This window comes from Abramis brama (assembly GCF_963993115.1).
Source record: "Abramis brama genome assembly, chromosome: 5".
NCBI lineage: Eukaryota > Metazoa > Chordata > Actinopteri > Cypriniformes > Leuciscidae > Abramis > Abramis brama.
This window is the reverse complement of record NC_139967.1, coordinates 26,323,996-26,468,174: the sequence shown is the minus strand read 5'-3', so window position 1 is coordinate 26,468,174 and position 144,179 is coordinate 26,323,996. Positions and strand designations below refer to the sequence as shown.

General features: G+C 38.2%; 4 protein-coding genes across 7 annotated transcripts in view; all 4 read left to right on the top strand.

Moving 5' to 3' along the window:
* The window catches only part of zfr (zinc finger RNA binding protein), a 23,015-nt gene extending 13,156 nt beyond the window's left edge, over window positions 1–9,859 (top strand). Inside the window, exons 15-20 of one of the 2 annotated variants that reach the window (XM_084113333.1) lie at window positions 142–283; window positions 2,887–2,984; window positions 3,851–3,946; window positions 7,667–7,778; window positions 7,997–8,094; window positions 8,276–9,859. In XM_084113333.1, coding sequence (XP_083969459.1) covers window positions 142–283; window positions 2,887–2,984; window positions 3,851–3,946; window positions 7,667–7,778; window positions 7,997–8,094; window positions 8,276–8,458 — 729 coding nt within the window. In that variant the 3' untranslated portion in view covers window positions 8,459–9,859. The remainder of the gene's footprint in view (window positions 1–141; window positions 284–2,886; window positions 2,985–3,850; window positions 3,947–7,666; window positions 7,779–7,996; window positions 8,095–8,275) is intronic. The other variant, XR_014606133.1, reaches the window with a different exon arrangement.
* Window positions 9,860–10,310: 451 nt separating this feature from the next.
* mtmr12 (myotubularin related protein 12) lies at window positions 10,311–28,954 on the top strand. 2 transcript variants are annotated; one of them, XM_084113855.1, is made up of 17 exons: window positions 10,311–10,547; window positions 14,349–14,406; window positions 15,798–15,937; window positions 17,492–17,564; window positions 17,680–17,816; window positions 17,893–17,980; window positions 19,466–19,589; window positions 20,030–20,099; window positions 20,242–20,339; window positions 21,353–21,477; window positions 21,608–21,686; window positions 21,778–21,848; window positions 22,111–22,280; window positions 24,298–24,474; window positions 24,758–24,916; window positions 25,162–25,212; window positions 26,617–28,954. In XM_084113855.1, the coding sequence occupies exons 1-17, from the start codon at window positions 10,323–10,325 to the stop codon at window positions 27,187–27,189; spliced, it is 2,418 nt and encodes an 805-aa protein (XP_083969981.1). In that variant the 5' UTR covers window positions 10,311–10,322; the 3' UTR covers window positions 27,190–28,954. The 2 variants fall into 2 exon arrangements, with proteins under 2 accessions (XP_083969981.1, XP_083969982.1); XM_084113856.1 differs by lacking the exon at window positions 25,162–25,212.
* Window positions 28,955–32,145: 3,191 nt separating this feature from the next.
* golph3a (golgi phosphoprotein 3a) lies at window positions 32,146–47,254 on the top strand. Its single transcript, XM_084114796.1, has 4 exons — window positions 32,146–32,552; window positions 41,455–41,586; window positions 42,337–42,451; window positions 44,953–47,254. The coding sequence occupies exons 1-4, from the start codon at window positions 32,337–32,339 to the stop codon at window positions 45,375–45,377; spliced, it is 888 nt and encodes a 295-aa protein (XP_083970922.1). The 5' UTR covers window positions 32,146–32,336; the 3' UTR covers window positions 45,378–47,254.
* A 7,216-nt stretch (window positions 47,255–54,470) lies between these two features.
* On the top strand, window positions 54,471–140,589 carry pdzd2 (PDZ domain containing 2). 2 transcript variants are annotated; one of them, XM_084115453.1, is made up of 25 exons: window positions 54,471–54,703; window positions 75,000–75,897; window positions 103,784–104,276; window positions 108,651–108,796; window positions 113,775–113,907; window positions 114,202–114,372; window positions 120,824–120,920; window positions 122,154–122,302; window positions 123,158–123,277; window positions 123,540–123,654; window positions 123,808–123,881; window positions 124,070–124,286; window positions 125,243–125,360; window positions 126,859–126,991; window positions 128,576–128,648; window positions 129,247–129,350; window positions 129,810–129,984; window positions 130,080–130,942; window positions 132,487–132,631; window positions 134,699–137,483; window positions 137,823–137,940; window positions 138,258–138,359; window positions 138,572–138,845; window positions 138,997–139,131; window positions 139,261–140,589. In XM_084115453.1, exons 2-25 carry the CDS (start codon window positions 75,392–75,394, stop codon window positions 139,425–139,427), a joined length of 7,413 nt encoding a protein of 2,470 aa, XP_083971579.1. In that variant the 5' UTR covers window positions 54,471–54,703; window positions 75,000–75,391; the 3' UTR covers window positions 139,428–140,589. The 2 variants fall into 2 exon arrangements, with proteins under 2 accessions (XP_083971579.1, XP_083971580.1); XM_084115454.1 differs by lacking the exons at window positions 54,471–54,703; window positions 75,000–75,897 and adding an exon at window positions 90,012–90,451.
* Window positions 140,590–144,179: the final 3,590 nt, after the last annotated feature.

The window sequence follows — 144,179 nt, the reverse complement described above, 5'->3', positions numbered from 1 at the left end:
AACACAAATTAAGATTATGAACTAACTAACCCTTTAAGGATGTAGAGTAACTGCACCACCTGTTACTGTGGGTCAAGGTTTGCCCAATCTTAAATGGATGGTTGTGACTTTTTCAACACTGCTAACCCATGTGTTTCTCAGATCGTAACACCGGAGAAATACGAGGTAAAAGGCTCCGTTCAAGAGGCTGCCATTATCCTTACCTCCTGCACTGAGTCCAAGATGCAAGTGACCATCACCCTCACCTCACCCGTCATCCGAGAGGAGAACCCCCGGGATGGAGGTTGGAAAAGACGTTGCTCACATTAACCGACTACCTATCAAATTAATATTTTTATGCTGATTTTGACAACCTAAAGAGCCCATCTGTTGGCACTGTGGAGATGGAAGTAGATGTTAATACTGGCACAATTATGTTTGCACCTTTTGGACTTGGAACATTTAATAAAAAATAAAAAAGCTATTGAAAGTAGTAAATATTAAACCTGGTATGTGCTTGAGCTTGGCCGTACACAAGTGACCTACAGTTTTCCTTTAAAAGTTAACCCATTGAGGTAAAGTGCCTCTTTCTCTTTATTTATACTTTATTTCATTTGAAGCCTGTAATGTTCATACTGTAACAGGATTGAAGCCAGTTCAAGTGGCTTCAAGTTGCTTTAGAGCCGAGTTCAACACTGCCAGGTTTTACCCAACCATCTCCTATGCCGGCAGTGGTGCTCCGGGTCCTCTCTTTGTAACACCTTTTCCAGTGCTCTTGAAGCTCTACCCAAAACAAGCATGATAAGTGTTTGCATTGTGTAAGTCTAGTTAGTCCCGGGTAAGATTCATTTTTGTTTCCTGTGTTCAAGGGGATTGTGTCCTATGCAAAATCATTTTCTTTCTCAGGGGGTCATAGAGTTTGTTCAGGGGTAATATTCTGTGCAAACAAAACTTAATTCCTGATTTAGTTCCTGAATAGAAATGGAATGTGTACCATGTCCCCACAGGAAACAAATCTTATTTTCGTCTGGTGGTGAAAATGTTCACCGTTCTAAGGTCCCCTGTTCCAAAATGAAAGTGCTCCCCTGAGAGAAGCAATCCAAATATAGAGCTTGATAAATGGCAAAATTTGGCTTTCAAACAGGTGTTACTTTAATTCCTCCTTTAGATGAGAAAAAAAAAAGGTACGATTAAACAAAACGCCACATTTCCCCAAGTAGTAGATTAACCACCAATGACCCGTTTGTCTTTTTATATCCTTACAACGAAGAGTATTAGTTGGCAAGAAGTCGCTGAAAGTCTTAAATGCAGGCTTTGTGGCCATGCCACCATTCCTGTTTGGCTCCTTAGGGGAGTATCAGTCAGCTTTTGGGAAGAAGGCTTTGATAGAGGAATCTTTGGTTGGACCTGGGGTTTTACAGCCTTCGGTATAAATTGAGAAATGGGGGTTCTCCAAACCCAATCATGACAGGTATGCATGCAGTGATGTCCTAATCCTCTTGCTGGGAGCTTCATATTTTCTTGCCAGCACGCATTGCTGCCTTCATGTATACAAAGCTTTTCAAGTCCAGCCCAAAGCCTCCTTGCATTTTCAGCAAATTGTCTCCCATCTGAGGCTACGTCTACCAGCTCCGGAAGGATTTTTGACCAAGGTCCCCCTCCTGAATACCTTCAAACACTTTGCCACACCTACCATTGCCATGTTACTGTAGTGGGTTTCTACAAATACTCATCAGCTGTTAACATTACACATCTCCCTTGATACCCCTGTTTTACATCATCATGATTTACACATCGGGTACCATTTGTAGCCCATTATCTTTCCAATGTTTCTGGATCAGTACAGTGACTTTGTTTTTCAATGGAATCCTCAAAGTATTTTTCATAACATTATACCTCAAACTTTACTTGTGTAGACATTGGACATTGGAATCCAAATTGTTGTTGCCCATAGCAAAATAGAACTTTAGCCTCAACTGTTAAGTCAGCTGGTTAAAGATGGCAAGAGATGAGGGAATTGTACACTTCCCGAATACATTCAAATTGGACTTGTGGTTTAAAATTCCACATATGCAACACATCTGATACTAGAAAACTACAGCAACCAATTTTGGGATTTTATTAGCATTAAAAAACAACAAATTAGTGTATCCTAAAGGTTTTTTCTACTATAAGGAATAAACAGGATGGTACGTAGTTGGCAAAATGGCACAATTTGAAGAGTTTTCCAAATTAATTTTTGTAAACCTATGTGATATGATGTAAAATTACATAAGATGGATGTTTTAATGTGTGAATCTGCTATTAGTAGCAATTACGGATTGTATCAGTATGACGACGTCTAGGCTAGTTCACTATATTTTAGCATTTGAAACTCATGCATTGTCATATTCCCATCAATTTCAAATGGTGGATTGCAGAGCATTGATTTGACGAGCCGTAACTGATATGATCTTTATCAAGAGATTTATATTGCTAGTAATTATAGGTGTAATGCTCACTATGCAAAGTACCAAAAAAAAAAATCATGAGTGCATTTCCTATTCTAATTAAAATCCTACATCGCTATGCCACATTCTCTAGTGTTTTCCCACCCGCTTCTATCCCTGAAAAAGGCCTTTTAATTCAGGACTCATCTGTCCCTATCCTGTTTCTTTCAACACCACATCACAGACTAAATAGAAGTGCACCCAATGGCAAGTGTAGCTGATCCATAATGTTGTTGAAAAGATCTGAAAGATTCTGCATATGGGGTGAAATGTGAAATACAGATACAGGTTTTTACATTTTGAAAGATATATGATCAGGAACAGACTGGTATGTGTGGCAATGTGTTCTTTGGCAGTCTCTCTGACCTGGTCAAACACCCATTCCTCACCACCATTTGACAATTCGATCCATTTTTAGATGTAACCTCGAGTATGGTGAAAGACCCAGCGGACGTCTTGGACAGGCAAAAATGCCTTGACGCTCTGGCTGCCCTACGCCACGCTAAGTGGTTCCAGGTTCGGAACATCATTTTACTTTCTTCTTGTAGCCTTATGAGATGTATTCCTTTTTATTTGTTCATTTAAGTTGTTTAGTCTTTTGTTTTTAAATTTTAAACCTCAAAGTTGATTTTTTTGGGAGGAAAAAGTGATACAAGGATGCAGTATAAAATTTGGTGATTGATACTATATCTTTTCCATTTTGTTTTTGTATATATGAGCTGATTTGATCCTAACAAATTAAGCATCCTTGCATACATGTCATATATTCATAAGTCTTATATTAAATACTTAGCATGTAAAATGATTCCATAAGGCTGCAGAATACCTTTGCATAAAGTGTCATCGATAAGAGCTTTCATGTTGAGCATTTGTTTTTTTTGTTTTTTTTTTGTGATTTTTATTTATTTTTTCTTCTTTTCTTTATTTTTGTTAATGATTTTTTTTCTTGGGAATAGGGATTGAGAGGAAAGGAATATCTGATTAGTTTACTGTGTTGTTGCCATCTCCGCAAATACACAGGCAAAGTAAAGCAGATTTCCTTGACTGCTTCAGTTCCTATGCAACTACTCTTGCAAACTGATCTTTTGTAAAATGAAAGTATATGTTTGTGAAGTATTTGACAATTGAGGTCAAGGTTTACAAGATTACCAAGGAGTCATTCCAAGTGAATCTTGCAAACTTTGAACTCTTGTACTAATGGTGAGGTAAAATACTGCTGGGAATGGCAGCTTTAAAAAAAGTCAATTGGTCCAGCTGTTTTTAAACCAGTTAAAAGCTTCCATTGTGAACAGTAGTGTTGCACCTCTCTCTGAACTCTGCCATGTTGTATGTCTTTACTCCTGTGCATTAACTAATCTTGACTTCACTTCACTGCACTGAAGGCTAGGGCTAATGGGCTCCAGTCATGTGTCATTGTCATTCGAATACTGCGTGACCTGTGTCAGCGAGTACCCACCTGGTCTGCCTTTCCTAGCTGGGTGAGTAAAGACAGAAATACCTGGCCATTGACCATTTGCACATTTTTCTCCATTCATACATACAGTGGGGAGAAGAAGTATTTGATACACTGCCGATTTGCAGGTTTTCCCACTTACAAAGCATGTAGAATCTGTAATTTTTATCATAGGTACTCTTCAACTGTGAGTGACGGAATCTAAAACAAAAATCCAGAAAATCACATTGTATGATTTAAGTAATTAATTTGCATTTTATTGCATGACATAAGTATTTGATACATCAGAAAAGCAGAACTTAATATTTGGTACAGAAACCTTTGTTTGCAATTACGTTTCCTGTAGTTCTTGACCAGGTTTGCACACACTGCAGCAGGGATTTTGGCCCACTCCTCCATACAGACCTTCTCCAGATCCTTCAGGTTTCGGGGCTGTCGCTGGGCAATACGGACTTTCAGCTCCCTCCAAAGATTTTCTATTGGGTTCAGGTCTGGAGACTGGCTAGGCCACTCCAGGACCTTGAGATGCTTCTTACGGAGCCACTCCTTAGTTGCCCTGGCTGTGTGTTTCGGGTCGTTGTCATGCTGGAAGACCCAGCCACGACCCATCTTCAATGCTCTTACTGAGGGAAGGAGGTTGTTGGCCAAGATCTCGCGATACATGGCCCTATCCATCCTCCCCTCAATACGGTGCAGTCGTCCTGTCCCCTTTGCAGAAAAGCATCCCCAAAGAATGATGTTTCCGCCTCCATGCTTCACGGTTGGGATGGTGTTCTTGGGGTTGTACTCATCCTTCTTCCTACAAACATGGCGAGTGGAGTTTAGACCAAAAAGCTCTATTTTTGTCTCATCAGACCACATGACCTTCTCCCATTCCTCCTCTGGATCATCCAGATGGTCATTGGCAAACTTCAGACAGGCCTGGACATGCGCTGGCTTGAGCAGGGGGACCTTGCGTGCGCTGCAGGATTTTAATCCATGACGGCGTAGTGTGTTAACTAATGGTTTTCTTTGAGACTGTGGTCCCAGCTCTCTTCAGGTCATTGACCAGGTCCTGCCATGTAGTTCTGGGCTGATCCCTCACCTTCCTCATGATCATTGATGCCCCACGAGGTGAGATCTTGCATGGTGCCCCAGACCGAGGGAGATTGACCGTCATCTTGAACTTCTTCCATTTTCTAATAATTGCGCCAACAGTTGTTGCCTTCTCACCAGAGTATGTGAGCGGTGCGGAGTGGGAGCGGAGCGAGGAGCAGAGTTGCGTGATTTTGCCAGGAGCGAGGAGCGGATTTTTTTAATGTCGGAGCGTTGTGATTTTCTCTCGCTCCAAAAACGCTCCACTATCGCTCAGCACCAAACCACTGTGAGGCAACGGAGGGGGACTCAAAATGTTTCTAAGCATATTTTGCATTTGTATTGTTTTACTAGTACTTTCACAAACATTTATATAAAGTATATATCATGTAATTAATTTTACACATGCTTTTAATTATATTTTTACCGACCCCCCCCCCCCCCCCCTCCCTTGCGATTTCTACCTGTGCAACTCCATTATATGATGGACGATTTTATAAGGCCCTGCCTGTTTACACGAGAACGCTCGCGGGTGAAAACGTAAAAATATTTTATCAGATGTGCCGTTCGTTTAGACGGTGACGGCGTTTTGGGGGCTTAAAAACACAAAAAAAGTGAAACCACCCTCCAGAGTGGAAATCTTAAAAACGCTCCACCGTCGTGTTTCCGTCTAAACGGTAAAAGCAAAAGTCTGCTAGACAGTGAAGGCACTGATCAGTGCTTCACATTGCCACCTTGCCGCTGAGTGCATACTACATTGAATTTCACACACTTTTGCGTCACCATATGCACGCAGATTTCCCTCCCATAACGGTCGTCTAAACCAGGGTTCACCAATCTCGGTCCTGGAGGGCCGCTGTCCTGCAGAGTTTAGCTCCAACCAGCTCCAACACACCCGTTTGAAAGTTTCTAGTATGCCTAGTGAGACCTTGATTAGCTGGTTCAGGTGTGTTTAATTGGGGTTGGAGCTAAACTCTGCAGGACAGCGGCCCTCCAGGACCGAGATTGGTGAACCCTGGTCTAAACGCAGAATAAAAGTTATTACTTTTGCGTTTTCTCTTCAGATCGTTTCCGAAATATTACCGTGAAGAAGGGGAAAAAATATAAATGTATTGTAAAAGGTAGTGATGACAAAGGAGAACGCAAGTGCGGGGAGGTGATTACAAAGTCAAAAGATTCCTTGTGATTCCTATTTTGCTTTGTTTTAAAGTGAGCTAAAGGATGGCCTAATTTATTGGTTTGGGGCTGTTCAAAATTCCAATAAAGTATGTGGATGTTCTTCTCTTAGTACTGCGTATTCGTTTTACAGTACATGCATCTTCTGATCAGAGGTTGGTGTTATTTAAAAAGAATAAAAATTTACCACGGAGCGAGACGTATTAAGGGCGGAGTGGGGAGGGAGCGAGGAGCGGAAAATTGTACACCCAGAGCGGAGCTTGAGCGGAGTAATTATGAAATGCTTTGAGCGTGGAGCGCAAATTCTCTCCGCTCCGCTCACATACTCTGCTTCTCACCAAGCTGCTTGCCTATTGTCCTGTAGCCCATCCCAGCATTGTGCAGGTCTACAATTTTATCCCTGATGTCCTTACATAGGCTAGCTCTCTGGTCTTGGCCATTGTGGAGAGGTTGGAGTCTGTTTGATTGAGTGTGTGGACAGGTCTTTTATACAGGTAATGAGTTCAAACAGGTGCAGTTAATACAGGTAATGAGTGGAGAACAGGAGGGCTTCTTAAAGAAAAACTAACAGGTCTGTGAGAGCCGGAATTCTTACTGGTTGGTAGGTGATCAAATACTTATGTCATGCAATAAAATGTAAATTAATTATTTAAAAATCATACAATGTGATTTTCTGGATTTTTGTTTTAGATTCCGTCTCTCACAGTTGAAGTGTACCTATGATAAAAATTACAGACTTCTACATGCTTCTATGAAATCTGCAGGTGGTAATCTTTAACCCTCATGCAAAAAATCCTGATTGTGTGGATTCATATGAATTTTAATGACAAAATGTGACCACACTTTAACATGACCGCAGGTGTTTTTAAAATGTAGTTTTTCCAGTGATGGACACAGCATATCACAATGCTAAGTTGCTGTTGACTCCTGTTTCGCTGGCATTAACACAATGCATAGATCTGTTCCTGTCTACATTACTCACGATTTCATACGTTACTGAAAAGCAAGCTTGGAAAGTTATCCCATGTAGTATGAGGCCTTTCCTACAACCACCATGATAAGTTCTGAATATTTTAAGGGATTATTTCTCCCCAATTTTATTCCCTCCTTTATACTGTCCTTGGTGTAGCTTTGTTACTTGTAATTTAGCATCCCTAAGACTGTTGCTATAGAGCCACAGTACTGCAGAGTTTTGCTTCATCCCTAATCAAACATACCTGAACAAGCTAATCGAGGTCTGAAGGGTTACTAGAATACTACAGGCAGGTGAACTTTTATCAGGGTTGGAGCAAAACTCTGCGGGACTGGCTCTCCAGGACTGACGTTCACCGCCCCTGCTATAGAGGTTGTAAAAGCACAATGCTACTTTTCAGTCCTACTTAATTGTATCATTCTCCTGTCTTCCTCTTATGAGTAAACTGCTGCTTAATGTGCCACTTTAAGAGCAAGTGTTTGATGTTGTGGATTCTATTAAGTGACTGTTGACTTTTCCAAGGCTATGGAGTTGCTGGTGGAGAAGGCCATCAGCAGTGCCTCTGGACCAATGAGCCCTGGAGATGCTCTGCGACGAGTCTTTGAATGTATTTCCTCAGGCATTCTGCTGTCTGGTAAGAGGGCCCTCTGATAATATCTGTAGCTTTTATGTTGATAGAAAATTTAAGTCGTTTTATGTAATCAGTTTTTTTTTACATTGCATAAAATGAAAATGTGGGATGCATTAATTTACTGACAGCTTAGTCATATTGTTGCATAAAAATTCAACTTGAGAATCTAGGTGCTTAATTTAACATGCTCTCTGGCTTGTATGCCTTTCCTTGAAATGCAGGTGCTCCAGGATTGATAGACCCCTGTGAGAAGAATCCAACAGATACACTGGCTAGCATGGAAGAGCAGCAGAGAGAGGACATAACGTCAAGCGCTCAGGTGGAGTACACAGTAACTGCTTTGAAGAATATTTTCGTCATGCATTGACTCGATTTAAAAATATTTTAAAATGTTTTTTGACAATTATTGTATAATTATGTATACAGTTATGGTCTCGTATTAATCGAGAGGTACATAATTTTTTTTCAGTTTGTGTATTGACCAGCCGCTTTCTCCACAGTTTGCCTTAAGGCTTCTGGCGTTCCGTCAGATTCACAAGGTTCTGGGTATGGACCCCCTGCCCCAGATGAACTCGCGCTTCAACGTACGAAATAATCGCAAGAGGCGTCGCGATAACAGTGATGGCACTGATGGATTTGAAGCAGAAGGAAAGAAGGACAAGAAGGACTACGAGGGTTTCTGAAGTGCACTACAGTACAACTAGCCCTGTTCACCCTGCACCCGTTTCAAATTCTGTTTATTCCTGGTATACAAAATGCTATTTCTGTTGATCTCTGTGCATGCCGATTATATATTTTTAAGAACTAGTAAAGACCCGATTATGGCCACTTGGGGAAATGCCAGGCTTTATTTCCTTGACACAGACTCTAGCCCATCTCGGTTGTTTAGTCTGGTGTCTTGGTTTAAAGATTGGAGATGCGCACAATCTAGAGAAGTTGAGCCTAAGTTCATGCTCCTTTTAGCACATTGGATGTGATCTTTCCCCATATTTGGATCTCTTATGAGTTTCAGGCTAGGCATTTCTAGAAGTTTAAGCTGCGCACTTAAGTCCATGTGGAACAGATTCTTTAAAGTCCATCTTATCCTTCCAGTTACACATGTAAAGTAACTTTGACAATGGCTTCCTTGGCATTGCAATACATTTTTTAGGTGTTTTCGTAATTTATTTTGTTTAGAGACATTCCTCTTAAAAACGCAAGATCAAAGATAAGATGGTTGATTTATGCAACGGGTTCGTCCTGTTGTGATGAATGTGATAACTTTGACTGGACGTGGATTTATACAAGCATGTATTTTCCATTGCTAGTGCATTCTGAAGGCTGGGGTTGGCTTTTAACCATTTGTAAATTTGTCATTGGTTAACTAATGTCCTTGAAACCTCTCTAGGACCTCATTCCTTCTATATGCTTGCAAGTGATGTAAAGCTGCACTTGTCCCAAAGTTAGGCTGTAAGTTTGCTGATAGCTGTGCCTCTGTGGTGTAGCTCTCACATTTCTCAAGACACCAACCGTTGAAATCAGACCTGGGCCAAATACCAGAAGTATCTACCAATTGTAAAAATGTAAGGAATCTTGAGTTACAGACCCATTTCAGATTAGTTATTCACACAAGGAAGTATTCAAACGGTGATCATTTGGAGTGTTTTAAGGTCGAAGACTTTTTTGTTTTTCCTATCGATCTTGTAATTGACCCAGGTCTGCCTGTGTTTTGTGTTCATATTATTGTAAACCCTAAATGTATCTGTAAATGTGATCATATAACTGTATGATCTCTAATATATGATCATTTAAAAAGCCTGTATCTAATCTTGCAGTAGATCTTCAAAACAAATGCCTGTATGGTTTTAAAGCACAGGAATGTTGTTTTTTTATGTTTTGTTTTTATGGATTTTGTTTTACTGGTTTATAGATGTGTAGTTGCTTGCTGTTAATTTTGATTTCTGGTTCGAGTTTGTTGACGGGAGGAACACAAGTGAAATATCTGTGTTGTAACTGCAGATTGATGTAGACTTAACCTTTGATGCTTGTCATTCACTGTCAAGGTCCTACTACAATGCTTATAATAAAAACATTTCTGAAATGATCATACGTTCTATGAAATATAACTGAAATACATGTAGTGTCATATTCAACCAGAAGTTTTAGTTTGGTTTATCTTTATTGGTTTTGTTTGTTATGATATTTCAGAATGTTACTCACAGATTAAAGGATTCAAATCTAGATAATTTTTGTGTATTACTTCTAGATTGCCACATATGTGCTTGGTTATCTTTCCTGTTAATTATGCTAACGAGGAACTAGTTTAGTCTGTGCACTGATGAATTGAGTGAAAATGAGAAAAAAACACTAGATGTGCAAACACAAAACAAAAAAATAGATGTTGAAGCATTAACCTCCAACTTCAGGGCGTAGGCCATTTTGAATACGACTGCTTATTTGGTCAGCAACGAGGAAGCGCATAAGATTGACAGCCTCTTCATCCAATGAGCAAAAAGCGGCTTGTTCTTGACCAGAGTATAAAATGGACCGTTTGTCCATAAAGAGCCAATGCCGTCGAATGGGCGCGGTTTGCTGTCAGAGCAGGTTTGTTTTCCAACCAAAGGAAATCCGCGCTTGCTTGTGCAAAGAGAGAGGGAGGAAAGTTGTGTTCGCACTCTCCCGGATTTCCACCTGACTGCTCGGGAAGCGGGATACTGTGGCACAATGTTGAGTTTGGGGAGCGGAGGAGCGAAGTCTTCTAAACCGTCGTTTGTGTCTTATGTTACACCCGAGGTAAGCGAAAGCTTTCAAGTAGTAATACACTTAGGCTACGTTGTTTTCAAAAGAAGCCGGAGACACTGGTTTTGACTAAAACGAGTTGAAACAGCGGACAGTCGTGCACTGGGCGGGGTTAGTGTGCGATGCTGAAGTTGACAATGTTGACTTGTTCTAGTAGTTTAGACTAACAGGGAAATCTCATTTTTGGGATGGGAAAATGCATTGAACGAACAACACCACATTTCATTCAGTTACATTTCTAAGTTGACTGCCTTCGCACTGACGACTAAAATTGAGTTCTATGGACTTTATAAAAAGTTTACCAAAAAAAGTCCTCAACTTTACAATCCAGTCTGTCTACTTCGAGATAGTAATCCATGTTATTGAACGTTTTTATGTTTATTGACACGACTCACGAGTGTCTTCACTTGCCTCTGACATGTGATTGCGTTTGAAGTTCTTTCTTGATTATGTTTTCAGAAAGTTGCAGTGCGTTGATGTGTGTGAGAGAGAGAGAGAGAGAGAAAGGGAAAGCAGGACGTCCTTTTATAACCGATGTCATGGGTTGTGTCTTGAGGGACAATAGAGTTGTTGTTCATTAATGAAAGCATGATAGTAAGAATTGTTGTACTGCATATTTTAACAATAGAAAGGTAAAACCCTTATTTTATCAATGTTTTAGAGTCCACTGTATTAGAGACATTAGTAAATGAAAACATTACAATACTATAAAATAATTCAGTATTAAAGCTGTAGTAGACTAGGATGCACCTTGAATGCAAAGGAAGTCACTTTGGATAAAAAGCATCTGCCATATGTAAATGTTGCCGCTTTAGGCAGAATGACAGTTTCAGACACTGTTAAATTTCATTGTATTTTTTTTGCATAGTATAATAAAACCTTTAGCTGTAGTTTGCCTTTTTTCCAAATAATTTAGTCAGATAAATACCTTGACCCAGTTTAGAGTTTTGTTCTTCCCTGATATTTAAAATATTTAAAAACATAAAAAAATATATATTTTCCTCATATTTTGATTGATTAATCGAACTTGTAGGGTCATTAAAAACAAATATCCCCTCCAGACTTCACTGTTGGCCACTACTGTATGTTTGGTGTGGTTAGTGGCACAATAGTGCTATTTTCTGCTCACTGTGGACTGATGAGCCCAAGTCATCACTGGTGCACTGCTGCATTTGTCCAGGTGCCAAAAAATGCCATTAATACTTTGATTTCTGCAGTTAGAGCATTGAATTGTATAATGGGAGAAGTTATTCAATTTCTTACTAGGTCAGTTACAAAATGAATACCTTGACTATCAAGCTTGTATCGTTTTATCAACTTCCTGTCATCATATAACTCCAATACATTATATCTTTTTCGTAAAGTGTGTGGTCTCTCCTCCTCTCTGCTGCCATCTTGTTACTCCTAAAAAGGTTAGGATACCTCTCCAGCACTCTTAAATAATTTAGGAGCTGCTCTTAACACAGGAACATTTATTAATCACATTTATTCTTAAGTTTAGGAATAAGACTGAAATTGCACCATTCTTGGAATTTTGATACACTTAAATTTTTTCTCTGAGCAGCTTTATGGCCCCTGGTCTTGCGTGAAGAGTTCAACTAATTCTCTTTCTGAAGATCAGAAATTGGGGCTTGGTCAGATCTCACAGCGTTCTCCCCCGTTTTGATGGCTGGATACTGGCTGGATATTAATGAAGACCCACTGTATTCCATTTTTGTCGTGCAACATTTGCATAAATGGCAAGACCATGTGCATTTACCGTCTGAGGTTTCAAAAGCAAATTTTTGGAGAATATTTTCACCCTGAGGAAGTCATTAGGAAAAGGAGTGTGTCCCAGATGCTTGGGACTGTTTGTGAAGTTTTACCCATTGTTTGATGGCTTCCTTTCCTTTATTTATCCTTTTTATTTCGACTGAACTTGTACAATTTATTTTTCACACACTGGCATTAGTTTTTTGATTTTGCAGTTATCTGCAGCCACTTTTATATCTTCTAACCAATAACAAAGGATTTTACCTCATTTAAATTTTAAAGTTGCAAAGCATGGCTTGCAGATATCACAGGGCTGCTGCTAAAATTAATGGTGCCAGAGATAAAATTATTATGGCTTGACAGTCTTAGTGTACTGATGTTGCTGTACAGTGCTGATGCTGTTCAATTTTGACTCAGTTCTCATTATATTATATTACTCATATATTACATTAAAGGCACAGTATGGCATTTTTCGCCACTAGGGGTCGCTAACCTATTTACAATAACAAAGGCGTAGATTGATGACGCAACATTTGCTAAGAATTATGGATCTTGTCGTCAACGTCAAGCCGACCGATCTAATAATGTTTATGGATGACTGAATACATCGATGCTTTTATCATGACTGTGATATGAAGCAGTTCGGGATTGCTAAGAGACAGCTATCAGCTCCAAACCGCTCCAAACGCGACGCGAGTCCCGCGGATATAAAAGGAATATGGACATTTCATTCTACCGAACTACACGAAGAATTACTACTCACAGGTCAGTTTATTAGACAAATTAAACTTGTGAGGTAATGCAGCGCTGTTTCACTTGGTCTAACATTACACTATCACACTAAACTGCATTTGAATGTGTTGAAATGTATGTGTCTGTATGAGACTAGCAGTAAACTAGATCAACATTAGAATAACATACAGATCATATTCTGACATTTTATCATTGTTTATCATTAATTGTAAATGTGCTCACCTGTTTAATAAAGTACATGTAGGAGCGGTCGAAGTCTCGGACGTGGAGCTCTCGTTTATATACTGTCTATGGGAGCTCTAGGCATCTCGAAAGCACCGCGCTGATATTGATTCTCGATTTAGTTCTCCTTTTTTTATCCAAAGTCTGCTTGTCATGGTCCATAATGTTTGAACGAAACAACAACAGCGTGCAAATAGACATTGCGAACTACAAAGTTGTCCGCGTCAGTCGCTTTGGTTACTATCAGACGGCTCTGGTTCATAGCTCTGGTTGCCATGGCAGCACGAGCGGAAACCAGGGACAACGCGGATATGACGGCATTGGCAGCGACACAACGGAAATAAAGAAACGGGACGTTTCTCGAATTAAATTACAAATTTCTCCTGGTTTAAAAGTTGTTGGAAACAGTCGGGACAATGTAAGTACACAACTAAAAAATATATATAACGTAGATATAGTGATTTTTGCTATTTTTAAAGCTAAAAAGTTACATATTGTGCCTTTAAAGTCATTGTTAAAGGTAAAATGTACTCTCCCTCATGTCATTCCAAACCTGTATGATTGTTTTCTTCTGTGGAACATAAAAGAAGATATTTTTTAGAAATGTCACTGTGTTTATTTATTTATTTATTTAGTCCATGCAGTGGAAGTCAGTGGTCACCAAAACTGTTTGGTTACCAACATTCTCCAAAATATCTTCTTTTGTGTTTTAAATATAATAAAAGAGGCCATACAGGTTTGAAACAATGTGAGGGCATGCAAATGATGAGATAATGTATTTTTTTTTGGTAAACTATCCCTTTAATGTAATGTATGACAGTGTAGGTTTCTCATTCTTATATTCTTATAATACTATTATATTCTTATACTGTTTTAGTTTTTGCTACAGAGCAGATGTCCTGTAGATTTATTCACTTAGAGTCTGGCACTGTTTGAAATGTGACCTGGTGTGTTTGGCATTATATTGCAATATGGTAACTGTGAAAATGTAATTTAGTAAGATATTTTATTAGATAATCAGTCAAGTTTACAGTTATATTATAATTGTATTGCTCCTGTTTTCTCTAGGAAATAAAATTGGAGAAAGACCTGCCAAAGAAGGAGAAGCATCCTGATTTGCAACCAGGTAAAACATTAAATCCCTCACACAATGTTCTGCTATCTCAGGTTTTTCTTTGTATTATTGTCAGTTAATCTAAAATACATTTTTGTGTCAGTGGTACGCTGGGTGTAATTTTCAATTCAGATTTATAATTCAGATTTATAATTGCTTTTTAATCCAGACTGTAACTTCCAGAGATCTCATTTAGTGTAAATTTTGCAGATACAGCATTTCTTCAAAGCTCTGCACACCACAAAACAAGACTGTAATTGGCATTGTGTTTATGTCTGACATTGTATTATTGTGTCTAAAGCCTTGTTCATTCACACTGTCTGTCCAAATCCGATTATTTGTGTATACGACTAAAAACAGATCTAAATGATTGACTGGCCACACTGTGTATCGTAACTGTTCAGATCTGATTTGTGTGTCCCATGGCTCTCTTTCATTTTCTGGAATATCTGCGTTGGTTTCCATCGCAATGATGTTGCTTTGGAAGGACTATTCCAAAAAACAACATGGAGGGGTTTGCAATGTTGTGTTTTAGAATATGACAATGTGTAGATGCAGCGCTGGACTACTGGTCCTGTGTTCATAAATGGAGTGGCTGTGGAGAGAGTCCCCTGTTTTAAATTCTTGGGGCTGAACATTACAGAGGATTTTTTTTGGACTACACACACCTCCACTGTCATTGGAAAAGCACAACAACGTCTTTATTATCTGAGGAGATTGCCTCAGAAACTTCTTGTGAACTTTTATCAATGTGCAGTGGAGAGTGTACTAACATATTACATCACATCTTGGTACGGTAGTTGTACAAGAGAGGAACAGAGGGCTCTGCAACGATTTGACCAAAATGGAACAAAATATCATCGGCACATATTACCATTTGTTGAGGACATTTATTTGTCCAGTTGTCAGAGCAGAACTTCAAACATTTTCAGAGATCCCACTCACCCTGCATAGGCACACTACCTCCCTCCGGGTACGAGATACAGGACAATTTATTCTCGTACCACAAGACTGAAAATGAGCTTTTTTTGCTAGAGCTGTTCAACTATTGAACACTTCCTAAATGGTTTCCATCTATAAATTATATTTGTAATTGCACTACACACTTTAAACAGTCTGTTGTTGTTGTTGTTTGTGCGTTTTTTACCGTACTAATTGTTTTATCTAATGTATCTTTTAAAAAACTATTTCATTGTTTTGCACAGCAGTACAATGACAATAAAGTCTTAAATAACCTCTTTAACTTAACTAATGAAGTAGCGACAGAAATTTTTTTTCCGTTTCTTCCGCACAGTGAAAGAAGTGAAGACACCACATCACTGGATATGCATAAAAATTGGATTTGGACTGACAGTCTGAACAGGGGTTATGTGACATGACTTTGCTGATCTTTTGCATCTTAGGTGAAGTGGTGTTCTGTAGCGCCAACCCCATTCTCAAATACACTCAAGATGACCTCTCCCAGCGTGGCGTCTTTGGCACATTGTTCTGCACCAATTTTCGTGTTACGTTCTTAAGTGATGAGCTGACACAGGAAGAGAAGGTAAGGACACATGGCAGGGCTGTAAAAACAAGACCTGACTTCACAAGAAAGTTTTACTGTTTTACGAATGGCAATTTCATTTTAAAATTTGATTTGTACAAAAAAAAAGTAAGATTTTTAGAAAAAAGCATGAAGGTCCACCCCTGAACCTAACCCTCAGTGGGGTATAAACAAATCATATGAAAATATACGAATGAGATCATGTAAATTCACCACAACGTAAAATAGTTACGAATTGACGTGAGAGTTTTCCTGTTCATAGTATAAAAAAAGTAATCAACAAATATATTCAGAAAAAAGAGGTCTAATGTAATGCTGATTCACATCTACTGAGTGAATAGCAGAATGCTATCACCTAAGAAACAATGTGTCATTTCTAATTTAGGCTTGCCGAACAAAGAACCACAGTGCTTAAAAAATATCATGTACTTCCTGTATGTAGACTGCAGCATTCTTGTACATAGTGTGGTTTGAAGAAAAGATAACATGATCTAGATAATGGTAATCTTAATGATAAGGATGCTATTTATTAGAGGTGTTTATCAATGAAAAATTTTTATGAAAAATCTATGCAGATGAGGTTAAGTGAGGAGTTGCAGACAGGTCAGAAGGTATGACTAAATGTGTTAATAAAAGTTGTTATTGTTTATTATATTATATTATTGTTGTTATTTATAATTGTGCTAAATTAACTAATTAAATTGACTGCCATACTATACTATTCCAAAACAATTTCACGTGCATCCGAAAGATTGGACCTAAATGGTAGATTATAGAGAGATTGGGTAAATGACATTGTACAGGAAGATTCTGTTACTTCAAAAGCTTTATAGCCAAAATAAATTAAGCACTGCGGATCGGCTTATATTGTTGGCTCCTGTATGATAGGCCATTTATAAGTCAAGTTTAGATAAAAGCAGCAGCTAAACGAGTTAACAGAAAAAGTGTGAATCACACTTTGTTGAAACACTGGGTGTCTTAAGAGCATGCTCGGTGACCTTGCATGAGGAACTGTGCTGTGAGTGCTCTCACTTTAGCTGCCATTTTAGGAACTTGAGTGTTTGACTCACTGGCAGTGAAATTCTGGTGGGAAACCAGTGACTTACAGCAGGCTCAAATGGTCAGGTATTCATGTAGTGCCAGGTATTTTTGTTTTCAGTTCGTTTTTTGACCAACATCGGTATATGAGGACGTAACTAATCTAATCAGTAATCGTACAAAGCTGCAAAACAATGCTGCTGAAAGCTATTGGCCAGATGTTAGTGTTGGTTGGTATCAAGAGGTTTCATTGGCTACTTTCAGATTTCTATTTGGAGGTGGCTAAGCAGGAAGTGATTTCCCAAATAAAATATTGTGTGAAAGTTTGATGCAGCACACTGAACAAGGCAATAGCATCTGCCTTTCCTGTTAGTTACTGTGTGCTGTATAAAAATGCACCTTTCACAGCTGACTGAACATTTGTTAATCACTGTCTTTCGCAAGCATTATTTACAAGTATTGTCTGCATTGTGAATGTTCAATAAGAGGCTGTTGTGTCACTCACCTTTGTTCCAGCCGAAGACCTTTAAGAACAAACTCTATGGAGAAAATGACATTCCATTAATGTGTGTGGATCACATCTACGGTGGTAATAATCGTTTTTACTTTTTATCATTAATGATTATAGAGCTGTTAATGTTTTAAAAGGGAAAGTTTTTTATTTGAATGTTTGAGTTCTGAAAAACGTTTCATTTCTTTTAAAGTTTATGATGAAAAAAGGAAACTGATAACAGGAAGCCTTGTGAAGAACAAATACCCATCCAAAATCATAATTCACTGTAAAGATCTACGCGTCTTTCAGTTCTGCTTAACATACACCAAGGAGGAAGATACCAAAAAGGTAATTTGACTGAAATGTATGTACGTTTTAAAAAGAGTTACACATTTCCTTGTGCAATTTTTTTCTTTTTTGTCAGATCTTTCAGGGTATTGCTCACCATTGTTTGGAGGAGAAATCTCTAAAGTGCATCTTTGCTTTTTCCTATGCTGGGACACCAAGCCCAGGTACAGATTTTAGCTCATATTAGAGGCTTTCATTTTGTTACTATTGTTACTTTCCATAGTTTCACTTGTTGGTTAAATACAGCTGTTGTCTGAGTATCAATTATCTGATAATCCAATAAGCACATGTAACCATTAATGCAAGATTAGGGAAAACATCACCATGAGAGGTTCATGAAGCCACACTAATGCAGAACATGAACTTTGCACACATCTGAAATGCAGACATGCATCCAGCACTGGACTTCTAACACCAGCTGCTAAATTCTGATCATAGTCTATGCAACTGGAATTCAACAGATGGTTGCAAGAACAACAGTCAGTGTCTCTTTATAGACATTATATATTCCAGATCATCTTTCTGGATTTTAGTGGCTCAACAAAGATTTATATGTATCAGGAAAAATATATATTTTTCATTAAATTACAAGAATGACCTGGTATTTAATTTGCAGTAATTTGAGAAGAAAAACAAGGCATTATTAATTTGTAACTGATGCTTTTTAAAATATCCCAAGTCTTAATTGTCAGATAGATAGCAAAGTTCATGACAAACTTTGTGAAAAACATATGTATGTGATCAGGGCTTGACATTAACTTTTGTGCCCGCCAGCCTTTTTCCAAAGTTACTAGCCACTCAGCATTTTCACTGGCCACAATTTTGACATCGATACCATGAGAAAAAACTGCCATATAGATATTTTTAACGCTGTCTCATAATTTGGCAACATGTTATGCAAAGCACATGCAAAGTGCTGTCACTTTAAGACCTGACGCATGGATCCATTATACTGTTACACATGCGTTTTCTTTCTCAACAACTGACTGCATTTTCGTGAATACTTGCCAAGACCGGCATTTTGACATTATTTTGTGTGTATTTTGACTGTTGAAGCGCAGTTGGCAGCAAAAAATAACTCCATATAGTCCTGAGAGGTGGCTCCGGAGTGAGTGAGGGGAGGCGGGTTTGTGTGTCAACTCGCTGTCGGAGAGATGTGAGAGCTAGAAAGCACAGCTGGTATTGTGTATCTATTCTGCGGAAAATGAGTATTGGATGCGTTTCAGATATTTCAGTATCTATTTATCGAAAAATGTATATTTTTGACAACACTACATTGCACTTAGTTTATTATTTCAGATGGCTTTTTAAAATACTTCAATTAAAAATGTATTATATATGAAATTCAACCCGCCAAAGTGGCTTGTAGGAGTGACTTGTGTTACACGCCACTACTGAAATACACCCGCATTTGACGGGTGTTAATGTCAAGCCCTGTATGTGATCAACAACTCTAAGATTTGGTGACAACACTGCACTGGTCGGTTGAGAGAGTGAGATTTCCAACAACTGATTCGAAACTCTCTCACACTTGCCCCCTAGACTATCAGACTAGTTTTAGAATGAAGGATCATTTTATTTAGTTTTTAAATAGCTTAACTCTCATTAGTCAACTTTGGAACAACACAAGATGCTTTTTGTATTTGCAGAAATGCAAAGGAAACGGGAGACAATTATGTTTGAGTCACCAGAGGACTGGACACAGGAAATGAAACGGACCAAAGCGAAATGCAGATTAGTGACAGAAAATGAGAACTTTGAGCTCTCTCAAAGGTACTTAATGTTGTTGTTGATGGCTATAAAGTGTCTGATAAAGTCTTACTACTGTTTTTATTACATGGTGCATTTTCCGTAACAAGATCTCTAATGTCTAATCTATCATAGTCTTTATGTGCTACTGACCTAGATTTTTGTTTGATCAATCCTACAGTGTTTATATTTGGGTAGTTCAAAACTACTGTAAATAGTTTTAGGTGATGTAACTTATTTAGTCCGTTTTTAGAAGTTAAATAGTCCTGCAATGAATAAATGTGAATTTTCAAAAGAAATCCAATGTATTCTCTCAATTAATATAGGATAAAATGCATGCATCTATATTAATTATAAAAGAATTAACAAAATAGTTTTCAGTGATCTATAGCATGTCACACATTGAAAATGTTAAAGTGTAATAAATGTATCTAACAAAAACACTGCTCTGACATTGTCTTTAGGTTACCGAAGTACTTTGTCATCCCATCAGCACTAGAGGATTTATTCAGCTATCAAGGGAAGGGATTGCCAGTGAGTTTTATCTTAAGAGAATATAAACATTTAAATAATTTTAGGAATGTTATTATAATTGTAATGTTGGCATTTGTATACAAGTTGTCAGTTGTATTGTTAAATGCAATTGAGGTCAGTTGCCGGTTATTTTCCTCTTTAGATCTGGTGTTGGTCTCATCACAGCGGTTGTGCTCTCTTCAAAGCATCTTTCCCACCTATAACACAGGAAGAAGTGGATTTCCAAAAGCACTTGGACGTGTAATGGATTAAAGTTTTTGACTCATATTTATCCTCTGGAATCAACCAAACTGCTGTGATATGGTTATTTGTGCCCTGAGTTTCTGTGTCAAAGTCAAATTCAAAGTATCTTTATTTGTCTCCCCGAGGAGAAATTTGTTTTGGATATAAAGAGATTGCTACAAAAAGATTACAACAGAGACAGAACACAGGTACAGGGTTAAAACAGTTAAAAGACAAAAAGTACATAGAACATTAAGGCTACTCAAAGAGCTGTGCAAATTGCAAATCACCATTTTCTAAAATCCGCTTGTGCAAAAGTAATATCATATCATGTCCATACATAACATTCAAGCACAGATATACAGTACATTAATAAATTCATGGTCACACGTTCATCGCTGATCATTTATGAGCTTAATTGAGAGAGGAACAAATGAGCACTTATACCTGTTGTATTTGCACAGAGGAAACCTGTACCTCATTCCTGAGTTCAAAAGCTCAAACTCTGAAAACAACACATGAGAGTTATCAGATATAATGATCTTAGCCTGCCTGATTGTTGTCTGGTCAAAAAGCTCTTGCGGGTTGAGGGGTGCTGGTGTACCCATAATTTTACCTGCCGTCTTGACCAGATTAAAAATCTGAGTTTTTGATTTAACTGTCAAATTTCCAAACCAGCTGGTGATACCATACTGAAGAATGGACTCTATTGTTGCTCTATAAAAGATTAACATAATATTTTTACAGAGCTTTGATAAAGTGTGTAGGTGTGTTTACCTGTGTATTTAGGTGCTGACACTCTTTATCAAAGAACAACATCAACTACATGTTATCTAGTAGTGCTCTAGACACCATCAGCATGAACCAATATTACCTTTTTGTGTTTTGGAGATGTAACATTGTGTCCACAGCAAAAAAAAAATAGTCATGTAACATGGTGTTCACAGCAAATAAAAAAAATAAAAATTATTTTCACTGTTACTGGTACCTTCACATTGACAAATTCTGTTTTTTTCCCCCTTCTTTTGTAGAATGATAAATGCAGTCGCACATAATTACCTCTACTCCGTAAAAACAGAGGACCTCTCAGAATCGCTTCCTACGATCCTAGACATCCAGCAGTCATATAACAAGTTCAAACAATTCTTTCTTATTGGTGAGTCACAGAATACACTGAAGTCTCTTTTATAAGGAAATGTGAACAAATCCACAAATATTAAATGAAAGGATGGGTATTTTGTTTGCAGTCACTTTATAATGATTCAATTTAATTTTTTGTCTCTTAGATAATTCAACCGATTTTTGGTTGTCAGATGTGAAATGGTTCTCATCCCTTGAAAGCTCAGGATGGCTAGACATTATTAGGTCAGCTTACATTGATAAAATATTAGATTGTGTGATTTACTAGTATTAGTCTATGAAACTATTAACAAACTGTATTTAATGTCCTCAACAGACAATGTCTCCACAAAGCAGTAGAGGTGGTTGAATGTATTGATAAAGACAACACAAATGTCCTTGTAACAGGTAAGTCAACCATGTTTAAACTACATTGACTTGTATTGTGATTTCAATACATTGTTTTGATTGTTTGAACAATCTGACATGTTGGCCAATAGTGTGAGTTTGGGATTGGACCACCTGTTTTTTTGGAGGTGGTTAAAGTGTCTGAGAGAACTATAGTACCTCACCTTTAAAAAATAAAGTACTTTTAAACCTCGATGGATCGATCTTTGTGACTTTGAGATTGTATCCCCTGATGTTTTTTGTTGTTATTGATTGATTGCAGAGGAAGAGGGAACAGATCTGTGCTGTGTGATCTCCAGTCTGGCTCAGATAATGCTGGACCCTTATTACAGAACACTGATGGGTTTCCAGAGTCTGGTGCAGAAGGAGTGGGTGGCTGGTTGCCATGCCTTCCTGGATCGATGTAATCACCTCCATCAGAAAGACAAGGAGGTAATTATTGCATGCTCATTCTTGCCTGTTGTTTCTTCAGAGGCTTAGTGGAAATGTTACTGTTCTATATTTTCCTATTTGTATTATTCTTAACCTCTGAAGGCTTTTTTCCTGCAAACGTGTCTTTTATGAGGTTGTAAAATCATGTCATGTCTAATGACTCGTGTATGAAGATTACTGAACAAATCCTCAAATATTAGCATTTCACATTTGCCCGTTCAACCGATCTCCTGCACTAGTATCATGTTTTTTGTTCCATCCTGCAGACTTTTTCTTGTCATATAAAAAAAACTAAAAACTAAAATCAGTGTCCTTTTATTTACCTGTTTGCTAAGTAACCATGTGATATACATAATATACAGTCAACCGGTCACTATTCATAGTTTTGAGGAGACCTGGAGAGCAAAACATAAACTGCAGCACAGGCCTGTCAATTTGTTTCAAGCCACGAATATTTAGATCACCTCTCAAAAAAACAAAACAAGATGGTTAAGCGTTCCCTATCAAGAGCGGTAACTCTACATTGTGTAGCTACGCTGTGGGAACTTCTCCCTTCTCCACTTTTGTCTCCATAAATCTTATGGGCTAAGGCCAGCTTGGAACAGCTGGCCAATTGTCGCACGGGCAGTATAAAATGCATGGGCACGACAATTTCGTCAGAATCTCTTTCTTCACGCTGTCATCGTTGAAGTTGCACCTGAGGACTAGTTACCTTTTCTTCCTCGCATCCGATGGCTAACCTTTGCAGGATTTGTGTGGGCCCCATCAACCCACCCCACACCTACGAGTACTGCGCCGCCTGCCTGGGCCTGGCCCACACCGAGGCGGCCTTCTTGTACTCCACGTGTGTGTACTGCGCCGACCTGCCGGTGCGCACTCGAGAGGGTTTTTGAAGAAGCTTAGCAGGCTCGCTGGCGGAGGCCCACTGCCGCCAGCGAGCCTGCTAAGCTTCTTCAAGGAGGAGGACTCCGTTCTTCCACGACGTCCACGAGCACATGGTAAAGTAGTGCGCGCACGCATCTAAAGGGACGAGGCGGAAGCCCAGGGCTCTGTGCGCACGCCCCCCGTCTAGGAGACCGTCGCCGTGCATCTGTGCCCGTCGGTTCGGCTCACGGCTCATCTGGCTGGAAAAGAAAGACTCCAATCACTCCCTCCGGCCTCTTTGGTGACGCCGTGGAGTCAGTTACTGAACATTTCTCTGGCGTTAGCCCATAAGATTTCAACAAAAGTGGAGAAGGGAGGAGTTCCCGCAGCGTAGCTACGCAATGTCTCATTCCCGCCTCTCAGGGAACCGAGGTTACGATAGTAACTGGAGACGTTTTCTTTATAAAGGTTTTCTATGGGAAAACTGTGCATTGTTTATATTCTGGTTTGACCTGCTTGCCTGACATAGCCATAATCATCATAATATCACTGTCTTACTACATTAGTACTTAGTACAAACCTGGTAAAAATAACTAGTGGGCAATCAGGAGGAAAGCCCTGTTTTGCCCTCCAGATGGGTGTTCCTATCCACCTTATTTTTTACTTAAGAGCGGGCACAGCCATGTGTTGATTGTATCTGGCTTCTGGTGTCATCCACTTCCAGTTATTTTAACTGGACAAAAACAGCCTATTATACTGCTTTATATTGCACACTTTTATATATCATTTAAATTTTATTATCATAATCATAAACGCATCAGTTTATAGCGCAAATAGTTTTACAGTTTACAGCACTTTGTAATTCTTGTAGTTATTTGCCTATGGTCTCTAATGAATTGGAAGTCTAGCACATTCAAGAAAATTGTACACTTCCATGTTGCAAAATAAGGTGGATAAGGATAAGGATGAAAAATAATAATAATAACATGAAAAATATGAATTGCAAAATAAATCCCTTCAGAATGAGACCATCTTGGTCTCCCTACTAGGATTTATTTAGCGATCATCAATCGTTCATTTAATGATGAATGATTGATGATCTGTTCTCATCCTCGTTGTCTTTTTAATTAGATTCTTGTTTCTCAATGCACAGTGTCATTCTCCAGTCTTCCTCCTGTTCCTGGAGTGTGTGTGGCAGCTTGTTCACCAGCACAGCCCGGCTTTCCAGTTCTCAGAGACTTACCTGACTGTGCTGTCCGACAGTGTTCATGTGCCAGTCTTCAGCACCTTTCTGTTCAACTCTGCCCACCACAGAGAAAGTGTTATGAAGGTAGAACTTATGTATTTTATGTTTTTAAAATATTTTATTTTGATGTTGTGATTGCAGCTTAGAGTCAGTTTGCTACACTATTTGCATTTTGAGTACAACATTCACCATTCTGCCTGATGAACAGTATTAGAGGCCTCTATAGAAGTACAGTGGCTCAAAAGAAAACAGTCAGCCCTCTGTAACGCTGTCGTTAGTCTACGTGTACTTATGTTAGTGACCGTTGCCTCCCTGATGCAGTCGGCACGCCTCCTGCTGACTGCCTGTGCTTGATTTGTCTTGGCAGGCCGAGTCACCACTTGCACAAAGCGGCACATTGAGCTGCCCTACAGTGTGGGACTGGTCTGTGCAGTTTGACAGCAAGGCCCAGAATTTCTTCTTTAACCCACTGTATTCAGAGAAGGTGAAACATGAGAAGACTGTACGCAAACCTCACAAGCCCAAGGTGAGAGGATGAAATGCTATACTATCTCTTACCCGTTTTAGGGCCTGTTTACACCTGGTCACTTCCTGTGTTTTTGCTGATTGAAATCTGATTCTTTAAAACGGTTCCATTTACACTTAGCCACATAAATTTGTCTCCGCAAAACCAATATAAATCCGATCTACAATTCCCGGGCTATATGCAAATTTAACGGAAATCACGTCAACGAAAGTAATAGATATGAGCTGCATTTTATTTATCATCAGCTAATTTCAAGATCAAAGACCACAATAGGAGAGAGAGCGCCGTCAGGAATGGTAAGATAATTTAGTCTCACTACTTTTAATGAAGATGATTGTGTGTTGAACGTCTGCGACTTGCTTTCAGTTTCATTTGCAGCAGTTTGCACGTCGGCTTGCTGAAGAGATACTGAAGCGATGCGTGTTGCAGTAGCGCTGTCATATCTGGCTAGAACATGTCATATAGCCTGTAACACGTGCTCACGCGTTTATTTTTTACCGTTTTGAGAGGAGTAAAATTTAGAAGTTTCAGTTTCATCTGGAATGCATCTCTAATCATCTGCTGAAGTGGTTTGAGCGATTGGATTTAAATCGGTCTCGAAAGCGTTTCGGAGGACATTTACACCTGGTATTTTCACGATCAGATCGCCATCTGACCAGGGGTAAACAGGCCCTTACATAATTTAATAATGTAGGGAAAGATGCCCCGCCCCCAATTAAGAACAGTGTTAATTTACTGCTAAATTGTAATATTTAGAAATAAGTTCAACATGTACAGGATGATGATGCATCATCCAATATATTATTAAGAGAAATAACAGTTAATAACACTAAAAAAAATGCATCTGATATCATGTAAAACATAATGATTGATGTTTTAAAATTACTTTAAATATTTAAATATTCTATATTTGTTAATACATTTTTAGAATTACTTGAATTATTGCATAATGATAGAGAAATCAAATAACAGAATCTCACTTAGTGACATCTGAATTGCACTGTTTAATCTGAGTTATGTACAAACAAAATCTAAAATACTGAACATTTTTTAAAAATTATATTTTTAATTCTTAAAAAGTGATAGATAATAATAGCAAGAAACTATGAATTTAGATCAAGTGATGCCACTGAGTTAGCCTACACTTTATGATGAATAATACATTTACATATAAGCATGAGTTATTAATGAATTATAATTATTATTAGTCACCATTAAATCAAAATGGACAATTTGTATTGTTTATGGATTGTTGCCGTGTTTATTATAAATTATTTATCCATGAAATTAATATTTTTATATAAAAAAAAAAAAATCATGTGAACACACAAAACAATTTTTATTTAGTCCCGCCCTAGGTTTTTTTTATTATTATTATTATTTCCATTTCACTCAGAAGAAAACTTACTTTAATAAAAACACCCACTTTTTTACCTTTTGCTTCACAAAAAAAAAAAAACAACAACTATTTGTTTCCATACAAATCTATATCAGATGGAATAAATCTCACAAATGCTGATTGAGGAAAATGAAAGGTGAGGTGGGCATCTTACCCAATTTTGCCCTAATTTTGTGTCTTTGGCTTATTTTGTTTTTCTGACTTTGCTCTTCATATTGAATAATATCTAAGTTGAGTTGGTTCTGTGCATAAATTGTTTGCAGACTAATATTTAAATAGTTTTTTATTTTAAAATGCACAGCACCAAAGACAGTTATCCTTACCCAGCACAGCCTTCAAAACCCCACCCAAGAAAGGTTTCTTTAAGGAGGAGACCGACAGCCTTAAAAAGATGCTACGAGTGAAGCGTATCAGTCGCTGGATGGGCTCTCCTGACTCCCCTGTGGCCGCCACCCGTGAGTTCTACGAGTCCTGGCAACAGCGTCCTCTGGACTATCACGGCCTCCTGCTCCCCAGTCTGGATGGACCGGCTGTCCGCGTCTGGATGCAGCGCTACGTGCGCTGGATACCTGAGGTGCACATCCAGGGCGGAGGCTCCGTGGCCGTCATGACCAAGTTTATGGAACTTCTAAGTCAGGTGCAGGATCTGAAGCGTGTGCTGGAGCAGAGAGACGCATCGCAAGCTGCTAAATTTGATCACCATCCACACCTTCAGCACCGGCTGCTCTCGTTCGGCTCCTCAGGACGATTGTCATCTTCGTTCCCCTTCGCTTACAGCCGCAACCAATCTTTCAAGCCCATCATTCCTACAGGTCACATGCAAAGCCTTATGGTAACTGACAACCTAGCTAGTCAGGAGGATGAGGCCAGTTAGGTTGTGAGTTTGATTTAACAGGGAATCTGTTTTCACCCATATGTTAAATATTTGTCCATATATTATTAAATTATAATTATAATATAAATCAGGATTATATTGGCCTCGTCAGATCCAGATTAAAATCCTGATGATGGTGCTTAAGTGCCTTTGGTCCTTTTGGAAAGGAAAATAGGCTTTTGTCAAACCAATTGTGCCCTATTATATTGAAAACATAATATGAGCCTTCAAACAGGATTTAAGCTCTTTTATTTTAGTGTTTTTGTTGTTGTTGTTTTTGATGTTCTTAATGGAACACCACCTAGCATTTTCCTCTTGCTCGTCACAAAACAAGATATAGTTATAGGATATAGGAACAGGATATAGTCCTGAACTTCCAGCCTTTCCAGTGCACAGTGTTACATAAAATCTTTACCAAGTAACATACAGTATTCCATTCCAATGATCTATGGATGAACGAATAATAGCAAATATAAGAGTTATAAATACATTTGACTTCTCTGACCTCTAACATATTATAACTTGTGATACATCCATGCACTCAGAGCTCAGTCTGTACATGCCGCCACAGGGGTTAAAAGTGGGCAGTGTTCACTCTAGCATGTTTTCAGCTATCTATGGCAGTGAGATGCGTCTAAGGCAATGAAAATAGTGTGAAGCCATCTACAAGTATATTATTGTTACTGTTGCATTTAAAATCTATTGAAGATTAGACTATGCTTACTATGGACCAATGTGATTTCTTCTTTTTTTCCAGATACCATGTCAACCTTTGGGGTATATAAATGTTTAATGTGTACATGGCTTTTGTTTTGTAAGAAAACAGGAAGTAGAGAACAATATATGAGATCAGCCGTCTCAGAGTTTCAGTGCTTTATTGTATGATGTACACTGTGTGACTCTTATCCGTCCGATGACCGGCTGACTCATTTTATTGAACCTTATGCTGTAATTGGTAGTATGGGACATTTTTAAAGGACAAAAAGCTGAATATTAATATCATCACAATTAAATTGTAACTCTGTTTTTTCTTATGATGACAAATGCATCATGCAAATGGACATTACCACAGGCTGTGAAAGAAAGTTTCCAATCCATCAGCACTTACACAGCAAGATTCAACTGACAAATTTAAGAGTAAATCCTCATAGTAGACTGTAAGCCTTTGCAAATATAACTATTAAGGCATAAGCTATTTTCATACTGTATCTGCATTTGTGCACATTCTTCTTATTTTCTTTTCACTGGTGCCTGTAGAACTACTGCCACAAATCAACAGGCACTAAATTGTGTTGTCCGATGTCTGTTGCCCTTCCCCTCCACCCCATAATAATTGTAATGTAATGAAACTGATGTAAGCATTGCACTGAGTTGTGATTTGTTAGCAAAGGTGTGGAGAAAGCAGATTCCTACAACCCTTTCACCCTTGTTTTGCACTACTGCTCCTTTGCCAGTCATTCACTGTTACTTGAACAGTCAGTCAGCTGTTAATCTGATGCTGTTCACTTCAGTTCAGCACTGCTCTTGTGTATGACAAGTGATGCGAGCTGGATAAGAAACTTATTACTGTATAATTGTTTTGTATTTTTCTGTAACCAACTTTACAGTTCACATTATCAGAGTTTGGCTTATTTTGGACTATTTACTTCAAATTATAATTTCCATGTAAAAGTAGCATTAAATACTTTTATGTATGCACATGGGAGTATGTAACTTGCTCCTTTTGTCCACAGAATATGATTGAAATAAAAGATTAGATCAATGATTTGTGATCATGATCAGTTCTTGTAAAAAGTAACTTTTAATGCAAATGGTTCTGACAGATGTTCTTTTTTTGGATTTTCATATGATTGTTTTTCTGTGGTCTCTTGATTCTCTTGAAAGTGCACATTTATAAATATAGAAAAACAAAATAGGCTGGAAAGAAATGTACAGTACAACTTGGAAAGTCACCTAAAATTTTATTTATATAATTAAATACAAAATATTTCAATTATTATTAATGGTACCAGTTTAAGTCTGTCTCAAAACCTAGTGTGCTACCAGTGTTATTTATTATATTAATATTTATTCGTATTCGTATTATAATATTTTTATATTTTCCATTTTTGCTTCATTTAACAGTTTTTTTTTTTTTAAATATGCCTATATAGTTTTTTATTTTATTTTAGTTATTTTTACTACAAGTTAAAATGAATAAAAATGAGAAATGTTGCCTTGGCACCTAGCTGAATTTTTTCACGTTTATTTTATTGCACTCTATGGGTCTAATTGTGAAATTACAGCTAGAAAAAATAAATGATTTTTTTTACACATATTTAAGACTAAAATCATTTTCCAAAAATAGTTTTCTACATCAGACCTTTTACCTTTTTTTAAGGTGCTGTCATTTATAACTGGCTTTGTCCGATAGGGTAATGCATCATTGTGTCAAAAAAAGATAGACAACAAAGAAAAAAGAGAAAAAGAAAAACAATAAAGTGCTTAAGTATGTGTGTATAAATATGATTCATGATTGCCAGCAGGAACAAGAGTCAACTATGTAATTTTGGAGGTTCTGCTTAAAGGTGGAGATTGGGATCAGAGATGTATGTTTCAGGGTATTTTGTAGTATGTTCCAGTCATGTACTGCTGCAAAGCGGAAGGCATTACGTCCAAAAGTAGTAGAAGTAGGGGGGGTACTAAATTGAATCAAATGACTTGATCTTGTGTAATAGGTGTTATGAACGGCATGAAGAAGAGATGACAAATAGAGAGGTGTCTTGCCCAGGATTGTCTTGTATATGAAGAGAAACCAATGATGGAGCCGCCGGGTATGAAGGGAGGGCCAGCCCACCAGTTTATACAGGTCACAGTGATGAGTGTGAAAGGGTGCATTAGTGGCAAAACGGATGGCTGAATGATAGATTGTGTCAAGTTTTTTTAGGGCTGTGTTTGGTGCCATTCTGTAGATAATATCGCCATAGTCCAAAATTGGCAGTACTGTCATCTTAACGAGGGTGCATTTGGTAGCATGAGTAAAGGAAGCTTTATTGCGGAAAAGAAAGTCTAGTCTAGCTTTGACTTTTTTTTTGAAGGTTATTGATGTGTGTAATGAATGACAGGGATGAATCCAACCAGATACCTAGATATTTATATTTTTTGACATACTCCAGAGCCATACCGTTCATGCAGGTGATTGTAAGTGGAGTCTGGGTAACCGGTTTTCGGCTAAAAAGGATACATTTTGTCTTACTGGTGTTAATACGGAGGTGGAGATTGTCAAAAAACTGGTGAAGCTGAGTTTAAGACTGGAAGCCGCAGAATTGGGAGAGGAACCAACTGAGTACAAAATGGTATCATCTGCATAAAGATGAATCCGGGAGGTGCCAGCAGCTCTGGCTATATCATTGATGTAGATAGAAAAAAGGGTTGGGCCCAGGATGGAGCCTTGAAGCACACCTTTAGAGATAATAAGTGGGTCTGACTTGATGTTTTCAACCTTCAATTGCTGGACATGGTTGGTGAGATAATTGGCAAACCAATCACAGCTAGAGGAGGACAGACCAATACTGGAAAGCTTATGTAAAAGGATCCTATGGTCGACAGAGTCAAAGGCCTTAACAAGGTCTATAAAGGTGGCAATACCTTTATATGTTTTTTTTACACATATATTTAAGACTAAAATCATTTTCCAAAAATAGTTTTCTACATCAGATCTTTTACCTTTTTTTAGGGTGCCGTCATTTATAACTGGCTTTGTCCTGTAAATTATTTTTGGCAAATTGTCTGAAACTTCACACACATTCAAATGAATCTTTGCTATCTGAAAAGAAAAGTTCTTAGTGTTTCAAAAAACATTAAAAAGCTTTATTAACATTCCATTTCATCTTGTGCTTCAATATTCATTTGAAACTTGCTTGTATAAATGTCAAAAACTTGACTCAAATTCAGATGCAACTTCACTACCTGGAAAGTATGAAACCATGTCTTATAGTATTTTAAAAAGCATTAAAGTTTCTTTAACATTGTTTCTTTCTTGGGATTCCAAATCAATGATTGTAACACAAGTGAAAATCAACAAGACTTCTTTTTCAGTGTAGCCCACACTTTCCACACAACTCGATTTTGACCTGTTTAGTCATTTTGGAGAAACTTTACAAACTGGCATAGGATAATGTACCAAATGCCTGAGTTCCACAACAATCTATGACTTATATTCTTCATCTCTGACTGCTTCTATCCTCCTTGATCCTCAACGTCTTCCTGTCTTACTATGACTTCAATTTCTAATACACTGCCGTCACTACCATCAGTAATTTCTGGGAAAGGTACAGCTTTTCTTCTCATTCTATAAAACTTACTAATAACAACCTAAAACAGGCCGAGAGGCTATTTATTTTTTTATTTTATTTTTTGGTCGTTTGAGTTTTGGTTCTTACAAAATGTGCATTAAAAATGAACAAAACTTTAGAAAACACATTTGGATTTGCAATGATATATATCTATCTATCTATCTATCTATACATATATATACATACATATATATATATATATATATATATATATATATATATATATATAAATAATGGAATTTATATTCATTTTCTAGTTTAAAATTAACTTATAATGGTGCCTTGACAGCATATGACCTTGCTAATATCTCTAGCACATAGACCTAGATTTTAATTGTATTGACTGAAGAGGATGTTATACAGAATATTACTAAAATTTATTTTTTATTTTTTGTTTACTATTATTGTATTTTAAAAAGCTATTTTCGTCGCGTCATTTATATCATGTATGCCCCATAGAGGGTTAAGTAACGAAAATGTTTTTTAATGGCTTTAGTTAACTATAATAACTCTGGTGGTGGTGCTATACCTTCTGAAAATGCTGTCTCGGTGTGCACCTCCTCAGATACAACGTGAGTGTTGAGATGCCACATCTACTGTTGTAGCTACTCGTCAGGTCGCCATATTAAACCTGACGGAATCAGCGACGGTCCGCGGCTGGGATCGCGAGGGGCCCCTCTCCAAAACAAATCCCTAAACACACCTTTATTCCCCTTATTCACCCCGGGAATCATTTATGCATCGGACTGAATAATCCAGTCTGTTCTCAGACAGGAGTCTGGGAAGGAGGTTTTGTTTTAGTGTGTTTGAGAGATGAGTAATTTGACCCAGCGGAGCTCCGGCCTGGTGCAAAGGCGCACCGAGGCTTCGCGCAGCGCTGCAGCCGCAGACAGAGAGCGCGGATCCGGCGACGAGGACTACGAGCCCCGCCGAGGAGATGAGCAGGACGACGACGACAGCGGCGATGCCAAGGAAACCAGACTGACCCTGATGGAGGAAGTACTACTGCTGGGCTTGAAAGACCGCGAGGTGGTTGTTGTTTTGCTTTATTATTTTTTTAGTAGTTGTCTGTTCTTATCTCTCATCATCACTCACCACGATCGCGTGCTTCATAGTTTATATGTGAGCTCTTTAAAGAAAGATGCAGCTGGGAACAATCTGGGTTTTTTAAAACTCCTTTTCTTTTCTAAATTTATGACGTTTTGAGTCAAAAGCAAACAACAATATTGCTGTGATGCAATGTAGCTTTTAGCTTGCCTTGCCACTGCAGTTACAAGTTATCTCTCTGACCCATCAGACTGTCGAAACAAATCGACATTGCGTAAAGAACATAGTTTAAAATACCGAGTCATGCCTTTAACTGTCTAATACTTAAATTATACACCGTATTCTTCCTATAGAAAATGGTAACCATTGTGACATTAAGATGCTATGACATTATTTTGTCATATCCACATGAAGCTCAGTATGATGGTTTCAGATACAGTGCTACTTTAAGAAACTAAAATGTGAAGCAGTTGTTTATTATTAAGATTTATAATTGCAGGACGCATTAATATAGTTGAAATGCCTTCATCGCCCACTGAGATTAGTGTCACTCACTAGTCACCCACGTTCTAGCCTACATATTCTAACAAAGCATGTAAATCCAAACTCACAACAAGAAGTGTTTTGGACAAATCCAAGGTTTATTTTACTTTTTTATTTATATAGTTTGCCTTTTGATGCGGATCTGAAACTTGAAACCTCTACTACTACTTAAGTAGGCATAAATCAAATCAACAATAAGGAAAACATCCAAAGTGGGTTGATAACCGTTGATAACCATCCATCAAATCATTTGTTTGGACTGCCAAATGTCAAGACATTTTTATTCTAAATTGGATAATATAGTTATGGATAAAAAGTTGTTTTAAAGTAATAACTTAACATCTCTCGCAGAGTTAAACATCCAAATCCTTTTGTTTTACTTGCTAATAGGCAAGTAAACAGTCTGTACTGTTTAGTATTTAGTAAGTTGTAAGCTAGTACAACTTCTGATCATAACCATTCATTGGGAGGGAGGCCACCAACATGGAGGATCTGTTTGAAAAGCGAATGACACACTCCATAAAATTATGTAGAACTTTCTAATCCATTATCACACAACTCTGTAAGAATTCTTTATTTTCAGTTGACTCTTATGATTGTTTTTAAAATGAAGACCAGATCTAGTTTTAGAATTTTTAATCTCTTTCTCGCCATGAATATAGCTGGGGTAGCTGGCATCATGGCGTTAAACTATAAACAAACAAACAAATGTAGAACTTTCTAAATGTGGGTTTTATTGGTTGTATTATTGCTAGATGCCACAAAGGTAGAAAACTTAATTTTAAGAGGGAAGTTCATAAGTATTTTGATTTGGGGGATTAACAAATATGACTGTTCTTAATAAAGGGAAAGAGGCAAAGCACCTAAAATTAGCCAGTTTGGTGTATTGACCGACCCTTAATTAAAGGAGAACTCCGGTCAATTTTAACATTGAGCTCATTTTTTTGTAAATTTGGAGTGCTGTCAGTCCAGAGAACAATGACAAAAATCGGTGTTGCCTACACCGTGTTATCCTCTTTTTAAAATATGCACCCTGTTGACTTCAATGGGGCAAGTTTTAAACCTGCTTTTAGCCTCTTAACATCCTTGATGTGTCATTACAAGTGCCCAGCCATGTTAGATGATTCCTTCAGAGTGAACACGGGTGAATCTGACTGCAGTACATGTGAAAGATATGAATAAAAATGAAGTTAATTCGGCCAGCGCACATACCTGTATTTACATCCTGTTTTCGGTCGAAGTCCATAGTAGTCGATTGTCGAGTTCACGCTTGTGATCATAGGTAACTAAGCAACAGTGGAGAACTCGACAATCGACTACTGTGGACTTCGCCCGAAAACAGGATGTAAATACAGGTATGTGCGCTGGCCGAATTAACTTCATTTTTATTCATATCTTTCACATGTACTGCAGTCAGATTCACCCGTGTTCACTCTGAAGGAATCACTCACATGGCTGTGCACTTGTAATGACACATCAAGGATGTTAAGAGGCTAAAAGCAGGTTTAAAACTTGTCCCATTGAAGTCAACAGGGTGCAAATTTTAAAAAGAGGATAACACGGTGTAGGCAACACCGATTTCTGTCGTTGTTCTCTGTACTGACAGCACTCCAAATTTACAAAAAAATTAGCTCAATGTTAAAATTGATCGGAGTTCTCCTTTAAGGTTTATAGTAGGTAGTGAATTGTACCTAGCTCATTGTCTGGCCTTTGTAGTTAGGTTTTGGTTGAGCAAGCATTTGACAGGGCAGTGTTACTGAAGACACCTCTCTTTACAGCTCATTCATATCGAATTACTGCCTACTTTAATTTATGCTCTCAACAGAAATGGCTTTTGGGTACTATTCAAAATTAATTGTAGCTTATAGAAAAATGGCCAGTGTTTTACTCAGGCAATGTCTTGGATCCTGCTTTGTCCACAAACCTCACACAGCAGGTTTCTGGTTGTGTTTTACATGTCAAATATAAGGTTTTGGAGTTTAATGGTTTGATTGATCAATGGTTACTCGAGACACTGTCAATACATTTGTAGAACACACTGCAAACAAATTTAAAAAAAATTATCTTGGCCTCTCAAACCTGGAATCATTGTGTCATTTTTCCACAACAGAGATTTCTTCTTCTTATATTATTTTTATTAACAGTTTTTGAAGTTATATTAACAAACACAAAAGCATAAAACAGTCAGGACAACAAAAGACACATTAACACACAACAGAGAGAAAAAAAACAAAACACAACAGATTTCTAACGAATTGACTTTTAGATGGATATAGTGTCTTTCCCTGTTGCCATGTTTAGATGTTTATGATCAGTTCAGCATCTTGCATTGATCCTGGAAGTGTCATGCTACTGTACATTTTGTTCAGTATATTAGTTTTGCAGAAGTCTTCCTTGTGTTTTTAACAACAGTACACTGTTTTGCCCAAGAACAACACAGAAGGTTTTTAAATCCGGAGGGAGCATTCCTGTCGCTTGTTCACAAAGCTTTCCTTTGGGTTTTAGATTACTGCCATTTTCAGATATTGAATATCATGTCGAGGCCTCACTAAGATTTGCTTGTATGGAAAGTTGCAGAAAGGATAAATGGATTAACATAGCATGTTCCAACTTCCAGGTCTACAGTTTGCTCATGCTTATGGTTGGCAGTTGGCAACAAATGTAGAAGTTGAAACATTGTCGAAAAAATATTCTGTAAAATTGTAATATATTCTGGCTATTGGTTATGTTGCTTGATTCTAGGAGAACCTCACAGAACCTGTCTGAAACATGTCTGGGTCATATTTCATCCCAAAGTCAAAAGAAAGAAAATAAATTAAATTCAATTTGAACCTTTGAGATTTTTTTAGTATCATGCACATTACTATTATTATATTACACTAATGCATTTTAGTAATGTGAATATGGGAGGGAAATGTGTTTGACATGAAAAAGAAAACCTTAAAGGTAGCCAATGTTTTTCATAAACACTTTGTTACCAAAGAAACCGCTTATGTTCCATAAGCACCACCTACTGTCAGAGAGTGAATTTACATTTTCATTCAGCCCGTATGCTGTTTTTGTTTTGTGCAGGTGTCTAATGGCGCTTTTCCACTGCATGGTACGGCTCGGTACGGTTCGACTCGGCGCGGAACGGTTCGGCTCGCTTCGCTTTTCCACTGCGTGGTACGACTCGACTCGGCACGGCACGGTTCGGTTCGCTTTAGCTCGGTTGCTTTTCCACTGCAGTTAGTACCGCTTCAAAGTGGGTGGGACTGATCGTTATAGTTGCCGTCTCTACTGCCATGATATCATCATATTAAATGCGAATTTTTCATTCCGTGTTTCCCCATCCACTCCTCGGCAACCAACGAGAGGAACGTCTGCACCTCGTCCACTGACCACGATTCAGCCATTTCTTTTTTTGAAGTTTATACTCTTTTTTTTTTTCTTTTTTTTTTCTTTTTTTTAAAGCAAATACTTTTAAAACAGGCGCTACAGTGCTGGCTGTTGTCTACTGGCTATTTAAATCTAGCGGGTTTAGTGTCTCGTGTCGTAAATACAATGACGCTGGTAGTGATGATTCTGTCTGACCAATCAGTGATCTGCAGTGTTTTCACGTCACATTTTAGTATCGGTACGCTTGGAACCTCAACAGAGGTGGTACCATTTAAAGCGAGCCGTACCGTACCGTACCATGCAGTGGAAATGCGCCAAAAGTGAGCCGTACTGAACCGAGCCGTACCGTACCATGCAGTGGAAAAGCGCCAAAGCGTGCCGTACCGAACCATGCAGTGGAAAAGCGCCATAATGTAACAAAATTTCACAAATCTAAAGTCAGACCATGCTGTTTTTGCTTGAAATTATGCAATCTAATTCAAATCAAAAACAACTGCTCATGCTACGTGTGTAGCGTCTTTGTTTCGATCGTGATTAAAATGGTTGCCTCTAATTTCAAATGGCTACTGATATTTAAGGCCAGTTTGCCTGTTATAAAGCAAATAAACAACATATAAATTTGCTCAAACAAAGAAAAAAAAAATCATCAACCAGTATTGGAATCAGCCAATTTGCTTGTAAAAAAAATCGGAATCTAAATCGACCATGAAAAATCATGATCGGTGTATCACTAATTAAGAGATGGCAACCCGTGACCTTCTACTCAGAGCTGTTTACGTCCTTGGAATTATGTGTTTCTATGCCAACACTACCAACACTATTGTAATGTTATGTTCTTTGACACATGAGGTAATTTAACGCCGTTTCTTGTGACGCTTTGCAGACTCTGCTCTGGCTTTGCGCTTTCATGTGTTTTAAAAGAGGCATGGCTTTGGAGAGAGCTCTCTGAAGGGAGGGTGGGATACTCTTAAAACTAGCTTGCTATTGCTATACTCTCTGAAATTGCTTATCCCAACTTTAATGGTTTTAATTATTTTATTTCCGTATTTTTTTTTAATTTCTCTTTGTTACTCCTTACTTGTATTTACTACAGTAACAAGCAACTAAAACTAAACCAAACCTTAAACCTGTAGTATGTCCATATTGTTTATTTTACACAGTATATCTATTTGTGTAAAAGACACATTAAAATTGAGTTTTAAGTAAATGAAGGGGCTATTTTGCATGTGGTTAATCTCCTCCAACAGTTGTGACTGTGCCATGTTTAAATACAGCTGCCTTTGCCTACTGAGCCTTTATCATGACTGTCTGCTTGTGTCTCCGCTCAGCTCTTACTCTGGCTTTATGTTGTTGTCAGAGCACAAAGTACATCTAGTGTACTCACAGGACTGAGGACTTGCGCACAGTGTCAACAAGAAAACTATGACCAACCTTTCCTGAGTTTGAGTGCTGTGTTGTTTAAAGAAGCAATGTTGTCTAACCTGCCACAGCAAAAGCAAACCACAACAATCCAATCAATCCTGTCCTATATGTTTTTTTGCTAGCTCTAGTTTCACTCCTCAGATATACATCACAATTGGGAAGAAAAAACAGTGTATGTGCAATTCTTTACTGTCACGTAATTTATTTAATGCATCCTTGCTGAATGAAAGTATTCATTTCTTTCAGATAAAAAAAAAACACTTTTGAACAGTAGAGTAGGTCTTTAAAGTATAAAGTAGTTTTTAATATGAGCTATTTTTTAATAAATCAAGCACAGTTTCAGCTGAACTTGTTCCTCATGCACTTTTGTTGTATGAAAAAGCAGCTTTGACATTTGATGATTCTTTTTAAGTTCCACTAGAAATAAAAAAAAACATGAGATTCAAGCCATGTTCGTGTGCCATCACTACACACCCACATGGCTTGAATCTCATGGGTTGCACTGAAATGAACATTCTGGGCCGAAACTGAAACTTTTTTAATAATTATTAATGTCTCATTTTAAATTAGTTTTTTTTATTTATTATACTTTTAAATTAAATAATCAATAATGTTTCTGAATCTGAATTTAAAAAAAAATCAATAAAAAAACCCACTTTTATTTAAAGTAACAAAAAATGGACAGAAAATAGGCCCATATTAAAATAATATTAAATATCAATATACAGTAGTCAACATTTGAAGTGGATCAAAACCTTTCATCAAAGTTATGCATGAACTTTGAACAATACCTGTTCTTGTCTTAGGACAACTTTGATTAACTTTTTTGATCCACTTCAAATGTTGACTACTGTATTATTCTTTATTCTGTTCTATGCAACAGAATCAGATTGAACAGATTTATTTTTTGACCAATTATCAAAATAAAGTATAGTCTTATCAGTATTATAATCAGAGCATTTGAGCAGAGCAGGGAGTGGATCTGTGAACCATGTTACACCACAGGAGGGCTATTGCAAACAGAAACAAGTCCAGAGAAATTTCATGTCGGCACGTTATTTGAGCGGACTTTGCTTTTGCGGTGATCGTGATTGCATAAGTGGAGCGCTTGGAAAGCACAGACGCAGACTGCTTGTATTTATACCACTGAAAGTGTATGCTGGGCTCCCCTCGGCAGACGTGTTCCACACATGCGCAGTAGATCGGCGTGTACGCAATTTCCCTCCACGAATTATTCGTGTACACCCTCAGATGACGATTTTTACGTCACGGGGACCCTAGCGGATCCTAACGCACGCAGAAAGTATAACACTAGCTTAAAGGCCCATTGAAGTGCCGTGGAACTTGCAGCTTTGTATGAGGCGTTGACGTCATTTTCACTGAAACAGGAAGCTAAGGGGGGGGCATATTGAATAGCTCCTCCCCCTTTTCAAATAGCCAATAGCATTTAGTTTACCTCACCTCCCCCTTTTCAAATAGCCAATAGCATTTAGTTTACCTCACAGACTGCAAGTTGTACTTGACAGCATCATGGAAGCGAATCCGTAAATGCAAATTTTGTCATTGTTTTGGAACACACCAGCTTATTCATAACCTCAAGGCTAACATATTCATACTAAAAGCTAACAAACTTAAATTTTGATTTCAGGGGGCCTTTAAGAGCGTGCACACTGAGCGCAACATTGAGCAGAGTGCGCAGCGCACACACGGATCGTAGAGAGCAGAGCACATCCGCACACACAGAGCGGGACACTGAGCAGTTGCTTCGAAGCTGTGCATCTTTGGAAGCGGAGCCACTTGCTAAGTTACAAAACATGCTGCACAAGAGTGCAACCTGATCGCTGAGCACGGAGAGGAGGGGCAGGGCGCCATATTTTCGGCTTATATTTTCGGCTTATATTTTCTACCTTTTTTTCCTCTTTCAGCCAAAAAACGAAAATGCCATTTTTGACTGATAATTTTCGGCGGCCGAAATTTCGGTGCATCCTTAATTTTCAGTTTAAAGCAAATTATCTGTGGAAACTGACATTTCAACAAAAGTTCGATGTGATTTCTGTTTTTAGAACTTTTCAAACTTACAACATATAATGATTTATTACGTTATTATTCCTGTTGATGTATTCAAAATGATTGACTTGATTATTTACTCATTGTGCATCACTCTGGGGTTTTGCATATGCTGAGCAAACTTGCCTGTGTTGCCAGTGCCTTAAAAGAGGCCTGTTGTTTCCCGGTTGTGGCCTCTGGGATGGGGAGGCTGGACCTTCACAAAGCAGGCCTTGTTAGTGCTGGAAGGATCCATCGCTCACTTCATCCACTGCTGAACATGACACTGCAGCAAATGGAGCTGCAAAAATGAAAACTAACATCATAACTATCCCTCAGTGTTGTGGAAAATTTAGTTCAAGTACTGACATTTGAATGTCATTGTCCACACCCCACAGGAAGTTGAACTGGCATGACAACAGGAGAAATTTACTGAATTGCAATTCAAAGAAATGCAAGTTACACAAATGTATTACTCCAACAAGTTGTGTGATCATTACTATTTAGAATTTTTTTTTCTGGTATGTAGTATACATTTTAATTTCAGCTGATTAGACAAAGTGAAAATAACAGGCATTGTTTTTACCTCTTCCGTTTTACCACACAGCACCACAAAATGTTCACTATGTTTTCAGATAACTCTAAAGCTGTTTACACGCTGTTTTTAACTAAAAAAGTAAAACTTTTTATGCGTTTTGGCCATTCATTTACACGTCAACGACGTTTTGGGAGCCTGAAATACAAACTTTTGCAAAAAAAAAAACACTTACGTTTTTGAAAATGATACCGTTATTTTCTCAGTGTAAACTACAAAAACGTGAATTTATGTAAACGGTGACGTCATGCGTATTACGTGTTCAGTCTATAGGCATGTAGGTTTTCATTACAAAGTAACATCGCCAACTACTGGACTTGGCAGCATAACAGAGTGTTTTTAGTCGTATTCGCTGATCTGTGTGAACAAGGATCGTTTTGACAACGTTGTCACCCTAAAAATAAATGGTGACAAAAATTGGGGATAAATTGGAGTATTTTGGGAGATTTGAAAATGACATTTTAATTTTTAAGTATAATTACATACAAATTTCTGTAGGCGACTTTTCAAACTTTGATTATTAATATACAACTTTATCAATCTTCCCCATATTTTGTCTGATAACAAGTTTATGGGAATACATGTTTTTACTGCAATTAATTCTTTGTTAAATTCATATTTGAATTACAATTCTTTTTTCACAAATTACAATAAAGCTATTTTTAGGCTTTGTGTCTTATTTGTGCAGGCATAAATTAGATCCTTGTGTGATGATGGGTCTTCACACAAAACAACTGGAGTCCATATTAGCAGTGTTTATCATTTTGAGTCATCTGTAAACTGTTTAGAAAAGTTTTCTTTGTTCACAAACCATTTGGATGGAAGTTGTACAGCTGCACTGAAGCTCTGAACCTTGATGGGGCATTTGTACTGACTCTCTTGGTTTTGTTTATGTGCAAGGGCTACACCTCCTTCTGGAATGACTGCATTTCATCAGGCCTGCGGGGCTGCATGCTCATTGAGCTGGCCTTACGAGGGAGACTGCAGCTGGAGGCCTGTGGCATGAGGAGGAAAAGCCTGCTCACCCGGAAGGTAAGACACACTGTTCAGCATGCTGGAATGATCATACGATAGGGAGAGGCTTCCTGTTTTGGATGCTTCCTTCAGCTGTGTTCACTTGCTACACACATTTAAAGGGTTAGTTCACCCCAAAACAAAAACGCTGTCATCTTTTACTCAGCCTCCAAAGGAAGGCTTTTGTTGTTCCAAACTTGTGTGACTTTTTACAAGAAGGTATTTTGAAGAATGTCGGGATCCCATTGACTTTCATTGTATGGACTAAAGAAAATACAGAGCCATGTTTTTAAAAATATCCTCCCAGATCGTCATTTAAACATTTCAGATGTATTAGGCTATACTGATGGTACAGGTTCACTTGCACAGGTTTCTACAAACACAGCTGGACTGAACAAATTCAGATGATATATTCTTTATGTGCTTGTAGAATTCAGCACTCTGGTGTCGTTACATTTACAGTTGTGTTGGACACTTTCTACCACAAGAGGGAGCACTTTGATATTAATTGTGTGTCAGGAGGTCACTTTTTGCGGTTGGTGTTGGCTGTTGGAAGTGAGAACTTTTATTATTAAACTGGGCTCAGATGTATCCCTGGAAAATGCATTAGATTTAATACATGAATTAAAACTCTTTGGTCTTCAGTTGAAGTAGTTCATCTCCTTCACATGATTTTACCCTCATGATTTCTCTGCCTTGATGTCAGTGGTGCTTTTGTGCAGTATAATATTTTAATGTGTTCAGTGACATTTCTCTTCTTTTTCTTAGATTATATGTAAGTCTGATGCTCCAACTGGGGACGTGCTGTTGGACGAGGCTCTAAAACACATAAAAGACACTCAACCGCCCGAAACCGTGCAGAGCTGGATAGAGTTGCTCAGTGGTGAGTATCATTTTAGATCTGAATTTTTTCCCCTAATTACTTCAGCAATACCATACCTTGGCTTTAGAGAACAGCATAAATATTACTGTGTAAACGCTTGCACTCTAAAAACTTAAACTCTTATTTAATTATTATTTAATGGTTATTTTTTTATTATATTATACTGCTGTCCAAAAGTTTGGGGTCGTAATGTTTTTTAATGTTTTTGAAAGAAGTCTCTAAAGCTCACCATGGCTGCATTTGTTTGATCAAAAATACAGTAAAAACTGTAATATTGTGAACTACCATTACAATTTAAAATTACTATTTAAATATATTTTAAAAATGCAATTTATTCTTGTGATGGCAAAGCTGAATTTTCAGCAACCATTATTAGAGTCATCAATGTCACATGATCCTTCAGAAATCATTCTAATATACTGATCTGGTGCTCGAGAAACATTTCTTATTATTATCAATGTTGATGAATAGAAAGTTCAAAAGAAAAGCATTTATTTAAAATAGAAACCTTTTGTAACATTATAAAAGTCTTTACTGTCACCTTGGATTAATTTAATGCATGCTTTCTGAATAAAAGTATTACACATCTTTTGAACAATAGTGTAATTACATTACATGAAATTGGGTAACACTTTATTTTACAGTGTCCTTGTTACATAGTACTTACCATAGTAATAACAGTAAATTATGCATAATTACATGCAACTAACCCTCAACCAAATCCTAATCCTACCCTAAACCCATAGTAAGTACATGTAGTTGCTAAATATTACTCAGTACTTAAATATATAATTACACTGTAAGAATGACACTTTAAAATAAAGTGTAACCAAATTGTATTAAATTGAACAATTTTAACCATTGCTACCTGATAAATATACTTTGCCTGGTGCGCATAAAACATCTGGATCCAGACTCACTTTGGTCCAATGATTGAGAGAGATTTCTGGGACCTACTGTGGCTATGAGCTCAGTTGGAAATGGAGAGCCGAAGGGTCAAAGGGTGAGATCAAAGCGCCTGAGAGAAGGAGCTGCCATCCTCGTTTAGATAGTGTATAAAAATGTGCTCAGAATTAGATCAGAGCCATAAATTACTGCAGGCTGATGACTAGCAAATGCTTGAGCACAGCCAGCTTTGATCCTGTGCTGTCTGTGCTTCTCTGCTTCAGCACAGGAGCTGACCAACTGAGCTGGTGGTACTCGCTCAAGGGACTCTAGACTTCTGCATTCAAAATTCCTGTCTGAAACTTGTGAAAGACTCAAAACGTCGGAAATCTAGACAAAAACATATTAAAACTATTAATAATGTAATGAGCCTGTAGCAGCTGTCAATAAAGGGAATTATGCTCTTCAAAAAAAGTGTTTACCCGAAAACTAGAATAGGGATGCACAATATAGCAGTGATGAAAAAATAAAATTTAGTGGTAGTAGTTTTTTATATAGGTATTGGTCGATATTAGATATTTAAAGGGATAGTTCACCCAAAAACTTAAAATTCTGTCATCATTTACTAACCCTCAGTTCCAAACCTGTATGAGTTTCTTTCCTCTGTTGAACACAAAAGAAGATATTTTTAGGTAACCAGACAGTTGACGGTAGCCATTGACTTCTATGACTATACCATCAACTGTCTGGTTACCAACATTCTTCAAAATATCTTCTTTTGTGTCCCTTTAATTGTGCATACTCATGTATCCCTTTCTTACATTTAGATTACCTTTGCTGTCATCTAATGCTCAATTAAAGTTAACTTAATCAATAAAAGCACTAATAAAGTTAATGACAAAATGAATATCCTTTTTTTTTCATACAGCACATTTAATATTGTTACGCCTACATACACTTGCATTTAAATACCTTTTTTTTCTTAGTGTTTATTTAATTTAATTTGGCATAATGTAGAATTATTATATTAACCGTTTATTGGTTATTGGCCCTAATAAAATAAATAACAGCTTACTGATATTGACTAGAATTAGAATTATGGTGCAACCCTTCATTTATAATAATAATTATAAGTAAATTATAGACTTATGTCTAACAGCTGTGCCATTAAATGGAATAGGAAATAGCATTTTTAAGAACAGTGAAGTCCATTCAAGTAACGCACTCATATCTTTCTTCTGAACTCACCTTGTGCTGCTGTTGTCAAAGGAGTGATGAAATCATCTTTATTTACATTTCTGTTTTAATACATTCCTAAAAACTCCTAATTCCGAAAATAAATGTAATAAATTTTGGCAGCAACTGCACAAGATGCAAACAGGCCTGATTTGTTCCATCTCTGTCCTTCACAGTGAAATGTACCTCTTACGCCAGACTTTTTAACGGCTGCCACAGTGCCTTTTCTGTCAGTTTTTATTATTTTCGTGATACTTTTTGGTATTGTAAGTTGTAGCCATAGCAATTAAAAAAAAAAAAATTGTCAAATAAATGTTGTCCTTGTCAAATAAAATGAATGTTAGTTGATGTCTGGTGCTGAAAGTGCTTGTCTTTTGCAGGCGAGACATGGAACCCGCTGAAGCTTCACTATCAGCTGCGTAACGTTCGAGAGCGCCTGGCCAAGAATCTCGTAGAGAAGGGCGTCCTGACAACAGAGAAACAAAACTTCCTATTGTTCGACATGACTACACACCCCCTTACCAATAATAATATTAAGCAGCGCCTTATTAAGAAGGTGCAGGAGGCCGTGCTGGACAAGTGGGTGAACGACCCTCATCGAATGGACAAACGCATTCTGGCCCTTATATTCCTAGCCCATTCCTCTGATGTACTAGAGAACGCGTTTGCCCCGCTTCTGGATGACCAGTACGATCTGGCCATGAAGAGAGTACGGCAGCTGCTGGACCTGGAGCCTGAGGGCGAGAGCATGAAGAACAACACCAATGAGCTGCTGTGGGCCGTGGTGGCCGCCTTCACCAAATGAAGCAATGGAAAATAAAACAGTTGGACTGGTTAGATCAGGTTTGAGAAGTGGTTGACCTGGTGCATCAAAATGGAGTCCTGGTTTTCTTTCCTTGTAGATATCTCCCTTCCTCCCTACTCTCTCTGCAAGATCTGTCATTGGGTTTCTCTCTTTTGTTTGACCGGTGTATTTTGTCCTCCTTTAATCGTTTGTTCATTTGAATGCAATTGGGTACTTTCTCACCATAGACTGTTGGAACATTTACATTTTGCATTGCTGCACAAAACGGCCTGTTTTTCATTGTTTCCTTGCCTGGACATCCGTGATGGGTACCTAACAGATCTTACAGTGTTTTGTCATCAGTTTCATACATTTAATTGGAATTGATTCATTGTGACATAGGCTGTGTACGCCAAAGCAGTATCTGCGTATGGTAAGACACAACAGATACTTAAGAAAATAAAGTACACTACCGTGTATCATATTTTTAATTTCAATTTGTTGTAAAAATTTGTTTTCATACTAATAATGGGGCCTGAAAAGAAACCAAAAAGGACTAAATCCTGATGTGATAACATTTTAGTGGTTTGTGGCAAGTGTGCTAGCACTAGCAGCTTCACATTCACACTACTGAAACAAACAAAACACACTACTGAAACAAAACAAAAAAACAGTGTTTTTAGAGAGGAGTGACGAAGTTCAGGCTGTTAGAGGACCTGTCAAGTATATTTACTGGGTGGATTATCAGCAATCTTTTATGAGAGCTCTACCATTGCGATTCCTTCCGTTTGGTCCATAAACACCCCACGAATGCTTCAAACTCTACCTCTTCACACATTTATTGTTGTGACTCCTCATTAGCTTTCTCTTGTGTTACTTATGAATTTCAAATACTTTTATGTGCCTGAGATTGGTTATAGGATGCGCATAGCTCTCAAGGTGCAGGATGTACTGTAGCTCTTTGTGACGTGGCATTAATGGAGCTAGATTCAGAAAGCGTTTGTTACTCGGTTGCTCAGTAGTCTTCATACCTTTTGTATATGCCTACCAGAAACTAATTTGAGGACCACAAGAGTTTAATAAAGGAATCTGTGTCCTCCCTGCAAATAAAAAACATCTGTATGGCATACAGCTTAATTTTCTTTTAATATTTTTCTATTGATTTATGTAAGGGCAAGTCCTCAAGGTTTTAAGAGATGTTTTATGGAAATGGTTTTGAATGTCAAAAGATTCAATTCATGTACTCACACTTCTAAACAAACATAGGATTAAAAAAAATATATATATATATATATAGACTTTATAATGTGACTTTTATATGTAAGAGCAGATTCCACCATTTTCTCGAGTCAGTATATTTTTGATAGTATTTTATTATCATTTGCTGATTGACGTTGCATTCTGTCACAATCTAGTTAAATCTGTATATAGTTTCTTATGTAATCATGCTGCTTACCACATGAGCAAACTCTGTATCAAACCTGTTAATTTTGCCTGGCATGTAAAAGCTTACACAAGCATGTCTTAATTTTGTTTTTACGCTATGAAAATCTTTTGAGAAAGCCTTCATTCAATCACCATATTCTAATGTTGTTGTTTTTTTGTCATTATGCTGATTTTTATTCAGTTTTATAGCAATAATTTAAATCAACATGCTTTTGTTTTGTTCTTTGTTTTCTTCACAATGATGCTAAATGTTTGCTTCACAATAGTTAACTGTATGTAGCGATGGTCAGCCAATTGTTTGGAAGAGTCGACCTATGGGATTTTCACCTGTCTAAAAAGTGTCTCGGAGTAAAAGACAATTAAGATCGTGTGTAGCTTTAGGACTCAATATAAAGGGACCCCAATGTATATACTTTCTTATTACAATGAAATAAACTATGGTCTTGAAAGTGCCTCAAACATCATCTGTTATTTATTTTGTGAAAAATTGCGTGCTGCTTTTGATGCATCAGATTAGTTACATGCCATGTCGTTTTTGTTTTATTTCTCACATATAGGAGACACAAAGCCATGATTATACCATGATACAATTTTTTTTTCAGGATTCAGTGATGAATAGAAAGTTATTGCACCCTCACTGAATAAAAATATAAATTTCTTTAAAATCTGACCCCAAACTTTTGAATGGTAGTGGGGACATGATTGCAGCTTATCTTCATCCATGTCAGACTACAGTTGGCCTCTGCATTGTGCATATTCTCTGAAGGATTTTTAGCATTTACTCTTAAAGTTAAGCATTTGAAACTTGTTAGTTATACCGTTGAGTAACACTCTTTATATAACTACTTTATACAACAACTAATGAGCATTTCAGCTATTTAAGTTGAGGTATGTTGGCTTGCTGACAGTTTTATTTCATTTCATTCCATAGCATTAAAAAAAAAACATTGCTATGATACTAGAAAAATAAAACCCCAAAGCTGAAACGCTTATTGAGAATGAGTTTGTGTTTACTCTGTTGAAAGTAAACATTTATTCCACTGTATTTTGTGAGTAGGGTTTGTCTTACGTCAGGGTTCTTGTATTGACACACACTTCTCATTTGGTCATTTTTCAATTAGTCTTTGAGTGGAATTTTTCCCATAGCAGTGGATGTTTGTTTACAAACAATATATAGTGTTGTTGAGTCTGGTCTATTCTTGTGCCTGGCCTGGTGTGATGTCTGGTTTCTGCAGACGTTTGGCCAGCTGTGGTGGAAGGTTGTGCCGTGTCTGCCTACGCAATAGCCTCACTGCATTAACATCTCAGCTGAGCTCATCTCTTAACGCTGAAAGAAAATGCTCAGCCAAAGGGTCAGAAGCGAGCATAACACCTTCATCCTTCAATATGGTTGAAACATGTTTCTCTGGCATTGTCAATGATGACTCATAGTTATGTAAAATTCTGTCTTTTCTTTAAAGGGAAAGCGCTTGACATGCATAAACTCACTTGGAAATGTTGAGACTTGGAAGTGTGTGATTATGTTGACTTATCCAGTGATTAAAAACCAGTCTCTGCTATATATATATATATATATATATATATATATATATATATAAAACACACACACATACACACACAGCTCACCCTGTTAGCTGACAGGATTCTGTTATACTTTGTAACTTTCTCAGAAAATTGATTCATAACATGATAATGTGGTCAATCTGATTGACAGACTTGCAAGAATTGCTTAAACCAATGCAGAATTAAGTAAGCGCAAATGTGATACTGGCTCCTGTTTGCATCTCAGAGAATCTCTAAGAATCTAGGCAATGTTGTAAAATACATGTTGTAAGGATTAGATTCGTTGTAAGGATTAGATTCACTGTAATCTCTTATCTGCTGTAACCTACCAACACAAGAAATATTTATAAATCATTATCTGTTTTGGCAAAGCTCTTATGAAGACCTTATACTTTTCTGTTCAACTGCTTGATTGCACAATTAATCTCACTGACTCATCACTGATTTCATAAACAGATCAGAATATACTTTATAGTCTCCCAGAAATTTATTTTAAAACTGCATGTTTTAAACCAAGACACTGAACACTAATTTATTTAATCATGCAATAAATAAATAAATACATACATAAGTTTCAAAACCATTGAAACATGATAGTGATTTTTGTATAAAAATAAATAAATAAAATACAAAATATTAAGTGACAATTTAAAGTGCCCCTATTATGCTATTTTAAAGTTTCCTAATGTTATTTTGGAGTCTCCTACAACAGGTTTACATGCCTCAAAGGTAAAAAAAAAAAAAAAAAAAAAAAAAACCTGTTTCATTTTCTCATTATATATTTGCACATCACCACATTTTCAATGATTCTCAAACGACTCGTCAGATGAATCAGTCTCTCTAAATCCCTCCTTTTCGCTACTCTGCTCTGATTGGCCAGACAGCTCAGTCTGATTGGTTTACCACGTACAGCGCGCGCGTCGAAAACAAAAACGCCCATAGCCAAAACAAAGTCAGCTCTGCTTGTCCTGGGGCTTCCTACACTGTAAACTAAACACAGAAACGAAAAATGACGTCGATTTTACCATATCAATCCGAGCTCGAGTCCGATGGTGAAACACTGGAAGAAGTAGTTATTCAACCCGAACCTCCATCGCAAGGACGACTCGAGCAGTGTTTCTCAGTGATACGCTACTCAGTTTGAGGTACATTATGAGATGTTGCAACTGTAATTCCTCACCATCAGCATTAACAAGTGCATATCCATCAACAAACCGATTATTTTACTTGTACTAATTTATTTACAGAGTATTTTTTAATATATTGCGGTGAACACGTAGCCTGGAAATCCAGACCTAAATCTAAAAGATTAATGGTCTGGCATGGACTAATGAAACTCGGCCAGCTCGAGGGGCGGCACCAAGCATGCATTTGAAAATCTCACTGCATGCAACTGGATAACACTACGACCAATCACAACAATAAACCCCATACGCTTAGCTACCAGCGGAGCTAACTGGTAGATTATACTCTTACCGTATCCGGTCGGCAAAACAGCAAAAACGTCCTTCTTGCAAAGGAACGATTCGAGCGGCATCTTCTGTTCCTGTTTTAGATAAAAAGCCAAGTCTAACTCGTTCATTGTAGCGGCCAAAGCCGTTTCAAACAACTGGTATTCATCCATAGCCATCTTGCAATGTTTACTAATGACTTCGACGTCACAGCGCTGTTGTCATCTCGCCTTTGGCCCGCCTATATCAGATAACCCGATGTGATTGGTGCAGCTCAGATCGAGGGGCATATTTAATGAGCATCATTACTCGACACCAGAGTAACTCACTGAGGAAATTCAACTTGTGCTCTCGCGAGAATTCTGGATTACCAGGGTAGTGAACACGTGGAAACTGTATCAATAACAGTGCATACATAAGCCAAGCATGACTGATGTAACATAAACGTTGGTAAAAACAAATCTTGCTCCATGCTTAAACTTTACTCAAAGTAGTGAGAACGACAGACAATCTGCATTAATAGACAAGGTTTTAGGGAATAGTGGTCCACAACTGATTAGCAGAAGTATTTCAGTAAGACAGTGATAATGTGAGTTAGCCAGTTAGCAGGAGACCTACACAACATAAAACTCAAAACTAAGTTTTTGAACACCATCTTTCAAGAGCAAGCGGTTTGTGAATCCTGCATTGAACTCCGAGATTTGAGAAGCAGTCGTATTTAAAATAAAGGGAACACAGCAAAAGTTTAGGATTAGACTGTTGTGGTGTCATGGTAAAGATGAACTTTAACCACTGATTCTTCACATGCTCGTCCTTGGGCAGTGAAAAAAAAACTGGCTTTACCTTCACATTGTAGAGCACAGCGCCATCTTCTCGACATGATGCTCTCCAGTATCCACAGGAATCAGCTGCAGTGTTTGAGGTTCAAGTTTTCCCTGGTGTCTGTGTACGCAATAAGTGGGCGGGCAATATGCTAACATGTCATCTTGATGTCACAACGAAACAGCTTATGACTTGTTTGAAAAACGATTCATTTCATTGACTCAGAGTCAATTCTTACTTTTGAAAGACAATAACTTTATATACGGTGCACTTTCAGATTTAAAACTTTGCAGGATGTTTTCATTCGCTTAGAGCTGTTACACACTACATGAAAAGTCATTTTCAAAAATCCATAATAGGGGCACTTTAACATGGCATGTTGTTACAAAGACACTGAACATTATTTACAATCATTAATGCAATAAATAAACAAACAAAAAAACTTGGTGATGATGGTTTTGTATAAACATTTCATAGTTAAAAAATATCAAGGGAGAGAATGGGCAAAGATATCCATTTGTCTTAGCACTTCAAAGTTTGGGCATCTTTGTTAAAGGCACAGTATGGCATTTTTCTCCACTAGGGGTCGCTAACCTATTTACAATAACAAAGGCGTAGATTGATGACGCAACATTTGCTTAGAATTATGGATCTTGGCGTCAACGTCAAGCCGACCGATCTAATAATGTTTATGGATGACTGAATACATCGATGCTTTTATCATGACTGTGATATGAAGCAGTTCGGGATTGCTAAGAGACAGCTATCAGCTCCAAACCGCTCCAAACGCGACGCGAGTCCCGCGGATATAAAAGGAATATGGACATTTCATTCTACCGAACAACACGCAGAATTACTACTCACAGGTCAGTTTATTAGACAAATTAAACTTGTGAGGTAACGCAGCGCTGTTTCACTTGGTCTAACATTACACTATCACACTAAACTGCATTTGAATGTGTTGAAATGTATGTGTTAGTCTGTCTGTATGAGAGTAGTAAACTAGATCAACATTAGAATAACATACAGATCATATTCTGACATTTTATCATTGTTTATCATTAATTGTAAATGTGCTCACCTGTTTAATAAAGTACATGTAGGAGCGGTCGAAGTCTCGGACGTGGAGCTCTCGTTTATATACTGTCTATGGGAGCTCTAGGCATCTCGAAAGCACCGCGCTGATATTGATTCTCGTTTTAGTTCTCCTTTTTTTATCCAAAGTCTGCTTGTCATGGTCCATAATGTTTGAACGAAACAACAACAGCGTGCAAATAGACATTGCGAACTACAAAGTTGTCCGCGTCAGTCGCTTTGGTTACTATCAGACGGCTCTGGTTCATAGCTCTGGTTGCCATGGCAGCACGAGCGGAAACCAGGGACAACGCGGATATGACGGCATTGGCGGCGACACAACGGAAATAAAGAAACGGGACGTTTCTCGAATTAAATTACAAATTTCTCCTGGTTTAAAAGTTGTTGGAAACAGTCGGGATAATGTAAGTACACAACTAAAAATATATATAACATAGATATAGTGATTTTTGCTATTTTTAAAGCTAAAAAGTTACATATTGTGCCTTTAAAGTGTGTGTAGAACAGCAAACCTTTAATCATGTGTAGAAGTTACTAGAAAGCATGCAACAAAATCCCAAAGGGAAAAAAGTTTGGGAAGAAAACTGGTCTGATCAATAGATTAAACACGAGTCTAAGCAAAGCACATGTTTACCACAAACACCCTGGTAAAACCATACATCTCTATCAGACTTGATGGTGGCAGCAACATATTCTGGATTTGATTAAAAATTCATGTTCCAGCAGGACGATAAAGCACTCAGAAAAAAAAGTATGATTGAATGGTTTAAATACACTTATAATTCTGGAATGGTTCCGACTGAGCTGAGACATTAATCCAATTGAATATTTTTAGGTATGACCTGAACATTGCTGCAAGCCAACACTTTCTAATTTGGCAGAGATGGAGTGAATTTATGTTGAAGAATTGAGATGTGGAAAGCTCATGCAGACATACTAAGACGACTCATGTAGTTGCTACTAGAGGAATATGTGCACATCATGAATATATAGGGGGTGATTGCTTTGTGTTGAATTTATTGTTTATTCAACATGCTAAAATTTGGAAGTATAACAAAATGCAGAAATAAAATCAAGGGGTGAGTACTCTGTAAATGCATTGCCTGTTCAGTTTTCGATTAATGTCTATTCCATTTCAATAATTTTCCTTTATGATGAAATTTATTCCTCACGTGCTGAAACGTCTGTCCTTAACTTGGCAGGACCAGTGGTCAATCTGTGGGTGTCCAGCAGTCTGAAAGTGCAACATTGTCTTCATGGTTAATTTCACTTCCCTTGAAATAATAAATGACCTAAAGGCACATAAGCGCCTCCCAAATCAAAACCACCTGGGCCCAAGAATGCCTGTGAGTCCATTGTTTCTATAGACTCCTGCAGTTGAAGAGTGCAATACTTCATCTGCCGAACAGCCTTTTGAATAGTAGTAAAATAGTGAACTATTAATAGTAAAAATAAAAGTTACAAAAAAAAGTAAAATAGAAGCCAAGGTTTGAGCACATTTGAGCTCCATCAGTTGTATTAAGTGCCATATTGGGTACTCAAAATCACAAATGTATGACTTACCTACTTTCTTGCAGGAGCAAAAAAAAAAAAAAAAAAAAAAAATGCAGGTGAATAAATAGGCAAGTGTTCATTTTGGGGTGATATGAAACAATTGTAGTCAAGCAGAATTAAAGCTAACAAATCAACAGCCCTGTGTTAATCATAATATTTCTAATCACCATTTGAATCATAAACAAAAATGTTCACATGCAATTGTGTTTGAAAGCAAACGAAAATATTGGCAAGTTTTTGTTCTGAGACATTTTGTTCGCGTTCCTGTTTGAAACAAACAGTGAAATTCCTTTAAGCCTAAGAAATCACTCCATACATTGAACAGGTCCTCACAAAAGTGCCGCTTTTAAAAGGTATTTTGTGTATTTAAGTTTATAGGCATGTGATACTGAATGAGATAGTTAAAAGCAGGGCAAGTCTGATCTGAAAAGGAGTTAAGAGTCCTAAGCCTTTCAATAAAGACTTGTATGATCTGATTTGCCATGCCCAGACAAAACTCAGCTGGGGATTCCCAGAGGTTATGGTTCTTTAACTATAGCGCCAAAAATGCACTTACTTATAAATAAATACGTTTTTACTTGAACATAATCAGTTAGAAAAAACGAATCTGATTCCAATTGTTGCTGTTAATGATAAAACAGAATAAAACAGATTTACATTATAGTCGAATATCGACTGTTAGAACAAAATGATTAAGTCTTTACCCTTTAACAGCACACAATTCAGACATTTAGGCCTGCACAGACAGGGCTTAGATTAAGCCTTAGCTCAATTAGGACATTTAAGTAGATTTTTCTTAGAAAAAAAGCATTACTGGTGTGCATCTTGAGACAAAACATTGGCACTAACATATTTTAAGATAGCCTATGTCAGTGAAAGTTGCTTTCAGTTAAAACAGCTCAAACATGCATTTTTTTCGGGGGTTAATGTAAAAAAGAGGCACATCTGTATGGGCTCTCAGTTTGACAGTTTCAATTCCACTTGAAATCTTTTAAAGCTTAAAACTGCTATAAAAAGATAAATCTACCACAAGGCATTTTTACAACTGCTCTGTGTTTACAGACAGATCCAGCAGCAGCAGCAGCGATGCCGCTCCGCCCACTCCCTGCGTCACTCCTCACGGCGAATCGCGTGCATGTGTTAAAACTGAGTCTTTACTGTCGCTGCTGCATCCTTTGTGAAAGAGTTGTCAAAGTTTAGCAAAAGGGAGGCGATTTTATTTATTTTTTGTACAATAACACACAGACGAAAACAGCTCAGCTGTTAAATGTACATGCGATACTTTTCTCAGATCACTATAGGCGTTTCATGAGGACTCGACTTCTGAATGCAGCTAATTTCATTGATTTGGATTAACATTCCCTCTGGTCACGGAAATACAGTATGCTAACACTTTTTAATGCAGTTTCACGGATGGTAAGTTTTATTTTATATAGTTTATAAGCTTCTCTGAACTCCCCGAGTCTCCCTTCACTGAACTTCTGTCGAATTTTTGTCTTGTGGCTGGTTGTGCTAAGACATCAATGGAGAAAAAAAATGTTGACTAACGGTTATCTATCCATCCTGATTTATTCACACTGGGTTATTACTACCAAATAAGAGCAAATTACTGTATCTATTATTATGATGAAAGAATCACTTTTTTTTAGCCTCAACCAAGTAATTTACATTTGTGAATATGCCAACTTTTAAAAAGAGCCTTATAACAGTCAGTTTTCAGCACTGGAATAGTTAGTCTGAGCACTTAGCTAATTAGTGCACTCTGTATTTTTATTTATTTATTTTAGCTAAATAAAAAGTTTTGCGCTTGATAAATAATGTTAAAATTATGTATAATTACATGAAATGGCATATCAGTCTGTCTTCTAGGAAAAAAAGGTTATATTCTGCGTGGGTCGCCCCCATATGTGCCACCATGTTGACATCACATGACCAGTAATTTTCATCATGCAGTTGAACTTAAGGATACGAATTGTTTAATTATTCTGTGATTAAACAAAAAAACATTGCAGAGTCCACACCACAACTATAATGATAATAGCACAGAGAAACAATATTGTTGGAATCACTTTCACAACGATGAAAGTACAGCAAGTAATCATTTGGCTTTGAACAACACTGTTAAAATAAACAATGCAATACATAATATAAACATAATCAACTTATGTACATTACGTATTATAACAAATGCCTGCAGAGGGTGCCAGCAACCTGTTGTTGTTGCAGCATGACCAAATCCTTGTTTAATATTGGGCAAACAACATTTAATTCAGATGTTAACTTAATCTTTAATGCTTGGCCACTTCTTTACAATAGAAATGCCACAGCCACTGTAATCTCTTTAACAAGAATATGTGGACATTCAAAACATGTCATCTCAGAGCTAGGGTTTCAACTTTTATTTTGAAATCGTGATAAACAACAATTGACATAATTTAGAAACATTGATGTATTCTCCTGTGTTGGTGTTAGTTTATAAATGATTTACGATACAAATCTGGTGAAATGCCGCACGTTGCATTCCCAGACTAACATTATATGCAACCCAAACTCAGCACATGCAGAGATGGAGTTTGTTAACTGGAGACGTACTCCACGCATTTAAATGATAACAGCACAACACTTGAAACACAAAGCATGTCTGACTTTATATGCATTTCCAAATGCACATGCAGAGACTGAGTGTTGAGCAGCATTTACTGTGAACAGAGCCGCTCTGAGCCGCTGGAAGTGACTGAGCCGCTGGAAGTAACCTGCACGCATGTAAATTATTAAAGTGTCATGCTTTACTCTGAAACCGGCTGTGCATATATTTATTTAAGTGAATATAAAATTCAACCCGCCAAAGTAGCTAGTGGGAATAACTGTGATACATGCAACTGCTGAATTCCACCCGCGGGTGTTAAATGCATAGTTCACCCCAAAATGTTCTGTCAGTAATTACTTACCCTCATGACTTGCGCTCATCTTTGGAACACAAATGAAGATCTTTTTGATTAAATCTGAGAGCTTTCTGACCCCACATAGACTCCAACGCCAGTGGTGGCTCATCAGGGGAGGCAAGGGAGGCACAGCCTACCCAAGATTTTGAGGTGAAAGTGGGAGAAGTTTCTTTGTAATTTCCCCGTTGTAACACCAATCGAATGAAATCGGAAGCACCGCTTTTCTTTCACGACGTACGTGTCAAATCTGCCGATGTAATTACAAATGCTAAGGGATAGAGAAGGGGAGGGGGAGGCAAATCCATAGCCAGGCTCTTAGGCCTCAGTTGGAAAAAAAATAGCCAATCACCATCAAGTGTTTCACTTTCAGCACTTAGGAGTGTTGAGGAAAATTACATAGCAGGGGAGGCTATTCTTCCTTAGTGTAGTATTTTCCCTTATTTCTGTGTGTGTGTGAGAAGGAAGGAGACCGGGGTCGGCTGGCTGAGGCTCGTGGGTAATTTATTAAATAAACTCAGATTACAATCGTGCCACACGCGCGTCAAACATAAATCTCATTCCACAGTTCAAAGTCCGCGACAGCGTTTGTCTTCCTCATTCAGAGTCCTCTTTCCACGTTCCCACGAGTCCTCAGCCCTCTCTCTCCGATCGCTGGTTCCAGTGTGTTTTTTATATGGTCTCCCCACGCCAATTACTGCAACGAGACACAGGTGTAAGTCATTTTGCACTTGACCCACTTACCGCCGCTCGTCTCTCCACTCTCTCTCTCGTCGCAGACCTCGCTGAACCACGCCTCCCTCGCCACATACCCCCACCGCCCGACTCAGGCCGGGGAGCCATCCAAACACTCCTTCTCTATGGTGCTGTACTTAGTCTCTCTCTTTGAGAGCTTACGACTAATGTACAGCACCGGGCGGTCCTCCCCCTCCCCCTCCTGGGACAGGACAGCGCCCAGCCCCCTGTCCGACGCGTCAGTCTGCAACAAAAAGGGGAGAGAGAAATTAGGAGAGTGCAGGAGCGGTCCGCCACACAGAGCAGCCTTAACCTGGGTAAAAGCCTGTTGGCACTGCTCCGTCTACTGGACCGTATCTGGTACCTCCTTTTTAGTGAGGTCAGTCAGCGGGCTGGTGAGGTCCGAATAGCCAGGAATAAACCTTCTGTAATATCCCGCCAGCCCCAGGAACTGCCTCACCTCCTTTTTGGTCTTAGGTCTGGGACAGGTTGCAATTGCTGCTGTCTTGTCAATTTGGGGACGCACCTGCCCATGACCCAAGTGGAAGCCCAGATACCTTAACTCCACCCGCCCAGCTGCACACTTCTTCGGGTTGGCCGTTAGCCCCGCCTGTCTCCCGAGGACGGCCCTCCTGAGCCCCGAGGACGGCCCTCAAATGCTCCATATGCCGCTGCCAGTCATTACTATAGATGATGATATCATCCAAGTATGCAGCGGCATACGGAGCATGGGGCCGCAGAACTCGGTCCATGAGACGCTGAAACGTGGCCGGGGCCCCGAACAGCCCGAAAGGAAGTGTCACAAATTGGTGTTACCCAAACGGCGTGGTGAAGGCTGTTTTTTCTTTGGACATGGGAGATAAGGGGATCTGCCAATATCCTTTCGTTAAGTCCAGTGTTGAATAAAAACGAGCCGTACCTAACCGATCAAGCAGCTCGTCAATCCGCGGCATTGGATAAGCGTCGAATTTCGACACTGCATTCACCCTGCGATAGTCCACACAAAACCGTACCGAGCCGTCCGTTTTAGGAACTAAAACTATCGGGCTCGCCCAGTCACTGTGGGACTCCTCAATTACTCCCATCTCCAGCATTGCCTCTAATTCCGTCTGAACCACTTTTTTTTTGTGTTCAGGCAATCTGTACGGCCGGCCGCGAACCACCACGCCGGTCTCAATATGGTGCTGAATCAGATAGTACGACCAGGCAGGGGCGAAAACACATCTGCAAACTCTCTTTGTAATCTTGTGATGTCAGTGAGCTGCGAGGGCGAGAGGTGATTCCCCCCCCCCCCCCCCGGGCCAGGGCGAGAGATTTCTCTTTGATGATCGCTTCTGGCCCGAGATCCTCCTCTCCACTCACTGCCTTCGCAAGCAACACTGACTCCTCCTCACTCCATTTTTTTAGGAGGTTGAGATGGTAGATTTACCGTGAATCGCCTCTGTCTGTTCGTATTACCTCATAATTGAGATCTCCTATTCGCTGTGTGACCTCAAAGGGTCCTTGCCACTTTGCTAACAATTTGGAGCTGGAGGTTGGTAGTAAAATGAGTAAAAAATCACTTTATCTCCCGGTCCAAACTCTCGAAGCTTAGTTCCCCTGTTATACAGCCGGCTTTGTCTGTCCTGAGCCTGAAGCAAATTCTCCAAAGAGAGCCGCCCCAGTGTATGGAGTTTTGCTCTCAGGTCCATGACATACTGAATTTCATTTTTGCTATCTGAGCGTCCGTCCTCCCAAGTTTATTTTAGGACGTCTAAAACCCCACGGGGCTGACGTCCATAAAGAAGCTCGAAGGGGGAAAACCCCGTGGAGGCTTGCGGGACCTCTCTCACGGCGAATAAGAGGGGTTCTAGCCATCTGTCCCAATTTCTCGCGTCGTCTTGTACGAATTTAAGAATCATTGTCTTCAACGTGCGATTAAACCGTTCGACCAGCCCGTCCGTTTGTGGGTGATAGACACTGGTACGCACCGATTTAATGCCCAATAATTAGTATAAATCGCTTAACGTGCGTGACATAAACGCGGTGCCCTGATCCGTGAGAATCTCTTTCGGGATTCCCACGCGGGAGATTAAATGAAACAGGGCGTCTGCCACACTCTTAGCTGATATAGTGCGTAGCGCCACTGCTTCAGGATATCGCGTTGCGTAGTCTACTATAACTAACGCAAAGCGATGTCCCCGTGCTGACCGTTCTAATGGCCCGATGAGGTCCATACCAATTCTTTTGAAGGGGACCTGCACAAGAGGTAGAGGGCGCAATGGCGCTTTTGGGGCGGCCGGTGGGTTTACCAACTGACATCCACGACACGACGCGCACCATCTGCGCACGTTCTCGTGAATGCCCGGCCAAAAGAATCGGGTCATTAGACGATTTAATGTAGCTGTCATCCCTAGATGCCTCGCCATCGGATTACAATGCGTTGTCTGGAAAAGCATTTCCCGACCGGCTACTTGGTATTAACAATTGGGTTGTATCTTCCTTTGTCTGAGTGTCTTGGGTCACTCGATACAACCTGTCTTTAATAATGGCAAAATAAGGATAGGAGAGCATGCGGTCAGGTTGGAGGATCTGCCCATCGATGGAACGGACCTGTTCAAACGCATGTTTGAGCGTCTCGTCTTGGGACTGTTCGAGGGGAAAGTCATCGCGACTAGAGAGGTTTAGCCTCGCCAAGCCGTTCGGTTCCTCTGAAACAGTTTCGCTGGGTCCAGGAACAGCCTCTCCAACCTGAGCGCTCGCCCCCCTTCCCCGCCTTTTCTTTTTCCCAGAGGCATCCGTTGTCAAACATCCCAATAATTGTTCAAAAGCAGGCCAATTCGTTCCCAAAATTAACGGATGCCGGAGGTGCAGGCTAACTGCCACCTCCACACAATGGTTTTGTCCCCTGAATTTAATAGTGATGGCTTTCAAGGGGTATTCCATTATATCCCCGTGCACACACCTCACCTTAACCATGCGGCCCGTATTCAATTCCCCGGATTGTATCAGGCTTTGATGGATGGAGGTCTGGTTACAACCTGAATCCACCAAGGCCTGATAGGTACCCCCCTTAATACTCACAGGTATCTGGTATAACCCGGCTTGATCGGGGGCGGCCTGCGGGACGTCCGGGATCCGGACCAATGTCCCAACCTCCATGACCGGGCAGCGGTCCACGAAATGGCCCGGATCCCCGCAACGCCAACAGGCCGGCCCAGGCTTCCCCGCCGCCCAAGTGGCAGGAAGAGGGTCAAGGAATTGGCGTGGGGAGAGCGCAGGAACTGCGTCGAGCCCTTCAGTGTGTACCGGTCCCCCTCCCTTGACGGATCCTCGCGACCCGGCTGGAACCTCGGCTCCAGTCTTCCAGCGGGGAGGTGCCCTCGGTGGTCCATTAAACCGGGTCCTGGGAAAAGGAACGGGCTTAAGGGAATGGGAAGAGAGAGAGACAGGGGGAGAAAGAGAGAGAGATGTGGATGGAAGGGGTTCGCCGACCCCGGAGCACGCCGCCAGTTGATCCTCCGCCAGTTGGCTGGCCAGATCCAGCGACGCCGGCCGGTGGCACTGGACCCACTGGGCAGTCCTCTTCGGTAGTCGAGACACGAACTGTTCCAGTACCACCTTGTTGATGATGGCCTCGGCGTCGCTTCCTCCGGCCAACAGCCATTTGCGGCACGAGTCCCGGAGCTGCTGCGCCAAGACAAAGGGTCGGCCTGCTTCCGCCAGTTCCAGTGAATGGAAGCGTTGACGATGTTGCTCTGGGTTGAGGCCGACCCTCTGGAGAATGGCTCGTTTCAGATCGGCGTATACCAGGAGGTTCTGGACGGGCAGTTGTTGAGCAGCCTTCTGGGCTTCCCCCGACAGCAGCGGAATTAGCCGTACCGGCCAGCTGGTCGATGGCCACTCACATGCCTCGGCCGTTCTTTCAAACAAGTCCAAGAAGGCCTCGGGATCATCAGAGACACCCATCTTCGTAAGAGACATGTGAGCGGCTGGGATAGAGCTGGGGGAAGCCGACTCCGTCCGAACCTCCCGGTCCAGCAAGCTCCGGAACAGCTCGCGGTCCTCCTGCTGGGCTTGCATCATGGCTTGAAACCGACGTTCCTGATCCGCCCGCAAGTCCAGCAGGGCTTGATGGTTTTCCTGATGTAGACCCGCGAGCGATGTGATGATGTCCGCAAATGGCGTTCCCGATGTTCCTGTTCTCCTTCCTTCCCGGGTTTCGGCACCAGTGTAGTATTTTCCCTTATTTCTGTGTGTGTGTGAGAAGGAAGGAGACCGGGGTCGGCTGGCTGAGGCTTGTGGGTAATTTATTAAATAAACTCAGATTACAATCGCGCCACACGCGCGTCAAACATAAATCTCATTCCACAGTTCAAAGTCCGCGACAGCATTTGTCTCTTTCCACACTCCTCTTTCCACACTCCCACGAGTCCTCAGCCCTCTCTCTCCGATCGCTGGTTCCAGTGTGTCTTTTATACGGTCTCCCCACGCCAATTACTGCAACGAGACACAGGTGTAAGTCATTTTGTACTTGACCCACTTACCGCCGCTCGTCTCTCCAATCTCTCTCTCGTCGCAGACCTCGCTGAACCACGCCTCCCCCGCCACACTTAGTATTTCAACTAATCATCAAAGAGACGAGAAATTACGTGATATTTGAACTGCTGCGCTGATAAATAATATACCACCAAGTACATTAATTATGGAGAGTAGCGATATTGAATATTTGATTGCCAACCAATTTTAAATTAACATTATCTACAAATTAAAAACGAAGGAAGACTCTATGCCTAAGCTGGATATATAGGCTACAGCAGTCCGCTTCACTAAACGGCCCAACACGCTCTTTTAACACGGGCATTTAAGAAGGGATAGATGTTTGCTTCAATAGGCTAGGTGAGTGAAATTATATTTGTATTATATATTGCTGTATAAGTCTAATTTTCTGTCTAAAAGTGATCAAAAAGCCATTTAAAGCAGGTAGGCAAATAATAATAATAATCATCATCGTCATCATCATCCTCGGCAGGGGATCCCCAGACATTACACTTTAGTCTGCCTCCATTTTAAAACCCACGAACCATCACTGTCAAATGCAACTACCCCTTTGGCTCTTCAAAAAGTTCATAAAGAGATCGTAAAACTAATCCATATGAATTGACTGGTTTAGTCCAAATGTTCTGAAGAGACATGATCGCTGATGAACAGATTGAATTTAGGCTTTTATTCACATATAAACTTTCATCAACTCACACATCAGTTGTGGTAAACGGAAGCTCAAGCATATTCGCTCGATGTGCAAGAACCAATGAGGTTCATTCTTGTGTTACGCAGCTTTTCAAGATGTTTCTTCTTGAGTGTCAAGCAGGTTCGGTTGAGCTTATGTACGCTGATCAATGTTGAATAAAAAACTAAAGTAAATCGGTTCATCATATAAAGCGATCGAATCTCTTCAGAAAATTTTGACTAAACCGCTCAATTAATATGGATTAGTTTTACTAATTTTAGATTAGCTTTTTGAAGCTTCAAAATGGGAGTTACATAGCTGTCAATGGAGGGACAGAAAGCTCTCAGATTTCATCAAAATGATCCTAATTTGTTTTCGGAAGATGAACGAAAGCCTTACAGCTTTGGAACAACATGAGGGTGAGGAATTAATTTTTCATTTTTGGGTGAACTAACCCTTTAACGTCAAGCTTAGTTGACAGCCAATCTGAATCCATTCTGCTTTAGAAAGCATGAGCATTTAAAGTGGCAGAAGGCATAACTACAGCATGTGCTTACAATAAACAGAACAATAATGTGTATTGGTGTGGACGCTAATATATTTATCATTATAGTTATCGTTCTTGGTGTGAATGGGCCTTTAGTCTCCTCCTTTTCTTTGTGTCTGTTTCTGCTTTGGTGGGAGAATTACACACTGTTTTCAGTTATGGCAGTCAGCATTTAGACCTCCCATTACCATTGCACCGTTGTTCCTATCCCGAAAAGAATAAATATCCAATGATCTAATGTACACAATGACCAGTCTCTCATTGTGTATATATTAGATGCAATATGCACTTTCAGAAGTACCATATAAGGTAAGAAACAAGAAGTAAGCTGATTATGATGACTAATCTTCTGAAACAGATTGAACCATTGCACTCATTGGCCAGATTGATTACTTTGCTGTAACCTGTTAGCTGATTGTCAACACATGTTCATATTTTCATGTCATAATATTCCCAAATTCCCAGTCATGTTCTGATCCATTGTACGAGTCATATGGAAAGCGATAAAATTCCAAGCCAAAAGTCTCAACTATCATTTCCAATCTGCAATATGACATTTGAAGCCATTTATTCATCATCCATCTTAAAGGTCATCGATCATATTTCACTGACATGTGATCCTTTTTTATTTGTATAGTTTTAAATTCATATGACAGTAATTATTTTGTGCACTGTGTACACACTAAATATAGTTGTGTATATACACTAAATACACTTATATTTCACACTGCATCAGAATTCTGTTGACCTGGGTTTCGTTTCCCAAAGCCAACTTTGGTCGCAAGTTCCATCATGCTTTTGTGAAACGCACTCCTGCTTGGTTTCTCCATTTGATTGCTTCATGATAGCTATACAGATCATAAAAATATCAGGCCTTAATGCTTCTCTTGCATGAACCCACCAGCAACAACCTTTAGTGTTACAGCACTGAAGTGGAGAGTGTGTCCTGGAAAAAATGAACAGCAGTGTGTAGTCTAAAATAAGAGACCGTAATGGTGCATCTAGAGAGAATGGTGTGACTTAGAGCAGGGGAGTGTCAGTGGGTTGTGGTACAGTTGTTGTTTTTGGGTTAAGCTGGACAGTATCTGGCACCCCGCCCGACAGCAATGCATGGCTCATCCAGAGAGGAGACCACAGGACTGAACCAACCCTCTAGATCAAATTCTCATCTGGGGGATTACATCTCTACATCTCATGCTGCACCGTTAGGCAAAGAGTAAGGAAGGATGGCCAGTTTCATAGAAAAAAAATGGGTTTTGTATGGTTGATATTAGGTGCTTTACATATATTTTGCTAGAGTGGTTATCTGTTTAATGAAGCTAACGAGTTGTTAAGGATGGTCGAAGTTCAGAGATGAATGGAGTCACATTTGAATGGATCCTTGCTGGTTTGAAATTTAAATATTTATCTCTCTCTTGTGGTGCATGGGTCTGGGTGATTGGGTGCAATAAACTGACAAAAAAATGTCAAATATGTGTATATGAAAATACAGTGGACCATTAACGTTTCCAGGGATGTGTTTTGCAAGTTGAACAATTACAGCAGTACTGGCATTGCTAACATCTTTTTCCTTTCAGCATGTTTGTGAATTTCTAGTTATTTCTGAACATCTAATAAACGTGGCAAAGTTTTTCCTTGCATTTGGTAAACAGAAGTAGCCTATTCACTAGGGCTGCACGTCGTGCACGATTTGGGGAAAATGTCATATTGCGATAATTGAGGTCAATATTGCGATTGCGATATGCGATATAATAAACAAATGGTTTCATGAGTCAGCTTGCTTGGTTCTCAAGGAAAATAAATGCACACACAGATTAGTGATAATCAGCCTAAAGAAAAAAGTTCTTTAGTCAAGAGCAGTGAGTATTTTTCTCTGTTCCCTTTGTTCTTTGATTAACTTTAGGACAGATTTTTTTATTATTGCATTTTAACAAGAACAAAACATAATTTACATACAAGAGTACATATAACCATACATGTCAGGGGTAAAGAAAAATAAAATATATAGAAAAATAAAAAAATAAAAAAGAATAACTTTACAGATATAATTAGTGGCTACTGTGTACTGTCCCTTTAAGACCAGCCGCTGTCAGAGACGCGGATCTCACACGCGCCTCATTCTTTCACGAGTCATCACAACTCTTCATGTTCATCATAAGACTACTCTTATGTCATGAAGACACTCGACAAAAAGACATTTTGGCATAATTGTGTGTTATTGTTCGTTCAAGCTCGAAAGAGAACTATATTCTGTCATGCTGTTTTGTGCGCACGCACGATATTAGCGCGAGTCTTTCTGTCTGTCACAGTCAGGACATTCACAGGCAGCGCGTTCATTTTGGCATACATGTGTGTTGTTCGTTCTACCGCGAAAGAGAACTTGATACTGGCGCGCGTCTATCTCTGTGTGTGTGTGTGTCAGGAGGACATTCACAGGCAGCTCGTTCTTTTATGTCTTATCGCGCATGAATGGTTTAAAAGCATTTGCATTAATAAGTGCGTTAACAGCGCTAATTTGTTTATTTAATATAAAATCGCAGCAGTTTGCGTCATATAATCGCGTAGGCTTGACATCGCGATTGCGATACGATTAATCGTGCAGCACTACTATTCACCATTTGAGATAACTGACTGTGTTTACAAGCACAGTAACATTCTGTTATTATTGGGTATTTCCCAATTATGTTAATCATGTAAACGCATTCATCTGATTACCATATCCAGATTAAATCAAAATTTGGTTTCAAGAATCTAATGAAATGCCTAACTTATGCATGTATTAATCAGAATATATTTTAAAGACCCCCTGTTGTGAAAATCAAATTCTTAATGTTGTTTATTTGTCTATTCGAGGTGTTTTAATATGCTTTAAGACCAAGTGCAAATTCATTAGTCAACACCATTGCTGAGTATATTTTCTTCTTAAAAATGCAGTACAACTAACAGTCTCATAAACGTGGTTTGAAACCGCTCGTTTTCTACTGTCACAAACATGTAACCAATCCCTGTTCAAAGCGTTTCTAAGGATGCTGGATGCTGTAGTCTGACTGAGATGGCGAACGGGAACATGGTTACATTATGTAACATTGCACATTATTAGCTGTTTGATAACATAGTCAAGCCAAAGGCTAATCAAATAATTACTGTTATGTGTCCGAAATTTTAGAGAGTGATAAATAAAATGCATTACCATTTTGATACATCAATTTGTAGACGACCCTATTCGCTCTTAGTCTTCTTCTGGTTTAAACATATATGGCTGAATTAAATAAATATTTCCACTTGCTATTGTGCAGTGTTTAATACAGTTGAACGAGTGGATCGGGTATTCTGAGCTGGTGTGATTGAGTGGCGGTGGGGAGTAATTTGCATATCCATGGTTCCGCGTTTACTAAATGAAGCAAGAGTTCAAACAATTCAGACTTATTTTTTCTCACACTTGTGAGTTTACAATTCTGACTTTATAACACGCAATTGCCACTATATCACACAATTCCGAGAAAAAAAGTCAGAATTTTGAGATAAAAAGTCACAATTACCTTTTTTATTTTGTATTCCATGTTGGAAACAAGCTTCCATACATTCAAGTATTTTAAGGCATAAAGAAATTATTATTATAACATACTAAAATAATCTTATTTTATTCACAACTTCTAAAAAACATGTTTTACAGTGTAGTCACTTTTGTTTTAGTTCACGGACCATTGTTCAAAATTTATTATAAATTTTAATAACCAGGAAAAATGGCAAAACACATTTTTGATTTAATAATATAGCATACTACTGTACATGTTCATGTTTGTGTACTCAAATCTAAAGGGTTTATCCTGTTGACTTTTGCTGACATCAGAAGAGTTTTGCATCATTATTGTCACATCTTGTGTAAGTGCACCCACTAATAGGCTACTTTTCCAAGGTACTTTACTTGACTCTACTTTACTTTAGGGCTTCCCTAACCTCTCTGGAAAGCATGGTGATGACCCTTACTTTGTCTTGTATAGACTTCATTCAGCCCTTGACTTGTGAAAAGACATTTACAACAGAGCTCACTTGGGAGAAACACAGCTTATAGTATAAATACATGTATAGCTTTCAAATGCTGTGTATGTTGTGTTTAACTCATTATACATGAGTCGATTATATATAAGTATTTGAAAATAAAAACTGATGGAAGCCTAAGAAACAATATTAAACTAACTCACTGGAAAAAAACAACAACAACGTAAAACCAGATGTATTACCAATGAACGGCCCAAAAATAATCAGATTTAAAGCTTCCATTGAAAATCCATCCATTCATTACTGCCCTATTTCAGTCCATATTGGCATCATTATAAATCATGTTGAAAACAACCATTCATTTGTGGATGGCCATCACTATATTGGTCTTTATGGCAAGTATGGGTACTTGAAGAATTGTACCCTGTGTAGGGTTTCATTTACATATGAGAGCCCCCTGTAAGTGCAATTCATTGTCCTCAATGAGACCGGAGAGTGCATGAATGAATCTGAATGAGGGGGTCTCACTCCTACAGTGTGTCACCTCTGACATCTGCGTATATTACACTGACACTCTTCCCAGCCCCCATGGCCTTCTCACACATTCAGCTGGAAAATTTCCCCCTTGGGTTTCAGTTCTTTCACTTCTTTTGCACTGTAAGTGTTTCACAACATTTGAATTGGCAGGTTTGATTGTGCTATTGCTTTAAGTCTTTGAATGCTAAAAAACTGTTTAACTTTGTTTGAATTTCGCTTAGAGAATCATTCCCCAGAGGTGACACTGAACCTTGACAACTGTGGCAAGCAGGGCGGTGGTCTGCCACCATGGATGCTCAATGGCACCTTGGATTTCCCACAGTGACGAGTGCTCTTTGACATCGCGATCCTCCTTCCTCCCTTGTTTTGGCACCACTGTATTGTGTTTGTTGAAAAGGGAAGAAGGAGGTGAAACAAACAACAAAACGAGAGTAAAGTGGCAGCCCCTAACGAATAACTGCTGCATAAACATAAAACACAACATAAATGTCCTAGGCCTGGTCCTCTCACATCTTGCACTGTTGTCACTCACTCCTCCTTTTATCCTTCCGGAGGTCCTCCGTGGGACTCGAAACTGGTGTGGCGTGCAGTTGACGCTCATAATTTATTAGCACTCACACCACCTGCCTCGCTACGTTCCAATTAGGGATACAACAATACAGTTAGCCCACGGTTTAATAAATGCCTCTGTTTTTTTAACCACAGTTTTCGGTTCGGTTCTGATGGCTTGGCATGCTTAGGCGACAGAACAATAAGAAAAAGTACTATTTTTATTGTAATACTCTTTCTTTATTTTACTTAAAAGCAAAAAAAAAAAAATCCACTTGTACACATTCCTAGTGTATTATATAATATTAAATAAATATATATAAAAATTACAACACTGTTGCGTGCCTTGTCATAGAGGTCGGGAATTACCTCGACGCTGAAAAAAGTGCGAGACGGTAGTCTGTAATGCGGATCAAGCGCTTTCGGTTTAGCGCTTTCATTCATCTCCAATCACAGAAAACGGCTGCAAATCTTTGGCAATGACCATCCCCACTGCCTTTGTTATTTGTGTGTCTCTCAGAACCAGTTGAGTATTCTGGTGCTGGAAGGAATCAGCCAGGGACTGTTGCTTTTTGGATGTGACTGTATTACCACTGGGTGATGGCGGCGCAAATGTGCAGTCATGTTGGAAGTGTTTTCATTTGAGTAGGCGACTCGTGTAAAACATTGCAAAACCGGAAAGAAGAAAAAAATGCAATTTAGAACCACATATAAACCATAGAGGCATATTTGTAGTTTATCTGACCATATGGTTGTTGGGGCAATTAGGGCGGGGCCGAGAGCCGTGGGAACTAGGGATGCCACAATTTTCAATATAATATTGAACTGTTCGGTTGCTATACAGTTTTTGCTTCTTTTGTAGCAACTAAAATTTTTATTTTGGCAAGCAGATAAAACATTCCAGTTACTGAAGTACTGCAATAGAATATTACGAACTTCTCAAAGTCAAACTCTTTCCTTGAACAGCTCAGATTTTCTGTAAGTTACTGTAATCGTACCCTTCTAAACGACAGGCAAAGACTCGTTTTGAAAACACCTGTAATAGTCTTTCTGGAAAAATCCAAAGATGTTTGTGTTAGTGAGGTTGAAGGGCTATTTTGGGATATAAACCACAAAGTGCTTGTTGACTGGTGAGATGTGAAGAACATGCCTTATTTTGTAGCAGGCTTTCTCCATGTGTCCGCTGACAGGACTAAATAAGCTGGCAGGTGTGTGGAAGTTTCCAGACTGCACGGCTGCAGAGGCTGCTGCCTCATGTTAAACCAATAAGTATAACCAATGAACAGCATTATCTCTGACATTCCTCATGCATAACTTTATTCAGGTGCAACAGCATTTGTTTTTTTACAGTGGTCATTGAAGTGGCAAATAACAACAGTTAGTACTTAGAACTCCATATTGTTTTAATTGATGGAGCGGGGCTTATTTGGTGTGTCTGTGTGAGAGCGCCCTCTGGAGTTCAGATGGAGCAGCATTTACTACCGATTAGCCGTGCTGCACTGACAAGCTGCGCATAAAATAATCGCGGTCTTTACCAAAATCGTATGCAGCTGAACCCAAGTGCAGTATTTTAATGAGCTACTGTAACTAATTTAAAAAGACAAATAAAACACATTTTGTTTCCGTAAACAGACGGACTTTAATCTCCTTTCATCTGTTGTTGCTATGGAGTGTCATACTGTTGTCAGCTTGGCATAACTCATGGATGTTTTGTGTCCATTTTTAGAATTCCAGGGCTCCATTCTTACTATTTTGTTAGATGGTGTTTATTAAATGGTCTATAATCATAATACAGTTGTGTTTTATTTTCTGGTCAAAATGTGGGCAATAATCTGTATGGAGTAGGGGTGTGCGATATCACGGTTTTTGATCGTGGACAATTAAAATGCCTCCACGATCTGCTCTGATTCTATCAGATCAGTTCTGGCGCCTCCATCTCAACATACCCAACGCGACGTACATCACATGTTAATGCAGAGGTAGAGATACACTCACGAGATACTGCAATTCATAAAAGTTCAGCCTGTGCATTAAAGCTTTGCCGATTAAACATTTCATTCGGGTGCTGTTGCGTGGTTCTAACTAACATGCGCTTTTCTGAGCGCGTACACCTGAAGCACACACACTAAAACGTCAAACAGCGGCTGATTACTGGACTAAGTTATCTTCCAAGTCTTATTGCGCTAATACTGTCAAATACACACAAGGTTAACATAAACACAGTTGGTTATGTCTAAAGTAAAAGCACACTTTTGAGAAAAAATAGAAAGTGTCATATGCGTGTCCATTAGATGCGCCGGTCTTAAAGTGACAGTAGCCCAATAGAAAACATGCTGCTGCTTGTCCTTAAAGGGATGGTTCGGAGTAAAATCAACCTAGGGTCCTTTGCACCATGACATAGAACCAACTCAGTAAAATAGCAAAATAGTAAAATCAACATGAAAGAGAATCGTGATAAAATCGTGAATCGTGATTTTCCTGAAAAAAATTGTGATGTGATATTTTTGCCATATCGCCCACCCCTAGTATGGAGTACCACAAATGGTTTCCATTACTGATTCAATGAGAATAAATAAATCAGATGATATTTCCTGAAACTACCACATTCAATTTGAAAAATGTAATAGAACAGACAAAGTCTATTTGTATACTAAACTGGCCTTTCTCTTTCTCTGTAACTTTTTATGGCTCTCTTTCTAACTGTACATTGTATTGCTGGAGGAATTGAAATGTAATTGAGAAAAGCTGTTGGGATGCAGTTGGCTGCTGAAGAAAACAAATAATTAAATGTTTACTACTGATTCCCTGCACCTGCACTACCTCATCAACACAGCCTATATCAACCTGCATCACCCTCAAATCAGTGTCTGGTCTCGTCAACGTTACTGCTACGCAAACAGTCAGACTCCTTACCTGAACACTCACCTGAGATCGTCCTGTCAAGTCCCCTGTCTCCTGTCCGTCATCCCGATCTCCAGTCATCGTGTTCATCCTTCACCTGCACAGAGTTTCCACTTCAGTCTTCATCACCTATCAAGTCACCATCCTTTCACCATCGTCTGGTTCCCGCTGTTGTCCCATCACTCTGCTTTTACTTGAATAAAACATTTCACCTTACCATCTGTCTGTTCCCTTCTGTGTGTGTGACATTGTGATTGAGTTGCATGAAGCCATTAAAGCTGCATTCAGCTATTCTATAATCTTCATGGTCAAAAGTGTCTTTAAGAACAATGGAAAGTGATCTGCAACTCTACTGCAGTCAACAAATCTTGATCAGGATCAAGAATCAACTATGCCTTTTTATATCTCACATATACACATAAAAAAGTACAAAATTATGGTAAAAAACTGGCAGCTGTGGTTGCCAGAAATTTACAGTATAAAACCGTATTTCATTATCTGATATAATGTTAATTTACTGAGTTATTGAAATACTAGTATCTGTTTTATACCATTGTAATACACTGACAACCAATCACAGTGGTGATAAGAATCACATGATGAATCAAAGCTCATCACAAGCAGCGTTCCCACATGCTGAGAAACCTAATATTAATATATAGAAGCTGCACAGTGTCATTCACACAAACTCTAAACACCATCATGGTAACACACATGAAATTTTAAAAATGCAATAAACATTAACAACATTACATGTAACATAAAATCCTAATGTACATAACTGATTAGAAAAGTGTTCCTCTGGACTCAACATGGTTCTCAGTCAGTGAACGTCTTCTCAGATAAGGACTATTAATATGAGTGGTTTAAATATGGTCTGATGCCGCTGGTTGCTGACCCAGTTTCTTGTAGCCACTTTGAAGCTGCGATTTGTTGCTCTATTAACCAGTCTTTGTTGGCAATCTGACAGTGGCGTGTGTGAACTAGGGTACAATAACACAACTACACTGTATCCTGTACTTCTAGTGCCTCATTAACTAAATAAAAATACTATTTAACATTACAAATAGCTCAATCCCATGAATAGATTCATGTTGTTGAGCAAAATCTATTTATTTTGGCAACTAAAAAAAAGATTTTTGGTCAATAATGAAACCCATCACTTAAGTCGTAAAGAATCACATTTGTCAGATCAAAGAAGAGATGAAGTCCACCCCATAATCGATGGCTATAGATCATAAAGCACTGACGTGGGCCTGAGGGCAGAACCCGTTTACGGTTGCTCTCAGCAGGACCTCTGTGATTAGTGGCAGTACGGCCCTTCTTTGGAAAACTCAACTTAATTCATGTTTCCACAGTTGGCATCCAACTTTATTATTTGTCAGTCAGTGTTCTCCGACCACAGCGTTCATTTTTCGAAATATTCCTCTTTTTTCAGGAATCACTTCACAGCGTGAGCTTGCTTGATTTGTATGTCAAATGTGTGTATGCGAAGTGAAGGATGAAAACATCCACGTCCATGATAAACGGTTCTATCAAATGACGAGAGAGCTCTGTAATGTGATCCTAATGAATAAAAAAAAGAGGAGTTGAAAGACCACCCTAACAGAGTGACAAATGCTGTTGGACTCTAGAGTTAAGTGCTGGATGGTATTTCTCTTTGAAATATTCTCTCATTTTTTTCTTTTTCTTTTAAATGTATTTACAGAGCTCTGAGCTCAGGCGGTTCAGCTTCCATTATGTCATTGTTTGGCTAAGCTGGAGAAGTGTATTGTTATAATCGAAACAAAAAACGTAACTTTTTAATTAATCTGAAAGACCAATGCACAGACATTAAATATGTCCTATATGGCTAATAATGACCATTAATCCTTTTTCATTGTTCTTTTTAAAAGCAATGCTTGACAGATTTTCATAATACTAAGTCTTGTTTGTTTTAGTATGAAAGGCTTATTTATTCCAACCATGTGGAGTTCATGGTTTTACAGCCAGCATTGATCGCGTCTTGTTTTGGTTTTTACTAGTGACATATGATTTCCTAGTCACACTATAAAATGCAGTGCATTTACTATTGTGTTTCTGCAGTGGATAAAGCAGAGTGCATAATGTCCATGTAATGAATATCAAAAAAGTGTCCTCTTTAGCTTTAATCCCCTTTCTTGGGCTTTCAGTATGGGTCAATTCAATGGGAAACAACAGCTTTCTTGATCATGAGGCTGTTCATGGGGATGTTGTCGTTGGCAGAAGCTCTTCTCAGTGTCACTGGCTTAAGAATGTTTACAGACACTTTATTTCGCTGGACCAGAGGAAGTAGCTCCTGATGATTACCATTCATTTCAAAGGAACAGTTTTTTTATACTTATATAATTTTTATACTGTACAAACTGTATATTATATACCCTAACCTTAGCCCTAAATCTACCCATCACAGGAAACTTTCTGCATTTTACGTTTTCAAAAAAACTTGTGTTCAGCAAGGTGACATTCAATTTATTAAAAGTGGCAGTAAAAACATTTATACTTAAAATATATATATATATATATATATATATATATATATATATATATATATTTAAAATAAATGTTGAATCAAAGAATCCTGAAAAAAGAATTCCGCAAAATATATTTAGCAGCACATTGATAATAATAAGAAATGTTTCTTGAGCACCAAATTAATGAAAATTCAGCTTATACCATCACTGGAAAAAATTATATTTTAAAGTAACCTATATTAAAATAGAAAATTGTTATTTTAAATTGTGTTTACAGAATATAATGATAGCATTTTCATGTTTGGTAAACTAATCCTTAAAGCTTTTCCCTGCTAAAATCTCATTTAATGTGTGCCAGTGTTTTTTCTCCTAATCTGCATTTGCTTTGTTAAATGAGTTGCTCTTATTTGAGGAACTAAAACATCAATAATCATGAATGACATGATGACAGAAATATAAACACTTGAACTGGCCATTCAGCAACTCAACCAAAGAGAAAATGGGAGGTCATTGTGTGTGTAAGTGGCACAGGGGAGGGGTGAGACTAATCCTATTGCATGTGGGTCTTTTCGGAGGGTGAGTCTGGGGTCTGCAGACCTTCTGTGTCCCTGTGACAGCGCTACGCGGTGAGAGGTCTAGTGCCTATATATGTGCTTGAATGGAGTAAGGAACAAAATCTCAAAAATTAAAAAAGGTAGGAGGAAGATGGTGATAAATGTGTTTTAAGGGGCTATAACTTTTTGGGTTTCTTTTTAATGTAATGTAATGTAAATTGTGGGGAACTGTTGTGTGTATAATAATCTCTTAACAAGCAAATATGTCACATCCAGTGGAAAGACAAAGCTTCACTGTAAGCAGGTTTTCATATGCAATACAGTTTCTTTAATTTATCATATTTTCAATGACATGATTGCATATTGCATGCCTAGTTGATAGAAATGTTTTAGAATTGCCATTTATAAACTGCATATGACTTATTGAGGTTAAACTCTTGAAAGGGGTTTTGTCCTCTGGTATTAGCTGTCACTTTACTTTTCTGGTCTGCTCTATAAGACTTCAGCTGACAGTTGGATATACATCCCCCTCTTGTTTATATAGCTGTGCTAAGTAATCTTCTCACAGTTTAATCTGTGTTTTTTTCCTAGTAATGGACATTAATGCAAAGTTGATATGTTGTTACACATAAATGCTCTATTATCTTTTATCACAGAAGGATTTTGCGCTCATAAGAGAGCTCTAGTAGTATGTGTGATGCTCACAGAGGCCAAAGCCGTGTTATTTTGAGCAAAACCCCAGAGTAGCAATTTGATTGTGGTCTTTGTCTACAGCATATACTTAAAAATGCCAGAAATGTGGTCTGCCAGTCCAAGAGTTCGAGCTACACGATCACAACATCTGGCTGGCAGTTTCAACATTTATTGTCAGGTTACATTCCACGAGGTTAAGGTGAATAAGAACTGAAAGGAAGTTTGCTTTTCCTTTCTGTCTGCTCACGGTGCATTGAATAATGTCAACCACATTGATTCTACCCCTACTGAATGTCTGTATAAACAGCCAAATGACACATCTGTAAAAAAGCCCATAAGACTATTATTGGAACCTTTTCCAGTTCATGAATTCTGTCAGTCAAATGAAATGGCTGGTATATAGGAAGCTTTCTTTGTTGTCATACTTACGCCAATTTCTGTTCTTGTGCGTACTGAGGCTGAGCAGCAAATGAGCCATGACTGCAGCGCTTTAACATGAGTTCATGCCTGCTGACTTTCTTTGTAATGGCAATTCTATTTATTTTCTTTCTGATTAGGTGGACGTCTGTGGCGCCTGTGAGTCAGGATAGATCTCGACTCCCAACGATCTGCTATTTTCCACTTTAATGGTATTGGAAATCAGATTTGGCACGCACCAAGACGACCAGCTAATGGCACACGTTCTCTTGTTACCCCTTGAAGAATAAACGTGCCCTTCTTCCTCAGTTTCCGTGCTTTCCTTTTGTTTCTGCGGATGACATCATGGACCTCTGTGGTCTAAGAGTATCACAAGTGGACGCCAGCGTTCTGGATCTGAAGTCTGTGAGGTCAGTGTGTCATTTTGAGAGGAATGTGAAGCCATTTTAATGCGTCTGGTTACAGCCACCACTGAAGAGCCTTGACTCAACATGCAGGGGCGGCCCAGGCAGGCCCAGCAGCAGCAGCTAGGATGCCTATCACCCAAGAAAATGCCCTGAACCATCTCCCCCTCTTGGAGAACTGGCTCAGGGCTCGAGAAAAGGACCGAGACGAGGGCGATGAGTCTCGGATGAGTGCAGGTGGTGTTTGCCAGGCTGCCATCTGCAAGCTTGTGGAATACATCCAGCTAAACTTTGCTGAAGTTGAGAGTCCTTTGTACAGTAGTAGCCCATTTAGAGAGGAAACTGATGCTGAAGTGAAGGCGGTCTACCTGAACAAGTCTGAGGAAGATGGACCGGAGTTCGGGCTCAGCTTTGGAAATATTCCCATTTTTGGAGACCCTGAGGGGAAGAAGAAAGGGGTCAGGAGGAGGCGCAGGAAGGGCGATAAAGGCCCTGTGTTGGATGTCGGGTGTATTTGGGTGACTGAAGTGAAAAAGAACAGTCCAGCAGCCCACTGTGGAGATATTAAGCTGCGAGATGAGCTGCTGTCACTAAATGGACAGCTGATGGTTGGGGTCGACGTCACTGGAGCCAGGTAAGATGTCTGAATTTGTTTACAATCAGCATATAATATGTTGTGCTTTATTTTGTTCATTAGTTTGGTTAACAAAATAAGTAAGCATAGAGCTGAATTTCTCAGATATTCAAGCCCATGCTGTTGATTTAATGCAGGGGTGTAATTTGTGGGGGGGTTGGGGGGGGGAGATAACCCCCCCAATATTTATACCATGATCACATGAAAAATATGCAGACCCAAACTTCAACCCCCCCAATGTTCAAACCAAATCTACGCCCTTGATTTAATGAGTTTGTCTTTTTCATTAATTTTCATTAGATTTCATTAATTGGGAAAAGGTGTGCACTGAAAGCATTCCTCTTTCGTCTTGTCATCATGTAAAGTAATCTGAGTGTGCTGGAATCCATTGATAGTATGTGGAATACCCTCATTTAAGATTTCCCCTCAATCTGTAAAAACCAATGTGAAATGGGCCTGCTATAATTCCATTGTAATCGTGCTAAAAAGTCAAAAGTATTGAACTAAAACGAACCTCAGATAACATTGCCTGTTTGGTACTGAACTTGTGTGAAAGACTTGGTGACAGTGATAGCACCGTACATTGCCAAATTTAAATCTGTGGGGAATGTCATGAAGTTTTTTGCTGAAGAGTTGACATCAAGTTGTTAATGTCTAAGATTGACTAAATCACTGAGAAGCTCTGGTAATAATTACATTACCCCACCTCTCCATGTTAAACTAATACCGACCGAATAGGGCTTAGCAAACAAAAAAAAGAAAAAATCTCAGTTTAAATCAGGGTTTCCCATACTACGGTTTGTGATTTAAATGCAGGGATAATGTAAAATTAAAATGAGATTGTAAAAATTTAAATAAAACTGCATGTCATGTGAATATTAACCAACATCAGAGAACTGTTAAAAACATTATTATTATATATTTTTTTTGAGAATGTTTTTTTATTTTTATTTTATAATAAAATATTTTAGGTCAAAGGAGACCTAAAGCTGACAAAAAAGTTTGGGAATCCCATTTGGCACTGATGTCACTGGTCTGCAAATAGAGAAAGAAAAGGCAGCCGTCCATTTATTCGAGAATAAAGTACAAACAGCCAAGAAAGGTCACAAGGAGTTAAAATGGGTAGAAATTTTTGAAAATATATCTACATTCTACAAGTTCAGTGAGTGGGATTTCACATTAGTGATAGTATAGTATATCACACCATTTTCTGAATAGCTACTCATCTGACTGGGTAGCAGCTTCTTATTTAGGAATCACGGTGATTCACAGCTGGTCAGAAAGAACAGGGCCTCCTGTTAGTGTTCATGTGTCTATATACATCGTGTCAGCATGTCCCGGGGTTGACTAGTTTTGCCCCAGAGCATGGTACTTGGATCAGGGCCAGTGGGTCTTTTCCTTATTTGTTTCCTCATGTTGACAGCTCTGACAGACGGCTGCATGTGTCAGTGGTGTGGACAGACTCGTGTCTGTCCTTGTTTGGCCTCCATCTGGACCGGCTGACACGCTCAGCTTTCACTTAGACCGCCAAATGTCTGTGTCTAACTAAAACAAAGGATGGACCTGCACTGTGAAGTTAACCATGTTACAGTGCCATGCTTTTTTTTCTTTTTTTTTTGCCTTTTCCTTTCTTGGCAAACAGAACCTTGGAAAATGTGTCACATTACCAGTACTTGTGTGCCCCAGGTCGCCAATGACTTTAAAAAATCATGTTGGAATGCTTTGCACTATTTTTCTTCATTTTCAAAAGCACTATGATTTTCTAAGAAGAGCTATTTTAGCTGCTAATGTTGTTATTTCCAGATTTGTAATTCAGTTTGCAAACCTTTTTGTTCAGAAAAAGAATATAATTGTCACTCACAATTATGGACTCTTTAGATTTTTTGTTTTGTTTCTTTGCGATCTCCAGTGTTTTCCTAGTTTAATTGAAATTAAAGCTTTTTCTTTGGTAATCTCCATCATTGTGATTTATACATACAGCCAACCATTACAATAGTAACATTGCAGCTAAATATTTTTTTCTGTCCAACCATGATCAAATCTTTTTGATTTTGATCAGACAGAAGTAAATGTACTTGCAAAAGACTTCTAAATGACCATACAGTGCAATTTTATTTGAGTTCATAATAGTAAATTGAGTTCATTCACCCAAAAATGAATATTCTGCTATCATTTACTCACCCTCATGTCGCTCCAAACTTGTATGACTTTCTTCTGTGGAACATAAAAGAAGATATTTAGAAATTAGAATGTTGGCTACCATGTTCGTGACCACTGATTTCCATTGTATGGACAAAAAATAAAACTAAGATAGTTTCTAAAAATATATTTTTTGTGTGTGTGTTCTGCAGAGGATAAAGACAGTCATACAGGTTTGGAGCTATGGGTGAGTAAACATGACAGAATTTTCATTTTTGCTTGAACTATCCCTTTAAAGCTTAAAGGGATAGTTCACCCAAAAATGAAAATTAGCCCATGATTTACTCACCCTGAAGCCATCCTATGTGTACAGTGAGGAAAATAAGTATTTGAACAGCCTGCTATTTTGCAAGTTCTCCCACTTAGAAATCATGGAGGGGTCTGAAATTGTCATCGTAGGTGCATGTCCACTGTGAGAGACATAATCTAAAAAAAAAAATCCAGAAATCACAATGTATGATTTTTTTAACTATTTATTTGTATGATACAGCTGCAAATCCGGAGAAAATCAATGTTAATATTTGGTACAGTAGCCTTTGTTTGCAATTACAGAGGTCAAACGTTTCCTGTAGTTTTTCACCAGGTTTGCACACACTGCAGGAGGGATTTTGGCCCACTCCTCCACACAGATCTTCTCTAGATCAGTCAGGTTTCTGGGCTGTCGCTGAGAAACACGGAGTTTGAGCTCCCTCCAAAGATTCTCTATTGGGTTTAGGTCTGGAGACTGGCTAGGCCACGCCAGAACCTTGATATGCTTCTTACAGAGCCACTCCTTGGTTATCCTGGCTGTGTGCTTCGGGTCATTGTCATGTTGGAAGACCCAGCCTCGACCCATCTTCAATGCTCTAACTGAGGGAAGGAGGTTGTTCCCCAAAATCTCGCAATATATTGTCCCAGTCATCCTCTCCTTAATACAGTGCAGTCGCCCTGTCCCATGTGCAGAAAAACACCCCAAAGCATGATGCTACCACCCCCATGCTTCACAGTAGGGATGGTGTTCTTGGGATGGTACTCATCATTCTTCTTCCTCCAAACACGTTTAGTGGAATTATGACCAAAAAGTTCTATTTTGGTCTCATCTGACCACATGACTTTCTCCCATGACTCCTCTGGATCATCCAAATGGTCATTGTCAAACTTAAGACGGGCCTTGACATGTGCTGGTTTAAGCAGGGGAACCTTCCGTGCCATGCATGATTTCAAACCATGACGTCTTAGTGTATTACCAACAGTAACCTTGGAAACGGTGGTCCCAGCTCTTTTCAGGTCATTGACCAGCTCCTCCCGTGTAGTTCTGGGCTGATTTCTCACCTTTCTTAGGATCATTGAGACCCCACGAGGTGAGATCTTGCATGGAGTCCCAGTCCGAGGGAGATTGACAGTCATGTTTAGCTTCTTCCATTTTCTAATGATTGCTCCAACAGTGGACCTTTTTTCACCAAGCTGCTTGGCAATTTCCCCGTAGCCCTTTCCAGCCTTGTGGAGGTGTACAATTTTGTCTCTAGTGTCTTTGGACAGCTCTTTGGTCTTGGCCATGTTAGTAGTTGGATTCTTACTGATTGTATGGGGTGGACAGGTGTCTTTATGCAGCTAACGACCTCAAACAGGTGCATCTAATTTAGGATAATAAATGGAGTGGAGGTGGACATTTTAAAGGCAGACTAACAGGTCTTTGAGGGTCAGAATTCTAGCTGATAGACAGGTGTTCAAATACTTATTTGCAGCTGTATCATACAAATAAATAGTTAAAAAATCATATATTGTGATTTCTGATTTTTTTTTTTAGATGTCTCTCACAGTGGACATGCACCTACGATGACAATTTCAGACCCCTCCATGATTTCCAAGTGGGAGAACTTGCAAAATAGCAGGGTGTTCAAATACTTATTTTCCTCACTGTATATGACATTCTTCTTTCAGACGAATACAATTGGAGTTATATTAAAAAATGTCCTGACTCTTCCAAGCTTTATAATGGGAGTCAATGGGTATATTTTTTTGGTTCATCCAGTCCATAAAGCGCATCCATCCATGATAAAAGTGCCTGAAACCGCTCTGGGGGGTTAATAAAGGTCTTCTGAAGTGAAGCGATGCGTAATAAAATACCTAACTTTATCACTATAAATAGAAACAAATAATGTGGCTTTTAGTACTCACTATCAAGCTAGCATATCGATACTGGTAAAGTTTAAAATATATTTTGTTTGATTCGGTAACAAGCTATATTTAGGCTATAGGTAACGAGCTATATTTATAAGGCAAAGCTAAAAACAGGTTGCATTGATACACGTTTTTCCATTACCATCAGTTAAACTGTGATGAAGGTGAATTTCGTGTAAGATTCATAACATATACGGTGTTTTGCATGTAAGAGTTTTCATGATGAAAACATTGTTGACTCTGATGAGGACTAACATTACACGGTGACAAGTACCGCATCGTCGGTTCGAGGACAGGTCCGGGGTCGAGGGCGAAGCAGAGGAGGTCGTTCAAGAGTGCGGGCAACCAGGGTCCGAGGAAGTAGTTTTTGCCTTGTTTGCCTTCGCTGACTGCATATGCAGGTGCTTTGAATTTTGAATGCTCTTTCTCTGCCATAATTTTACTCGTAGGCTCCGCGACTCTCTTGCACTCCTCAAATCAAACGGGTGCGCGCGCATATGGGCAGATCTTGTAACAACAGTGGTGGTAGCCATGGTTGCGAGAGTGAGTGACAGTCGCCCAAACCAATCAATTGTTTCGTCCCGAATGGAAATAATGAGCTGTGTTTATTGCATATTAAAAGGTCTACAGTCACTCGATTTTTATACTCTCTTTTTCAGGGCACTTACATTTTAATTATGTATCGGTATATAAAGACAGTTAAAACAAATTTGACAAAAAGTATTTTATAAAAATCCTACCTACACTACCTTTAACTGTAAACTAAAATAGTGCATGCATAAATTTGCCCAATTGGCTATGTCCAAAAAACAAAAAATGCATTAGCATAGTCTTCTTATTTCTAGAGTGTTTATATCACTGTCTCATATCCTATACAGTCCTATATATACCCAAGTTGAAAACTTCCTTTGAATGTCATGTGAATGTTGTGGTCTGTCAGGGTTGACTCAATCCCTGTAACTTAAGCTCTATAATTAGGGGTTGTATTGTGTGACTGATAAATGATAGGAAGTTTTGCAGTGTTCACACAGAATCTGGTTTGGGATAACTGATTCCTGTAAGGATGGACAGCAGGATACAGAAAGGGAGGAGGTTCCTGGGAGTGGCACGTGGTTTTGACCAAGAACAGACGTATTATTTTCTCAAGCTAAAGAAAAGCTGTTCATGTCAAGACGTCTCTGGAAGAAAAACAACGGCTGTATTTCTTGTTGTTATTCTGATACAGTCTGTTTCCTGTTGGTATAGGCTTCCTGTTGGTATAAGCTTCTTATACCAAGAAATCTGTGGATTTAGCAGGAAATTTTAGATTTACGTCACTTATGCTTGCATGCTTATGTCATGTATGGTGATAGTTGGGATGAAATTTTTCAAATGTATATGCTTTATAGCAAGCACAACTGAATTAAAAACGAAGAAATTAAAATCGTATGTTTCAACTAGATGGCAACAGAGATGTCTAAATTCTAAATTGCTCCTCTACAAGAGCGGAAGCATTTATTTTATAATACAGTAGTCAACATTTAAAGTGGATCAAAAAAGTTAATCAAAGTTGTCCTAAGACAAGAACGGGCATTGTTCAAAATTCATGTATAACTTTGATGAAAGGTTTTGATCCACTTCAAATGTTGACTACTGTATATCTAATATGCGAAATTAGCATAACTAGTAATCAACATACATATACTGTTCAAAAGTTGGGGGTCGGTACGATTTTTTTTTTCTTCGATTTTTCTTTTTTTCCTACGATTTCTTGTCTCTTATGCCAAGGCTGCATTTATTTGATTAAAAATAAAGTAAAAACAATAATATTGTGAAATATTATTACAATTTAAAATATCTGATTTCTATTTTAAAATATTTTGAAAATGTAATTTATCCCTGTGATGACAAAGTTGAATTTTCACTATCCATTACTCCAGTCTTCATTGTCCTTCACATGATCCTTTAGAAATCATTATAATATGATCTGATTTGATGCTCAAGAAACATTCATTATTATTAATGTTAAGCCTGGTTCACACGGGACGATTTTAAAATTGTCGGCCGATTTTCCAAACCTGAGAGACCCCACACACGGCAATAAAAAATCACAGGTCTAACAGTTTTGGTCGTACAGCGTGTGGTGCGCAGCCACACGGCAAAATCAACACATCACACACGAATCGATTTGACTCCCGAGCATTCCCAGGTCAGACGGGAAATCTCGCAAAATCCCTCGAGATCAAACGTGACTTCAGAGTAAACAATCATGGCGGACGAAGAGGATGCAGTGGCGATATATTGTAGTTTGTTTTTAAACGGAAAAAAACGTTATCAAAAGAAAAGGCGATGGTCAAAGAAGTGGAGACAACGCGAGCTGCCGCTGGCTGTTTTGATTTTGTTTCCCGGTGCTTCCTCGCCGCCTTGTCACCTCGCTTTCTGATTGGCTACACGCCACAGTCCACAGGCTGCGTGCTTGTTTGTCCCCGGGGGACACCACACACGAGGAGAAATCGGGCCAAAAAAATCCAACATGTTGGATATCCCCGATTTGAGATTGGAGCGGCATCCTTCTGAGCAGACGAGAGCAGTCTTAACACACCACACACGGCAGGAATATCTGATCAGATTATTTTACGATAATCGGAGCACCCTTAAAATTGTCGGAAGGGGTGAATCGGGACTAAAATCGGCCTAATTATCCTGCCGTGTGAACCAGGCTTTAGTGTTGAAAACACTAAAGCCTGTGTGATGTGTTAAGACTGCTCTCGTCGGGACCACTGACGTCGGGACCGCTCTGATCTCAAATCGGGGATATCCAACATGTTGGATTTTTTTGGCCCGATTTCTCCTCGTGTGTGGTGTCCCCCGGGGACAACGAGCACGCAGCCTGTGGACTGTGGCGTGTAGCCAATCAGAAAGCGAGGTGACGAGGCGGCGAGGAAGCACCGGGAAACAAAATCAAAACAGCCGGCAGCAGCTCGCGTTGTCTCCACTTCTTTGACCTTCGCCTTTTCTTTTGATAAAGTTTTTTTTTTTTCGGTTAAAAACAAACTACAAACTATTGCCACTGCATCCTCTTCGTCCGCCATGATTGTTTACTCTGAAGTCACGTTTGATCTCGAGGGATTTTGCGAGATTTCCCGTCTGACCTGGGAATGCTCGGGAGTCAAATCGTTTTTTGTGTGATGTGTTGATTTTGCCGTTTTTATCGCCGTGTGTGGGGTCTCTCAGGTTTGGAAAATCGGCCAACAATTTTAAAATCGTCCCGTGTGAACCAGGCTTTATGCTGCTGAATATTTTTGTGAAAACCATGAGTGGCAATGTTCAAAGTTCAGGGAAGAAGAAGGCGGACACCAGTGAACATTCAACATAAAAAAATGTATATAAAAATAAATAAATTACAAAATAGTCCAGGCCTGGTTCTCTCTCATCCATCACTGTCGTCAGTCCTCCTTTTATCCTTCCGGAGCTCCTCCGTGGGACTCGAGACTGGTGTGGCGCGCAGGTGACGCTCATAAGCACTCACGTCACCGGCCTCGCTCCGTTCCCACAGCTCTCGGCCCCGTCCTGCTTGCCACACCATGATAAAAAAATGTAGGATTCTTTGATGATAGTAAGTAACAAAAATAGTAAGAACAGCATTTATTTGAAATAGAAATCTTTTGTCACATTATGAAGGTATTTGTCTCTTTTAATCAATTTATTCCATCCTTGCTAAATAAAAGTATTAATTTCTTTAAACAAAAGAAAGTGCTGACCCCAAACTTTTGAATGGCGGTGCATGTTGATTCCTTTGCTGGTGTTCCCACTAGGCTTCTAAACTAACTTGACCAGCACAATCTTGCATTAACCAACTTGAAAATTCATGCTAGTCAGATCTGCTATCCAATCTTTACTGAAGACACCGCAGACTAATTTTTTAGAGGTCAAGCCATCCATTAGCTGTTTCCTTCCTTTACTCACACAAACCTTTGATTACATTTCAGTTCAAGTGGGTTTTATGAGTCTGCCTCAAGGTTATGTTCGCTCATTACTGCATTACCCTTATTTCCTCTCTCAGGTAAGGCCTGAATCTGTAAGGATGCAAACACTGAGAACTGTTGGAGTAGAAGGTCTGGTGTGAGTGGAGAGATGAGGGTTGGACACAGTTCAAAAAGCAATGGACCAAAGCCTTCAAACACACACACACAAAAAAGAGACACATGATGGAAACTTTATTTTTCATCAAGTGCTTTTCATGTTAATGATTTCAATGCAAAATTTCTGGGCCTGAATGCAGCTCACCACAAAAAGCCTTGTTGGTTTAATGTGTCTTCTTGTAATTTTGGTCCCGCTCTTTTCCTTCCCCCCCCCCCCCCTTTAACAGCCTGGACCAGCATCTGTCTGTGGGGAGCTTGGAAAATAGATCAGTGGCACGGCTCCAACCGGCCCATGCAAAGTGTTCTCCGTGTGCTCAATGAGAGAGTATTGGAGAAAACAAGGTTAAGAACGATACACTTTACTTAGATTTACTGCAACAAAGAAAATACCTGTTTGCCTAGAAAGCTAGAATCAGCTGATTGGCACTTCCATTTTAATCTAAAATTAATTTAAGATTTTGGGATCCAGAAGCCACAAGTATTTAGGAGTCTAAAACAGAGGTGTGAAAAAATAAAGGACCGTACAGAGTGAATTATGAACCGTACATTTTCCCTGCACAACTGTTTTTACAGACATATACTGTGTCAAAGTGATTAACTGTATTAGAATCTCCATATGTCCTATCAAAACCACGATGAAACATTACACATTTCAGCTTGTAAGTCTGCCTAGTTCCTGTCAGTATAAAGATCAAAGCCTTTTAGTCTGTTTGCTTTAAATTGATTCTCAGAGTCCTGAATTGGCACGCCAGCTCTTTGTGGTTGTTAACTTGCTGCTTGGATGAATGAGAGAAAGACTGCCATCTTCTCCCTGGCATTAACTATGTCTGAGTTTGCACTTTTCTCTTAAGCAAAAGAAAGCTTTGACTCTTTCGTCTTTAGTGAAGAGATTGGTGCCATTTTCCCACAGAAATGGATATGAGAACCTCAAATCAGGCACTGTGGTCTAGTTAAAACAGTACAAGAATATTCCATGATTGAAAATAGCTTGTAATCATCAGATTAAATGATTTGTTTTAATTCATTTTCTTAATTATAACCGTAGGACTTCCAAGATTGTGAGGGTGTAAATAAAATATGCATTGGTATGGTTTAAAATGCCAAGGACAGGAATTTAGTCAGACTTTTGGATGATTCAAATGGCCATTCATTATGTTAAAATGTAAAATATGAAATATATTAATATTTTAGATTAATATCTGTGGTTGCCGAACAAAAAAAAATGACAATGTTTGCGTTATTACGGAAGGCCTCAACAGTATATTTCATTAAGTTACATAATGCAAATATACCAATCTACTTGAACTACCAAGACCTGCTTCTTACCTTAAAATGTGCCACCATATTAATACTGTGGCCGGCTGCATAAACTGCTTGGACTAGTCAGTCATGTAAAAAATTTTTATTTTTTTTATGTCAGTTACATAAAAAAAGTAGATTGGTCTATTTCATTTTAATTTTCTATTAAATTTGAATATGAAAAGTAAGACTGATAACCCCTTGACAAAATGCTGGTTGGCCAGACTAGGTCTTAATAGTGACTGTGCGTCACAATAGAAAGCCACATGATGAATCAGAAAACATGACAAATAGTTGTGTATTGACGTGCACAGGGTCAAACAAAGACAAAACACCATCAGAGTAACATGCAACACTAAAATAATGCAGTAAACATGAACTAAATATCATAAATTTTAATACAAAATACATTACCGATAACAAAAATAAGAAGAATCAACTCTGTTTAAATAAAATATGATCTTATGAGATGTAGGAGTTTCTGGAAATGTCCTTTCCCCTTTAATTGACATGGTAATTCATAGTTTTGCTTTCAGAAACCATACATATATAACTATAACCATAAAACCCCCATAAATAATGTGATGTTAAACCATTTACGATTTCCACTGTATAATGTAAGGTAAAATACAGGTAACCAATTATCAGGTTTTAACTGTTGCATTTTTACAGTATTTTTTTCTGGTAACATTACCAACATTTTTACAGTGTAAAATTGTTCAATCTTGAGATGAAAGATAACACTGCTCAGAAATCATAATTTTTCAATAAGTCAGCCTAATGTTATGGACAGAATATAGTTATAACTTCAGCTCATGTAATTAAGAATTTTATCAGTCTCAAATTCCCAATTGCACTTGCTTCATTGGAAAAATGCTTTTATGACATGGGTTCAAAACCAAATCATTCATCTACTGTGCATAAAACCTGTGCCACGAGAATAAGACGAAGTCTCATGGAACCCCCATTTCTCTGGTCACAGATGGGGTGGAGGATTAGCTCTGTTCAATCCGGATATTCAGGTAATACTGTCTGGTTTGTGGAACCAACCATTTTAAAGCCCCACAAATTACATTCCACCATGTCTGGCTCTGTGATTTTCAACCATGCCCATTGTGGTTGTTTTGTGGAAAGTGGTGGTTTATTGAGCAAGGTTGATCTAGGCCATGTGCTTGCACATGACAGTGCCTCTTTACAATTTTAAGATCCTAGCTCTGTCTGTGGAATTACAAAATTGAATTGTAAGTAAGTGAATATATTAGAAAAGTCACACATGTCCATTTTAAGGCAAAACACAGGGTTTCTGTTCTTCAAACTCTTTCATGTTTTAATTTTATATGAAACCCTTTTTCGATTTTAATTTTAGCACAGATTTCTGGAGCGTTTCTGATTGGTTAGTTTTCAGATTGGCTTATTAGGTTAGACTTCTTTTATTGCTGTTTACTGAGTCAAGGTATGATTTCTCAGGAGACATGCAGTGATATCTGTGAGACATTTATTTGTGGAGACAAAAAAGACTACAGTTAGGACTGTACAGGTGTGGCTTTGTCCACTAGAGGGCAGTAGTAAACAACTTTCTAGTTATTCCATACAAAAATCCTTTTACTTGCACTATTGAAGTAAACACCACGAAATGTGATGAACAAAATTGAATTGAACTATTTTAAGTAAAACTGAGCACTAGGCAGCATCCAGATATTTGACATTTGTATGAATATGATTGTGAGAGATTAAAAAAAAGGGGTCACCTTTTTCCTAATTTTACTTTTTGTGTATCATATACCTAATTTACTAGGGTCAGAACAGCAACAGCAGAAGATATGATGTGTCCATTTCAAGTCTGTGAATATTGTGGAAGGCTAGGGTGCAGTGAATGATGCTACTGTCTTTGGGACAGTTCCCCACAAACCCCTCAGAGTTATGTAAAGAATGTGTGCCAGACTGCTGCCTGCCGCCGGATGTCTTTCATAATGAAAACAGGCCTTAGAAGGAGGCAGTGCAGTGCAGACTCAGGTGCAGTCTGTTACGATTTATGGTATTACTTAATCATGAAGTAGCTTCAAGATAAATGCTCACTTCCAGCATGATTGACACTGTGCAAGGTCACATCAGTCAAACAAACCAGAAAAAGTTTTTCCCTTGAGCTATTATATTACAACAACACAAAACCCAAATCCTTTGTTAAATACTTTCCGTATCAGTAAACTATACAGCATTGCACATGCCAAGTGAAAGGAACTGTCTACTGCACTACATGCTATTTCCAAATGACACTCCAAAATAAAAGTAAAATGCAACTGTAATCTCACTCATTTATCCTTTTTAACATGATCAGAGAATTTCGACTTTGCAATCATGTTTTAAGTGACCAGCAACCCAAAGGGCATTGTATGTCAGGGCCTAGCTGACCTATCTTCATAGGTACGACAGTAAGGCTAGGCTATAGATAGGTACGGAAAGCTCAACGCGTTGCAGCTGAAGGAAATACATGCAAATAGAAAAAACACCAGCAAATTAAGAAAACATCTTAATCAGTTTGACAACACATGTGCTGCAAATACTCACAACGCAACCAAATACAGAAACGCGCTGTAAATACTCACAACTCATATGATCAGGATGTTAAAATAAACAAAAAACTCACCTTTCAGGTCATCGACAACACCACTGACGAGTAGACATTGAACAATAAGCATGTCCCAGCCAGGTTCATCACTTGTTGGCATCCCCTTGAAACATTTCCTTTGCGGTGTGAGTATTTGCAGCACGTGTTGTCCAACTGATGAATATGTTTTCTTAATTTGTTGGTGTTTTTTCCAATTTGCATGTGTTTTCTTCAGTTGCAGTGCGTTGAGCTCTCTCGGCCACATGCTATGTCCCAATTTGACTGAATATGGTCATCATAATCGCGTGCAACATTTATTTGTTTCAGAACCATGAAGAGGTTCTTATTCAGAACTAAATGATATTTATCACATTAGATTCCTTTAAAGTCAGCATGAAGCGGAAGTTTTGTTTTTCTTCCCGATTGTGATATATATCTGAGTGAAACGGCTTCTCGAACAAGAAAAAATGTCATCTGAAGAGAAGAGATGCTGTTGCAAGAGGCAGGGGACGTTATTTTGATTAAAGATTACGAGGGCATATTCATTTTCAAAAACATAATTATGTGCATGGATAAATCATTTATAATAAATACTGTAATATTCCACAAAACGAATGGTCAGTTTTGTTTTTATGATGACTTGGTTGTCGCATCTAGCAATGCATCACCTACTGTTGTACTAAACTACTGCTGTAATCACTGTTACTGAATCTACAGTGGGACCACTCCGATTTCATAATGAAAGACTGTTATAACAGGCCTGGCTCCACCTAATCAGGAGCTTAGCCCACCCTGGCCCCTCACCGGCCCACCTGGCTCACCAGGGTGCCCCACATCAAATAACAACCAATCACAAAATTGGTGGGATGTTCAATTCGGCTCCAGATTTTGATTTTAAGTGTTAATAATAGACATGTGATATTCATTTTGAGGCGTTAAAGGAAAATGCATCATTGTGACAGAATTTTATCAAATGAGCAGGAAAATTAGCTAAATAGGGGCATAAAACAAGTTATTTATGCTTCTGCCCCTTTTCATATAAAATCTGAAATTACAAAATTGATACAAGATTTGTTATCAGAAAAAAAAAAAAAAAATATATATATATATATATATATATATATATATATATATATATATATATATATATATTTTTTTTTTTTTTTAACATAACTGCTTTTGAAATCAGGATTGGAATTATTAGGCTACAGAAGTAAAGTCATTGTATATATTTGTTCCTTAGTGTAAAATGGAAATTTATTTCATAAATAGGCTATAAGCAAAAAAACTATGGTGTAACAGAGTTACATATATATATATATATATATATATAGGCTATATATTATATTGATATTCATGTTGAAAAATGCATCTAGTAAAGGAACACCCCCGGCCCACCGGATTTGGCCCACCTTGCATCTCAAAGCTGGAGCCAAGCTTGCTTATTATAAACCGGTTCTTTTTAGTGAATGACAAACACTTCTGAATCATTCGAAGCGGTTACAAACCGTCTCCGACACGAGGATGTTAGTTTTGTTGTAGTCAGTGATCATTTATAAAATGAATGAATGAATCGGCCTATTAGTGTTCTAATAAAATAATGTTAATGGAATCGGAACCGTAATCATATCCCAATGAGAAGAAGTACAGTTAGGAAGAAGGCAGTTCACTAGGATTTAAAACACCGCCACTGTAGAAGGCTATTCCTTCTGGTGTCAGTAACGTTATCTGAGATTCACCGTGAGCGTCTTCTGTTGGGAGTTTGAAGAAGGGGCGGGACGATCCAAACAATCTCACACCCGCTGAGATGCAACGCGCTGGATAATGGATCCCTGCTGACGCTCGTGCAAAGTTTGCGAGCGCCGAACCGAGCTGTATTTTCATTTGACAATCTCGGAGGCACGGATACTGTCCGTATCGACAGGCTGTCCTGTGGAAAAAAGCAGCCATGGACTTTAATCAAGCTCTGAGTAGATCACATGAAAGGGGCGAGTCGCTCGAGCTGTTAGAAACATTTCCATGAACATACAGCGAAGTCGCTCAGGGACTTTATACGGATGATTGCTATGATTATTGAACTCACAGGAGCCCAAACAGCGCGTGCCAGCTGTCAGGAACTGACCTCATCGCAAAAACGATGATGATGAAGGGGTGGAAGTGAACGTTTCAGGTAACGTTATACGCATTTTCATAGGCATGACTGTATTGTGCTTGCTGTTAGTGACGTGAGACATGATATTTACAGCTTCTTGGAGGAATAAGTAGCCTAATATATTAAATCTTACAGATGTCATATTAGTTCACTTTTTGTTGCATAGGCTGACAGGTGTCATAATTATTGCTGTAATGATATTTAATGGGTGAATATCAGTTCTCAACAACATTTAACAGCTTTTCATATTTCTTGTTTTGACAAATATCTGGGATTCCTTGGTATGACACCATGTCCTCCCATGTTTGTTGCAGAAATGGACATGAAGAGTTCAGATGCAAAAGCCTTTAAGTGCCATCTGAAATTTTTTTCTAAAATGATCATTTTTATCTAACTTGTATATTTAAGTTCAATAATTTCACTTAAATGGCAATGCAAATGACCTATTAATTGTCATTTAAGTGAAATTACTGAACTTAAATATACAAGCTTTATAAAAATGATCATTCTAGAAGAAAATTTCAGATGGCACTTAGAGGCTTTTGCATCTGAACTCTTCACATGCAGGTTAAACATGCCAATAGCATTCATTCATTACCCAGATCCTACAGGCTACATCTCATTACTGGCAGAAAGTAGCAATAAATATTTCTTAATAATGAATAAGATTTGACTTTGGTTTAAATGGCACTTAATGACACCGTTAAAGCTGTGTGTTAATATGTTTCCTAATCCCAGTTGTTATTTGTTCACCATTATATTTGTTCACTGTGACTGTCTTCATGTAGCCTGTTGGTCTTGTCTGAACTCATAGTAGATGAAACCAAAGGGAGAGCTTCAGCTATTGCAAGTGCTGCTCTGTGAATGGAAGTGTTCTATTTCTGAGGAAGCGCTGGGTAAATAGGGACTATAAATCTACTTATCTCTGAGTCACATAAGCTCCCCTCCAGCACTGCATAAAGAGGCATACTCTATGTCCTCACATGGCTTAAATTGCTATCTGAAACTGGCTTGACACAGACTCGACTTTATGAATGAACAAAAAGTGCTTAGGTCAACTTTTTGCACTGAATATTCCCTCCACAAAATGTATTACTGCAATTCTGCATCCTGAGACTTCAGTAATATTTACAGAATGGAATGGGGTTGTACATGTCATATTCTGTGGAACAATAAGGCTTTTATTCTCTTTTGACATTCTTAATGAGTTATTTTCGCACTGCATTGAAAAGTGGAATCCCAATGCTTTCAGAGAACATTGTCAGGATCTGGAGATGAGTGTATACCCAAATTCTTTTGAGCCCCCAAAGGGAGTAATAGATTTGAGCAGCCAATTGGAACAGTTTTTTTGGTAACTAAGCTCTATTTAAAGCAACGGGTCATGTTTGGGTTGTTTGACTGCTGTCTCTGTCCCAAACAAACAATTTTGTTGTGGCTTCCACAATGCTAACTGGTTTAGAGGTGGATGGCCATCTTTCTCTCTAATCTTAGTGTGGGGATACAGTTCCCTGTTTCAGTGTCTGGTAATAACTACCGTTTAAAGGTTTGGGGTCACTCAGTACAATTTTTTTTTAAATAAATTAATATTATTAATATTATTTTATTCACCATTGATGCATTCAATTGACCAAAAGTGACATTAAATATATTTAAGATGTAAAATATTTATATTTAAAAAACAAACAAAAATAAATTATAAATAATCAATACATTTTTCAGATTTATTTAATAATCAACACTCAAGTTGTACATTTAAATTCCACATAAAGCAGTTTTTATATCAACTTTTTAATATTATTGTTACTACAGTTTGTTGGTGAAATAAACATTTAAACAACAATTAACTGTAATGACTTGTTTTCATGACAGATTTATTTATACATAAATAATGGAGACGTCACTAACAGATTAAGTAAAAAATATAGTGAATATAATACAGTGCATATATTTAGCAAAATGCTGTTCTCTAGAGTTTTTCTTTTTTCTAGCTAACTAATGAGATTATGGCCATTGAATAGCTTTCTTGAGGTAAATGTAACGCTAAGTGACGTTAACGTTAAATGACATGTTTAACCGTTGAAGCTTATCCGCGTTGTGTGTACGAAATAGACGCTGAACACAGTCAAAACGTGCCATCTGAGAAACGCTACTCAAACGTCTGTTTCGGTCATTGAACAGAAACCGTATACATTTCAGAGCTACCAGTAGTAAACTATTTTGTAAACCGGTCTACCCACAAACTAAAACACACACACTCACAAAAATGCAACGCTGCACACAGAAGAAATGAGAAGCTCTGTGTTGTCCTGACATCTGTCTCTCCATCTGAGAGTGTTCAAATGCAGAGCCGCTTGTGGTGGGCTCTGTTTCCCCTCTGTAGGCTTGTTCATGGGGAGATTGCTGACTGAGGTTATAACTTTAGCTCTCCACCGCATTGTGGAATGTCTTTACAGTATCTGCGAAATTCTGACGTATTGCCTCCAGTTGTAACCTGGGAAATGAGTTAGCCCTAGTTTTAAATTGAATCACAAATTGTATTACTTTTAATGTGGAAACATAAAATATGACATCAACAGGTGCATGCTCAAATCAGGATTCCTTGGGAATACTTATACTTGAGTATATGTTTTGAGTTTGTGATGCTCAGTAGCCTCCTTCATATCACAGAGCGCATAACAATTTCAAATGCATTAGGAAATGGAAGTGTAAATGTCCATGGTTTGATTATGGTTTGTTAAAAGCTAGAGGCATATCCTCATCCTTGCTTAGGTCATCTCAGTAGCCCTTTGGCTTATTAACAGAGTGTATGGTGAATATTTGAAAGAATTTGATAACATTTGTGTGTCTTAACCCTTCAGTCCGTTTAGACTCACAAATGTTTCTATTCCCTTGGTCTTTCCTCACAAGTTGGTCTCATTTTGAGCTCTTTTTGATTCTTCCAATCATTAGTTAATAAGCCTAGTGAGAGATTTTCCTCATTTCCTGGCCAGCATTGGCTTTTGGATTGTTAGTAAAGACCTTTTTTTTTCAGTAACCTGGATGAAAAGATTATTGTGGATACATCAAACTTTGGGGTCATGCTCTTCAAATAAACAATTTGAAGTTGCATTTAGGCTTTAACTTTTAAGTATTTGGACTCTTAAACCACTTAAATGTCTGTGCAGGTTTTCTTTTTAAAACAATACGTCTGCTAGGACACCCGTGTGTCGTGTGTGAACTTGAGACTTCATAAATCCACAAAAAAATTCTCATAAAAGTTAGTTCTCTAGCATAATTTTTTAAGGTTTGAGTTTTTGTTATATAAATTAATGCATTCAGACAAATTTTAAGAGTGATTTGATATAATTCTATGGCCACTAAATGACCTAATGTGATTGCATTAATCGATTGATACTGCATGAACGTCTTCCTTGAGTCTTCACACACAGCTACGCTTGTAGAATAAGATTTGTTGTTTGCTAATCTAATATTTTTTTAATATTTAGTTTTTATACTTTTTGTGGCGTCTGTTTTTTTTCTTGCAGCAAATGTAGGGCATGAGCCTAATCTTAATCCTATTTTTCTAGTGCTTGTTATTAATGTGACTGTTCATTCACATGTTGTTCTCTTCAAGTTAATCATGTGATGCTCTGACAGTTTCTGTTTTTTACATGCAGACTCCAGTGTAAAATCTGGGTCCTGAAGCAAAACCTGTCAAGAGCCACTGATGGGGTTGGCCAGATATTTTTAAAATAGTTGAGTATGTGCTGAATCCGACCTTTCTGATCATAGATTGTTTCTAATGTGTTTAGGCCTACTTGAAAAGTTTTTAGGATTAAATATAGATTTCAGATACATAAATCAAAGTTTTGTCTGGACCCTGACCTTTATCAGACCCTACAGATACATAAAAATAATCTGAAACGGAGTGTTGAACCTTATTTCATCATCATCTGGATAGAAGCACTTATATAATAATAATACATTGTATAATAATCATTGATATGAAAAGTCAATAAACCAGAAATCAGTTCATATACATTTATTCCTACATTATTCTTCACTTTTTATGAGGCCACCTAATATCTATTTTTTGTATTGCCATATGTGATCTCTTATTTGTGTGTGTGTGTGTGTGTGTGTGTGTATGCGCGTGCGTGTATGGTAAATTCATGTCCCAGTTACACTTAAGGTTGTCATTTTCCTGGTTAAATAAACATTACATTACATAAGAAAGCAAATACAATTCTATTTTGTATTTTTACATTAACAATGGAATTAATGTTCTATTTATTAAAACCAAGTATAAATAATATATATTATGTCAAGTTTAGTGTTTTAAAGCAGTTTTACATTTATAATAAATAATAATAATAACTAAAGGCAGTAACAATTTAAACAATATATTTTATTTGTGAACTGATGTTCAGCTGTTCTTTTTAAGTCAACTTATTTTTGGATCATCAGTCATCAAGCTCAGTAAACGCGCCACAGATACGATCGATGTACCTTTAAATCTCACCAAGCTAATTGCTCACAAAAACCCCTCACAGTCATCTTCTTTTTTGAGGCCATTACAAGTTTGATTTTGATGTGACATAAAGCAGTAATAAGTGGGTGAGTTGTTTACTTACTTTTTAGTGTGACTTCCCATTAATGCCATCATTTTCAGACTGACTCACTAATGTCAAGTCATCCTCATTTATATAGCGCATGAAGAAGCAGGATTTATCGCACAAACCAATCATATCCGATCATAACCAATCACATCCAATCATATAGTGCAATTCATTCTCATCATTCCCCATTCATTCTCAATTAGATAAGAAAGCTCTTAGGCCTTATCTTTTTCTATCAGTTTACTGTGTCTGCAGTAAATGTGGCGTATTCAAACAATTTTTTTACATAGTCATTTTACATTTAAAAGCTTTTAATGCATATTGCCCACCAAGCACAGTTGCCATAAAGCCACTGGGGTGGCGGTGGTGCCAGGGCTTGGTCCTGTCATCGCTGCTTGCAGCTATAATTTATTCAAAATTGTATTATCCTGTGTCTTGTTGTTGTTGTTATTTATTTGTTAATATGTGTGCACTGAAAGCTTCATTCCCAAAAAAAGTTCCTTTGTGCAAGCACACCTGGCAATACAGCTCTTTGTGCTTCTGAATCTGATTAGGGTTCTTTGCATTCCTCTTGTCCCCCTGTAATCCAATGGCATAATGTGACAAACTATCCTAAGTCTAGTCAAAGTCTCAATGGTATTTCTGTCGTTATGGTTATGGCAAATAAGGTGGAAAAGTATCTAAATCCAACCCAAGAAATGGGATTTCCTTACTTGGCCTGTCACAGTATCAGTTTATTCTTGTGAGTATGCAGGATCCGTTGCAACATATGCTATCCAGGTGCAAACTTTTATTCGCATCTGTAGTCGCTTGGCTCACAGCCATGGGAAAAGACTTTTCTGGAGGTTTCAGCAGTGCATATAAATGAGCATCTACCAAACCTGACGTCTGCGCATACGCGCCACTTTGAGGAGTCTGCAGAAAAGCAAATGTAGTGCTTTGGATGGAGACATTGTTCTGAATTATTTAGCCAGCACTGTATGGGAAAGGTCTTGGGCGTCCTCCACTCCACGACAACAAATCACTCCACATTGTTTAGAGAACACCGTTTCGAGACCGTTTCAGCCAATCCGTGTTGGTCACCATTCTGCTTAAATTGTGTTTGGCTGGAATAGATGGATTTCCCTACTGCAGCTGTGGTTTAGTCTGAAAGAGGCAATGGAGGCCTGTTGCTGGGTTTCTCTGAGACCCATTAGCTTTTGCAGCAGCTTAAATTCCGTGTTGTTGTGCCAGCGCTGAGATCATGGCTTTTTTTTCCTTCTTATTTGGTCTTTTATCAAATGCTGATTTGATAAAAAAGGTCATAATTAGCATGACAGGTCATTAGAATGGCAGGTTTTTATCTCATTTATCACTTAAGTTGTTTCTCTCGGGTGTAATGATGAACGTGTCTGCGTCGGTGGGACACTGATGTGGGCGATCGTCTGACAGCGTTCAATTAGTGCATGGCACACACCTGCTGAGATAGCCAACCACGGCTACAGAGCTGAACAAGTTTTTTCAACCATTCATCTGCATCTCCATTAGGGCTGCACGATATTGGGAAAAAATGACATTGCGATATTTTATTTTTCTGCGATATGAAATGAAATCTAATCTAATTTTATCTTACAAACAAATATGGGCTAAGCACACTTATATTCTCATTTTAAATGATTTAAACATCAGAGTATTATTTAAATTAGAGTAAATGATTTGTTTGTAACTTTAGGATATGGTTTGAATTGTTAACATTAGTTAATGTATCTAATAACTAACATGAACTTACCATGAGCAATACTTTTGTTACTGTATTTATTAATCTTAGTTTATCTTAGTTTATAAAAATACAGCTGTTCATTGTTTGGTAATGTTACTTCACAGTGCATTAACTATGTTAACACATACTGTACAACTTTTGATTTCAATAAGGCTATAGCCTAAATGTTGAAATTAACAATGTTGTAGAAGTGCAGTTTACTAATAGTAAATGTTAACTAATGTAGTTAAATAGTTTAATAAATAGAACATTATTGTAAAGTGTTACAGATTTTTTATACACCAATTCAGACGTCTCGTGAGTTCAGTGTTGGACAGGTCAGTTGTTTAAACCATTCATTAAATTGAATCGGTTCAAAGGAATCATTAGTTCGCGAATCGGACGTAGTCTACGGCACGCGTTGTGTAATAGACCCTTTTACTGTTTGTATACAACGATGACGTATGCGCGCATATTGGCAACAGAAGTATGGCGAGAATCTATGGCAAGCCATTTTAACATTTAAAAGCTAGACTGGATATGTGTTGCAGATATCTGTAATTCAGTTTTGCCTAGTCAAAAAGAACATTTCAGATATCCACAACTACATTCTTCCTATCCATAATTGTCATTTCAGATATCCACAAAGACATTCTTTCTAGGACAAATGACGTCACTTTTGCCATTCATTTGTATGGGGTTTATCATTACAGATATCTACAATTCAGTTGCAGATATCCACTATGTGAATTACGGATATGCAACTGAATTGTAGATATCTGTAATTCTAGTTTGAGAAATCTTCAATTTGATTCTGACTAGTCATAACTCCAGTTCAAGATACCTTTAATTCACCTCAATTCAAGATATCTACATGTTCCTTTTCAGATATCTTAAATTAAGTTTTGACTAGGCGAAATGACGTTGTTGATATCTGTAACTGGAGTTATGACTAGTCAAAATGACGTTGTAGATATCTTAAACTGGAGTTAGGGATAGTCATAATTTAATTGTAGATATCTATTATCAAGTTATAGATATCTTGAAATTAATTTTGATTAGAGATATCTGAAATTTGAGATATCTGTAACTTTCATTCTGCCTAGTCAAAATGTAATTACAGATATCTTGAATTAGAGTTTTGACTAGGCCAAATGACGTTGCAGATATCTGTATGCATCACACTTTAGGCGGGAGCAGAGCGTGTTGTTCAAATCATCAAATCACATAGCACCTGTTAACTGTTAACTTTAATTAGCACTGATTAGCACCATGTCGGAGCAACCAGAGTTTTTAATCGTCTTTTTAATGCTGTTAGATACTGTTTCAAATTGAAAAAATAAAATAAAAAATAAGAACTAATCTGAACTAAGAACTTTTTTCTCATCTAAGGAAGTTAATGTTATTGTACTTCCATGGCAAGAATAGCATGCATGTCAGCATCTTTATTAAAGTGAATTAGTGTGGATCTCTTTCACGCATAAATCTTACGGCAACAATAACCTTTTAAGCATGATCATAAACATAGTATTGCAACATATTTTATTTATTTTTTTGTATATAAAAATAATTTTCTGGTGTTTTTTTCGATTACAGCCAACGCCATGACTGCTTCTTTCTTCTTCCATTTATAGAAATAAGGAAATGAACCCACTTCTTCTTTGAATATGGCGGGGAGGGGAAATGGATATCTAAAATAGAGCAATAATTTGCACTAGTCATAATGACGTTTGAGATATCTTTAACTTTCATTCTGCCTAGTCAAAACTGAATTACAGATATCTGCAATTGTCATTTAAGATGTGTGACGAGTTGAATGTCATTTTCAATGACGTCATTGCAGATATCTGTAATTCAGTTTTGCCTATTTAAAACTGAATTACAGATATCTCTATCTGTCGATTCGACTAGTCACAATTACGTTACAGATATCTTGAGTGACAATATCCAAAATGTAATTACGACTAGTCAGAAAGACATTGTTGATATCTACAATGTTAATTCCGGATAGTCAAAATTAGCTTTTAAATGTTAAAATGGCTTGCCATAAGAATCAGCAGCGTGTCAAGCTACGCGAGCGGATTAAACAACAGACGCGAGCATTTTTTATTCTGTCCTCGCTCCAATCAACACGTTTAATCGCCTGCAGCCACTATTCTGAAACGGCCGTGATCCTGTCGGAATCCTATAAAACTTAAGCCCCTTGGTGGAATGTCGATTAGTGCAACCGTAAACGCAACAACCAGACATTTTGATGCTGGGAAACCGTTTTGATAAACTTTCGGAGGTGCCAAGACGTTAGAGCCAAAAAACACCACTTCCGTTGCCAAAATGCGCGCGCAACTATTTGATCACGTGGGCTGTAAAAGGGTCTATTATCTCAGCAGTTTAGGATATCGCACAAGATTTGTCAACAGAAAACATTTCATCACTGGGTAGTTGTTTTTTTGTTTCGACACCATCGTGTCAATTGATTTTGATTAATATGCGCGAGGGAGAGAGAGAGCAAGACAGCGCTCGTGTTGTTTGAAGACGGTGAAGGTGAGCGCGCGCGCGGCCGGGTCTCTCTCGCTCTCGCTCTCGCTCTGCTCGTTCTTATATGCGCCCTGTTGAACTGACAGGACTTAAAAACACATGCAAATGATAAACTTTCACTCTATGATGGTTAAGATGTGCAATTAATCCGCGAATCACATGCGTCAAGGGCCAGGGAGCAGCTGGCCCGTACGGTTAATGAATCACGGATTAACTACGACAGCCTACATCGCACATCCTGCGATGTGACTATCGTGGATTCGCACATCGCGATATCGATGCTTAAACCACACATTGTGCAGCCCTAATCTCCATGTTCCTTCTATCCTTCGTTACCTCCACTGACTCAACTTTTTCGTTCCCTGCAGTTTGCTCTGTGGTTTACATCCATCACTCTGGCTCAGAGATGCAGATGGTAGTTGGCTAAATGTTTGATCAGTGGCCTGAATGAAAGGAGTTTATGGCTTTTGATTGATATGAGGTTGATGAGCGTCATTACAGTGTCTTGTTATATCACTTTATTGTGTGGTAATGTAATGTTTATGTTGCCCTCTGCTCATGATCCCGCATGTGTGGGTTGGCAAAGCATGAGTTGAACAGTCTAGCAAGATTAAGTAATGACATGGACTGTGGTTCTAAAACGTGATTTATGTATGTGATGTCATGATGTAGGTTCAAACTCACTCACTGCAGACTTAAGACACTCATTTTCCCTTTCATTATAGGGGAAGTTCACCCAAAAATGAAAATTGTGTCATCATTTACCCTCATGTTGCTCCAAACCCCTTTCACATTCTTCCGTGAAACACTAAGTGTGACATTTTGAATAATATCTTGGTTGTTTTTCTATCTAATGAAAGTCAAGTTCAGAAATTATGAAAAAAGTACCATTAGAGATTTATAAACACGGTCTGTATGTCTTCTGAAGCCATACAATAAAGACTAAATTTAGTCTTATTTACTTTTCAGTAAATTTACGTTGTTATTTACTGAAAATGTCTCAGCTGTAGCTGGCATATCAAATATGACGTATCAGGTTTATTTTCTTCACACCTATTTTTCAGTCTGGTCCTTTGGAATGACGTGAGGGTGACTAAATGAAGATGAGATTTTAATTTTTAGGTGAATTGTAAGTCTGCATTAAATGAACATTTCTAAATGCATGTTATTGATCTCATTGTTAACTTTTGTTAATGTTGGTGTCACTACTACATTTTTATCATGACTTTAAATATTCTAAAGACAAACAAAATATCCTCAAATATTTTCATCTTTTTCCCCTCTGTTGGCAAAATGTAATTGTTGGGACATGCACGGCAGTTGTCCAAATGTTATCTGGAAAGAAATCATCAGAAGTATTTTAAAGGTTTTATGGGCTAAGATAATGGCGTTGCAGCACACAATAGGTTTTTTACACAGCCTAGCCAGACGAAGTGTCATCTGTCTGCATCATTTGGAATGCAGTGTAACTTTTCCAGTCTGCCATTGAGATTGGGACTATCACCAGTATCTAGGAAAGCAGATTTGGATTTTACATGTGGCAGATTTGTGCCAAGATAGATTCAGTTGAGTAATGTCGAAATATTTTCTCATTTTTTCCGTTGATTTTCATGTGGGACGATTTTTGTCTCGAGTTCCACACCATTGCAAACTTTGTTCTTATCGAAAAGGAAAGCTCAAGGAAAGTGGATCATGACAGAAATAGGTCAGACACTTTTCATTATCAGCTAGATGACTGAGGGAAAGAAACGCCACAAAAAAGGAACACTAGAGGCCGAAAGTCCATTCTCTCCCATTGATCAAAAACGAGACCACAGCTGCTGTCAAACCAACAAATTCCACAGATATGCTTTCTTACCTAAATACGTCTGAATCTTACAAGCAAGCACGCTGTCAGATACTGCATAAATACTCTGCCTCGATCCTCTTTGGGGAATTTATCTTCATCGACTTGCCATTTCCTGAACATTCCTCACTTTGTTGTATTTTTAACTTGCCAGTTTTCAGTCCTTTCTGTACTTTCAGCATGTTTTAGTTCCAGGAGATCTAACGTGAGTGAATTTGCATACCTCATTGATCCTGATCTCCAGAGAGGATCAGAGCTAAAGCTTTCATGCATTTTGTTTATTTGAAAACGGCTCTTGCTAATCTTGATGGTGAATTTGTATGGTATGCCTGCACATGCAGGCTCTGTAATCATCTAAACAACAGACTCTGTTGACCTCGCTCTGTCATTAGCAGCTGGCCAGAGTGCAGAATGCATCATTTTGACAGATGATTTGAGCTGAAACTCAGAGGTTGTCATATACATGACTACCACTTTAAGTGAGATATGTCATGAAACATACATTCTTTAAAGGGGTGATTAACTGTAGCATATACTGTAGCATGGTATTTTACTGATGGCATGGCACTGGATAAAGATGCCAACCATCAAACAACAACACATGAATAATTTTTGTGATATTCTCTATGACTTGTAAGGGTGTTGAGACTGAATATAGGCCTACTGCTGTTGATGACAGTTGGTAAAATAAAAAAAGCTAGCATATATTTATGATATTCCATTCATGACACATTTAATCACTCTCTTTCTCTCTAAAACACCTCTTTCTTTCGTTTCTTTCATTAGTATATCCTCCATTGTCTGGCTTGCTGTTTAGGGGATGTAAGCAAATGCTTTGTTGGAGTGTTACATCAGCACTGTCAGAATGGCTAGTCAGAGGCACATTGTCATAGCAAGTCCACTCCCCCATGCCTTTGTACAGCTGGAAGCAAGGAAAACTGGGGAAACATATCACTCAGCCACAGTTAATTAGACCTGTGAGGGCAACTGGATGTAGTGTTTCCCTAATATTGAAGGACATTGTTCATTTATTTGACCCTGGGACCCTGAAGTCAGTTATACTCAAGGTGTGTGTGCTCTTTTGACCTAATATTACATTTCTTTATGAGTATGGTTGTTCTGAAGTTTGTCTTTATTTGGCCTATTTTAATGCATTAACGGGATAGTTCACCCCAAAATTTAATTCTGTCATTTATTCACCACCATGTCATTCCAAATCTGTATCACTTTCTTCTGTGGAACACAAAAGGAGATTTCCATTTTATGGACATTTCTTAAAATGTCTTCTTTTGTTCTTCACAGAAGATCGAAAGTCACACAGGTTTGGAACAACATGAGGATGAGTAAATGATGTCAGAATTTTCTATTTTTCGAGAATTTTCCCTATAAGGATATCAGGATAAGATCAATCAATTAAAAAAAGCCAAAATCAAGATCCTTCATGCTTTGTGCTTTGAGGTCACCTTTTATATGACATCATTAAAACCAAACTTTGCAAAACAAGAAGCAGAAATGATTAACTATGATAATTTCAACTTGTTAATGAATAATGACATTTCAGGTCACAACCAGCTGAGATTGTCAAAAATGTTCAGTATACAGCTAAATATGTCAATCCAAGCACTCTTTATGAGAATCATGTGAGAGAAGAGCTAAAATGTAGGTCATATATGATAAACCTGTGAAAGTGTTTTCTGCAGCTAGCAGTTAAACTTCTAATTTGCATCAGCTAATGCGGAGTGATCTCATGTCCCTGAGGTGCCAAATATCAGTTTCTTCTGTCTTTGGACTTGTCTAGACATGGTGTAAAACATGCTCTGCATTTATTTTTTGTATCAGTGCCCTTCCTTATTTAAAAAATTCCCAGATAATCCATAACCATTAATTATGACATTTAGAAGCTCCTTTGTTTGCTCTCTGAATTATGCAGTTTAAAGGCATAGTTCACACACACACACACACACACAAAAATAACATTCATTTACTCTCCCTCATGTTGTTCTAAACTCACATGATTTTGTTATATGACCTTTTATAAAACACAAAAGGTGAAATACCCTATCGTTCAAAATGTTCGGGTTGGTAAGATTTTTATGTTTTTGTTTTTGAAAGAATTTTAACAAAAATTTAAAAGAACCGTTTTCTATCTGAATATATTTGAAAATGTAATGTATTCCCGTGCTGGAAAAAAGCTGAATGTTCAGCAGCCATTACTATTGTCTTGCACCAGGCAGTGCACCAAGAAGAGCTACAGTGGATGTCAACATTTCTAAATAAAGGCTTCTGAAGATTTGGAATAAAGTGCAAAGTTTTTTTGACAACTTTTTAATTTTATTATTATTATTATTATTTTAGCTTTGCAGTCCCAGTCTTCATTTGCTTTCATTACATGTAAAAGAGTGGACAAATATAAAAAACAAATTCCCATTTGGTGTTCCACAAAAGAAAATTGGTCATTTGGGTGTGATCTGTAAACTCATACACGTATTTGACTAGTGTATTTAATGTGTAAATGCTTGATTTGATGGACAGCTCAGTAATCCCTAATAATGTGAGAAAATGTGTTCATTTTGTTACCAAACGGGTTAATTTACATTGTGTTTTAGCAGTTTTTTTTCTTTTTTTTCCCACAGTTACTTAGCGGACCAGTGCTGGAATGGAGGCTGCATCTACCTAATCATGTTGCGAAGAATCAAACGCAAAGCTCCTCTCCCTCCATGCAATGGCAACAATGGGGGCAACTGCGTGGACGTCTCTAAAGAGCACCGGCGCAATGTCTCCGACGAGCCTGTTGGCAGCCCCACACAGAATGGGCAAAACGGAAAACGAACCCGCAAATTTGGCGTTATTTCCCGCTCCTCGTTCACTCGCGACAGCAAAGACAGTAAAGATAGCCAGGACTTTGAGCATGAGAATGGCTACAGCTCCATGGAGGCAGAGGTCACATCCCCAGAGAGCAGCAGCCCTCAGGACACACCGACCGATGACTGTCCGGTCATTGGCTCCTCAGAGGTGATTTCCAATCGCTTGAAGGTGGGGAGCACGGCCACCCTACCCAGCCGATCCCACTCACGCCTGTCTGAAAGATACAAAACTGAGTCAATAAACAGTGAACCTTCCAGTCAGGTAAGAAATATAACCGCAAGAAAACTGTTGTTTTAATAGAAGTTGTTAGAATTGGATATTCAAATAACATTCCTGAATTGAATGAATGCATGAATCCATTAAGGCTTTTAAAAATATGAAAAATATTACAATTTATAAATGTATATAAAAATATTAGATTAAAATACATAAATATATATTTGATATTATAAAGCTATATTATATATCACAAAATTGTTTCATTGTTATAAAATGGTACGTATTATAATACATTCTATATTATAAAGTCAAGCTGTCTGAAGTCTGTTGTATCTGAAGGAAAGTTACACAGAATATGGTGCAAAAAAATGTGCTAAATAAACAAGCAAACAAACAGAAAAGAGGACACTTTAAAATCTTTGGAAGCGCCCTTTAAGTCCACAGATTCAAACATTTGCCATTGACTTTGCTTTGAGGATGAAAGAGTGGTTGGTTGATGCTCATCATGTAATTAGAAGTTTGGACCCCACAGTGCGGCTAACTGCATATGTTTCCGATTTGATTCTCCATTGGGACCGCTAGTGTTACTTGGAGCAAGTCTAGTAAGTATTGTGACCTTAAACTGAGTGGCTCACTCAAAATAACCCATAAGGGTTCTTCTAGATGTATCCATGTGCCAGTGGTTGGAAGAACTGCTTGGAGGGATCATCCCAAAAAAGCTGTATGCGTCTGATTTTGAACAATCACACAGCATTTCAAAGACCAACAAGGTGCGGTTTCCATGGGATTCTGTAACGAGCCATTTTCAGAAAGCCACATGAAAGGACAACAGACTGAATCAATATGCTTAATTGTATAACTGTGTCCTTAACTTACATTTAAAATGATATTTTAAAAAAAGTTTTCCCATTCTCGCCATTGAGACGCTCTTTGAAGGACTAGAGGTGGGTTTATATATATATATATACAATTTATACAATTTATAACAGTTTTTATACATACACAAATCAGATCAAATTAAAGTATCACATAATATATATATACAAAAAGTATAGTATACATAAACACACACAAAAAGAACACCTCAAACACCCCCCTCCTCCCCGAACACGCACCAGATAAAATAAAAATATATATACACGTTAAACAAAGCCATATACAATAAAGAATTAAACAAAAAACATACTTAATCCCGGGCAACTTCAGTAAAACATTGAAAACGGAGTGAATGTATAAAAGAATAAAGTTATCCTTATTACATAAGTGCTCAATCCAATTTACAACTCTTAAAAAGATACCTAAGAAAGGGGCCCCAGATATTATAAAAAAAATGTTTTTAGAAGTGTAACGCCTGTTTCACACATACTCCGTTTGCATATATAGCAGTGCAGCGATCGTTTCCGCACCGAGTCTATTTTTGCTGTGCTGCAAACACTGAATTAAAGTGACAGCGCATGTTTCGTGGTCAAAATGAACACAGATTGACCTGAAAATGTAGTAATTTCACCATAAATGCGTTTAATTAAATAAAATGTAGTAATCTCACCATAAATGTATTTAATTAAATACTACTTTTTTTCAGTGTCATATTTTTACTTTAAGGCCGCGGGGTAAATCAAGTAAAACTACAATTTACCTCAACAAGGCGACATAATGAACAGCACTCGTCTCATTCGTGGAGGTGGAAAAACAAGTTCTTTGTGACTTGCAAGATTTATTGTATTAAAATTTAAATGCAAAAGAAAAGGCATTGTTTTTGTCAATTTTAAGTTTTATTTTAAAATGTTTGCGATTTTAATATAAGTAGGCTACATGGTTAAATATTTGAGACAAAAGTCTCACCTCAGAATACATCTCTTTCCCTCTTCCCCCACCCTCTATCTCTTATGCTAAAATCACCTGAGATTTACACACAATCTATATGGTTTAAATGTTAACAATTATCATCCAGTTTTATAAATGCTTGGTATCATTTGAAATGTCTCAGTGCGACTGGTACAAATGTCTCATTTCCAAATAGGTAAAACAAAAGGTAATAAGGTTTTTAGGAGTTTAGAGATAGCTGGCGAAAGAGAAAATCTGCTTTTTACCATTTTCAATGGATTATCTAAATAGTTAAAATCATGTTACGTAATGGCAGTTTTACAAGCAAACCAAAAATCATTTTAAAGTTGACGACTAACTCCTCGAGCCACTGAAATTAGTCACATTATCTTGGAGCAATGCAATATCTCATCCAGAATGTGTATGTCACCGTTGTGTTGCAGCTCACCAACCACAATATCAAAGAAGAACAAGTCATAGTGTTTTTATCTGAAGAATCTAGATGTGTACACACTGATAACTAATCGGTTATAACTGACTTCACAGTCCAGTTGACAGGAAACATAATCTATGTGTAACATTAATTAGTTTGTAGGCATGTTCCCTCTCAAATACACTTTTCCAAATTGTGATAAAATAAGTTTCCTAGACATACAGTGAGATTACCATGCGAGTAATTAGTAGCATTAATGTGTCTGTGCAAGCGTGTTGTGAACATGTCAGAGGGAGGACGTGTAAGCTTATTTTGGCAGTGAACAGGAAAAGCATGAGAACGTGAGAAGAGAGGCAGCAGACCATCTCCGTGAAATATCCTGTGTCGGTGATTCACCCCGCCGACAGGCTTTCCTTGAGAACATGCCCCTCTCCTAGACAGATTTCAAAGGAAATGTGAACAAGTTGCAGCATGTTTGTAGTCCAGAGGTGTGTGCTAACCCAACTGTCATTTTGGGAAGAAGTGTTAAAGGTAAAGTGTGCATCTGCGCCACAAGAGGCACCAAGCGGAATTGCAAAAATAATGAGTTTTTCCAAGCAGGTTACTCAACCTCCAGCACCCTCCATCTAGGCTATATAATCAGACATGCACTACTGTTCAAAAGTTTTGGGTCAGTACTTTTTATGTTCTTAAAAGAAGTCTCTTATGCTCAGCAAGGCTGCATTTATTTGATAAAAAATACAGTAAAACAGTAATATTGTGAAATATTATTTAACACAACTAAAACAACTGTATTCTATTTTAATATACACTGCCCGGACAAAAAAAAAAACCCATTTAAATAGGCAAATACATATGTCTATGATTGGATAATTATTGCTGGAATTGTTATGTTTCTAGTATGTAATATGTTTGGCAACAGTTCTTCTAACCCTAAATGATGCAGTGTGTAGCTTTTCATTTCTTAAAAAAAAACAAAAAAAACGTGTAGGATACAAGATATTGACCAAAAATTGATGGAAATAACGTTTATTTCCATCAATTTTTGGTCAATATCTTGTATCCTACACGTTTTTTTTGTTTTTTTTTAAGAAATGAAAAGCTACACACTGCATCATTTAGGGTGCATCATCACTGCATCATCAAGAGGTGCATACATTTTTGGTATAAGGTAATACTTTATTTCTGAATATTTTAAAAAATATATATTTTTTAAATAAATATATATTATTTCATGACCCGTCTTTAAAATGGTGTTTGAACATTTATGGGCTTTTGTCTTAGTGTTACTGTTAGAAAAGCTTTGATGTCAGGCACAAAAGATATAAATGGCTCAGTGGCTGAAATTAATTCATGCATTTGAAGCCTGCCTGACTGGGGAAAAAACACTCTGAATGTCATGACATTATTGTATGTAATGGACTTTTAAACCATATTGTACATATGAAGTACAGTTAGGAAGAAGTCTGTTTTTTCTACAACTGGAGTTGAGAAACAGGATCAGGTCCATTTAACCTCATAATAAAACTGTCACTTATTTTGAAAGCAGAGAATAATAACCCGTTTTTTTAGTTGTTTAGCCATCATAATAGGCAAAAATCACAAAAATGAATGCAAGAGGAGACAGGATGTGAGAACAAAGTGCATAATCTATTATAAATATATGTTAGCTTTAACCCACCTAATCCAAAACATTGTCACTTAAAATTCGGTTCTGTTATTTAATGAACCTGAATTCATCATTAATGAACAGTAATAGTGAATGATGAAGTGCAGCTCAGACAGTGAGAGAAATGGCTCTTGAAACTGTCAGAAACGTGCCCTTCAAGTTTCCCTTCTTCTGATAAATGGCCTTTTCAAAGGAAGAAGTAAGCCTGGATTAAAAAAGAAAAAGTAAATCATGGAAAATGCTTAAGTTCTTACGCTTAACTTTACAAAGCCTTTTTTCTTATCTTAGGGAAATAGGCTGTACATTTACTGGAATTATATAAACAATAATGTGTCTTAATTTGCTGAATGATCTGTTCAAAGATTATTGGTTGTTGTTGTTTGTTTTGCATGAAATGCAGTATAAAATGGGAAACAGTTGGAGAACTGTAATTGAAGTTAAAGCCACAAAACAGCTGCCACACTGATTGTTCCCCTCTTCTCATCTACAGCCCTGTGAGGGCAGCCAGATCTGGAAGATGCACATGGTGAAGGGTCAAGACGGACTGGGAATCCAGATCACGGGCGGGCGAGGGTCCAAACGCTCTCCTCACGGGATCATCGTGGCCCACGTGGAGGAGGGAGGAGCTGCACAGAGGTAAACGGCTTTCATTAGCAAAGGTTTTCAGCTGCTGCCTTGGCAACAGTAGGTGCCGTGGTGATACTTCTCAATCAACATCTCATACATATGCAAGCGTCAGAAAGTCTTGAGTGCCCTCTGCGATATTCATTCATCTTCAAAGGCATTGTGACACCCTTATATGGATGCACAGAAAATATCCAGTCACGCTGCCATATGTAGGATATTGACCAGTTCACAAGGTATCAGAAGCTTCAGTAGTTGTAGTCATAATGCTCTGTACTGCTAGCGTTTGCTGTCCTGTTGACAGTATGTCTACTGTCTAATTTAACAATGTGTAGGGATAGTGAAAAATATTATTTCAGAGCATTTTACATCACAATACTGTGATATTCACATGCCAAAGAATCATCACTTTTAGTAATATTATTTACATGAATGTTTTTGGAAATAATGAGTCAATAGCTCTGTTTACACCCAGCTATTTTTATGCACATTTTTGGATATTTCATTAAAAAAACTCTGGATGGAAATGATAAAATGTGCATAAATTCTAAAAAACTTTTTATACGACAAGAAAACAGACATAAACTGTGATGAAAACTCGATGCTCATAAAAAAAAGCCTTGTGACTTTGCGATGGAACGGCATAACTGGACTAACCAGCAGACCGATCTTGTTGCACAGCATCTGAAATGCTGTTTTGGTTGTTCTGAAACGCCTGAGCAAAAGACTGTCGTCAAAGTGGTTTGGTATAATTACCTGACAGAACTGTCTTACATGACTGCATTCCCAAACAGCAGCATCTGCCTCCGAAAGCAAGATAACTTTATTGCGTTTCGTCAGCGCACTCTGAGACGCAAGTTTTATCAATTTATTATACTAAATTATTATATACATTGGTTTCTTCTACTAAGTGATATTAAGTTAGCCTGGTAATACCAAGGCTATGGCACAATTGAAAAGCGTTTTCTTTCTCGCGGGGGGGCGCTTGTCTGATGTTTAAAATCATTGGTTACCCGTAAGCCAATCACATAACGTTTGGTTATGGCGTGTGTTATGCGCATGCTCAGCCGCATCTAACTTCCACTGTAAACACATGTATGATGCGAAAACAAAACCATCGAGCGAAATACCGGAGTAAACATGGCTGTGAACGACTTTTGCAGATTATGTGAAGTAAATCTATGTATCCACGGTACAATCAGCATCTACGTCACGGCTCTCAGCCCGCCCTCTGTTCGTTGATTGGCCCGGCTGTTTTCAGACCGTAGAAAAACGGAAAGCTATTACGCTGTATCAGACTGAGTACAGAAGCGAAATGAAATTGAGCGGAAGTAGGAAGTCTTGACGTAGTCAGGCTAATATTAAGTGCCAGTTTATTAGGAAGTGACAAATTCAGCTCTTCAGCTCACTCGATGGAAACATTTGCTTTATTCGCAAATGTTTTATGCGATTCCAGTTTTGCACATAAGATCAACTATGGATGGAAACATAGCTACTGTAAGTAAATTTACAATGTATTAAGTCAATGTACACTTGATGTACACTTACTCAAGCAAAGTCCCAACCTACCCTAATCCAAAATAAGAATAAATGAAAATATAATGTTATATAATTAGGGATGTGGCAATATTAAAATTCTGGCTATTACAATAAGCTGATAATTATTTTCATGTTATGGCCGATAATGGATCATTTGCTGATATCAATTTTTAACTGTGTTTTTAAATGCTTGGTGTTTTAATGATTCATTTTATAAGGGTTAGATGATGACATAGGTAATCCAAAAGCAAGTGAAATGAGCATGCACAATAAAATATTCAATATTTACAGACACTGTTAAACTAAAAATAAATATTGGTATCATATCAGTAATAATGATATTTTAACAATATCGGCAAATCTGTGGTTTAGATTTTTATTTTATTATATTTTGAGAGGGGAATTTTGAATAAATCTACACTAAACTAAATTTAGGATATCATATCATGACCCAGGTATCGGTGAAATATCGCTGAGATTTCTACCTCTAGTGCTTTGCAGTACCAGGTTATGTAAGCAAATAGCTGTCATTTAGCAAAGCTAGACAGAGCCAGCATAGGATTCTAACATGATACTGTATATCCCTTCAATTTCTACAAACACACAATAACAATTGTGAGGTCTTTTTTAATAAAAATATTTCCCTCTCCGTCTACATGTGAATTGGCCCTTAAACTGTGTTTTAAGCTGTAACGTTGGAGAATTTGCTGACTTGCTTCCCTTTGTGATTCATTAATGCACACTTTGGCGAAGTTTAAAGGGAAACACAACAACCTGATGGTAATGAGCCAAAAGCTAAAATAAACCCTTGCTGTCTAAAAAAAATTGAATTACTCCCCCTAGATGATGTGCTAAATTAAATAAATGTGTTTAGGGAAAATGAGCCCCTGTGGCTTTGCCTTGAGACCCGAAAAAATTAATTGATTACAGGATATACAAATTCATGAGTTGTTGCAGATCTGTTGGAAAGTACATACGCAGCTCCCCCACAGTGCCTACAGTCAAAGCAGGCTATTTTTGGTATGACCAGCACTAGGGTTTATTGTTATAATTTAACAGTTCTGCATTTCCTCCCACATAGTTTTAATGGGGGCCATTTCTGAGAAACCTATAGACATGAATCATGCATATTGGTCAAACTGGCTGCTTTCCAAATCTTTCTTTTTAGTGTGGCTCAAGAGGTGGTCAGATTCAGGGCCATCAGTGCAGCATGATATGGGTTGTTATGAAGTTTCCTGCTCTTATATAACAACTAACTCTGAGATAACCTCAGATTCCTTCATCTGTGACTGAAGCCCTGAGGATTTTGACCAGTGAGAGGCTTTCAGATTTTGAATCTTTCTCTCTTCACTGCACACTGTTCATCGTAATAAGCCTCAGTTGAGTGGTCAGGCTGGAAGAATCGAAACTGTCTGAAGACATTTGGAAATGGAAGAATGTAGCAGAGACAGAGCTGTCTTTATAATGGCACTGTTAATTTGATTTAGTTTTAGCCATAGTCTTTTGACTAAAATGCCATTTAGTTTTTGTCATATTTTAGTAATCTGAATTGTTAGTCTAGTTTTAGTCGACTAAATATCATAAGATATCATATCTACATTAGATAAGAAACAAATAAGAGACAAATAAATACATTTGAACGAAGATATAAAAGAAATAAATTGTGCTTTAAGTTTGTCAAGTAGGTCTAACAGTAGTATTCAGGTAAGAAATATTACAGAAATTGAATAAAGTAATCAAATGTAAAATAGTGCATATTCTTCCTTGTATAAATCCTTATTAAAGCTACTAAAGTTACTCAGTCAAGAGCAGTGAGTGATTTTCTCTTTGTGTTTTGTCGTTTGAATTAACATTAGGGACAGCAGCAGGTTTATAAGGAAACTAAGGAACTAATGCACAGCTCCACTGATACACATCCGATTTTCTCCCAACTGTTTACTTTCACTTAAGATATAACCAACTCTGTTTAAATGAATACTCACCAAAACAGGCAGTTAGAAATTGTTGTTGTGTGTATATGTCCTTTTAAGCGCAATAAGAAGCGAAAGGAAACTCAATTCAGCACTTTTATGCTGTCAGAGAGGCACCATTTCCAATTGAGTTCTCTTTCACGTCTTCTTTCACTTGAATAGTTTAAAATTGCTTTAATATTTAAATTGGCAAATGCATGATAAAAGCTTTGTCAAATGATTCCTTCAATTGTCCTGGGCCATCGTTCAGTCCTTATTGTCGAGCCCTGTATTGTATTGTAAATTTCTTTGTGTTTTCCCAGAGATTGTTACGTTACTCCATATGGTTTACAAATGGTCTTGTTTTCCTGACATCAAATGGGAAATTTATCCGCATGTCTGTTTTTCTCTTTTTCACAGATGTTGACATTTTTAAACATTTTATAAGTCATGCAGCAATTGTATCCTATTAACCCACCGCATGTGCGCATCTAACCTTCCTACCACGCAAATTCGAAGAGTCTCTTCGCAAATTGTCCCTCCCTAACATTTTCATCTTGTTCTTATTCGTTGAGAAAGTCAATAGATTGCCATTATAGTTTTTGTCATCAAAAACAGTTTTTTATTAGTTATCATATCGTTTTCAAAATGTTGTTGACAAAAACGAATTATTCATCAACGAAATGAATACTGCTTTGTGCTTTTTCTTGATAAAGCATGATGAAACTGGTTTCATTTCACCCTGAACACAATAGCTATTGCATAATTTAGATATTTGCACCTTGTAGACAAATAAATCCAGAAATTATTTTAGAAAGTTTTGAAGCTCCAAGAGTAGATAATTCCTGCTCTCTTCCCATGACAAATGGGCTTCAAGGATGTTAAGTATAAAATTAGTTTGAATTATGTTCTATATTCTCTTGGTTCAAATACATTTAGGTATTTACTTTCTTAATACACATTCCTGGACTTGCTGTGATTGATTCATTAGAGAAGTGTTTTTTCCCCCAGACATTTCAAACAACTACTTATATCTGGTTTTAATATTTAGTTTATTTATTTTTTTATTTTTTTATTTTTTTGTATATTATATTTAGCTCTAATTTATTTTCACTTCAGTTTTAGTCATTTTAGTGCTTAAACTTTCAGTTATTTTTTGCTTGCTTTTCATTTAATATATATATAAAAAAAAATTTTTTTTCAGCTTTATTTCAGTATTTTTTTATTTTATTGTTTTAGTCAACAATAACAACAGACTCCAGTTTGAAAACCCTAGCCTTTCATCAGGAATAATCACAGATTGTCATTTTCTCTGGTTGTCATCAAGCTACCTGTCATATAGTAACCGCTTATAGTGATCCAATCAATTCCTGATTAACATCCAATTAACATTTCACTTAAATAGCTGACGTGACATGAGGAGTGTATGCTGCTTGTTCTTTTTTTATATATGGGAATGTCCTGATCATGTTTCTCTGCTTCTGCTTCTTTTTTGATTTCAGAGATGGCCGTCTGAAGGCAGGCGATGAGTTACTTATGATAAACGGTCACTCCCTTGTTGGACTCTCACACCAGGAGGCTGTAGCCATCCTGCGCTCCACTGCTGGACTCGTGCAGCTGGTGGTGGCCAGCAGGGTGAGTTTGGCCTTACAATACAGTATATCAATAAGTGTGTGTCACTGCACGGGGGAAGTATCTTCGCACACAAATCATGAGCTGTTCTTGATGTGTTCTTCGTATAAAGTGTGTCAGCCGTTCAAGCACATAAAGATGTCACAGGCAGATGCTTGTAGGAGCTAAAAAATTGAAGAGTGAAGCGCTGATGGGCTTGCCGCTCGGCTTTCTGAGATAAAGTTAAAAATACTCACAGGCTGCTCAACGGCACACAACATCTCTCTTCTCTTCAGCTGCTCTTCCTTCCTTTCCCAGGATGAATCCGAAGTGGACTTCCACAAGTATCCTTCCACCAGCTTGCCCGACCTAGTGAGCACGTGCTCTGGTCCGGACGCCTCTCCCTCCCCCGGGGAGGAGAAGGAGAATATGGAGCCGGACATGGAGGACGTGAGGGCCAGCAGTCTTTCACTGCCCACCCAGGACTTGGTACGTATGCTTGCCGCCTATCAGCCTGATTATCTGCCACTTTCATCTGGTGCTGCCCTCAGGACGAGTTAGAACAGACTGTTTTCTGTTTTTGGTAGAAGAGTGTTTATGATTAAAAGTTTGCTTTGTGGTTAAATGTTCAGTGCTTTATAATAATCTGTTTGTTAGTGTGAGTATGTGTAGTCATTCTCCTTGTTGAGGTGTTTGATAAAAAGTGAATGCACTTCCATGTTTTGTCTGAAAAGAACAAGCTTTTCCATATATTTTTTAGGAAAATCAAAATACCCGCAGCACGTCGTGATTTTAAAATACTGCTTTAGAGATAGCACAGTTGCTTTATCTGTTTGCTTCTTTTGATCTGTGTGCCAGGGCCCCATTTTATGTTCTTGAGGTTTTATCTGTTGTTTTGCCAGAAAAATATTAGTGCCACTGCTTATCCAAGCAGCCATTGGATCAGCATTTGTTTGTTTCGTCACAGATAACAAATTATTCATTTGTTCTGCGCAAGCAGGCGTGCATCAAATCACTAATGCCACACAGCGTTAATGTTTAATCAATACAAAATGAGACGTTGCGCTGGTTTGGTGATCAGTGATGACAACAAGGCTAATGCCGGCCGTTAACCGTTTCAATGGCACACTGACAGGACCACACAACTCAACGTATTAGGGTTAAACTCTTGAGCGGCTGTTTTGTAGAGCAGCGCCCATGGTGCTCTGGTTGAGATGTTTTGCGGTGCAGAGTAAAGTGGGTCATTCACCACCGCCCCCCACTGCGTCTATACTGCATATCTTGCTTTCGGAATCAAAAAATGAAAAAGAGCAACCGTCCCGCCTGCTGTCTAATTGCATTAGCATTCCACGGCTCCTGCTGAACATAGCCGTGAATCTGGGGCATTAAAGCTTGGATTTGTTTTACTGTAGAACAAAAAACTTTTGACCAATTTTATTTTATGATGTTCTAGTGCCTATTAGTAATTTACTTATAGTGACCATTTTTAAGCTTAAAAATAGCAAACAACACAGTAACAGATACTGTATATAGTTCCATTTATAGCACTAAATGTACATGACTTGATGGGTAGATAGGTACAGTAGGTGGATCGATAGGTAGATGGATGGATGGATGGATTTGTAGATGGGCAGGTAGATAGATATAGTTAATGCGTATAGATTAAAGCGGCTTGATCTGTCAGATCCTCTGACAGATACTTGTACTGTTTAATGCGTTTGAGAGGTAGTGCTTTCCTTAGTGCATAACTTACATTTCACAGGTATAATCTCCATTTGTAAATGTTAGAAAGTCATGCAAATATTTCCATTTTGTTGTCAGGAGTGGATGAGCCTTATGCAAGCGAGTCTACGCAAAACTTCACAGACTTTAGTCAACGAGCGCCGCTGGGCGCATACACGCCAAACAGACGGAGTGGAATAATTCTGACTAAAATATACATTTCGCTAAAATATTTGTTGTTGGACATTAAATGTGCCATAAGTTGAATTTTAAACCTACAAAGTGTATTTTTATGATAGCATAGCAGTAACTGTAAAGCACCCATTGTAATGGGGTAATCAAATGTAGGCTAGTATAATTAATAAGCTCAGATGAGGGAATGTGTGTTCCTCTTTTTTATTTTCATTTTCAGTTTTGTGAATTTAACTTCTACTTTAAAAATCATTGTTTTTGTTTGTAGATTGTAATGTTGTTGCAACGTTAGAATGTAATGCAGTTTTAACTTCTTTTATTGCACATAATATATAACATAGCCTACATGGTTACATTCACTATATTTGTTTTCATCGCCTTCAATATGAACATTGTTTGTTGGACAACATTTTGCAGGATATGAAATATTTTTATCCAAATAGAATCAAAAAAATACAGAGATTTTTTTTTTTTTTTTTTTTTTTTTTTTGTCCACATCGCCCAGCCCTACTGAGGATCTTTGTGTCGCTAGACAAAGACCATCTTAGCCTAGTTAAACATCAATAGGATTCCCTTCGCCGCTGAAAAGATGAATACTTGTAAATAAAGGCTTATGGGACATGATGATGAGGTTTAAGGAGCCTGTAGTTTCCTCTCATCCTGTGTTCTCTAGTCTCCAGTGAGCTGTTCTCTCCCTCCAGGCTTTAGTCTTTAATGAATGACCGAGTGGGAGCTCTTAAAGAGTGATTGGGACTGAAGGAGGAATAAACAGTATAGTTTCCCATGATTTATTGACCTGGTACTTGTCAGAAGGACTTCCTGTCATGTGCTATGTTTGTTTTTATTATAACTTTGCAGATGTTGTTTTTCATAGGTCCTATGATTTTGAAGTGCTACATTGTGGCTTTCTATTTAGTTATCACATTAAAAATGTAGAAGAAAATTGTGATTTATCATTTCCAGACCTGGAAAAGTCATGAGAAATTCTGATTGTGAAAATTACAGCAACTACAGTACAACATCCGCACTAAAACAAACTTTTGTTGTTTTTGTTATTGCTTTTTTTGGGAAGTAAATTACACTTTTTTTTTTAACCTTGTTTTAATAACAAAGTGCATCTTTTGCATTCAGTAACAAGCTGACAGATCGAATAGAATATCCATAAATTGAATACACTGCTCATCTTTTGCAGGATTGTGCTAGAGCTCAGCAGCATTCACACGTGTATGGCTTTCACTCATAGCTGTTGGTTGCATTATGCAAGAACAACTATGCATCAGTGATCAGCAAATTATTTCCCCCTCAGTATGGCCTGCTTTCAAATAATTCACCATCCAGAAATGTTTTTTTTGTGAGTGTGATCTTGATAAATGGGTTTTAAAAATCCTTATTCAATAATAATGTATGCCTGGAAAAGGCAAAGCAATGGAAATTCATTGGTCTAAAAGTGTGAGAGCCCTATCATTAAGTTATAAGGCAGAAAATAAAACGGGGAGTGTAATTAGGCCAATCAATTTTTCAGTTTGCCATATGTTTGCTTTCCCCTTTCGGTTTTCCATTCCGAATCCAAACACCTGTCCAAACTGTTCTCACACTCCCTTTCAGCAAGCTGCCATAGCAGAAGAGGGTGCTGAGCGGTTGCTATTATGTGGGCGTCCTGTGCTGACAGTATTAGGTGTGTCTCCAGATCTGTTCTGAAGTGTCAGGCTATGTGGTTTTGATGAGACAAAGGGAGGGAGGGAAAAAACATTTTCATCAAAATAGGAAAGGGAATGATCTGGAAGATGAACGCAGCTGTGACTGTCACGTTGAGTCCTGTGAGGCACGGAGGTGTGGGGTTTGAGGAAGCCCACAGGCTCACCTGCAACAGCGCAGTCTAGCTTGTTCATGCAGGAGACAGATCTCATTTCTGACAACGGAGGGAAGGGCTTCATGTCTGTATGCCTGAAAAGAGAGCAGTGAATCTTTCCCTATATGTTGCTGTTCAAACTTGTTTTTTCAGGACACAGGAGCTGTGTGATGAACCGAAACTCATTGTTCAAGCTAAGATGTTTGGAAGGGTTGGAAAACACTTTAGTTTAGTTTTTCACAACAGCCATAATCAATATAATCAACCTTATATTATGCAGAATTTTTGCTGGGCTAAATATCTGCAGTCGTAGCTAACAAAGGCCTCGTTTACACTGCCAGTGAAATGTGACCCAATTCCGATTTTTTGCTCATATGTGACACAGATCGGATGTGTTCTATGACAGTGTAAACAGGAAAAAAACGCATGCATTCGGATATTTCCAGATCGGTTTCAGGCCTCATTCGTATGTGGAAATAAATCGGATATGTGCCAATGCGACTGTCATGTAAACAGGCAGATCGGATTTTCTGAGGCATTAGGCAACGTCTCCGCGGTTTAACGACGAGAGAAACCCCGACGCGCTTCTGCAAAGGGACGGATGACCCGACGAAACGTTGTGTCATCGTAGGAGAGGAATGTGGAGAGGGGCACGTGAAGTGTTTTCACAGGACTTTAAATGTAATGACAATTTTGTTCATTTACATTTATTCATTTTAAACATTTAGTAATTTATTTGTAATAAACACTTTAAGTGGGCTATTTAAATTTAAAAAGTGCTAGGACTATTTTTCAATTATATTTTTTAAAACATACGCGCAGAGTGTGATGTAATATTGTGTGTGCATAGAAAGAATTCGTCCGCGGCCGCTCAAAAAAGAAAATTGTCCACAGCTGCTCTACTCCTGAGCGCAACTCCACTGTCAGTGTTGTGTAAGTACAGGCACTAGGCATTTTTTTTTTGTCTTTATTTCTATTTCCTGTCGCTGTGCAGGCTTTTTATTGTATAACAGTGAACAGCCCAATAACCCTTATGTGCCGTAGATCAGTCCGTTGCATTACGAATGAAAGCAGTATCAATAATGTCAAATATGTGATGTGCAGTCAAGTTCAGGTGTGTGTAGGCTATATGCTGTTTAACAAGTGTTCGCACCGATACGCTTGTGATTTGTGGAGTTTTAACGAGTTTTATAGACATTGTTTCTTATTCAAAAGTGGTGTTTGGCAACTTCGCATATCGCAGAGCATGAAACATTTTGTATTCTTCCATTTGTGCAAGAGAATTTAACCCTTTAAGCATGCGCAATATGTTTCAGATAGTAGCCTATATGGCAAGTGTAAACACATGAATTGGATATGGGTCACACAATTTAAAGAACGTGTAAACAGACAGTCAAAAAAATCGGATATAGGCAACAAATCAGAATTGGCCATCAAGACTTGCAGTGTAAACGAGGCCAAAGACTTCTGAACATGTAACGTTAACTATATAATTGCTGTTAATTAACACAATCACTTAATTGCATTTTATGTTTAGAGTTATTAGTGATCATTTAAGCATGCAGAACCTTTTGAATTTGACCCAGAATTTTCTACTGCAAAGTGCTTTGCATATTTAGTGGTTACAATATAAAACCAGAGATAAACACAATTATATAGTCCCATGCTAATAAAAAAAAAATAGCATCAATTATTATTAAATTTGCACATTTAATTTGCTGCCAAAAACATCAATGTGCACTACCGTTCAAAAGTTTGGGGTTGGTCAAATAAAAATATTTTATTCATTAAGGCTGTACTGTAAAAACAGTAATATTGTGAAATATTATTATAATTTTAAATAACTGTTTTCTATTTTCATATATTTAAAAATGTCATTTATTGGTGTGATGGCAAAGCTGAATTTTCAGTATTTTTTACTCTAGTCTTTAGTGTCACATGATCCTTCAGAAATCAATATACAGTAATATGATGATTTACTGCTCAAGAAACAAGTATTATTATCATCAGGATATTATCAGGATGTATTATCATACATTTATCATCAGGATTCTTTGAATAGAAAGTTTAATCTAAACGGCATTTAGATGAAATGGTAATCGTTTGTAATATTATAAGTTAAATTGTTAAAATGTTTATTAAAAGTCTTAGGCCTTGTCCACACTAATACGTTTTCGCTTGAAAATGCATCTTTTTCTCTCTGTTTTGGCCTTCTGTCCACACTGAGACTGTGTTAGCAATGAAAACGAAGCTTTTTGAAAACTCTCCAAAGTGGATACATTTGAAAATGCCGTTTTCACGTTGTAGTGGACTGTGCAAACGGAGGTATTTAAAAATGATGATGTAAGTTTAGTCATGTGACGCATATTGAACCCATAGATATTCATGTTTATACCGGTATTGTGCCCGTTTTGTGCTGTTCACTTTCACATTGTTGCTAAAATATGTCACTTTGCACACTCTTCATATCACAGTCCTTCAAAGATGACAGCGTTTATGAGCTTCTATGAGGGTTTACACATGCGCAATGAATGAATGGTGAGTTTAGTTTTTTCCGACGTTCAAGTGTGGATGAGAAACTTTTGGAAAACGCTTTGAAAAAACTAGTGTGGACGAAGAGCGTTTTGAAACGAAATCTCCGTTTTCAAATCTATCCTGATTAATGTAGACGTAGTTTTAATGACCCCAAACTTTTGAATGGGAATGTAGGGAAACTTTTTCATTATTATTAAACTTTGCAGAAACTACAAGCAGAAATCAAAAGCAATAGATGGTAAATTAATATAATTTAATATGTATTGAAATTAGTTTTGCAAATCTGTACTGTTTGGGGTAAACAAATTACTTGGTTCATAGTGGATCACTTGAGCAAAGGCACATTTCCATTCCACACCTCCAAGAAGTCTCCATGAATACATTGGCTTTCATGCACACGTGAGATTTGATCTCCCTCTGTGAAAATAAGAGAGCGTTCACCAGCTTGAGTGTGCAACATTCCCTACAGTCCTGCACAGTGAAGGACAATCAAAAGTTTATGGCTTACCATTTAAAGAGGAAATGTCACATGAAACAGGAATTTTTATTCCATTTGCTTTCTCAACTGTTTCTCATTTAGAGGCAGTGTAATATCTTCTGTCTCTCTCTCTGTTCTAATTCCCTCTGCCTCCTGTCTTTAAGTTTACAGATCTTGACAGACTGGAGGAACATGGCAGGATTGAGGGTACCAAAGGATGCCGAAGCCCCACACCGATGAAGTTCCGTAGCAGATCCCAAGGTCGAACATGTCCAGTTGAATCAAGTCTCAACACTGCTGTGCTGAGCATGAAAACTTTGTAATGAGATTAAACTGTATTGGATTATGGCCAAGGGTGGATCCACCAATTCTAATTTCTTTATGATAGATTAGGGGTGGGCGATCTTCCCAATTTTGAGATGTACTATCGAGAATATCCAGACTGGAATAAGCCTATGGGTTTATCTATTTGCACAATTTAAAACACAGTATTGCATTAAACAGTCAGTTGTCAAAATAGTCATTAAACACTTCCCTTTAAAACACTGCATAGTCTTCACCCTATGAATTAAATATACATTGATTCTTATTAAAACTGCTAAAGTTATTCAGTCAGTTATAACATTAATGACACAGCAGCAGGTATTTGCATTAGGCTTTAGACCGAATGCATGGACCGAATGCATGGATCTAATGTAATGACACCCATCTGATTTCTTTCCCAACTGTTTATTCACTTAAGACACAAATGACTGTCTTTATGTAAATACTCACCAAGACAGACATTTTGGCACATTTTTGTTTTTATTTGACAGTTTAGGTGCGCGTCTAAAACCCCAGGTATACTTTGCTCATCCACGTTCCTCTCCGTCACACAGAAATCACAGTTTAATGTGCTTTTAATAACTTTTATTTTAATAAAGTAAAGCATGTCCCGCAGTAGACTGCATCTTACGACAGTCCCGTTACATAATTTGACTGGTTTGTAAGTTAAGTTTAAGGAGGGGCAAAAGCACACCATTTTAAAGGAAAGGAAAAGCATGTGGCACAATGATCATTTTATCTTAATTATCAAGCTTTAATAATCGTTGGAAGCCGAAATTCATGGCACAGACCTACAGCTGTTGAAATGTTGCAAGACACATGATAGAGACATATGATATAATTTGGCTAGTCAGCACAGACATCTAGTACGCAGATCATACTGTAACTGCAGTTTAACATTATTACGAGGACATAAAAGGTCACAATCTCTATGATTCGCTTCAAAATCGATCACGAGATAAAATCGTCAAATCGCCCACCACTATGATAGCTAGATTCTGGTACCAGATCAGGGTGTACTGAAATTGTTCACATAGATTTTTTTTAATTATGCTCGTTAATCAGCAGAGACATTCAGACATGAAGATCAGTTTCTCCCACTGTGAATATAAATGACTGAATTAAGTGTGTTTACATTTCAAGTTAATGTCTTGATGTCGTTATGTTTAGGTGGAGGGAGCCGTCTGGAGTCTGTTGGCGAAGATGATGAGCTTATCGTGGAAAATGGTGATACAGGAAGTGACGTGGCAGAAAAGCCAGCGCGAGGAGGACGCAAACATTCCCTCCCACAGCAGCTGGATACAGTTGGAATCCGACAGGTAGCTGAAGCATTCAGCTCGTTCGTTTTGATTTATTGCCTTATTCAAACCGTTATTCTTGGAATCTTGGAATGCCTCACAGTCTACGGTACATGGTTCCAGTTTCATGTTCTGTGATGCCCCAAAACTAAAATTATTATGTTGCATGGCCACTTCAAATACAACTCATCCAGTCTTTACATGTGGGTGGAAGGTTTCCCTTAGCTGTGCTAATTACAATGCTTGTCAAAAGTAAATTGAAAGATGTGTGAATAGTTTAAACCTTACATCAGAGCTTAATTTTTTGTTATATTGGTACTATGTAGTCTCGTCCTTTACACAAGTAAAGGGACAATGTACATTTTCATTTTTCATTAAATTTTTTGCAAAATAAACCCTAATAGGATGATCAGATATTGTGTAAAATATAATTAAATATATATTATAAATTAGGTGGTTGGGGAGGGGGGAACCAAGGGACTACAGTCAAATATACAATTTAGCGTTATTATTGAAAAGTGTGTGTGTGTGTGTATATAATAATTCACAGAATGCCTCTCTTGACCAATCAGAATAAAGTGTTCCAGAGAGCCCTGTAATAAACCTAAATATAGTATAGTTTATCTAATATAATAGTCTCAGTTTGTTTGTTTTTCTTTACAAAAACATTAGCACAATAGAATTTACATTTACATTCTCTTAGCTGTTGCTTTTATCCAAAGTGACTTACAAATGAGGAAAAACCTTAACAAAGCATTTCATAGGTACGGATTACTGGCGGTAGCTGCTTAATTTCTCACAGTTAAACACAATAAAAATAAAGCTTATTTTATCATCTCATTGTTTATTCATAACCTCTTTTATCATCCTCTTCAGGAATATCAAATCGTGAAGAAATCGGCCCGTTCCCTGAGCACTGTTCAAGTGGAGTCTCCATGGCGACTGGCACAGCCATCCATAATCTCCAACATTGTCCTGATGAAAGGACAGGGCAAGGTGAGGGAGGCCCTGCACCCAGGGCAACACATGCAGTCACCATGAGGGTTCACATATGTAGCATTTTACATATAAACTGCTTTGATCCTGTTGGTCTTTATTTATTTAGGGGTGATTCACTCTGTGATTTGAATTGTAATGAACGGGATATTGAGGTGGACAATGAAACCTCTGTGCAAGGACCATTTCATTTACCAGATACGTCACCACCTGTACTATTGTAAATCCAGACTCATCGAGATGTGTGTTTGAATGTGTCTAGGGTCTCGGCTTCAGTATTGTCGGTGGGCAGGATTCAGCCCGGGGGAGGATGGGTATATTCGTCAAGACCATTTTCCCCAATGGAGCAGCTGCAGCAGACGGGAGGCTGAAAGAAGGTAGACGGACACTCCTGATCATGAAACAGTAGCTCTAATGCACTTGGAACAATTGTCATCAAAGCAGGTGGAACTCAGGTGCCATGTGGTTATGGCATGAGGATTTTCGTTTTTCGTTTTTTTGCTGGTGACATTTCTTTCTCCACTTTTCAGGTGATGAGATATTGGAGGTCAATGGAGAGTCTCTCCAAGGCCTCACGCACCAGCAGGCCATTCAGACCTTCAAGGTAAACTGCTCAGTCATCCTCAGAAACACCTTTAGCAGTGCATGAATCCTCAGAGAAGAATTATCTCCAGACTGTTAATCTCAGGCTCATTTCTTTGAATCATTTTTACCGTCATTGGAAAAAGGAAATTCCTAGGATTTCTGGATTTCCCATCCAGCATTAATGGATGGCTTTTTCCTCCTTTTCAGCAACTGAAGAAGGGGGTAGTTACCCTGACGGTGAGGACCCGTCTGAGAAGCCCCAGTCTTACACCCTGTCCCACGCCAACCCTGCTCAGCAGATCCAGCTCTCCAAACTCAAATGCCAGTGGTGGGACTCCAGTCCCTACTAGCTTTGAAGAGGGGGACTCTCGTAGGGGTCCTGGTCCCAAGGATCGCATTATCATGGAGGTTACATTAAACAAAGGTACAATCATGTCTTTTTGATAAAAAAACAAATGCAGTGAGTTGCAGTTTCAAAAGTTTCGGGTCAAAGATTTTTTTCAACAAACTATTTTCAACACTGATGATAAATGTTTCTTGAGCACCAAATTATCATATCAGAATTATTTCTGAAGGATCATTTGACACTGAAGACTGAAGTAATGATGCTGAAAATTCAGATTTGAATTAAAACATGTATGAAGTTAAATGACATTAAATTAAATTGTATTAAATTCATTTTTAAATATATGAAAATAGAAAACAGTTATTGCAAATTTTCTTAAATGCAGCCTCCTTTTCAAAAACATAAAAAAATCTTACTGACCCCAGACTCTAGACTGGTAGTGTATATAACATTTTATTTATCTTGAGAAGAAAACATTGAAGCTGATAGGAAAAAGTTCTTGCAGCACTCCTTGCCTTTTGAAATTGACACATACCGGTAATATTTTTTATTCCAAGAAAATCAAATTATTTTAACATTATTTTTATTCGAATAGACACGCACCTGTGCATCAGTATGAATGTGTGTATAAGTCAAGGGCTCATAATGTGTCCAAATAAACCGTCCTGCCAAAAAACTCTTATTCTTGGATCATCATGCTAATAAATAGACCCTCCAAGCGTCTTTCTCATTATTTGAGTTCTGTTAACTTATTCAGTTCAGGGACACCACATATTTCTCTGACATGAATTATATTATTGCAGTTTGTAGGCAAATATAAGTCTTTTAAATTAAAGACACTGGGCTTGATTTCCTTTAGGTTCAGTGGGTAATTTTACCTCAGCAGTTTTTGGATCTGTCACTTAACACTTTCCCACATGTTATGTCAAAATGTCTATATTAATTTTTAACTAGGATAAACGATAGAAATAAGACTCAGAAATCCTGCATGAAGTGAACTAAAGAATTTAGCCATGTTGTTTTGTGTGTTTTAGAGCCAGGTGTGGGGCTGGGTATCGGTGCCTGCTGTCTAACACTGGAAAACAGTGCTCCTGGGATCTACATCCACAGCTTGGCGCCAGGTTCTGTTGCCAAAATGGATGGCAGACTCAGGTAGTCTTTTGGTTATATATCGTTCAGTTCCCACCCAAATCCAAGTCTCATGTACATGTGCTCAGTGGTCAAATTAAAATACATTATTTCTTATTCAAGTCTCAGTTTGTCAATGTTTAACTGTGGTTAATCAGTGGAAAAATTGGCTCGGAAAGAAAATGTGCCTTTTTAGTTCAGGTACTTTTCTAAGAAAAAAAGAATACATTTCTAAGAGAAAATTATAAAAAGACTCCTCCATGGCTAATGCAGTGAAATGTCCTAAACTTTCCATGTAGTTAAAAGAGTGATTGGTGCTGGTTTGTCTGAGTTAGCAGACACTGGACCCCTTTGAGCAATCATCTTAAATTCTTAACTTACAGTTAATTAAGGAAGGGAGCGGCAGGAATGAGACCCCACTAGGGAAAACAATCGCATAAATCTTCATTTTCCCTACAGAGCCCACAATGTGTCTGTACACGTGTGCAGCAGCAGATTATTTTTTTCTAATGTGTAAAACATCCAATAATCCTCATTTGGGCTTTTGTTGTCTGCATGTTTGTTTGTGATTCGCTAGAGTTTGTGTGTGTGTGTGTGCTCTCACTCCTGTTTAGATGAAACACCTCACAGACTGAAAAAGAATGTGCAGTGAGAGCCAGAAACCCATGAATGGGGGTCTTTATGGCAAGAGATTGTGGTCTTGAATGTTGGATCTAGTTGTGAAAGTGGTTGCAGCTGTCTGAAGGGAACGATAAGGCTGTAATACACTTTCAGACATGTCTATTTTTACAACAAATGCAGTTGGGTTGACACTTAAAATACCTTTTGACCGCATACATCAACAGTAATCTCCGTTATCATATGGTGTATATTATACTCTCTCGCTCAATGGTCTAGGAACTAAATATGTTTTGGATGTGATTATTGAATATAAACCTAATAAATCTCTTAAATCATATGGATTGAGTCGGCTAAAAATACCTAGGGTTCACTCCAAACATGGTGAGACAGCGTTAAGTTATTATGCCACCCACAGCTGGAACCAGCTTTCAGAAAATATCAGATGTTCCCCTGCGGTATTTTCAATCCAGACTGATGTTAAATTAGCCAATTTAGGTTGGTAAGATTTCATCAATATTTTTAAAAGAAGTATTTTATGCTCACCAAGGCTGCATTTATTTGATCAAAAATACAGTAAAAACAGTAACATTGTGAAATATTATTACAATTTAAAACAACCGCTTTCTATTTTAATATATTTTAAAATAGTTTTAAGCATCATTATTCCAGTCTTCAGTGTCACATGATCCTTCAGAAATCATTCTAATTTGATGATTTGGTGCTTAAGAAACATTTCTTATTATTATCAATGTTGAAAACAGTTGTGCTGCTTAATATTTTAGTGGAAATCCTTTTCCCTATGGAAAATACTGTTTTGGGGAAATATTACTTCTCTTAAAAACATTTTTTTTTTTTATCCAATCCTTGATTGTAATGGCTAATTTGTGTATTTGTGTATCAGTCGAGGAGACCAGCTTCTGGAGGTGGATTCTGTGAGCCTGAGACACGCTGCGCTGAGTGAAGCCTATGCTATCCTGAGTGAATGTGGACCCGGCCCGGTCAGCCTCATCATCAGCCGACATCCAAACCCCAAAGTAAGAGTCAAACACAGACGCATATGTGGAGCCCCACCAATGGTATCTTATTAAGCATCAATATAGAAATTGCTGTATTTATAAACCATCATCTTATTAACAACTGAGATTGCAAAACCACTGTAGTTAATAGTTTAGTTCAGAGGGTGCAACTTCATTAGGATCAATGCTCAATGAAAAACAAAATTTAAATAAATATCTTATATCCATAAAAATATTAATAAAAAAAAAATTAGGTTTTCAGAACCTGGTTTAATTTATGAATAAATACACCTCAAACATCAGTTTGGCGATGTGGTCACATACCTTCAGTCACAAGGGCCTCTTCCTCTGCCAGACTGCTGCAAGTGGAAATCAAAAGCACCATACACCTGTTAAGCTGTAATATGCTCCTAGTATGAATCATTGAAGCCCGACAAAAAGTAAACAACATTCCTCTCCCCCTTCTGCCAGTGCGACTTGGTTTTCATCCACCTAATGAATCAAGATGTTGAGAAAAGTGCGTGGGGGTGGGGTACAGCAGGAGATTTTGGTGGTTAGAATATGCTGACTGTTCACTCGACCTGATAAATGAGAGTGAGCAGTGTTAGGACTAGCTTAACACATATTGTGTGTGACACGAGGTCAGAAGCCTTTCTCACAAAGGTCATTAATTACTTAACTCTGACATGTTTTATACATGTTTTAAGTATCTGTCTGCATGTAGCCTGTATGTACAGATGGGTTTTATGATTGCAGTTTTTTATATATATATATATATATATATATATATATATATATATATATATATATATATATCTTCCTGTAGAATGTAGAGGCTCATGACTGATCCAGATGAGCTGTAAAAGTGCTCCTTGGGTGGATTTGTTGTTAAAGACAACCAGGTTTTTAAGCCTGTTTTTGCAATACAGTGGCGTGAAGTGTCTGTTTTTTGCACTCAAGATGTGATGCGTTTCTTTTTATTATGTTACATTTAATCGGTTTTGTTGAATTGAGAAAGACTTGTATTGAACAACAATAAAAGTCAACTGAAATAGATCTGGCAAAACCTGATCTCATCTCGAGTCAGTTAGGCCTTTTCTAGCAGAGTTGTATAAAGGCAAATAGGGATCTTCTTTAAGCAGAGTGCTTAAAAGTGTAGTATCAAAACATCTAGGCTAAATGGTTTACATTATTTAACTGTAATCCATATTCTTTAATGTGAAATGCCAGAAACGGTATCATAAATTTCTCGATGTGTTTTTTTTTTTTATGTCTGAATTTATAATAAATTGTTTTTCTATTATTTTTTTAAGAGTCTACATTGATAGTCATGTCCATGCCAACATTACCTTACAAAGTATGGTTACAATTAATACATTTAGTTTAATAAAGCAGAATTATGAAGCAGATTTAGGCAGTTTGTATTGCTTAAATCACAGTGCCGCCTGGTGGTCAGAAATGTTATTTTGTCATTTGCCTCACTTTAAGGTAAATATCAGATCAAGACATTATATTTTATATTTAATCAAGACTTAAAATCAGGATATAGCAATGTTTTTGCATGGTCCATGAGATTCAATGGCTCTCATCTCTCACCCTCAGGTGTCTGAACAGGAGATGGATGAAGTGATCACTCGCTCCACGCACAGAGATAGTCATTCTTCCCACACACTTGGTAAAGTGCCTTTGTCCTGGTCTGGCTGCAGCCACTTTTGATTGTGCTTCTCAGGGCTTTAAAAGCCACATGCTTTAGTTTATAGCTTAAACTTGCACTTTGAAACCTACTTCAAAGTTTGCGTTCTTAGGCCACCAAAACGCCACTGTCGTGTAAATAAACGTCCAGAACGCATTAAAACTCTTTTGTTTTCAGTTGAAAACGGTGTCATGTAAATGGCCTCTAAGTTAATAACTAATGATTTTTAGCTAAACATTGACTTTCTTCTAGAGCTGCTGTACAGCCAAAACATCTTTGTTGCATTAATTTTCTATTATAACTGTTAAGCTGCTTTGAAACAATCTGCATTGTAAATAACGCTATATAAATTAAGGTGACTTGACTTGATTTTGAAAAAACTAGTCAAATTCTGAAAAGCTCGGTTTTGGCTTTGATTTATGAAATTTTGTACTTCATATTAAGTTTCCAAATATTTGTTTTGAAATTCTGATTCAGTTGTAGTCTTTGATTAGTAACTGGAAAACAGTGATTTGTACCACAGCAAGTTTCCAAGTTGAAGAAGTACAATACATTTTTTTTTTTGTGCTCTCTTTTGCAGGTCTGCCGTCCAAGAGTCCATCTCCCACGGTTAAAGTCAAGCAGGGTGAGGGTAATCCTGCTCTCAGCTGGACCATGAAGAGATTCCTAGAGCCAGCCAGCAGGGTAAACTAGAAGCTTTAGTCTACAGAGGACTCAACATGTCAGAGATAATAAAACTTTTCTTTGTTTACTTGAAATTTGATGAAAATGTGTTTGTGTTATATAACAAAATACCAAACCACATGGCATTTATTTTAAAGAAATATGGCAAAAACACTTTTCAAGTAAAACATTCCACAAAAACACATTTCTTGCTAGATTTCAAATGACAAAGCAAGATGCGTTCAAAATTAAGACCACTGACTTTTTACATCCACCTAAAAATCACCTTGTGTTGATAATTAAAAATGGCTCAAAAGTTTCTTCTGAGAAAAGCATTTTATATCTAATACAGTGGCAGTCAGACATTTTTAAGTTTGATTTAAGTGTCCGAATACTTTTTTGGGGCCATTGATTGCACACTTATAAATGTTGTTGATCTTCAGAAAGATTTGATTTTATGACTTCATCTGACCCTGACAGCAAGGCTCATTGAGTTCAGAGGCAGAACTCTCTCAGTATTTCTCAGTTCAGGATGTACCCAGCCAATCTTCCCTCTCTGAGACCATGGCGATGGGATCCAGTGATGACGACATGCTGCACTGCAGCAGGAGCTGTATTACGTCCATGGAGGAATCAGCAGCACCTCAGTCGCATGGTAATGCCACTGAATCTAAAGTGTCATGCTGATAAAAAGATCAGTCACAGTTTGTCACTAAAACAGTGTGTTTTTCTGTCCTCTTATCATAACAGTCTTTCGGGATGGTTCCACTAGAGGTTCAGATAGTAGTCCAACTACCCCAGAATGTTGTAAAGCTTCTGGCAGGGCTGGTCGCACCGTAGACACGGCCCAACAGGCCAGCGTGGGAAGCAGCCCGAGTTCTGTACGTAGCCCACTTCTCCGTCAGCGCCGGGTCATCTGCTATGAGGATGAGCCCAGTGACGACGAGACCGGTCTGGAAGAAGACAGTGGCCCCTTCCGTCGCCGTCTCCGTGGGGTCTCAGAGGCCGGCCACCATCACCACCAGGAGGACGACTCTGGTATTGTCATAGCCACATCATCTCTTGAAGTCGATGATGAAAGCCAGGATAGCAGCGAGAGCCACAGACAGATCGGCAGCGAGCCAGCCACTCCGATCTACGGCAGCTCGCTTGAATCTGAAGAAGGACCTAGCGGCTCTCCTGGTGCCGAATCTCCCTTCATGCCCATTCGCTGTGTGGAGGCAGCCGGAGGAACAAACCTGGGCATCAAGAAAGAGCCCCATCGAGAAGGGCTGGAGGTTAAACGCTCACCCAAGCTGGAGCACAAAGCCGTGACTCGTGTCAAGAGCATGATGAGCATTGAGTGCCCCAGCCCTCCACAAAAGGCCAAGGGTGAAGAACCACCTTTACTCCCAGCAACCCCTGTCCAGGTTACACAGAATAGCACACGGCCGCCATGCAGGATGCTGCACTGCAAGAAGGGTGAATCCAGCGAGCTAGCAGGGGTCTGCACCATTGAGACAATAGTGCTCCAGCGTGGTGAGACCGAGTCTTTTGGTCTGGATCTGGAGATTAAGTCCACTCCACTCAAGGTGCTGATCACAGGGCTGAGACCGGGGGGTGTTGCGGAAAGGGTAGGTTGGAAATTGTGATGTTTTGATTGATTGTGATGCTTTTTAACATTCAACAGATGCTGCATCCAAGAAAGACACTTTTTAAAAGAAAAATGCCAGTTTACCATTGAAATGATCACATCATTTTGGAAAGTAAATAGCATTCATTTGTTTTTATTAGTTTGTTAATCAATATAACCATAATAGGGCCCCTATTATGGATTTTTGAAAATGACCTTTAAGTTTCAAATCTGAAAGTGCACCATATATAAAGTTACTGTCTTTCAAAAGTAAGAGTCGACTCGGAGTCAATTAAATTAATCGTTTTTCAAACGAGTCATAAGCCGTTTCGTTGTGACGTCAAGACGAAACATTAGTATATTGCCCGCCCACTTATTGCATGCAGACACCAGGGAAAACTTGAACCTCAAACCAACAGCTGATTCCTGTGGATACTGGATAGCATCACGTCGAGAAGATGGCGCTGTGCTCTATAATGTGAAGGTAAAGCCAGTTTTTTTTTTTTTTTTTCACTGCCCAAGGACGAGCATGTGAAGAATCAGTGGTTAAAGTTCATCTTTACCATGACACCACAACAGTCTAATCCTAAACTTTTGCTGTGTTCCCTTTATTTTAAATACGACTGCTTCTCAAATCTCGGAGTTCAATGCAGGATTCACAAACCGCTTGCTCTTGAAAGATGGTGTTCAAAAACTTAGTTTTGAGTTTTAGATTGTGTAGGTCTCCTGCTAACTGGCTAACTCACATTATCACTGTCTTACTGAAATACTTCTGCTGATCAGTTGTGGGCCACTATTACCTATAACTGTGTCTATTAATGCAGATTGTCTGTCATTCTCACTACTTTGAGGAAATATTTGTTTTACCAACGTTTATGTTACTTCAGATCATTCACTCTAGAGCTCGGCTAATGTATACATTGCATACATGCACTATTATTGATACAGTTTCCACGTGTTCACCGCAATATATTAGAAAAATACTCTGTAAATAAATTAGTACAAGTAAAATAATCGGTTTGTTGATAGATATGCACTTGTTAATGCTGATGGTGAGGAATTACAGTTGCAACATCTCATACAATGTACCTCAAACTGAGTAGCGTATCACTGAGAAACACTGCTCGAGTCGTCCTTGCGATGGAGGTTCGGGTTGAATAACTAGTTCTTCCAATGTTTCATCATCGGACTCGCGCTCGCATTGATATTACAGACTGAGCTGTCTGGCCAATCAGAGCAGAGTAGCTCGCGGAAAGAAGGGATTTAGAGAGATTGATTCATCTCACAAGTCGTTTGAGAATCATTGAAAATGTGATGATGTGCAAATGTATTATGAGGAAATTAAACACTTAAAGACTCCACAACAACATTAGGAAACTTTAAAATAGCATAATAGGGGCCCTTTAAATGCTTTACAATTCCCATACCTACTGTTTACATGATACTTGGTGCCAGGCAGGTGTCCAAATGCACACAGCTGTTTGTGCTTGAAGCTTAAATCTGATGAATGTATTTCACCCATTTCTTTCCTATCTATTCCTTCAGGAAGCCTCAGGGAAGATGAGTGTTGGTGATGAGATTGTAACTATTGGTGACACCCCTGTGTGTACATCCACCTATCAGGAGATCTGTGACCTCATGCACAACCTGCCAATCACATTGAACTTAGAGATTAAGAAGCCAGTCTCAGGTGAGTTGCCAGCGTATCTATTGCTTCTTGAAGTCAACTGATGATAAGTCTATTATAGCTTTGGTGATTTTTTTTCCAATGTATGTCTGCTCATTTAAATTTTCCAAAAGAAGGGTGATCCCTTCAAATGGATAGTTTATCCCAAAATGAAAACTCTCATCATTCACTCGCCCTTATGTTGTCCCAAACCCACATGATTTTCTTTTTTTAGTGGAACACACAAGGAGACATTTTTCCATGCAGTTACAATGAATGGCGACTGACGTTTAAATCTTAAAAAGAACACAAATTAACCATAACAGCACCATAAAACTGGTCCAATATGATTACTCTCACAAATAATAGTGCACAGGTTGTATGGACTGCTTTTATGGTGCTTTTGCATCCTTGTTGACTCTGTTCTTTGTAATTGAATATAAATTAGTCTTCAAAAATTCTTCTTTTTTTGTTCTGTGGAAAAAAAGAAAGTCATAAGGGGTTTGAATCAGCATGAGGGATTTCATTTTTTAATAAACAGCTCCTTAAAACATAACTTTTATATACTCACAAGCTATTTTCCCTAATCTGATCAAACATCTTCTGTCCCAATTTACATAACCAGTCTAAAAATCAACCTATGATTTTGCTATCATCAAGAATAGTAGTCAGTTCTGTGTTATATATAGTGTCATAAAGCTCTAGATGGCTTGTTAAAATATTGTCCATATCCCCTCCTCCCTTGCTGCAGACTATGGTGCTATAGCAGAATCAAAGCTGATTCCTAAACAATATATCTCAATTTAGCTGGATAAACAGGTCTTGTATATCCTTCACAAAAGACCATTAGGACAGGTAGATTTGCCTCTGCAATAAAGAGATCAGTCTGTCTTTTCCCATGCTGCTTTAAAGAGATAGGAGTGCTTCAGGCCTCCCCTTTCTGGCAGTACCCTTCTCCAGCTCAAAGGGAACTGCAGGCTGCTGGCTATTTGTCAATGGTGACTATTGATTACTTTACTACCGTAGCCACAGTAGATGTGTAGAGTAACAGCGCTAATGCTTTCTAGAGGCTGTTAGTCAATTAGTATCTAGATTTGGTGTTATTGCTCTGACTGACACATTGAAATTTTATTCAGATTTAATTTTAGTCAAAATATTTCCTACTCTTACTACTTTTGAATCTCATTATGCAGAGCAATAGCCTCAAGGAACAAGTGAAATATAGTGAATTAATGTCATGCGTCTGTCATTGTCTGTCTAAACCTGCCGTCATCTCATGTTTATATATGATTGATCATGTTCATCATATACAGCATATGCTCATATACATTTATGTAAGCATGAGCATTTATCAGTTGTGTGTGTAATATTTAGAATAACATACACATGTTGAGTCCACTATAAGGTCTATGTCTTTCAGTTATGTCCAGTGAAATACCTTATGAATGCATGAAATATTTCAGGAAATTGTGAATGGAATATTCAGAGGTGTCTGCTTCAGGTAAAACTTAATAAAGTCTTAGGAAATATGCCTCCAGGATGCCAGTGTTACATCATTGGAAACAATTAAAAAAATTCTCTGCAAATTGTCTTTGTATCCCATCAATCCCTGGGTATGTTCAGAGTGAGACTCACCTTTTTTCTCAGAGAAATTGTTTCATAGTAGTCCAAAGTTTTCCACAGGGTTTGGTTCTGTTTTGCTGAACAGCACTAATGAACAACAGAATCAGAACAAGTTGGAATGAATTGCAAGGAAATTGCTATGCTTTTCTTTTAATGTAATTTTGTACGCATATTTTAAGGAGACTGGAAAAGGGTTAGTATGAATATTTTCCAGGGGAATGTTGATTTATAAAACAGGCAATTTGTAGCTTGTCTTTCAGACCTCTGTGGTGCACTTATATGGTAGGACTTATCTTGATGTAGAGTCATATCCAGTGATTCTCTTTTACTGTTATTCCAAGGTTTTTAACCGCGTATTATTGATTTGAAGTTGAAATTGTCATATGTGATGACCAGTGTTGATTAACTGACCTGTACATTTGTAGTAATTGAATATATATATTGTTGTATTTTTGTCCACATTTGCAGCTGTAGATCGACTTTCTAGCTTGATTATGTCCTCTGGCTGTGAGGGCTCATCAAAATTGGAGGCACCTAGACCTCCTCCAGAGGAAAGGAATCATATGGACAAAACTTCAGTTGTGGCTCAAGAAAGTCCATCATCAGAAACAAATGCAAAACCTGCATTGGCAATCCACAACAACAGCATGCCTGTCACTAATATTGATGATGTAATAGCTGAACTGAACTCATCAGAAAGCCAAGAAAAAGACCAAAATGTATTGGGTTATACAGACACAATTGCAACAGAAGAGTGCAGTAAAGTAGATGACAGAGAGACTGCAGCGTCATCACAACCAAACCTTCTGGATTTTTCTGCACTAGATGTGGGGAACAACGCTTGCCATTTTCCTGTAGGAAAGACATTTTTAAATAGTTACTCAAGAAACTTTAGTAATTTGGGAGAGGATGTTGTCCCTCTAGAGAAAGACCATGGAGAGAAACCAAGTATGTACAGTCTGGTGGAGGATAGTGACTCTGAGAGCGACTCTGCAGGTAGTGCTGTCAAAATAGAGATGTCTCAAGGTCACTGTGAGGGTCCTCAGGACACTGACTCGGATGAAGAGGAGGTTGAGCTCTGTATCAGCACTGTCAGTCAGCCCGCATTCAGCCAATCAGAGGGCAGTACTCTGCAAGAAAGAAATAGCATTGACAGTAGCCATACTGTTGACAGGACATTTGCTAGTATGGATCGCCACAATTCTCCATCACCCTCAGTGCAAGACAAGGATTCACAAGAGAACAATCATTCACTCTTTAAGTTACCTGACACGCTTTGCCCTCAAGTTTTAGATGATGTTCTTTTAAATGGGGATAGTGGACACGCTTCCACACAACAGGAGGCAACTCAGTGTGCATCTCAGAGAATACTATCAAACTGCAACACTGATGAAAAATGTGAAACCATTTTAAAGCCTGTTCAAATCTGCCAGACACCAGGTGTCACTTGTTCCCCTGTTACTCAACGCAACTGCCACGTCACCCCGAAAAGTCAAGAGAGGACTGCTAAGTTGCTCTCAGATGCATCCCGATTCTCAGAGAAACTTAACACTGAACAAGTGCCACTGAGGTCGACTGTGTCAGAGCCCAAGGCATCAAATTATACCAGTGGAAAAACTAGTGAGCAGGTCTCCTCTATGCTTGCTCCAAAAGACAAGGAGAGAGAGACAGTTCCTCCCATACTTGACTTGAAATCATCCCTCTCCCAGAACCAGAGTAAATCCACCACGTGTTGTGTCAGATCTTTAGGAACAAAAACCCCAAATGACACTCCTGTCTCGCCCCTGCTGAGAAGTAGACTTAAAGTTGATGATAAAAAGTCAAACACCTCTTCTAAACTCAGGGGTCTAAGTATTAAAAGTAAATCCAAAGACCAAGAACAGGCTGTCACTAGATCGCCCAGGGCCGAAAGTCCAGTACAGAAAAAAGCTCTCAGCTCCCCAAGTCAGTCTCCTAAACTCCACTCCAAAAGAACCACACCAACTGGTAGCCCTAAATTAACAAGACCTTCTGAGAAGATCAGGGTTTCTTGTAAAACTGACAAAAGTCAGCCAACTGTGTCCAGTATCTTGAAGGCAAATCCCATCAACACAACCAAAGAAGAACTCAAGCCTTCCAAGAAGGAACAAGTCTTGGATATAAAGGAGCAAGTCTTGAAATCGGAGGTCACTGTTGTCAGCACTCAAAGAACGTTCATTGAGGTACGACTTTCATCCTCTTCGTCGTCTACACCTGTGCTCATGCGCAAGGAAGTCGTGAATGCAAGTCATTTAAGCTTGGCCTCAGTACCAGTTGATCAAGTCGACTGGGAGGCATCAAATTCTGACCCCTCTCTTGGAAGTCACACAATCCCATTAGAATCAACCAATACTTCATCTAGTTGTCCACAGCATAGTGGTCCTAATAAGGCAAATGAAACTGCTGAGAAAATGCATTGCAATGGCCAGGAAGAAAGTCTCTTTAGGAACTCAAATAATAAAGATGCTGCTTCTAGTCTCAAGTCAAACAAATCCAAACTGTACCTAAGGGGACTAGAACGCAGGAGCTGCTCTACAGACACCAGTGGGTCTCTTGACCCAAACCCCTTCTCAGTTCGTCAAAGAATCCAGTCCTTTGAGAATCTGGCCAGCTTTGATCGATCTGTCGTAAGGTGTATAGACATTCCATTTTATGCTATTAATTCCAAGTCACCTCTAAACCGGAGGTTTTCTGGGTATGCTGGATCTGTTAGCAGTCAATCCAGTGACAGTCATTCTTTGAGGAGGAGTTTCAGCTCATGTGTAGACAGTTTGAGCTCAACTCCATCTCTACCATATCCACAGAATTTGTCTTCTAGTTCCACCAACTCTGAATCCACTCCTTTGAACCAAACCACAGAAGCTGTTATAAAAGAGAAGGTAAGAAATAAGTCCTCTCAGAACCAGGCCACCGTAAACACGCCACCAGTACTGCGTTCCCGCAATGCCCGTGCCCATGGAGGCCTGTCACGCTCCAAATTGAGAGAGATAAGAGCACTGAGCATGCCTGAACTGGACAAGTTGTGTTCTGAGGATTTGACCAGTGACCCTGGAAATGTGATCTTTAAGACGGAGCTGGAAATCCACCCTTGCAGATCCATAGACACAGCACCACACAGCCTGCAGTGCTCAATGATGACCAGGGTGAGCAGTGTTGACACTGGGGCTCTTGGTTCAACCAGTAATGGAGAGCAACATGAAGGCCAGGTCACAGGGTTATCATGTTGGTCTATAAGGTGAGTAAAGACCTGGTTATAATGTGCAATGAAAAGAATATGTGTAAAGTTGATAGTAGATGGATTACAATGTTTTACGTGTCCTCAACAAACAAATAGATGTTGTCCAGTTTTGTATTTATTTTTCTTATTTTGTTTTTATATTTTTAGTGTCGTGGTTATGTATTTCAGCACATTATTTCAGTGTTGTCTTGTGTGACACCGTCATTGATTTCTGCATAAATGTTCCTCATAAAAACCACAATCAATATTTTTAACAACCATTAGTTGATAACGTTTAGATACATTCCTGGCTAGGACAAACATTTACAGCTGATATCGGTTTGTCTCCTGTGACAGTTTGAAAGACCTTGAATCTTCTCCTTTGGACCAAAATAAAGTGCAAGATCTTCTGTGTTCCCTCACAACCAAAGTGAACGTGACCAGTCTCATACAGGAAACAAAAACTCTTTCAGAGGTAATTTATCAGGTCTTTAGGATTCATTTCAGTTTAAAAAGATAATATTTTAAGGTTTCTTTAAAAGTTTCTTTTTAAGGGATGAGGAAGATTTTGCCTTCAGGTGTAGCTCAACCAATTACAGAAATGCTTTTGTTTTGGCATATTCATATTTATAAACCTCACAATTGTTACTTAACTGTCACTTTTTTCTCTTATTTTACTTTATTTTGTCAGTGTATTTTTAGTCATTATTTTTATGGGCCCTATTCATAGCTTCATATATTTCTTTTAATTTCAAAAAGGTTAACCAGTCTTTCATTGATCTTTTTATCTAGGTTAAAGATGACATTTACTTTGTGATCTTAACCAAAGAGCAGGGATCTGGACTGGGTTTCAGCATCGCTGGAGGAGTAGATCTCGAGCAGAAATCTATTACTGTAAGCAAAACCTTTTATTTGTTTAAAAATAATAAATAAATGGAAAATTCAGTAGCCATTTTCAGTAGCATTTTTAATTACACATTGTCACCCCCTTGTGGTATTTAAATGAACCAGTAGTATTGTATAGAATCAACTAAGATTATTAAACTAATTCACCATCTAAACTAAGTTAGACTAAAATATATATTTTTTTTTTTTTTGTTTCACAGGTCCATCGGGTGTTCACTCGAGGAGTGGCAGGTGTGGAAGGTACCATTCACAGAGGAGATAGGGTTTTGTCAATAAACGGGACCAGCTTGAGTGGGATCACACACGGAGAGGCGCTATCCTGCCTTCATCAGACCAGACTGCCGAGACAAGCATTAGTGATCATCCAGAAAGACAAGAACACTGAGCCAACATCAACTAGACAAGAACTTCCTCTTCAGACTGTCGTCTGTCCTTCTCCTGGCCACAGAGTCAGCATCAGGGAACATAAAACAAGTGAGTGTCTGGAGTCATTATCACTCTCATGGCAAAGATTAACTCGTTGTCAATCACTAACTTGCTGGCTGTGGTTTTGTGAATTTTATAATTCAACAATCTCCAGAAAAACACCTTTTCTGTTCCTAATTGGCTGCTTGGTGTGTTGTAGGTGTGGAAGTGGGGCCAGACGGGGCTTTGAGTGTGGAGTTACAGAAGACCACAGCTGGTCTAGGGTTCAGTCTAGATGGAGGCAAAGCATCTGCCCATGGAGATCGACCTTTCTACATAAAACGCATTTTTTGTGGTGAGTGCTCTACTCAAACATTTAAAGATGTCCACCAGGGGGAGACAGAAGGTGTAATCTTAGCCCATCACCAAGCACAATAAATGAAAAGTGGAAAGTTCAGATTGTGTGTTCTCTGTCACCACACAGGAGGAGCTGCTGAGCAGTCCCGGGTCATTGATGTCGGAGATGAACTTTTAGCCATCAACGGCAGGTCTTTGCAAGGCCTTATGCACTATGATGCCTGGAACATCATTAAAACGGTCTCTGAGGGTCCTGTTCAGTTAGTCATCAGAAAACCGCGGACTTCAGTATGACGTTTGATCTGTCTGCACGTGTTGCACGTTTGTGAGATGCCAAACTGTGGCGGACTCTAATTGTACATAGACTTTGCATTGCTTTTATATGTGTTTGATACAGGATCTCTATGATGAAGAATTTGTTGCACATTGATTTTTATACAAACCAAGGCTTCTGCAGATTTGCGGTGGACTTGTGCGGGCTTAAGGTATTTTTAGTACGTCTTTGAACTTTTTATCTCACAAACTTTGTGCTTATGACTTTTTAAAGACATTTAAAGCCTAATTGTAAGAATTATGAATTATGTTAATAACTGCATCCCTTATATAATATATTTTGATTCCAATATTGCGAAAATAGTTTTATACTTACAGCTATGATTATATGGTGATAATGCAAACCACTAAAGAGTTTGTTCACTCTGCCTAATCTGATGGAATAAGTCAACGTATATCACACTCTGTGTGAATCATAAAGTGAGCTTTTGTTTGAATTGGTTTGTGACTTAAAAGGTATTTGTGGAATTGTTTTTTTGTTTCTCTAAATCAATTATTGATTTATTAATTTATCTAGGTGAATATAAAGGGTGTAATTTCGGTGCTACTAGGAAATAGATTTGCAAAAAATCCAAACAGGTTTCACAAAAACTCCTATCACCCCATCTGCCAGGCCATTGTACAGAAAAACAGGAAGTCCCTCCTCCCAAAACGCCATTGGTTAAAGCACAAGTTGACGTGGCAAAAGCAGCTGTTTTGACAGAGACTTCACAATAAATACTTGAATTACTAATTCACAAATCTGTTAATTCAAAATACAATCATATAATGAAAAAAACAACACCACATTAGCACACTTTAATTTGACTGAAATACAGATTGTTAACATCATGACATTTCAGGTCTTTTGGTTATGTTTAATCAGCTGTGAATATTTTCATGTTAACTCACATCTGAGAATTTCAAAAGTTTCCTCTTTGATAACATGTATTAGTGCTGTTATTATATTTTACTTGAATTGTCTGTGTAAATATTGAGGTTCCCACTGATATTATTGTAATTTAATTTCACTGAGAATTAAGCACAAGTGTATTAACTAAAGTGTACATGAAAAAAGCAATCATGAATTTTTCTGTTGTCAGACTTCTGCCCTTGTGAATAAAGACATCAGATATTTTGTAAATATGATATTCATTTTACTCATGCACCATAAATTGCCTGTCAGGGCTACTGATCTTATTTTATATGATCCCTTTCATGCATAGTGGTCACTACAGTGGACAGCTATTAAAAAAGCATTTTCTTGCATTTGCATGAGTTTTGATGGCATAGTTGCACATCAACCTCTACATTGAACCCTGGTGCATCATCCTATTCATTGCCACACAATGGCAAGCCGTTGTGTGTCGATTTTTTTTTCCCCCTCCAAACGAAGATGGCCAATGCCCAGTCAGAAATGCCAAGTTGCTCCGAAATATCCACCCATTCCTTCTATCCTAGGAGACTCTTGCTGGTTAAAAAAAAAATTTTTTAGTATCAACCAATATCTAATGAGTCTTATCATAGTTAAATTTTCCAAGTATTGATTTTAGATTGAGAAATTTCTGATTAATCATCTTTCCACTATAGCGGACCTCATGCATCATTTCAGCTACAATTCATGCAATTACTACTGTGACTGTTGTTTTTGAAAATAGTTAATCTGCAGTAACTTTTTTGTTGTGATTACATAATGTATGTGACTTGTAATGCATTACTTTACTCATTACATCAAAAAAAGTAATCTGATTACATAATGCACATTACTTTTAAAGCATTAATTTACTCGTAACATCAAAAAGTAATCTGATTACGTAATGCATGTTACTTGTTGTAATGCATTACTTGTTAGATCAAAAAGTAATCTGTTTACGTAATGCATGTTGCTTGTAATGCATAACTCGTTAGATCAAAAAGTAATCTGATTATGTAATGCACATTACTTGTAATGCGCTACTTTACTCGTAACATCAAAAAGTAATCTGATTACATATAGCACATTACTTGTAATGAATTACTTGTTCGATCAAAAAGTAATCTGATTACGGAATGCATGTTACTTGTAATACATTACTCGTAACATTAAAAAAATCTGATTACTTGATGCACGTTACTTGTAAAGCATTACTTTACTCGTAACATCAAAAAAGTAATCTGATTGTGTTATGCATGTTACTTGTAATGCGTTACCCCCAACACTACTCATTTCAAATGAGATCGAAAACACCTGATCGCTAGGTTTTCTCAGAGGACATCTATGGTAGAAATGTGTCCATCTTGAACATAATCAGAATTATCAGCTTATAGGGGTGTGACGAGATCTCGTGTTACGAGATCTCGCGAGATTAAAACGCGACGAGATTTCTCGTCGAGGTGAAACTTTGTCTCGTGAGTTGTTGTGATGTCAGTGTGATAGAGCGTGAGGGTGAAATTAGTATTGAAGATGCCCCTGCCACTTTTAAATCATTTGTGTGCCGGGCCAATCACACACACACTCCGCGCACACACACACACTCACTGTCCCTCGCTCACTCACTCACTCGCGCGCGAACACACACACACGCACACTCACTGTAACAACCTCAACAGTTGCTCGCACTCTCACTCACTCACGCACACTCACTCTCGCTCACACTCAACCCGTCGTGGAGGACCGTTAAAATTAAACATGCTAGTCTTTCTGTCATGATGTCCTGAAGCATCGCAGACGCGTAGGTTGTCGCCCACTATGACACACTATTCGAAATGAAACGATCGAATCTTGCGTCCCGACGCCCGTTGTCCTTTACGAATCTCCACGAAACGGATCGTGCCAAAATCGCGCTAAAATAGTGTAATCTGAACCAGGCAGGTAATAAACATTTGACCTATCGCGCAAAGAACCTATTAAAGCACTAAGACATGGGGACAGTATAGCTAACATTCACATATCACAAGTCATATCAACATCGCAATATTAAACAATGTTATTGCACATCGCAGCTTTTCCTCATATCGTGCAGCCCTAGTTACTGGCCAAAGGTCTCAACTGCTGCCAGAAATCGTCGACATGCTTATATTCTTGAAAAAGAACATGACCATAATCTTAGTCTGTTCTGTGTAGTTAATTTTATCTCTTTTTCATGCTTGAAGAAAAAAAATTGTTTCTGTTTGAACTTGTAGTTTTGAGAGAGCAGTACTTTGATTATGGATACACACTTACTGTTTGCATTTAAAGTGTTATTTCAGTTATTTATATTTATTTTATTTATACTGTTTTATTTTTCTTTATGTTCGATTTGTGGAAAGGAGTTAGATTTCTCATGTGAAATCGTACAGGGGAGAAGCCAGACAGTAGAGTTTATAGCAAAACATTTTGCAGTGTTTTTATGTCCTTTACTGCATAGAATTCATTAAAATAGAAGTAAAATAACATTCATTACAAGTTGATTTCAAAATGAACCTAAATTGTTTTGCATTTTGTGATTTTCAGTTGAATAAAAGACTATTTTCCATTCATATATTTCATCATTGAGGATTTCTTAAAAATTGTGTAAAAATCTCGTCTTGTCTCGATCTCGTGAACCCAATCTCGTGTCTCGTCTCGTCTCGTGGAGTAAGCGTCTCGTCACACCCCTATCAGCTTATAAGGGTAAATTGACATACTCTGGTACACTGGAGGGAGCATCTGAGTTGGGTTTCCACAGTTGTATCTTGACAGGCTGTAGAGATTTCTGATGGAATCACATCCTCATGTTCTGATATCAAAGATTCGCAAAGTTCAACTTCCTTCAATTACCTTTGCAATATTTCTCTGTTTTCTATATATTTTAGTTTTCACATGATTTTATATCATTTTTATTGATTGGTTTGTTAAATGCACACAATATTGCTGTGTTATTACTGTATTATGTTTAATGCAGTATCTCTTCAGTTTAAACCATAAATGCATGCTATCCACTCAAGTGGACATCTGAAAAATGTGACAAAAAAACAAAAACATTTCAAATCTAGTTGTTCATGCCTTTAGAGCAATAAAACCCCATAGGAAAAAAATCCTGACTGATAATTCATGCATGAAAGGGTTAATCAACCTATTTGGGGTGAACTAGCAGTTTTTTCATCTTTGTTTCTATTTGTTCTTTGCAGATAATTTGGTAACTGTGTTGTTATTGTTTGTTGATCATGGCATTTGAGCCATAGATTCCATACAATATTTCCACAGATATTTCACCATTACACAATGATACAATTTACATTACAGTTTAAAAGTTTGGGGGCTGTTAAGATGTTTTTGATTTTGAGAAAAAAAGAGAATGTAATGACGAGATGTCATTTTGGTGGAGGATAGTACTCAACATATTTTCATCAGCCTGAGAAAGCCTAATTGGAACGTTTGCCACATTATCATTTTTCAGTTCCACTTAACTTCTATTTCTTAATGCAAGACCAGCACAGCAGCACACAGGGACTCTGTGAAGGGGGGATTGTTTGCATCTCTTTCCAGTCCAGATGGTGGCCACAGTCTCCTGGGAACTGCTGCCACCTCAGTCTACCTGCCAAGAGTTCAGTAATCGCTGGCAGGCATCAATCTCCTCACAAAACACCTCTGTTCTGTAAGTGTCTTTCTATGATTCAGCTATTGCAAAATGATCTGAACATGAAACTGTAGCTGTTGTGACCATCTTGAGTTGTAGCCGGTTTGCCAGCAGACAGAATATGCTGGCTATCACAATACATAGGCTGATATAACCA

Coding starts and splice junctions, on each gene's coding strand:
- mtmr12 (XM_084113855.1), top strand. CDS start 10,323: ATGCCGTCGAATGGGCGCGGTTTGCTGTCAGAGCAGGTTTGTTTTCCA. Junction 17,817..17,892: donor AGGAGGAAGATACCAAAAAG/GTAATTTGACTG, acceptor CTTTTTTGTCAG/ATCTTTCAGGGTATTGCTCA. Junction 21,849..22,110: donor CACAAATGTCCTTGTAACAG/GTAAGTCAACCA, acceptor GATTGATTGCAG/AGGAAGAGGGAACAGATCTG.
- golph3a (XM_084114796.1), top strand. CDS start 32,337: ATGAGTAATTTGACCCAGCGGAGCTCCGGCCTGGTGCAAAGGCGCACC. Junction 41,587..42,336: donor AAAGCCTGCTCACCCGGAAG/GTAAGACACACT, acceptor TCTTTTTCTTAG/ATTATATGTAAGTCTGATGC. Junction 42,452..44,952: donor CTGGATAGAGTTGCTCAGTG/GTGAGTATCATT, acceptor TGTCTTTTGCAG/GCGAGACATGGAACCCGCTG.
- pdzd2 (XM_084115453.1), top strand. CDS start 75,392: ATGCCTATCACCCAAGAAAATGCCCTGAACCATCTCCCCCTCTTGGAG. Junction 130,943..132,486: donor CGGGGGGTGTTGCGGAAAGG/GTAGGTTGGAAA, acceptor CTATTCCTTCAG/GAAGCCTCAGGGAAGATGAG. Junction 138,360..138,571: donor TCGAGCAGAAATCTATTACT/GTAAGCAAAACC, acceptor TTTGTTTCACAG/GTCCATCGGGTGTTCACTCG.